The 144,179-nt window shown below is 40.9% G+C and overlaps 8 protein-coding genes across 12 annotated transcripts in view; 3 read left to right on the forward strand and 5 right to left on the reverse strand.

Moving 5' to 3' along the window:
- Positions 1–4,458: 4,458 nt before the first annotated feature.
- fat3b (FAT atypical cadherin 3b) lies at positions 4,459–63,637 on the reverse strand. The gene is made up of 52 exons (XM_031872572.1): positions 63,252–63,637; positions 58,883–61,872; positions 58,638–58,772; positions 58,014–58,215; positions 52,581–52,699; positions 50,856–51,054; positions 45,385–45,446; positions 44,041–44,355; positions 42,577–42,787; positions 40,884–40,955; positions 39,534–39,670; positions 38,658–38,933; positions 38,267–38,477; positions 37,944–38,158; positions 37,587–37,745; positions 37,330–37,451; positions 37,003–37,185; positions 36,763–36,877; positions 36,367–36,648; positions 35,572–35,922; positions 35,322–35,495; positions 34,665–35,195; positions 33,493–33,857; positions 33,090–33,243; positions 32,488–32,595; positions 32,173–32,356; positions 31,588–31,808; positions 30,400–30,852; positions 29,942–30,076; positions 29,438–29,831; positions 28,337–28,533; positions 25,470–25,623; positions 25,123–25,356; positions 24,646–24,824; positions 22,656–22,869; positions 22,322–22,536; positions 22,093–22,230; positions 21,752–21,895; positions 21,473–21,670; positions 20,811–21,088; positions 20,141–20,703; positions 19,896–20,027; positions 19,592–19,749; positions 18,959–19,490; positions 18,060–18,213; positions 16,205–16,361; positions 15,231–15,650; positions 14,381–14,636; positions 9,244–9,342; positions 8,528–8,587; positions 8,255–8,293; positions 4,459–5,219 (listed from the first exon to the last, which is right to left on the reverse strand). Exons 2-52 carry the CDS (start codon positions 61,823–61,825, stop codon positions 4,459–4,461), a joined length of 14,310 nt encoding a protein of 4,769 aa, XP_031728432.1. The 5' UTR covers positions 61,826–61,872; positions 63,252–63,637.
- An 82-nt stretch (positions 63,638–63,719) lies between these two features.
- On the forward strand, positions 63,720–72,956 carry chordc1b (cysteine and histidine-rich domain (CHORD) containing 1b). The gene is made up of 11 exons (XM_031872701.1): positions 63,720–63,914; positions 66,359–66,408; positions 66,488–66,544; positions 66,707–66,867; positions 67,506–67,606; positions 67,907–67,965; positions 68,725–68,795; positions 68,993–69,098; positions 69,212–69,331; positions 69,438–69,500; positions 70,369–72,956. Exons 1-11 carry the CDS (start codon positions 63,851–63,853, stop codon positions 70,537–70,539), a joined length of 1,023 nt encoding a protein of 340 aa, XP_031728561.1. The 5' UTR covers positions 63,720–63,850; the 3' UTR covers positions 70,540–72,956.
- On the reverse strand, positions 72,706–75,796 carry LOC116397354 (tyrosinase-like). Its single transcript, XM_031872700.1, has 5 exons — positions 74,890–75,796; positions 74,204–74,420; positions 73,651–73,798; positions 73,322–73,503; positions 72,706–73,076 (listed from the first exon to the last, which is right to left on the reverse strand). The coding sequence occupies exons 1-5, from the start codon at positions 75,709–75,711 to the stop codon at positions 72,811–72,813; spliced, it is 1,635 nt and encodes a 544-aa protein (XP_031728560.1). The 5' UTR covers positions 75,712–75,796; the 3' UTR covers positions 72,706–72,810.
- A 1,807-nt stretch (positions 75,797–77,603) lies between these two features.
- grm5a (glutamate receptor, metabotropic 5a) lies at positions 77,604–96,440 on the forward strand. 2 transcript variants are annotated; one of them, XM_031872663.1, is made up of 18 exons: positions 77,604–77,816; positions 78,478–78,791; positions 78,880–79,013; positions 79,749–80,010; positions 80,569–80,683; positions 82,491–82,740; positions 87,547–87,782; positions 87,905–88,026; positions 88,111–88,235; positions 88,369–88,537; positions 89,765–89,891; positions 90,489–90,606; positions 90,790–90,976; positions 91,646–91,804; positions 91,908–92,033; positions 92,214–92,396; positions 92,519–92,688; positions 93,611–96,440. In XM_031872663.1, exons 2-18 carry the CDS (start codon positions 78,564–78,566, stop codon positions 94,494–94,496), a joined length of 3,597 nt encoding a protein of 1,198 aa, XP_031728523.1. In that variant the 5' UTR covers positions 77,604–77,816; positions 78,478–78,563; the 3' UTR covers positions 94,497–96,440. The 2 variants fall into 2 exon arrangements, with proteins under 2 accessions (XP_031728523.1, XP_031728524.1); XM_031872664.1 differs by having other exon boundaries at positions 78,500–78,791.
- A 1,671-nt stretch (positions 96,441–98,111) lies between these two features.
- On the forward strand, positions 98,112–105,132 carry rab38b (RAB38b, member of RAS oncogene family). The gene is made up of 3 exons (XM_031872683.1): positions 98,112–99,242; positions 100,935–101,212; positions 103,026–105,132. The coding sequence occupies exons 1-3, from the start codon at positions 99,014–99,016 to the stop codon at positions 103,173–103,175; spliced, it is 657 nt and encodes a 218-aa protein (XP_031728543.1). The 5' UTR covers positions 98,112–99,013; the 3' UTR covers positions 103,176–105,132.
- Positions 105,133–106,856: 1,724 nt separating this feature from the next.
- bach1b (BTB and CNC homology 1, basic leucine zipper transcription factor 1 b) lies at positions 106,857–113,889 on the reverse strand. The gene is made up of 5 exons (XM_031872524.1): positions 113,668–113,889; positions 113,287–113,535; positions 111,368–112,801; positions 109,721–109,927; positions 106,857–109,608 (listed from the first exon to the last, which is right to left on the reverse strand). Exons 2-5 carry the CDS (start codon positions 113,533–113,535, stop codon positions 109,303–109,305), a joined length of 2,196 nt encoding a protein of 731 aa, XP_031728384.1. The 5' UTR covers positions 113,668–113,889; the 3' UTR covers positions 106,857–109,302.
- Positions 113,890–115,683: 1,794 nt separating this feature from the next.
- map3k7cl (map3k7 C-terminal like) lies at positions 115,684–123,108 on the reverse strand. The gene is made up of 4 exons (XM_031872547.1): positions 123,033–123,108; positions 120,769–120,827; positions 119,486–119,601; positions 115,684–115,864 (listed from the first exon to the last, which is right to left on the reverse strand). The coding sequence occupies exons 1-4, from the start codon at positions 123,106–123,108 to the stop codon at positions 115,684–115,686; spliced, it is 432 nt and encodes a 143-aa protein (XP_031728407.1).
- A 4,386-nt stretch (positions 123,109–127,494) lies between these two features.
- grik1a (glutamate receptor, ionotropic, kainate 1a) overlaps positions 127,495–144,179 on the reverse strand; it is a 30,865-nt gene continuing 14,180 nt past the window's right edge. Inside the window, exons 9-18 of one of the 4 annotated variants that reach the window (XM_031872652.1) lie at positions 144,118–144,162; positions 140,875–140,988; positions 139,811–140,014; positions 138,339–138,562; positions 137,968–138,086; positions 136,002–136,219; positions 134,713–134,938; positions 131,744–131,994; positions 130,805–130,973; positions 128,623–128,704 (exon numbers count right to left, since the gene is read on the reverse strand). In XM_031872652.1, the coding sequence (XP_031728512.1) occupies positions 130,848–130,973; positions 131,744–131,994; positions 134,713–134,938; positions 136,002–136,219; positions 137,968–138,086; positions 138,339–138,562; positions 139,811–140,014; positions 140,875–140,988; positions 144,118–144,162 (1,527 nt within the window). In that variant the 3' untranslated portion in view covers positions 128,623–128,704; positions 130,805–130,847. Of the gene's footprint in view, positions 128,705–130,804; positions 130,974–131,743; positions 131,995–134,712; positions 134,939–136,001; positions 136,220–137,967; positions 138,087–138,338; positions 138,563–139,810; positions 140,015–140,874; positions 140,989–144,117; positions 144,163–144,179 lie in introns of all 4 variants that reach the window. The other 3 variants (XM_031872651.1, XM_031872654.1, XM_031872653.1) reach the window with 3 other exon arrangements.

The raw sequence follows: 144,179 nt of genomic DNA on the forward strand, positions 1-144,179 counted from the left end.
GCAGGACTATTTCTACCTGTGGTGTGTTTGCAATGTTGTTGATGCTGTGTGTACCACACATACGGCTGGAGGCGGAGGTAATGTTATGTAAGGTTTTGCCGGTAAGGATGCATGTCTTGTGGGTAACAACTCTTCTTTTTCTCCCTCTAAAGACACAAAATGAAGGCAGGATGAACACAAGAAAACAAAACATGAATGAATAGGTGGATTCAGAGAGAGCCGACATGCCGCCTGCACCCCTTTGAGGCGTTTGGTTATCATTTGAGACATCTTTTGCATATTATGCTAATTGGTGAAACATTTCTTTCTGTGTGGTCTGTGTCTTGTTGTGGCAGGCAGGGGTAATAGAGGAAACATAGTTAGGTGTTGTGATCACATTGGGGAGCAAAGCAGCCTGATTATTTTTGTGTCTGTAAAGTTGGAATGAGTTTTAGAATGTCTCCTGCAGTAACGAATGTTATGTGAATTTTACACAAAACTGCATGATTTATTTTTCATGGGCTTCGGATTCATCTCCTTCCAGGTTCTGCCCTGTACCTGCCATGTTTGAGTCTTTTGTGGTTCACGGTTCCTGCAGGGAGAGAGAGAGAATAGAAGTGGAACAAGCCAGCCAGCATTTGACTATGAGCTATTTCCATCTATTGCACTGACACAAACTGGCATGCACTAAAATATATATGAAGTGTTTCACTCAAAAGTGATATCCACTGTTCAAAAAATGTAACACTTACTCTGACAAAGTGATTGCTGTCATGAAAATACAGCCATTGCTGCAGCTGCTGGTTTTCTTAAAATGTACCCTGCAAACAGTAAATGACTTAGGATGTAATGACGCATTCCTGAAACGTTTCTAGATCATTTTAAAGATTCATTTTTTCCCTCTAACCTAAGATCTTCAGGCATGCATTCTACCACTGAATCCTGACTTATCTCAGTGCATGCATACACAATACACGTTGCACTGCATTAAAGAAACGTAGAGTATTCTGGCATGTTGAGCAAACATCTGTACTTCAGCACATGCATGGACACACGTATAGTACACGCACATATACACCTTAATTGGCCAAAACGTGTGTGTGTGTGTGTGTGACACGGAAAATAAAAAACAATCATGATCAGGGGAATGTCTGGTTGACATGGGAATGTTTTCTGTCAGACAGTCAACCTAGAGGTGTTTATCCGAGGAGGGTTGGATGATAACAAGGACAAAGTTTGTGTGTCAACTGCACAGGGGCGGAATAATCAAAAATCACAAAGGTTCCTTGGTGCATTTCCTTGTTAACTACACACAGAGTGAGTGCTGAGTGTAGACACGGAGCAAACTGACCGGTGCCTGCCTTCAAACTTTTGTCACCAATAAATAATTATTGACTGGTCACCTTTTCTTTCTTTAGGATTTACATAAAGCCTTTTACGAAATGTCACTTTACATGCCTGTAGCAGACCTTGTAACAATCAGTAATTAAGGTTGCTTTAATGTGGATTATGAGCAGAGATGCATGTTCTGTCAAACAAATACACAGTGAGGCTGTGGAATGCGGTTTGCATTTTTCACGTGTGGCTGATAACAAACTCGTAACAAATTTCTGCACAGACAGCAAAAGTATTATATTCACAGACAGGTGCTTTTTAAAGACGCATGGTCTGCAGCATTTTACCATAGCACTGGGTCAGTAAAGAAATAAAGTCAAAGAAACAAAGATTGACACAAAATAAGCCGGATACATCTATTCAAGTCAGCAAAGAAATCAGTTCTTAGGGAAACGGAAGCACAAGATGACGCTGAAATCAGCTCAACTGTTCAGCGTAGACAGCCAAAGCAATCTTAGCCACGATCATAACACACTTTCCAAATAATAAATAAAATAAAATGTATTATTTTCTTATTATATAGTTTATGAACTTAACATTCTTATGCCGTCTTCCCGGGACATGGATGACATTAAGCTCTGCTAAACCTGCCAGATTCCAGTCGGGAAGGAGAGAAGTACATATAAGAGGCGTGACAAGACTAACTTGATACGATTAAATATTTTTGGGGGGTTATTTATTTCACGTAGTCTGCGGTGAGATATAGCTCACCTGCTACAGCACACCATATCAACAACATATTCACCCTTAATATGCCATTTTCTTTCCAGTTAAGTTTTGAATCTGCTTGATTGTAGCATATTCTTCAAGTCCTTGAACATCCACACTGGTACACGGACATTGTGCTTCAGCACATCAGCCACTTGAAATAACTGAAGATCCAGCAGTCTTGAAAGGTAATTTGCGAGATGATTCGACCGTAATGGATGTCAATGGAGTAGTTAAACTTGACAGCAAAGGTTGCCCACTTGTTAGCAGTGTTGATTTGCAGCATTGAGGTTCTAGGTTTTGCTTGTGCTGTGCAGAGTCTGCATGTTCTCACAGTATTCCTGTGGGTTTCCTTCCGGTGCTCCAGTTTCCTTCCACAGACATGCAGGCCAGGTGAAGTGGAAACTGTAAAGTGCCCACAGGTGTGAATGTTTTTTTTGTTGTTGTCAGTCTGACCTGTCCAGGATGTTTTTATATCTGTTGCCCGATGCAAGCAGAGACACGCTTCAGCAACCGACTTACAGAGTGAATATGAAAAGGAACAGGTGAAGAGGATGAATAGATGGATGGATGGATGGACACCATAGTGTGAGGCATGAATACATTAGGTCACACTCAGCCTGATCATGAATATGTTAAGACCTGTCAGTTGGTATGTTGGTTACTATTGGTGTTGGTTGTTACAGTACTTCCAAAGAGTTACTCCATATTGTACCTATAACATGTTCTACAGTTATTCTTACAAAACTACATTCTTGCATTAACAAATCAATCCATTTCTCCACTGGCTAGCTAACGTTTCTTTAATAACAAAAGAAATTTCCGATTAAAAAAGAAAATAAATTTGAATGGTATTTTTTGTTAGATTTCATTTCATTTGAGGGCTTTTCTTTCTTCAGTGTTACATCTTTATGAAGATGCACGTACAGTGCATACTGTCCTATGTGGATGATTTGCATTCATACCTGGTAATAACTTCTATGTTCTTTTTATTAAGAGCTCAAAACAGTTTGTTACGTATATTGTTTTCAGTTTACATCATTAAGTAAGATATTTGTCTCTCCACCACAAGAGGAGTGTTTTTTGCTAATTTTTCACTCTTTTCAAATGAAACATGAGGAGTCATGTTTACCAGAGGATATTATAGATGAAACGTGAGATCAATGCAGATTAGTGCAGCCATTTCTGACAGCAGACATTTAGTCTGGCTCATTGACAATCCACAACTGTCCTGAACTGCAGGTATGAATATGTTAATCCTTAAATACTCCTAGTTCCCACCTGTGTGTTCTGCCTGCATTCCAAAGTTGTTTAACATTGAGTTTACATTACCTATTTGTGTGTGTGAAATGGGAACACAGCAGCATTTATCGGTGAGGCAACCATGTGTGCATGTCTTGGGTGAATGATTCTGTACTTCACGGATGCATTTCCACATAGTTCTCTAAGCCTTTTAGCACAAAATCCCTGTCACATGTTAATACCAAGAGTAAAGCTGGATTCATTAAATTCTGCTAAAAGTTCAGCTTTGGGAATATATACAAGGTACATATGTACATCAGAATCTGTGTGCATAAGTGAACCTGTATATTTCCACTGTCTTTCATAACTGCAGAGCAGGTACTGTGTTGTATGAGTAAAACAGAAAATATGTAATATTACATAAAGTGCTGTATTTAATAGCTATATGATCCTGACGCGGTCCCAAGCAACCAAACAGTGTAAGTGTAATTAATTAATAAATATAGAATAATGAATACAGATCTCCTGGTATCAACGTCTGGTAATCTTAATAACATCTCTGAGGCTATATCTGGGATGTGGGCGAATAGTTTTCTTCAAAACAACCCCCAGCATGTGCCAATAAAATAATAAATGCATCAACTATTACACGGTTGAGCAAACAAAATGATTGTGCGATTTTAAAAGAACAAAGTATGAAAAACACGACAACATGTTCATACGTTGGGATCATCTTAAAACAGAGAGACAGGTTTCTTTCATATTTTGATGTTGATAAATGCAGTGCTCCAGTAGTTCCATAAATAATAAATGCAATATCATTGATTCACAGCCAATCTCCACTAACTCTCCCGCTGCACAGGTGAAGGTGTCTAGAGAACACATATATTTCTTCTCATTCCTCCAGCTTATAAATGAGCCGGGGGATTGGTGGTGGATTAGTGTTTGCTTGCAGCGGGATAATAACGCGGGTTGATCAAAGTATAAATAATAATATTCACCTTCTTAATTATTTTGAGGTGGTGGACCAACGATGTAATAATATAAATGTCAAGTATAATCAGAGTGGGTCATTGCCTCTCTTTCATTTATAAAGGAATATTAAATCTGTTTGTTTTAAACAGTCTTGTGTGCTCATTTAAATTCATCCCAGTCTGTTGAGGGCTCAGATTGGGTAGAGGCTCTGTTTACTCGTGTGGCTCTCCGGGCTCTGAGGGACACCAGGTTCAGTAGTCTCTCTAGCTCATCCCCAGAACCTGCCAGACTGCTGGAGCCGAGCGCACCGCGATCCTCCTGCGATCCCCTCCACTCCCCTGTCTGTGAGTCCCATGCCCTTAGGGGCGGCAGAAGTTGAGCCGGATGCAGGTTGATACCCGCGGGGCTTAACGGGTATCCTTCGTAGGCCCGTCGGGTTGGGGGTAGAGTGTCATAAAGGCTCTCTGTGTCTTCACCTTGCTCTGGGTCATGGCTGGACTCTCGGTATTCCTCGTAAACAGGCGAGGAGCTGTCTTCACAGCTGTCATGGCCGTGCCCCTGCTGCTGGTCTCTGTGGTCCTGTAAGGCCCCCATGTCTCTGCTCATGTTGCCTGTGTCCTTTCCTTCCCCGTTGTTCCTTCTCTTTTCTTCTCTTTCCAGGATGCGTTTCCTCTCCCACTCACCCGACTGATTTCTCTCCCACTGGAAGTTCCTCCTCCCGCTCTCCCGTCCCCGCTCCCGGCCCCTGTCACCACCGTAGCCCATCACTTTGTAGTCCAGCTGGAGAGACCGTGTGCTGCCTCCTCGCCTGATGTTTTGGTGGGTCTCGCTGAGGTTGTAATGGGATCCCACCTCTGGTAGACGCAGGCATGATGGTGACAACCAGCTCGAAGTCTGACTAGAAGCCTCCCAGCGGTATGCTGAAAAGAAAAGGACAAAATAAACCTTTTTGAATAGCTTGGAGGACTTTCAGTGATTAATAGTACGTCTTTAATGGAACAACAAGTAGAAGCGACCTACTTAAGAGACTTAAGAAAAGATTTATTTTTTAGTTAACAGACTGTGTTAGGAGCCTGCGGCTTTATTCCCTGGACAAACAACTGCTGTCAAATCACTGGAAGTATGTAGTTATCTCTTGAATGTGTGTGTTACGTTACTAACAGTATCATGGCAATCTTATCTTCAGGAAGTAGGTGAGTTGACAGCAGTGAATTGTGCTTTCAGTTACTAAAGGGACTGATCTGAAGATGTTCACAATTACTTGAACCACTCAGATTCCATCTCTGCTCTCCTTAAGCCACAGCAACTAACTGTAGGAGCAGAAAAACAAGGTGCCTTTTATAAAAACAAAAGTATAGACTCATACAGAAATGATCCTCTCAATCATCACTTATAACCTTTTCTAAGAGTGTGTGTATCTGCAGAGACTTTTTTTCTTAGTATTTTGCTGTGTTTGGGACATTTCTGGGCTTTGTCCTTGATGAAAAGGAAGCAACGGGTTGCCAGATTGTAAGTATACCTCTTTGAGGACAACTGCGAAATGGACACAGGGCTGAAAAAACGCAACAGCACAAAGCTTGTTCCAATATAAAAAGAATCGGGGGTTGGCTTTCACCCGAGCACACTAAACAGCCAAATCCTCCTCATTCCGCCTTTTTTAAAAAGAAAAAAAAGATCAGCCAATGTTCCCAACATTAATAAATAGCTTGTGCATATACTCTGGCTTGTTGTGTTTCTCCTCTTTTCCCTTCCCTCGGCTCATTATCTACTCCCTTGATCTCTTTTTATTTTCATAGAAATGTGTTGGTTGATAATTCCGTGTATGAGAGTGTGTTTGTACATGTGAGTGTGTGCTGCACGTTTGAGAGTACGTACGTGCACGTTTGTTTGTGTCTCTGATGCAGCAGGAGGCTTGTAAATGTCTTTGATTCTTAGTGTTTCACGATGGAGTTTACGACGTGTTGTGTGGGACTGCGTATTTACATTGTTTAATTGCTCCACTTCTCATTTAGAATTTATGAATGTGCAAATAAAATCAGTCAACAAAAGTTGCTTTTTTTTCCTACAGCTGAGTTCATGCTGTTAAATGGACTGACACACAACCCCTGAACTAATCCGCTACTTCCTACAAAACTACAGCATGCAGGTTGCATAATTCATAGTTAGGGTAATGAGCTGTGAGTGAAAAAATATCATATTGATGAAGAGAGAGAAGCCAGAGGGGGTTATCGTCTGTGTGGGACACTTCATAAGCAGTGCCAGCTCCTGGTGTATAATGCATGACACGTGTGGACAGAGATATCTAATAGACTGCCCTGCCAACAAACCACACACCATGTGGGAGTTCTTACTGCATGCCATGCTGCTGAAATATCTCTATCTCTGGTTGAAATATGTTCAAATGAAAAGGTAAAATAAAATAATAATTAATATAATATGAATGAATGTTCTTACAATCCACAATGTACTCTTTGATGAACTCTACACAAATCTCATCTTTGCTCTGCCGGTGGCGACTTGCTGTCAGTGAAGCGGGAAAACAAGACAAGTATCTCATGGGAAAGGAAGCCTTTGATGATAAAATGCTTTTCTCATCGAAACGACTGAATGCAGGAAGACACGGTGAGTTATGACACGGAAGACAACCGGATAATGGAAGAGGGAGGCTGGCAGAGAGCCATTTAGCATATCACAGATACATGTAAACAGACAGATGCACACACCAGCCAAATTGATAAAGCGTAATATAGACACATACATGCACATGCACACTGTATTTGTACACACGTTATCTCATGCAAGCAGGATTAATAAATCAAATGGAGAATAATAAACATAAATCATTTTTCTTTCTCTCATCATTTTGGCATATTTGTCCTGTTCATGCAGTTGTTTCTGCAGTAAGCTATGTTTGGCTTGTACAGTATGGTCATTGTCACTTATTTTGACATTAGCACATAGCTAAAATTGGAAAACGTGTTTGTACACTGAGCCCACTGGGTTATTTGGAACGAAGGACTGGACAACACTTCCATTCATCAATTAATTATCTCTGGCTGAAATAAAGCTCCTTGTGCTTCACTCTGCTGGCAGCGACAGAGGCATGAACGCAGTCTTGCTCTGGGTAAGTCTGGGTAATGCAATGCTTTGTGGACCCAGTTAATTACATGCAACTGAGAACAAACAGACTTTCTAACTGTGAGCCAGATAATATTGGTTTCAGGACTGTAGCACAAGCAACTGACAAGAACATCAGGTGCAACTGGATCATGCCTTTATGTTTTTGTTTGATCAAAAGCTGTTTTATAATAAAATAAATAATAAAAATGCGCTGCAGAATCTGTATCCTTTTCAAAAGTTAAATAACTACAACACCAAGATTCAATTAAGATATTTATCTGCGTTTGTTGGCTAGGAAACCCAAAACACATTTTCCACAAGCTTTTTAATATATATAATGGGGGTAACTATGAAGGTCACAATATTGATATGATATTTATGAATGTTATTTGGGAGAACACTGATGTTTTGCTACTTATTAATCCACTCATGATTGCAGAGAGGTGTTTGAAAGGAGGAAGTGTAGAGAGCCCAACTGATCCTGCATTGTTTTTAAGTCAATGCTGATGTTGATCATTAAAATCTGCTTTTTTTTTATTTACATAAAACCAAAACATAAACTGACATCCTTAATGAGGACCCATCGATATTTGGTCATTAAACCAAACATTTGTCGGAAGAAACTGGGAACCTAAATTTACATTCAAGTCTGGTTAACAAAAAATGTGCATGAACAGAAATGGTAATCTGTGCTGCACAGGGTATGATAAAGTCATTCAGAGTAAAGAATGTAAAGAACACAAAAGGCTGGGTTTGGGGATCACGGCTTGAGAAATAAGGCCAAAGGGATGGAAAGTTTAAAAGATGTTTTTAAGTTGCTTTCCATCTCACTCACCAGGGCTGTTCCGCAGCTGTTCATTGTCCATGTTTGACACTACAAAGGGAGAGAGACTGAGTCAGAGAGAGGCCGAGACAAACAACACAAAAACCAGAGATCCAGTGTCAGAAACTGACAAAAATATTGGAAATCTAAGCAGGATGTTGAACAGTTGAGGCGTGGCTGCTTCCAGAACATTATGTCTCAGAGCTACAGCACTGAACAAACACGTTGGCATCAGAAGACAGACACAAAAGAGATAGAGGAGTTAACAGAAGATATTTTTCATACCTTCACTTTCAATATTATCAACAGCATCATTGACTAGACGTATGACTGTCACTATGGAGGCTAGGCAGAATACAGAAACAGAAGAAGAACAGAGACAATGTCAGTGCATTTGTGAATAGGGTAAGGGTTAATGTCATGGGTGTATCTGAGGTGAGAAAAATGTGCATAAGCATGTGTGTGCACCTCATAAGTGGGGAGGGAGACAAAGTCTCTGCAGCTACAGTAATTAGACAGGAAACAAAGCATCTACATGGGTTCCTTAACGGAACAATACACGCACACACACGTGATCATTAAGGTGTTAGGCCGCCTAACTTTAAACCAGGGAAAGATCAATAGTATTGAGTTATCTGGGGGAAAAGGCACACCATTTTCCTTTCTACTGAAGACTTGTGCATTTGAAACATATGGATTTGGTTGCATTCAGGTAGCTTTCATGAAGCATTTTTAAAGGTCTATTTTCAGCTTGCTTTTCAATATGTTAATACAGCTAATGCATTCGACTAAAAGTGAAAAAGTGGACCATTCCTACATTCAGAGAATTTTATCGACAGCAGTGCTTCCCAGCGTTTTATGCATGTAACTCCTAAATGTGCAGCAATGTCTGCTTGGAGACCACGTTTCCCTTATTTTGAATATATTTTAGAAGCCTTACGGTATGTGGTAAACTAGTAAAGTGCAAAGTATGTGGGGTTGTTTTAGCATTAAAGTCTTACCGTTGTCATCAAAGACCTCCGAAGTGTAGGAACTGAGGGAGTGTTCCTCAGAGGTGGAGTCTGAGAGACATGCCACCTCGTCCACCAGCTCCGACACGTCTAATGTAACACACAAAAAAACACAGGCACATTTTCATTTCCTGGAAGCATTTCTCTTAATAACCAATGAGCCATATCAACATGTCCCACTCAAAATAAAAATAAAATGAATTAAGCCAACATAAATTCAACATTTGAAGGCTATCTTACAATACCGACATGCCCATATGTACATTTATGGAACTATTGAATGCTGTAATCATTGTTTTTGTCCATCCTGGCTGAAGGGATGTCTTCAGGATGAACAGGAGAAAGTACTACAGGAACCAAAACCCATTTCAATCTATATATGTGCATGTTGGTATTGATTAATATAGGCTTGGACTATCGACACCCAAATATGAATTCAGGTCTGTTCTCAAGGGCTGCCTAGAGCATTTCCAACCAGCTGGAGGTGTCATTGAGAGTAAGAACCCCAGAGTTACCTGTTCTGGTGTGGTTTGCTTAAGAAGATACGAAAGACAAAGTCCTCTGAACAGCAGGTACAATGCAGCCCAGAGTACAACCAATCACATAGTTGGTGTGGCCATCCTGCTCACACTGCAGTAATCAAAGGTAGAGTCACAGACCTGACAATTTCGTCTGTGCGTACAAGTCAGATTAAATTTCATTTGGAGAAAGCTGCCAGCTTTAGGGTCTCCAGTTTACCGTAACCTGCATGACTTTCGAGGCAACATCTCAAATAAATACAAGCCGGCAAGATTCCTGACGAAATTTTCCTCTGTGGAGCTGTTATTTCGGGGTCAGAATTGCCTCTGAGTGATTGTTTTTCAAACTACTGCCAGCGGGGCAGAGCAGGTGCTGATGTGTCACAATGGCTTCAGATAACGGCTTGTGTCTGTTGAGCCAAGAGACAGGTACGTAGCTCCACCAGGTGATCTAATTTAGCAGCAATGAAACGCCTGGTTTCACATTAGTGTTCAAATTGGCCATACACAAGACCAACAGAGCAGAAATCTCTGGTATGGGCTTTGAAAACAAATCTATTTGGAGTATAAAACAGCTTGTAAATAAGAGCCGACAGCTTTGCTGATGTGATTAAAAGTAACTTTTGGCGAAACTAAAGAGGCTTTATGTTGTTATGGCGAACAAATAGGAAAGAGCAGAAAGAGAAAACACTTTGCAGACATTTCACTGCAGATTTAATAACTAATAATTAATTAATATCAACATATGTAATTTATAAATAATTCAATTATGAATTATAAACCCATAAGTTAGTATAAAAGAATGATGCTACTTAGCTTATGCCATAAGCCACCATTAGTTTAACTAACAGAATTTAACATGAGATTCAAACGCCAAACAATTTTGGAAAAAATAGGAAAACCTCAAAATGTATTAATCTCAGGGTTGCTACGGGGTTCTTCTCACGGAGTACAGGGACATATTATTTCATATACACACAAATCAAAGGATCAAGTTCTTTATAAATGAAATATTTATTGGAATAACTACACAACTAAACTACTAAACAGAAAATAAATGAATGGATTGAATGAAGAATATGATGAACAGTACAATGAATACCGATGAACCACACATATATGAAAAGGATTACATGTGACCAGGTAGAATCAGTGACTCTTATCATTGATTGATGTCTGTCAATTAAATCCGTCGTTTGACGTTTCTACCTTAAATTTGCTCAAAACATTTATGCACCGTTCAGCAGCTGAGAGTTTGAGAAGCACCGGGGAAGACTGTGAAGCAATTTATGTTAGTTCTAATTTAAATTAAATCTTTAGGTCCAACTTATTTCTATGTACGATTTTTGAAATATGCGACTTAAAATCATTTGGCCTAGAACATCAAACTCATTTACATTTGGAAATGTTATCGTTTCACCTGACGGCTCTGATGGGCAGATGGGAGGTTAAGCTGTATGCGGCTGTTCCTCCTCGGGCATCTCTTCATCTGGAAAGTTGTTGGACGATCGTAGTTGGTCGAGCTACTCTGTGGCACTTGATTCGGCTTTCTCTGATATCTTCAGAACCTGGTCGTCTTCGTCGTTGAGGTTTGGCTTGATCCATTCTGCCTCGTCTCCATCTTTCTCAGGTTATCACCCCCCCCCCCCCTTCGCAGCAGCAGGGGTCATTATGGCACCTTTGCCAGTTTAAAATGTCTTTCATCTTAGAGTCTTTTCTTTAAGACTCTTCAATAATTGCTGGAATAAATCTTCAGCAGAGTGGTGCATCGCAGGTAGAAGCTGCATGGCACTTTAGACGGCACGGGACCATAGTTGACAGGTCAGGAACACAAAGCTAGAGAAGAGGCGGAACCAAAAAGCCTTGAGGGAGAGCTCCGGTGTGCAGGATTCAAAGTTATTGGTCATTGTTGTAACACATTAGAAACCAGGTGAAGGAAGGCACTTCTTCAGGTTCTGGCTACTCGGGTCGGGGCTGGATGTCCTCTCAGAGACGTTCCGGCTCGCAGCGGGCCTTCGAGCCTGCAGACGGACAGAACTGCCAGTTTTATGGCAGGAACAGCAAAACCACTCCCATCTTAACAACTGTGTTGATTATGTCATTTAACCTTACTTTACAGAATTAATAATAGTTGCTTACGGAGTCGTTTTAACTCTTCCATATTTGAACGCGGTGCTATCTCAGCTGCAAAATGATACCAGATAGTTTGATATAAATCACGGAATAAAACCTGATCAATTAAAGATTGAATGACTTAAACAATTACACAACATAGACAGACATTGTTATTATGACACAGACAGACATATGTAGATTTACACGTGTACCTATATGTATAATAAAACCACAGTCAGTGCTATTATGCTGGTCACAGAAATCCTGTGCAGAAATGTAACAGGTGAGCTTGAAGTGCTGTGGTTTCCAGCTCTTTCAACTTTTTTATAAAAGCCATTAGTAAACCACTTTCTCTGTTTGGCAAAGCAATAAACAATCTGTTAGATTACCGTGGATCGTTTTAAGAGGTTGTGTGATTGGTGTTTGCCTCTCATAACACAGCATGTCTTTTTGTCACCCTTGTCTGTCACATCTTCTGAAAACATCCTTGTCTGTTTCAAAATCGTGTTTTATGGACAGTCTGCGAGCAAGCAGTCAGGACTTGGCCCATCTGATAATCAAAACTCTGTCCATGAGGTCCAGGATGTCTGGACATCAACTTTAGCTTTCTGAGCCCAAGCTAGGCGGTCATGGTTCAGTGCGTATGGAACAAGACAAATGCTCCTGTGGGAATGTGAGCAGTAAGGCAGTACCATCAATAAAACTATACAAGGAAGGCAGCGCCACAACTGCTGGTCTAATGCAGGTGATGAAACACCTCAAGTAATTATTATTATTAATATTATTATTATTATTTGTAAGTTTCTCTTTTTTCCATTTATTGTTTTTCCTCATGGAAAGTTATTTGTCATTGTGCCAGTGACTACCCTGCCATGTGCCAACCTTGGCAGCCATGCCTGAGGTTACGGACCAAAACCCCTCCTCTAATCCTACTGCAAACACTCAGCCAAACCTCATTCTGGCCCCAAACCTTTAACACACCCTGCACTTTTCCAATTGTAAGAGCCATCAGGCTCACTTTTTCCATTATTTTTCTAATTTTTCCATTCACATCAGTTTACATTATTTTTAATTAGAAATACGTATTACCACTAATACTAAGCCCAACACAGGTCTAATTGAACTCGACAGAAACAGCTTCACAAGTGTCCTGTAATAGGTCCAGTAATAGTTGTAGCTTTTGAACTGAAAAGCCCTCACTTAGGTAGTTTACTCCATCTACATTATTACAGGAACTGATGTTATGGTGTTCCTGTGAGGCCGGAGTTGTCAAAGTCATTCAATCATGAAACTTTTATCAAAACATAATGAAGATCAATATGATCTAGACATCCTATACTTGAGAGTATCAAAAACAAAAACATTGGACCAGATTCGTTAAAGTATTTTCCAGTTATTTCATTATTTATGACATTTAATTTATTCATCAGCAGCAAGTAGTGACAGAAAAACAACCAATATGTTTCCTCAGGTATTGACTTGTGCTCATCTATTGAAATGTTAATTATTATACTTGTTTGTGGTTGCTGTGGTGTGAATAAATAGCCAAACTGTTTCCAATTGATTTAAGTAAACTGTTGATTAACACTGGAGTCATTCAACCAATACTATGAATATTATTTTGCTATATTACATTTTAATTAATGGACTGTGATGTAACTTTGACCCCAAGGGGCATAATACCTTTCTTTTAATGTGCATACACTCAACAGGGGGGCATAAAAAATAAAATAACCTATTTCCCATTTCCACAGGAAGAAATCAATAATTAACAGGCAGGAAGTTTCCACCGCAGGCTGTATTATTCAAACAACTGGTTGGACAGAGAATCGAAATGTGTGACGTCTGCCTTAGCAAAGAGATGCAACATGGTGAACTCTGCTCTTGCTGTTGACAGCATTGGCAGCTAAATATCAGACTGGAATTATCTGACAACTACTTCTCACCACTCACCCTCAGTTTGTTGTCCTCTCGGGTGACAAAGGACACTTGGACGACAAAAAATGGTAGAGAACTTGACCGAAAAGTTTCTTTGAGTGGCAGTGTTCTAACTACTCTGATTTTGTCTTAACCTTTTTTTGAGCAAAAGTAGGACAAGAACATAGGAGATCACTTCTGGCTGATTACCCTGCCCATTCAAACAGAAGTGCACCGGAGATGTGAGAGAGTTATCCAGATAGAAGAGGACACAATTGCCAATTTGAGCAGTGTAAAAGGAGAGTGTGTTATATTATCATTTACGGCTCGTAATTTGGAAAACTAAAATGAAATTATAGCAAAATAAAAAATATGAACCACTCTTGCGTTTACTCTTGGACACTTTCTTTGATGTGTGTGATCAAAAGGCATAGATCACTGTGAAATAAGCTCTCTCAGTGGAGATGATGGTACGGGTGTAACACAATGAGATCATGGCCTGTGTACTTTGATCAGAGGTCAGACACTGTTTGTGCATGTGAGTGTGTGAATGTGCATGCACATGATGGCAGTCTTACCCTGTGGACTGTTATCCCTCTGTGTTCTCTCCAACTCAAAAGCTCTCTGGCCCCATTCCTCCTCTCTTTCATCTCTCCCTCTCTCCAGCCCTTCCTCCCTCGTTTCCTCTCCCTCCCAGGACACTTTGTGGGCTGGACTGTGCTCTGAGTAGCATGCTGATGCAGAAGGGAGATTGGGTGCCACGCTGCACACAGCGATGCCTCTCCTATTGGCCACGCCTCGCATGGTAGACATGTCTGAGAGGAAGCTGCTCATCTGTAGAGACAAAAGAAAACAGCAATGCTTCCAATAATTCTCACTAGTGCACAGCTTAAAATAGTCACAAACTAATCCATCATTTATTCCTGTGAGAAATGTTTGCTAGAAACTACAGTGCCCATCTGTTTTAGCAGCCTGTTTTTTGAAAAATGAAAGTTTTGATCCATTTTTAAAGATGTATGTCTTACGTTAGGGCTGACAGCCACCAACTGGTCGGACATGTTTTTTTTAATAATTTTTTTTTTTATGGGACTTGTTGACTTGTTGTCCCATGGCTGTTTGTAAGAATAAGAGGAATAGAGGAAGTGAGTAGAGGTACATGTACATGAGGGGTCAGAAGACTAGAAAGGTGATATTTGAATGCAAGTTAATTTACCAATAATATATCATATTATTCTCTTATAAGTATATTGTGTGGAACTATGGAATTATTATATTAATTTTAATTTCAACTAAAACTGCCACAACAAAGTCTCTGTGTCATGTAAAGTAATTTTTTGATACACATAACACATTTTTTATATATATATATATATATATGTATATTGATGAATAAATCATTAATACACACACATGCAAGCTGTTGCATACCTGACTGCCCTCACTGAACGTGGTCTTGTCACCATCTCCACTCCAACACATGCCCTGGTTGCTGAGTCCTCCTGGTAGAGGGGAGAGGGTAGTCGGTCGCACCATGACCTGGGGAGGGCCCACGGTGCTGCCTCCCACCTCCCCGTAGATGCTCGAGGCCCCTGGAGATCCCGACACACGCACGGCCTTAAACTCAATCCCTTCTGCCCCCATGCCAGTCCTGTGCAGCATGTAGCTGGTTTCTGTGGAAATAGCTGACACGCCCATCACAGCCTGAGTCCCTGGGCCCGGGTCTGAGTCTTTCCTAAATTTGATTTTCTTCCTGAAGGCGATGAAGAGTATGAGGAGGAAAATGATGACAAAGCCAAGGACCCCGATGCCAATTATCTCTCCTGGGCCAACGTAAGACAGGGGCTCCGCCTGGGTAATGCAAGGAGAAAAATCATAAACGTAATGTAAATAAATATGATGAAAATGAAATATGGGGATTATTGTAAGGCTAGGCAAGTTTATATATAGCACATTTCAACAACAAGGTAATTCAAAGTGCTTCACATAAAACCATTAAAACACAACAAGCAAAGCTAATGTATAAATTTATTGTGAAAGCAGCCTGAAAGGTTTTGTCGACTATGGTTACTTCTCTGCTAATTGCAGTATTCTAGAGAATAATGAAAGCACCTCCTCACAATGTGAAACATTAATTGGGCTTATACCGTCTCAATATAAGGTATAAAGTCAAGAGTGGGACAACTTCAAATGGAAACCGTGATTTCCCCATTGTCATTCATCTACTGCAAAGATACCAAGCTGGTGAACAAACCGTCAGGGCATCCGCTGCAACAATACAAGTTCTCAACTGCTTCACTTAGTATGCCGAGTCCAATAAGAAGCAAGCTAAACGTGCAGAACCTTATGGATGACACTAGAGTATATTCTGTAAGGTTTACTCCGACGTGTTGCTCATACTGTACCTGGGTATCATCCCCCGGATCACCAGGTGCCTGGTCATCACAAAACTGACCCTCGTACCCCTCTGAACAGTTACAGTAGAACGACCCAAACGTGTTGACACACTCTCCTTCATTTCCACACCCGTCCTGGTCGCACTCATTGACATCCTCATCACATCTGCAGAAGCAGAGAGACAAATGCAGTAATATGCAAGGGAGTGGTGAAGAGGAGCCGGATCGAAGTGAAAGAGAAGAATCAAAGATGAAAACATGACAGGGAGTTAAAAAGAGAGAGGAGGAAAAGATACTTTGGAGATCATCTTTTCAGAGGACCTATCTTTTGCTAAATCAAGGGAATCTGTCACGGATTCCTTATTATCCTCATTTATATGGTTCTGACTAGAAGAAATATGTTTGAATGCAACCCCCCCCCCCCCCTCCCAAGAATACACACGCACATTTATACCCTTAGATAAAGACATGTATTACAACCAAACGTCACACAATACATTTTCCTCCAGTAGCAAATCTTGACACTTCGAACATTGTGTCCTGCTGTGATGGAGATAGAAAACATTTTATTTTTTTTATTTTCAATTACTTTTTGTTGATGAGATTTTCAAAAGACTTCACAAGAGTTGGACGGATGTAAGAAGAAAAGGTATTTCTGAGTGTTTGCTGGGAGCTTCCTTGTAAAACGAACCAGTTGACTAAACAAGGACTGGATATATTGGCCAGTGATATCTGCTCATGAATACTGAATACCCTATAAACTTCAGCAAGCTTCTTTGTATTTCCGATTCCATGAGTCAGCTTTTAAAGGGACAATTTCACCTTTTTTAGGGAATTTTCCAATTGAATAAACTATATGTTGCTGTTATTTAAATGGATATATCAATTATCAATCTGCAAGAAAACCATTTCTTTAGTCAATTACACTCAACAGTTCTTATATATATATAGTATTTGCTTTATGGTTTCAATCTGTATTTATTCTTAACTGTGGCTCAGTAGAGCAGAGTCCTCCTTCAATCAGAGGATCAGCGTTTCGATCCCCGGCTCCGGTAGTCCATGTCGATGTGTCCTTGGGCAAGACACTTAACTCCAAATTGCTCCTGTAGCCTACGGTGTGTGACCGTTGTATGAATGTTAGTCAGTCCTGATGAGCAGGTGGCACCTTGCATGGTAGCCCCCTACCATCAGTGTGTGAATGGGTGAATGACGACATGTGTAGTGTTAAAGCACTTTGAGTGGTCGGAAGACTAGAAAAGCACGATACAAGTACAGTCCATTTACCCTGAAGTGATGATGATTTGAACAATCTGAAAACATCATCATTTTCATGTTCCTTATTATTCAGCTACATTGAATTTAATTCAACTTGATCAAAAAGATTTTTTACATCTTTCTAAAAGTCATAAAAGAGCAGAACCATTTTTCTCCAATGAGGGAAAGCTGCTCTCTGGTGGTGGCTCCATTGAACAACATTGTGTACGGAGGTTATTTCAAAGGCAATCACTGAGCTGTAATTAAAAAGCCAGCTGGAGAATGATTACAGGCTTTTCAACCCAAATCACACTGAATTAAATTAGAAACACTCATTTATCTCACACAATAACAAGTAAAACAACACAGTGGGTGTTTGGGTGCTAATGAGAGCTAATGAGTGAGTGTGTGTGTGTGTGTGTGTGTGTGTGTGTGTGCTGAGTCACACACATATTCTTTCATGTTTGAGAGGAGAGATGTAGATGTTAATGTGTCTATATCAACACTAACCTTACTGTCATTGAGTACATACATTCATCAACACTGTTTTTATAATCTGTAAGTGTGTCTTAAAAGTGTAAGAGTGTGGGTGCAGACTATTTTATCTTACATAAGTCCCCCGAGTCCTCGAGGACAGCCACAGAGGAATGCACTGCCCACAAGCCTACAGTCTGCACCATTCTGGCATGGGTTTGGCATGCAGGATGTCAATTCAATTTCACAGCGCCCCCCAGTGAAGCCAGCACTGCAACTGCACACGAAGCCTGTTGGAGACAGATTCAAAATGTGTCAATTAATAATGTGTATGAATCATACATAATAACACATAATATCACATTCTGTTAAGGGGAGAAACCCCAGGCAAAAACATTCTCATGGACCGGTCAATTTTGAGATTTTGGGCTATTTTGCTTCCCTAACATCTTTTTCTTTCAACAGCTTCTTTCAAACTACTGGAAAGAAAACATCCAAAATATACATTTAGGTGTTTCTTTTACTAAAAGAAAGAATAGAAAGAAAAACAAAGAATTTACTTTGTCAATATGTAAATGCCTCATTTACATATTTAAACATAACATTTCAGAAATGTGTAAGTAATCAACTGGGGATGTTTAATGGTGATATTACCCTATTCACCTGTAGTATCGTGCAAAATGTATAGAATTTTACAATACATATTTTTAAAGGCCATTTTCCCAAATGAGTTTTTTTGACATACAAAAGTTTTTTTTAGAGGGGTTTGTTTATATATCATTCATAGCCTGATTTATATAATATATAAATATATATATTATAATATTGAAATATAACAATAATACTGTATTGTTGTATTTCAATATTAATTTAAAATAATATTCAATATATTGTATTTAAACAATACAAGCTGAAGGTCTGCACAAACAAGCCATCAAATGTAATCTTTTTCACAAGCAACAGTTATTTATGTCATTTATTTATACAACAAGACGACAAACCCCCACACTCATTCACACTGACATCTACACGTACCGCCAGAGGGCAGGCTGCTGCAGATGGCTCCGTTGAGGCAGGGCTGACTGACGCATGGATCTGGATAAAGCACGCAGCCCAACTTGACCTCGCTCAGCCCGGCTATCTCAGCGTAACGGCTCCTCTTATTCTGGAGTGGCAGCTCGTTACCGTTCAGCATTAGTGAGCCCAGGCATCCCTGGAAGCCATCCTGGGCTCTTGGCTGGGCCCTCGCTCCATGTTCCCCGGGTTCTTGCCCTCCCTGGCCTCTCCATGGCCCTGTGCTTGGCCTCTCTTCCTGCCCGTTCGGTGGCCTCACTTGGGCCCCGAAGAAAAAGGATGAATCTGGGGCCAGTGGCCAAAGGCGGACAGGGGCTCGGGCTGCTCGCCGCCGCTCCACATAGCTGTCATCCAATGACAGGAGGGTGTAGTTCCTAGTCAGCTCCAAGACAACAGCATGCCAGAGGCCGTCGTTTATTGGTCTGCCAGAGATACCCATAATGCCAAGGGTGTTGTCACAGTCCAACTGGAACCAGAGTCGACCCCCTTCAATCTATGGAAGGAAAAGGAACAACTGAAATACAGCACACCCTTTGTGAGCACATCTGGCATTGGGAAACAACAGAGTAAAGTGTATCATTAGGATGTGTTTACCTTGAGCATGGTGCAAGGGTTAACACGTGTGAACATAATGACTCCTCTTCTCTGAAGTGTCCTGATCCTCAGGCCGAGCCTCATCTCCCCACTCTGGCCACTCTCTGTCACTCTGTACTTGATGTAACTGTTTCCAGAGAAACTTAGAGAGGTTTGGCCTGCACATTCACAAAACATCGATACACATACAGGATAAAGTTAGAGGTGAAAGGCTTCAAATTACATCATCAAATCCTTGAAATGTGGCTACCCGGAACAGATACACAGGTCCAAACTTCAAGGACAAGGAAGGATGAAATCATACCTGCACACTCGTCTAGTCTCTCAGTCCGACACTGGCAGACAGATGGCGCTGTAGGACCAGAACGGACACACTGCATGTCTGCTGGACAGGACTGACCTTCACAAAGCTCCACAGGAGTGGGGCATGTCTCCCCTGTTTGGAAATGGGCACACACATAACAAGCAGCTGTGATAGATATACAGGACTCTATCATTGTGAGCTGGTCTAAATTAGATTGCAGGTGTGTCAATGAGTGCAGTGCTCACCAGGGCAGGTGCAGGTCTCTGTAGGGCTGAACCTTTGTGACACCAAGCTGACCCTCTCTGTGCTGTAAGTGACAGGAGAGTCACCGTCCATCACCAGTCTCTGTTCACACACCCTGTCCCCACACTCCAGCTCCCCAGAACAAGCGCTGCTCACCACCACTGCCCCAGCAAGGACACCTCGAATCTGGCCCCTCGCTGCAGCGTCCTCCAGCTTTGCAGACAACTCTTGCTGGGAGTAGATCCCACGCATCCTTCCGCTGCCTGATGTCTCTGGCATCTCCATGGCTAGAAGCAAGTCCATGTCAGATGTCCCCATCACTGGCTGTACGCCGAGTATGTGGAGGGGATCCTGTTGGCCTGGTGACCAATTCCAGCCGGCTAGTCCCCGCAATATTAGTTTGATCTGGCTCAGGTAGCGACCAAGCAGGTCTTCCGGGGACAGGGAGTTGAAACGTAAGGTAAGGGCGCTACGCAGCAGCACATCTGTCACCTGTTCGACCTGGACTGACACATCCGCTATCACAGCGAAACGTCCATCACTCACTGTGGCATTCATTTGGTATCTGAGAGAGTAAAAGAAATGTGTTTTGACAAAAGTTTTGTTTTGCATATCAACCAGTTTTTAGCCTGTGTGTGTGTGCTAGAGAGTGAGTTGTGTGTTTGTGTGTACCTGCCAGGTTCCAGGCCCGGCAGAGCAATAACGCTACCATCCTGTCTGTTTATCTTAAACATGCTCTTGGGCTGAGGCTTCTGGGTAAATGACAGCACGTCGTTGGGGTCGCGGTCGGTTGCATAGATCTGACCAATCGGGCCGCCCTGGAAGGTACCCGATACCATGATGATGAAGATTTCCAGGGGGTAGACGGTTGGTTTGTACTGACTGTTCCCAATGACTCTCATAAATATCCAGGAGGAAGAGGTAAGACTTGGCTTACCAGAGTCCCTTGCCTTAGAGACAAAAACAAAGATACAGTAAGATTTCTATTAACTCCGATTGAAAAAGAAAATGGAGGTAAAAAACCAAACAAATTACAGCTGGTTGTATTTGGGTAGAATTTATTACTGGGGAAGAGGTAAAAAATGGTCATAGCATAAAGATAATTATAAGACGGTAAATGCATAAGGTTTACACTCAGACACTCGCTCTTCTGGCAGCTGTATAACCAAACAATAAAAAAACAAACACGGGTAGCCTTTTAGCTGGACTCTAATAGCCACAGAGTAATGGGCAGCTCCTAATGCTAACTGTGTCTAACCATGCTATCACAGTGTATTTATCCGTCAACTTTTCCTGCATGCATAGTGTTTTAAACAAACACGCTTGTTACTAACCTGGATTTCAAGAGTGAACTCTCTCTGGGCTTCAGGGCCAAACACACGGTTGGATCTCAGAGTTCCAGTCTGGTCCAGGGAGAAGAAATTTCTCTCATTTCCTGACACGATGCGAAACTCAAAGGGAGGGCCATTTCTAGGGGAGTCTTTATCGCTGATTGACAGCTTCAGCAGGGTGGTGTCAGCCGCTTGGTTTAGCTAGAAGTATGGGGAGAGAGGAGTTGAGAATACCCTTGCATGAAAACACATAAATATAAGCAAACACGCAGAGACTGTTACCTGTATGACGGCGGTAGAGTTGGGAGGCGTGAAGACAGGAGGGTTGTCGTTAACGTCGGATATGTTGATGTTAAGGGGGACAGTGGAGGACATGGCAGGAGAGCCACTGTCGAACGCCTGCACCGACAGAGAGTACCTGGATACCTAGATGGAGCAGGAGGGGATGAGAGTGCCATAGCATCTGTATGTATCAGGCAATGTGGCATGCACTGTTATGCTTGCATAATATCAGACCTCATTGGGTGTTGACCTTGAGCGGGCTTGGTATTTTCTCTGCTCATGAACCATAAAATTACTATTGATTGTTTTGTGAGATATTGTACTTATGAATGCATCCTTACGAGTTCTCTGTCGAGCCGCTTATTGACTTTGAGCAGTCCCGTTACAGGGTCAATCCAGAAGTGGTTGCTTCGGTCACCTTTCAAGATCGAGTAGGTGATTCGCCCATTCACCTGGCTGTCCAAGTCTTCTGCCAATACCTACAAAACAAAGTGAAAGAGAAGTTCACTTAGAAAAAACTAAAAAGTTTAGAAAGACCAATATAAAGGTGGAGAGCAAATTGAATGTTACCCTCGTAATGGTCTTCCCAACAGACGCATCCTCGCTGACCAGAACATTGTAGATGCCCTGACTGAAGGCTGGAGCGTTGTCGTTGACATCCATGAGTTCAATGATTACCATGGTAGCTGTGCTGAGAGGAGGGTTCCCGCTGTCCCAGGCCTCAACGGTGAGGTAGTAGTCCTTACACACCTCAAAGTCCAAATCATCAGCCACAGAAATAGAGCCTAAAACACACACATAGTACAGCATTTATACAGGATTCGATTTAAGACGTTGTTCTGCTGAGTTTTAGTTTTGCATTCAGGCCTGAACGTAACAAGCACATTCAAGGACCTCTGCTCACCCAGGTTTCTGTTTATGGTGAACTTTCTTAACTCATTGCCCGACCGGATATTGTAGGTTATCTCAGCATTCGGTCCAATGTCGACGCTCGATGCCAACACTCGCAGCACCTCGGTTCCCACGGCTACATCCTCGGGGACAGTAACAGCGTAGTCCCTCCTCTGGAAGACTGGAGCATTGTCATTCACATCCAGCACCAAAATGGTCAAATAAACCTGAGGAAAACACCAACTCATTTGTCTGCGTTGCTCCCGGCCCTTAGAGTTCAGTTTCAGCACTACAGACATGAACGTTAATGGGAGCAAAGATACTAAAGGCAACTAATAAGATAGGGGGACTGAGAAACAAATCAATTGAAGTCTGTGTCCACCAAAGCCCCAAAGAGAATTTCTTGGCTGCTAGATACATGTTTGTAGCATTACTGAGTGAAATGCTGCTTTTGTTCTCTTGAATTGAGTCAACGGTTCACCTCTTCTGGTACGGTTATTTTGTCTTCGCCTTTTGGAAGGCGGTGCGAAAAACAAAGCTGTGATGTTACGGAAACAAAGTTATATTACCTTATTATTGAGGGAATTCTTTGAATTTTATCTCGGAAAGAAACATAGCAAATAGAAATAAGAAACCTAAAAACATCTCAAAAGATTGGAGAAGTTTATTGTAGTTGAGGTGTTTTTTTAACATTAATTTCTAATAACTATATTGGATTAGATTAGAGTTGTCAATGTTGCTTTAATTTGTGTATAAGAATATAATGCAATAACCCTAACCCTTTTTTTCTATATTGTGTTACTTACAAACATGTTGTTCACCCTGTAATATATGGGGCAGGTTTGTGTTCTTTAGATTTTGTATTTTCTTTCTGGTTTTGTGACTCTATTCGAAGCTAGACATATGGGCTGGCTGGTATGAGGAATGGGTCAATGGAAAGGTGCACAGATGGATAACAGGTCCAGCTGCTTTCTATCTGCATTAGTCTCGTCATCAGACCTTCATCCTATTTACCCCACTAGTCTCTCCTGGAATACACAAGCAGCATATGGTACTGAGTCAGAAAAGAGACACACTTGATCCCAGTTAAATGTACTGCAAGTGGGATGCCAAAGTATTACTGCTTTTATATTAATGTGCCTGATGCAAATACTGCTACAACTCCTGAAATCACTACTATTACTACCACTGCTATTGCTGCTATTACAGCTAAGACTATTGCTCTTTGTATTCGCAGCGGTAATGATACCTGCTGCAACAATATTCATACAAAACAACCACATCTGACCTCTTTTTTGCCTGGTGTATATTTTCAGCTATTGGCTTGTTCTGGCAGTCTCAAAATGACCCAAGAGAAGAGAAACCTAGTGAGTATTTTTGCTGCATTGCCTCTGTGTTTGCAACTATCACCTTCCACCGTCTTTCCCATCCCACCACTGCACAATCTGATGACAATTTATCTTGATTAAATCTAATAGGTTCTTTATCTGATCTCTTCAGTAAACAACATGTTTTTATTCAATGAATTTTCTTATTCATGTGTATGGACAGAAATACAGATTACACATCCCGAGATGGATGACTTCATAGCTGACTAATGCGCCTCTTGATGTATAAATTATAATTGTATTATTGTGGTAAACGGTTTAATCACAAAATAATATCTATTTCTGATTTGTGAAATGACTGTAATTGGTCTGTAATTAGTGCAATACTCAGAATCTGTGGTAATTACTCTGTATCTAATTTGATTACTTCGAAAACTCTGATTATATCACCTGAAATATAAATGTTATATAAATGTTGTGGAGTTTTTCAATAACGTTCACAAGTACTGTTTTTTGCCAGCTAGCAATTATTTCAGGGAGAAGCCAGTTTTTTGGGGGATTGTGAATATCTTTTGGAATAATACTTAATAATAATAGTTAGGTTTAGTGGATACTGGATTGTATGGCAAACAAATACAAATACAAATGAAACATGTGTCACTCGAAACCACCAACCTGTGAGGACAGCGCCCCCTGCTGGCCAACTTGGTCAGTGGCCTGGACACGGACACGATAGGAGTCTTGGCTCTCTCGGTCCAGAGATTTCTCCAGAATTACCATCCCAGATACCGGGTCAATGGAAAATAATCCGTTGACTGAATCCACCAGAGAATAGACTACTGTACGATTAAAACCTGGAGATAATAGAAAACAAATTCATGCACACCCAGACTTAATATGCATGTCAAAATTTTCTTCTTCCTGTTCTTTTTTTGTATTACAAAGTCATTTTAGATACATCTACAAAATGTATGTGACTATGTGTCTGTTTTCCTTAAACAGCTGTAGGAAATGTCTTTGCTAAGAATAATTCGTTTCTAAAAAGTTTCTCAAGGACTAGTCAGCAGTTTGAGCGCTTGGTGACATAGTGGTTTGAACCTGCATTCAGTGTAACATCTTACAAATCCAGCTTATAACATCATATTAGCTCACCTTCATCAGGGTCACTGGCTTGCAACCGGGTAAGCAAAGCCTTGGGGGCGGCATTCTCATACACACTGGCCAGGTAATGAGTAGAGGAGAAAGACGGGGCATTGTCATTTACATCCAACACTTTGAGAGAAATGTCAGAGCGGCAGAACAGCCCTCCTCCATCAGTCGCCTGGGCAATGAGTTTGTAGGTGGACGTCATTTCTCGGTCCATGACTGTGGCCGTACGCAGCTCACCTTATGACACAAATGGAGAGGGTTATAAAGCTGCAGAAAGGATGTTTTATATGTAAAGTATATGTTGTTTTGATTGTACAAAAAACCTAAAGGAAAAATATGATTGAATGTACCAGTGTTTGCATCCATGTAGAAATCTTCGACCCCGATGCCAAACAGTGAATATTGGATCTCAGCGCTGGAGCCTGAGTCAGCATCTGTTGCACCCACCGCCAGAATGCCCTTGTTAGTGGGAATGTCCTCAGGAAAAGAGGCACTATACACCGCCTGGGACAACACACAGATATACAAGAACAAAGTAAAACCACAGTGTCTGAAAACAAAAGAAAAGTTCTGTGGAACACATCAAAAAGGCAATTGTTGGGCGCTGTATTCATTATCCCTGCTGATAGAATGAGCACAAAAGAGTTTCGTGCCCTTTTCTGACCCTGCCTTCGCTCTGCCTCTAGAAATTAACTTTGTGACCTCACTACATCACAGACCAGCACAATGGGAAAACTACTGCAGTACTATATATCCCACCCTGCTGCTTTTGTGCCGCATACTTAGAGCTGAAATGATGAGTCAATTAACTGATTATTCAATCAACAGAAAATGTATCTGTGACTATTGTGTTTGATAATCATTCAAGCAAAAAAACAAAAAAATTGGCCGATTAATTGAGGATGAAAATAATCAATACGCTTGAATTGCATCTCTAAAACTAATCAAATAATGGTCATCAAACAATTACTGCTACAATTGCTGAAAATACTTCATGAAACTAGCATACTTAATATGGTACTAGAACTATTGGCACTACTATGGCTACCACCAATACTAGTACTCCTATTACCAACATAATTACCTGTAGTATTTCCTGTACTGCATCAGGCATGCCTACCACTATGGCTAGTAGCAGATGTGGCAGTACTACATGTACTTTTACTGCCATTACTGCTACTTCCACTTTCACAACTGACTGTTACCATCACTGCTTCAAGTAGAAATGCAATTGCTTCAATTGTTACTACTAGAGCAACAGGTACTACTACCACTACTACTACTTGTACTTCTACTGATACTACAAGCATTTCATAATTTAAAAAAAAACATGATAACAATGTTATAAGACGGTATAGTGTGTGAGTGTCTTTTGATACATTTGATGCTGCTACTTGCCAGAGTAACCACTTTGTAGTTACACAGGCCTAACTTGTCTATGAACAAAGAGAATATAAGAGGAGAACGGGGAGGCAGGGGATTTTAAAAGAGAACTAGTAAGAGTTTAGAGGGAGATAGAAAAGTCTTCAACTAATTATATGAAATTGAAGAATTGCAAAAGTGTTACTAAATGAAAAGGGATTTTCCCAGAAGACTGCGCAACCCAATTATCTTCCCTTTTCCCCTTTATATATCAGCTTTTTGCCACATCATTAACACTCATTTTAGTATGAGTCTTAAAGTCGCAGGGTAGGAATTAGCACACTGAGCAAAGTTTTTGTCACTGATTCATTCATTCGTGTCATCTATTTAGTTTCAAGATCATCAGCTTTTGAGTATCTCAATAAATATAATCATTTTATATGCTGTATAAAAGCTATGTAAAACCCAGTTACACTCAAATTACTGTAAAGTTCCTGAAATATAGCAGAAGGATACATAGTTTGAATTAAGTAGAACAGAGAATCAATACTTTTACTGAACAAATCCTGTTCTGCTACATCTCCAGATTAAGGCTGTTTTACAGAATCATACTTACGTATACGTATTATGCAAATGAAACATAACAGTATTTAAAATGTGCAGTTACTGTTTGTTGCCCTCAGCTTTTGCATGACATGGTAAATCTAAAAAATTATTGAATTTACTTTAAATATATTTGTCCCCAAAGAAGCAAATTGACTGTAACCACAACACTAACATTTACTACACATTGACTGTTTTATCATATAATTTATTCAAAGGGGATGTATTCTTTCTATTTTTAGACAAAACTTTAATTGGAATGTGGTTAGCCTGGAGAGTGGAGGCAGTGGAGATGGTCGTGGGCCCCATCAGCCCCTATCACCCTGTGTGACTCCCCCGTCGACGCTGTGGAGTCCTTCTGCTTCCTGGGCTCCATCATATCCCAGGACCTCAAGTGGGAGCTGAACATCAGCTCCATCACCAATAAGGCTCAGCAGAGGATGTACTTCCTGAGGCAGCTGAAGAAATTCAACCTGCTGAAGACAATGATGGTGCACCTCTACACAGCCATCATTGAGTCCATCCTCTGCTCCTCCATCACGGTCTGGTACGGTGGTCCACTGCTAAGGACAAGGGAAGGCTGCAGCGCATCATTCGCTCTGCTGAGAGGGTGATTGGCTGCAATCTGCCGTCCCTCCAAGACTTGTTCGCTTGTTCAGGACCCTGAAGCGAGCAAGAAAGATTGTAGCCGACCCCTCTCACCCTGGACATAAACTGTTCGAGCCCCTTCAATCTGGCAGGAGGCTGCGGTCCATCAGGACCAAGACCTCACGCCACATGAACAGTTTTTTCCCTTCTTCAGTCGGGCTCTTCAACAAAGCCCGGGACCCCCACTGACTCTGTCATCCCCAGGACAATTTCCTACCGGTCACTCCGCTGCACATTCCTTCTATGTTTCTTATTTAAATACACTCAACACTTTTACATTACACTTACATCTCACTTGTTTATCGTACTGTTTTCTGTTTGTTTGTGCACTTTAATATATATTTCACTTTATTTTATATTTTCCTGTAAATTTTAATATGTTTCTACTTTTTGCACTGTGTTGATTGTTGTTGATTGTTTAATGTTATGCACCACCCGCCATGTCAAATTCCTTGTATGTGCAACATACCGTGGCAACAAACGGTTCTGATTCTGATTCATGAATCATAAACATGCAAAATAATAGTTTATCATCCTATATTCCACAGTCTGCTCCATATTTTTGTTTTGCACATTTTTTTTTACCCATCTCAATTTGTCTGACCTGGTTGCAGATGGGACTGTTGTCGTTGGCATCGATGACGGTAACTTCCACTGCAGTGCGAGCGACATATAGGCCATCGCTGGCTGTGATGTTGAGCAGATACCAGTCCTGCTGCTCACGATCCAGCAGACCACTCACGTAAACCTTCCACTCTCCCTGCACAAGAGCCAGGCCAAACACGCCCCGCGGGTTTCCGCCTGGAGATTAAACAGATGAAGGATTATAACGCTGACACATCATGGCAAAGACAGAATTGAAGATGCATTGTAAACGACTGAACAAACTGGAAGTCTCATTCCTTCACAGGATGAATAAGCATCAGCTCCCCACCCATCTACACACACACACACACACAAATGATGCAGGTACCCTTTGGCATAATCAACAAACATCTGTCATCTTAACGTAAACCAGGCTGGTGGCGTTGCAGCAATGGCCTTTCAAATTTTCCAAAAAATTGACCTTTTATTTGAATACTTCCATTAGGCCAATCAGTGTTTTGAAATGCCAGAACACAAGGCCACAATACATCATCCTTAGCTATAAGACAGTGTTATGTGAAGGATAAACATCAAGCTCAGTGTCAAGGTGACACGAGAGGCAAGAGTCAATTCTTTTGATTACTTCCATAAAAAAGGAGTGACCACGCAAAGTCATGCGTGAGTTTGTGAAGGACCACTTCTTATTTTGGGAAATCCATCTAATGTACTAACTTCGCATACTTTGCAAGAATGATTTAACGCATAAGATCCTAGTGCTGGTTGGCTCTATTGAACAATATATCAGGTAAACTATACTTTGTTATGAAGCATTTTTCTTCCACCTATATTGAGAAATAACGTGAATATACAGGGTTTCTCTGCCTAGCTTGAAATTGTTATTGTTATCATGCATCATGCAAAGAAAACACAAAAACTAAATGTTTAGTTGAGCTTGACATTTGAGTTGAAATTAATTAAAATTGTTGACCTTTAACAATAGCAACCCCATTAGGCCAGATAAATTATATGCAACGCCACCTCATCTCACTGCATGAGGTACGATTACTGCAGCATAATGCGTTGAATTATATTATGTCAGTATTCTACTTAATCTCCTCACCAGTTATGTAAAAGTTGACGAGGCGGTTTTGATCTGTGCCATCTCGATCTTTGGTTTTTAGAACAGCTACCACCTCACCGAGAGGATCTCTCTCCTTTACTGCACCCCGGTACAGCTCCCTCTCAAACCGCGGCGGGTTGTCATTGACGTCTGACACAGTGATGGTTACCACCGTGGTGGAGGACAGCGACTGTAACTCCCCCAGATCAGAGGCTACTACTTCAAAGCTGTAGCTGGAGCAGGCCTCGTGGTCCATCTGACTCACTGTGGTGATCCAGCCTGTTTTACTGTCAATAGCAAAGACAGAACCCAAAGTGATTGGGCCGCTGAAGGAACCAGCGTCTTTTGTCAAGTCCACGTTTGAGGTGAGCAGAGATCCGAGGCTGTATGTTACCTGCAATTTTAATAAAAGACACATGAAGTAGCTTTTAGAAAGCATCTACAACAAACTGCAGAGCAAAAACCCCAAAAGATAATACTCAGCTGAACCTAGCTGTCACACACCTGTCCATTAGAGCCCCAGTCTGGATCAAGTGCACGCACTTGGATCACTCTTGTCCCTACCGGCATCCCCTCCATCACTGTGGCTACGTAGGTGTTGGTCTCAAACACTGGCTTGTTGTCGTTCACGTCCAGGACCTGCAAAATGACAAATCTCCACTGAATCAGTCCAACAAAGTCTAAATTATACTGAAAAAACGAATGCAAGAGGGAATTGAAATTCACAAATTTTCTGAAATTATTTTCATATATATATGGCATTTAAATTGCATTAAATTACATTGTCTTTAATATTTGAATAACAATAACAAATTGTATTTCACATTTTGAATCAACTACAACAAAAGCTCTAACGAAATGCATCTATTTGTTTCAAGTACAGTATTTACACGTGCACGTTTCTTTGAGATTGTACTTGCTCTCATGTTATGGCTAACGGACTCAATGTCTGTATCACCAACCTTAACCTCCAGGTCTACAGTGGAGACAGACTCGATCAGGTCTCGTCTTGTTGTTGCCGCAACCTTAAAGCGGAAGCTGCTGATGAGTTCATAGTCTAGCGGCTTGATCAGACGGATCAGACCGGTTTCCCTCTCCACAAGGAAGGTCCCTCCCTGGTTGCTGTCGAGTGTCTCTCCTCCGACTACAGTGAAGAACCCCATCTGTCCAGGGCCCATGTACACAGACCCCAGAGCTGTTCCTGCTGCTGTGTCCTCTGGGATGGTGAAGGAGTACTGAGGCTGACTGAAGGAGGGAACAAAAGCATCTGGCGGGACGACGTGGATGAAGGCAGACACCAGGGAGTGTTTGGCAGGAGAACCGCAGTCTGTGGCTTTGACAAAGAAGGACAGGACAGTCCCCTGGAGGTGGTCCACGGTGCTTTTAGTCATCATCCAACCGCTGTCTGGCTCCACCTGTCCACCAGCAAAATCGCAATGTCATTTAAATCAACTTTAGAGACAATAATCCTTCAGCTTTCTTTGTCTCTCAGCCTGAAGTCAACTGTTATGAGGCAACAGGTTCCGAATGTTTTTTTTCTTTTTTTCTCTTAATGGCTTGAACTGGTTAGGATCATCTTTAATCTATCTTTAATTTGTCCGTTTATTTCCACAAATCAGCGCATGTTAAACAATGTTATTTGAGCTTCCACTCGGTATCTATTCATATTTATATGCTACTCCTACCTTCTTTATATTTATTCATATTATATTAGCCTTTTAGACTAGTTTTTTGCTTAATTTACAGTCATAGTTGTTTATTTATTCGTGGCTTGTAATTATGTTTCCCTTTTGGAACAGCAAACACTGACCGTGGCATCAATCACCATGTAACATGATTTTGATTTGATGAGTAAAAATGCATAATTACATCAACAGATGGCAGTTAATCCAATGAAACGGGGAGCGTGTGTAAGAGAACATCTCTTAATTGAAAATCAGGGTTATAGCATAAATTATGATTAATATGGTTTGGTCTCATAAAATACATTTATTGAGTTTGGATCTGGTTAGACTTTGGGTTTTTCCTTGAGTGAACTGAAAATATGTGTGCAGCTCTATTAAAAGTAAGCAAACAGCTATCTAGCACAAGTATGTTTTTATAAAATACAGCAACATAAAGTATAACGTTAAAGAGCAAAACGCACTGACCTCCAGCACATCAACCAGTGAAAGGCGTGCCTCGCTGTAAAGGGAGTAGGTGATCCTCCCATTCGACCCAGCATCATTGTCAGTGGCTTGGATCTGTGTGACCAGGGAGCCTTTGGCAACATTTGCTTTAATGCTCATACGGTACTCAACAGCTCTGAACCGAGGGGCATTGTCATTCTCATCAGCCAGAACCACTCGAACTGTGCAAAACGATGCACGGCCTGGAAAAATAGTAACAAACATAAATGTCTGCGTATGCTTTTATCAAATGTACGTTATAATAGGGAATAAATGAGTTTCATTCACTGTAATTCTGGACGATAAAATGTAATGCATCTGTAATGTGAATATGCTTAAATATTCATGAATTCTCATTGTGGAATCTTATTATACAAAAGCTATCATCTTACAGGCGACACCTACAGTGCAAGAACAGTGACCACTCATGCATTAATGTTAGCTTTGGCCTGCCAGGTTTAGAGGTAGGACCCTTGTGTATTTGTGTGTTGTCTTATATTGGCTGATGTGAAGATTGCTTTTATCAGGGAATCAGCTGTACAGGCTAGTCAGTGTCAAAAATAATACCTCCACCATCCAGGGCCATAATGGTCAGCACCATGTCCTTGTTAAGAGGATTTTCTCTGTCTAATTTCTGAGCGGTGGATATGACTCCATCTGCGTCAATGGTGAACTGAGTTTTCCCCAGGTCATTGATGAAGGAGTAGGTGATCTGGCCAAACAGTCCGGAGTCTTCATCTGTTGCACGAACCTAGAGGTCCGTACAGAAAATAAGGTCAGAATGGTCATTGCAAGGTTCTACAACATCATCCATGTAGGGAGTTTCCTATTAAAAGTCCTGGTGGAAACAATACTAAATGAGTAGTAAGACGGATAACTTACCTGAATGACCTTTGACCCTGGAGGGGCATTTTCCTGGACTTCAGCCAGGTAGAACCTCTGGCTGAACACTGGGCTGTACAGGTTGGCTCCCAGGACACGTACACTCACCTGGGGATCACCATCATCATTATAATCCACATCCCATCATCATCCCCATGTCTGCTGACATTTTGTTGATGCCATCACAAAAATCATCGATGGCTGATTTGTCAAACGGTTTGTCACTTTGGAGGTACAATGTGTTCACATCATGTCAGAAAAAGAATGGGGTGTCATGTCATTGCGACGACATCTGATGTAGACTACCAGAGATGTAGGATACCAGAGCCCACTTGTAATTACCACTACGAGACAGATTTTTTCCAGTTGGCAGCTCATTCTCACAGTAAATCACATTTGACATGAACACACATTAACCTCCAACTGCAGAGCTGCTCAGCAGCCAGTGGTAAACAGCCGTACTGGACAGCTGGGAGTGTTTGTGATAAATTTGAAGTGATGGGTTGCTGTAAAAGGTTACTCGGCTTTGCTACGTATAAACACCGCAAAGGTTTAAAAAAAGAGCAAATCTGTTGATAGAACTAAATCGTAAGTTGCCTCACCTGAGCAGTGTTGGTGAAGACTCCATCTGACACAGACACATTGAGTTGATACGACAGTTTCATGCCTTGTCTCCTCTTGTTAGACAGACTGAGCACCCCTGTATCTGGCTCCATCATAAAAGTCATTTTCTCATTCCCAGAGAGAATACTGTATCTGAAAGCAAATCAAAAAAGAGTACAATGGCATTTAGAGTGTACTATAATATTTCGCTCAGAGGCTGCTGGAAACAGAACATATCCCCTTTTGTTGCCTGTGCTTGAGAAAAAGGCAAATAGAACATGGCGTGAAACACAAAAACAAGATTCCCTATAAGGAAATAAGCTTTTCTAAACATAATGAACTGAAAGGTTTAGTCATCAATTTACAGAGAACACAACCACTACTTTATAAAGCTTCTTTTACCTCAGCCTGTGAGCATCACAGGTGTCGGCATCCGACGCTTGAACACAAGTCACAAAGTGCCCTCTGGGAGCCAGCTCGCTGACAAAGGCCTCGTACAGCGCTTGGCTGAAATTAGGTGGGTTGTCGTTTGTGTCAGAAACAGTCACAGTGACACTAACATCGCTACTCAGGGCAGGGTCTCCACTGTCCGTTGCTCTGACAATGAAGTCGTAGCGTTGGATGAGCTCATAGTCCAGTAGGCGTGCCGTGAATACCAATCCGTTGTTACTGTCAATGTGGAAGTAGTTGGTGCTGTTGTAGATGTCAGATAGAATCTGGTAACTCACCAGGGCGTTCTTCTCTGAATCTTGGTCCTGTGCAAACACCTACAGGGAGAGTAACATCAAATTTTGCACTCCCTCATGCATTATTCAGAATATGGTCTGATGTGTTCACCCTGACATTCTCTATAGCTACCCACACTGAGACCAAATGAAAAAAAGGAAATAAAGTTCTGTGTTTTGCTGAGATACTGCATCTGAATCTACAGAAAAACATTGTCCGGTACCCGGCATGATCATTTTGTTGAAGTACAATACTTGTGTAAGTGTGTTATTCATGTGAGGTAGAGGGGGTAAGTTGGTTTGATCCGTTGTTTGAACAAAAAGTTAATTTATTTAAATGTTAAGTCCCTCAGTGCTACTAGGCCAGAAGCCGGAACCATGCATTTACAATGCATTACCTATGTGGTGACCAATATTGCAATACCACTGAGCACATGCGTGTGTATTTTAAGGAATGATAAACATTCATTTCATCCAATATTCTTAGATTGCCTTCCTGATTGTTGCTAAATTTCAACAATATGGTCAAATAAGGCCAGTAACCTAGTTTGATGTCTCTACCTCAAACCATAACAAAATTGCTTCAGAATCCAATTAACTCAATAATTTAAAATCATCTTGTGCAAACATTTTCCTCAACAACAGCGCTGGTCTATTATTCGCGAAAGGCCAAGAGCTTCCAGTGGGAAATTTCAAGGGAAATATCACACTATCTTTTCATAAGTAAATGATTTGGCATCTAATATTCATGTGCTGCTGCAAGACTGTTGAAGTGAGTCTTCAGTGTAAACAATCATTTAGTAAGAGTACACAGTGGACTCACTCAAAAAACACAAGACGCACACACACCTGTAACACGGCCGTTCCGATCATGGAGTTCTCAGTGAGCACAGCGGAGTATGAGGTGTTCTGAAACAGTGGTGGGTTATCATTCACATCCAGCACGACGATGTCCATGTCGACCTCAGACCTTGCTCCAGACAGAGTATCTGTAGCCTTCACCGTTAACCGGTAGTACTGCGTGGTCTCATAGTCTAACAGGTAGATCACACTGATGATTCCTGTGTCAAAGCCAATGTCAAATTGGAGGGAAGGGTCTCCATCTGTGATGGTGAAGATGACACTCTGGCCTTCAGGACTGGTGGCATTGATACACAAGACAGAGGTGGAGACGGCCACATCCTCTCTGACAGTGACACCATAGAAGGGCTTGTCAAACACCGGCATGGCTTTATTTACTACAGTAACAGGCAGCTCCACCTCACTGGACAGAGGGGGGAAGCCACGATCAGTGGCCACGAGGACCACCTTGTACTCTGCGTTGGATAAGTCTGCCTCAAAGGCCCTCTTTAAGGTCAGCTCTCCTGTCACAGGGTTCACCTGCATGAAATACATAAATACATGTTTGTAACATGAAGAGCACAACAATGTACGAATCCATGGAATTTGAAATGGATAGTCCATCATTTAAGAGTTAGAAGACATTTAATAGCAGTGTCAAGCTACCAGAAAGTTTCTCTGCTCGTCCTTCAGGCTGTATGTCACTTCTCCATTCAGACCGTAGTCTTGATCAATGGCTGACACCCTGAAAATAGCTGACGCTGGCTCTGCTTCCACCTGCACTGCAGCGTAGTAGGGGAGGTTCACAAACTCTGGAGCATTGTCGTTTACATCCTCCACCTGGAGAAAGAACGATTATTTTAGGAAAATCCAAAGGGGTCAGTGCAAAGAAAGTAAAAAAAAAAGAGACACCCACCTGAACTCGCACAGTCACTCTCGCCACTCTCAGTACCTCATCTTCTCTGCTGACCTCCACCACCAACTCGTAACTCTCCTTATCCTCGCGGTCAAAAGGCACACCAGTGGTGAGCACCACCCCACAGGTCGGCCGGATGGTGAAGCGTCCGCTGGGGTTCAGCAGAGTGTACTTCAGTGGTTCGTTGAGGCGGTGGCCGACTGTGTTGACAACAGTCACTAAAGTGACATCGGGTATGTTCTCTGGGATGGAGGCAGAGTAGACCGGGAAGGTGAAGAGAAGGCCGCTGTCTATAGCTTCTCGGACAAGCACTGTGACTGTGGCCATGCTGGAGAAACGTCCGTCCCATACCTTTTAAAACAAACAAATACAGAAGGGTAAGAGTGCTTTGTTGGGACCTCAGCACTTAGTGGGAAAGCATTATTTGCATTTATTTGACAGCTTACTGGTAATGCTGGGGTTTTCATGTGTATTCAATAAGACTTTGCATGCATTGTCCTTTCCTTTCTCAGCAAAAATGAGAAAACAACCCTGAGGCATGGAAACCTGGAGATAACTTATCTGCCTGGGCACAAAACCCTGCGTCAACTAACTGTATTCTACATCAAGACACTGAAAACCTATGAACTCAGAACACAATTCTGCATCTGACCCAGTGCTCCGACCTCCCTGTGGAAAACATTATTATGTAAGCCAAGCAAAGCCCACTGCATGCTGTTTATCTAAGCTTGACAGGACACATGCAAATTATATTTATGCGTCATGCCCACTGAACACCTGCAGCCAATCACTTACCTTCACATTAAAGCGGTAACGATCTTTGCTGAGGTTTTGATTGATGACAGTCACAACTCCGGTGTAGCGCTCCACAGAGAAGTACTCCACATTGCTGTCCACCAGAGAGTAAACTAGCGTCGAGGTCATAGCCTTGTCAGGGTTCATGGTGAGGTCAGAGGTCATATCGGGGTCAAGAGCCTCCACCGTAAGGATCTCGACACCCACGTAGGTTGGAAGGAGGAGTACTGTCTCGTAAGTATCCTGCGACATCTTTGGAGGCGAGTCATTGATGTTGATCACCTGGGACATCGTACCCAGAGTGAAAATAATGTCCACAAATGGAATACAAGAATCAAAGTGAGTCAAGAATGGTTCATGAAGCAGTGAAAGCTGATTCATATACCAGTTACTTACCTTTATAACAACCTCTGCTGGGCTGTCAGCACTCTGCGGAGGCTGACCGCTGTCTCTAACATGAACCTGGAAGAGGAACTCTGAGAAGGTCTCATAGTCCAGATTGGCAATTGTTCTAAAATTTAAGAAACGTTCAAATAAGAAGAAGATCCGAAAGTATGAGATGTATCAATTTGTAAGCAGGTGAATCAGACATCCTCAAAAGTGTTGCAATTGGTCTGGTTTTTATACGTCACCTACCGAATTGATCCAGTCCCAGAGTCCACGCTAAAAAACATACGAGCGGTCTCGTCTACAATCTGGAACACTAACAGGGCGTTGTGATTGCGGTCTCTGTCGGTCGCCTGAATGACCAGAGGGTTACCATCCTCTCCCACGACCACGCTGTTGACTGGAGCAGCCTCACTGATTGCGCCCACATAACTGTTCAGATAAAAAGAGGACACTGCTGTAAAAGCTATACTTAAATCACTCCAGAAAATTACATGTCAGGCCTCAACACAGCTTAGCAAACAGCAGAGGAGAATGTCAATGCAAAAACTCATCTCTTTTGACAACCAATTATACCTGATTTGTTGGAAGACGGGTAGGTTATCATTGACATCCCCCACCTGGACGATGACAGTGGTGCTGGCCTCCACTCCAGCCATGCTCAGGGCATGCACCACCAGAAAGTAGGACGTTGTTTGCTGCCAAAATAAAATTATGCAGAGAATAAAAGTGCTATCTTAAAATTCTCCGTGTCACTCTCTCTGTCAACACTGAACTTTGGCAAACAGTATGCTTTTATACACTTTCTAGTTGAAACACGTGCATTAGCAAACCTCAAAGTCAAGAAGTCTACGTGTGCTGATTACACCAGTATGATGGTTGATGAAGAAGCAGTGCTCCTCGTTGCCCATGCTGATATCGTATATGAGTGCTGAACGACTGAGGGCGCTAACAGTGGTCACATGTGTTCCAATAGTGCTGTTCTCCATTATCTGTAAATGCAAAGACATCAGTTATAACATTTTAGGTACTTTAGACAGTCGGTAAATATCATCGCTGACATTGTGCACATAACTCGCCAGAGATTTACCATCGGTCCCTCCTAGACTTCCTATATATCATCTATCTCTCCCTTCCCACACCTCTCCCCCATTGCACCCATCCTTTAAGTCAGCCATCTCTCTCTTTACCTCAGCCTGATACTCATTCTGAGAGAATTTGGGTTGGGAGAAGTCGGAGAGTATCAAGGAGATGCGGGCTGAAGCGGTGGCCATTAACGGAGGAAATCCACTGTCTGTGACACGCACAGTGAGGGTGTAAAATCCCACAGAGGTGATGTCCAGATCCCTGGCAATGAAGATTAGGCCTGTGGCATTATCAATTCCAAACACACCACCGGTGTTCCCTGAAAGTAGCGGAAAGGTTACAGACAACATTATTAGTAAATACGAAAAAACTAATTTAAATCCCAATTTGTTTTCCTCCGACAAAGCATTAAAAATCCAATCCCCACCTGCTTCCATAGTATAAGTGAGTTGCCCGTTAATCCCATTGTCTTTGTCTAAGGCTGTCACTTGTAATACAGAAGTGCCTATGGGAGATGACTCATAGGCCACAGCGTCATATACGGTGCTGGTGAAGTAGGGGATGTTATCATTGGAGTCCTCCACCGCCACCAGGATACGAGCCAGGTCACGGTTAAATGGAAACTCCTGATCCTTGACCTAGAGTGAAATGAGAGATGAATACGGATGGTGTTGTAGGAGAACATAAATGAAAGAAATCAGCCAAAGTGAAGTAAGGCAGGCACAGTAGCCAAGACGAGAATCACACATACTGTAACACATACAGATTTATCGCAACAGCCAACCAGGCACACACAGAAGCACATTTTTCTTCCTCACCATAATAGTGAGGATGTGCTGTGTTCTGGCCTCGTAGTCCAAACTGTCTGCAGTGTAGACAGCCCCCGTACCAGGATTGACCCTGAACAGTCTCATACTGACTGGGTCTACACTGCCATAGATGGAGAAGCTCAAACGGGCACGCTCGTCCATGTCTGACGCTCTAACCCGCAGTAGCTCCATGTCGAGCGGTGCGTCCTCTGAGACACTGACATCATAGGCTGGCTGTGAGAAGACCGGAGGGTTGTCGTTGCTGTCCAGTATTCGGATGAACACCTGAGTGACAAAGTGACAAAGGGAGAGTCATTGAGGTAGGTACAGAGTAGAAGTGTGCTCGGGACAATAGATACAAACACTGGTGTAGAGCTTCCTTTGGTGTCTGATAATATCTGACACAGTCGAAGGGTAGTGTTACCCCTTGAATTTTTTATTTGCAAGGCGGAGATACCAGTATTATTTACACTAAATCTCTTGAGTCAAAGCAATGGTAATACTATTTTTTTCAAGCTGGACAAAGTTTTTCCCCAGAGGGATGTAATTGTGCTGCATTTCTTTACGCACACAAACACTTATCCTTTATGTGCGCAGGCTAATCCCATTAATCCACTGATATCAAGGATTTCCTTTACAAGCCAGACCTAGTATGCCAGCCAAGACAGCAGGAGCACAGGAAATGTCAAAGAGAGAGCAACAACAAGCTAATTTCATAGTCAGCGAGAGATAATTTGAGAAAAAAAGGGAGTGCAAGCGTAGGAAGGACGAAAGCTGACAGAAAAAAAGCTCCCCCAGGAAGGGGGTGACAATAATTTAATGTGATGTGGGTCTGGAGTGTGTAAGAAGCAGTGCCAATGCATTACAAATCACAAGTGTGCGTACCTGTGCTGTGGCAAAGTTGGTCCCATCCGTCACCTGTACAGTCATGTTGAACACAGATTGCACCTCTGCATCCAGGGGCTTGGCCACAACTAGAGTTCCCACCCCCACTTGAAGGTCAAACTGCATGTCAAAGCTCCCTGGAATCACACACAATCACATACACACACACACACACACACAGAGTTTCAGTCATTCAGTATTCACGTTGCGTGCTAAACTCAGATGCTCTAAGTTATTACTGTGTAATTGTTTTGGCCAGGTGCCTGCGTCTGGAGCTGGAGGGTCCGTGAAATAAAATGAACTGAAAAGCAATGCAATGTAGCGCCGAACCCACTTGGCAGTCAGAAAGCTGTTAACAGCCACACAAACATCTGTCTTATCAGTCCAAAACACAACCCATCTCGGGGATCAAAAACCTGCAGCCGGGTCTTTTCCACGGGCGGTGAGTGTACAGTTTAGAGGCTTAATGTTTGATTATAGTGAGGGAGAGGATTGATATGTGTTAGGTATTCAGCACCATCCTTCGTCTCATTCCAGCTTCTCTCCCGAGATATCTGGGAGCTTGAGCTCTCCTCAGCATATGAATACTGATTGGGCATTTTTCACAGAAGCACTGATGCGTGTTACGTCGCACCAAACCAAAGGGATTGGCTTTTTTTGTAGGGTGTGAGGTTGGTCAATTTTACACTATGATCTCACAGCATTAAGAAAAACTGAAATCAGAGTCTGTAGTCTCTAAATATAGATAAGTATACAGTTTATTTCCTGTATGTAAAAGGTGCCTCTAGGGGGTCTTTTATGCATATTTTACAAACAGCAATACAAAATCTGAACAGGTGGTGATTATACAGTATATGTATGCAGAAGAAATTATGTAGTAGGAGTCGACAAATTACAACTTTCTTTTCATCTGATTTTAAGATAGCAGCCTTAATTGCTATCAGCAGATAAGTGAGCGTTTTTTTTTAATGGGTCCCTGTATTGTTTGTATCACATTCTACCAGCACAAGAGCCCATGTAAACGCTATGACACACATGAAGGACAACCCACATAATACATACTGTACATACTGAGCCCCTTTGAGAAGTGAAACAACTATTGCAAAAACATCTGTGACAGAGAGTACTTCCCTTATTGTAACAAAATGTTTGGTTTGTCTGTAACTACAGAAAGAGCATCAGGCGGACTTATATTGAAACATAAGTGGTCAAGGGCATTAATATCCCAACATACTCTGGTATTATTTCAAAGACATTTCCATTCAAAGAAGTCTCTCTGATTGTGTCTGAATTTCTCCAGACCTGGGGTCATTGGAGGATGGCATGTGGCAAAATTAGCTTTGACCAGACCTGTGTCAAGTGAGCAGTTTCTTCCACAGGCGTTCTGAGGAATGTAGAACGTTTCTCTGGCGAGCCGTCCGCCTTAACGGTAAAAGAGAGAGGGAGAAGGAAAGAAAAGAGACATTATGAATATTTAGAGAGTCAAGGATATTCTTGTGATCAAAGGTCTGCATCATCTACAGTATATACAGCACTCTGCAAACTCAACCTGGGATAATGCAATTCAATCAGGGATGATATTCAAGTCCGGTTCTTGAAGTTTGAGAGAAAAAGATGATCATCATGCTTTTATTTTTTAATGAGATTTTCCTGCACAACTATTCCTCTGATATCAACAGTAAGAGTGGAGCAGGAACAAAACACCACATTTTCACCCCGTTTTCTGTATCTTTGGACTGCAAAAGAATGATCGACTAATGATCAACTCACCTTCATATTCCCATCCAAGTAAGGGACCTGGGTCTCTATTAAGATAATTTGGTTTGCAGCAATCAATAGTGAGCTATTCATACCCTTTCAAAGATTTGAATTAAGGGGCAAGATAGAGCTCACCAGTTTTAAAGCAGCAGACAGGCATAGAACCGGTACGCTCCGGAGAAGATTCATCGTTGCCACCAGAGCTCGAGCAGCAGCAGAAGTCATCCTTTTTATTTTTACATTTTCTATAGTTTTATAAAGAAAATTCACGTTTGCCTTTGTACAATGAATTATCTACGGATTGTGTCATAAGCCTTTTGATTTTAACAGGCTAATTTGGATTGTGAGCAGTGCAGGATACAGGACAGATACAGGAGAACATTCCTGCCCACTGCTATCGCACTTTATAACAAATCACCTCTGGCCAGATCATCCTTCACATAACTACACATCGCTACACTGTTGTTGTTTGCTGTTGGTTGATTTTTGCACTAATGTTTTTTACCTAGTTAATTTAAAACTATTCTATTTCATTGTATATACTGTGAATTTTTGTTATTTTATCTTCTTATATTTAATATGTTCTACTCTGTTATTTTAGTGTACATATTGTGCATTTTCTAATACTTAATATGTTGATTCACTCTGTTACTTCGTTTGCAGAAGTATATCCTTGCTGCTGTAAGAATACAAATGTCCCCCTGGGGATGAATAAAGTATATATATATATCTACCTATCTATCTACCTCTCCAGCAGCGAGATACATTTAAAGTGAAATATGTCCAAGTTACAGCAAAGCTGTTATGGTGGTCTGTGAGGAAGCCTGCAGTTTGAATCAAGAAATGTAACTTTTGCAATTGCTTACACTGCATGGTGTGAAATGCATCGCCTCCAGTGTGTTTGTTCTGGCTCATCCAGGTGAGGTCTGACCCAAAAAGCCTCTCTCAAAAGCATTATCATGATACTCCACCATGCAGATGATATATCAATTCTGTTCCAACTACTTTATTCATCCCTCATCCTTTGATACCTCAATTTGAGGTAAACTGACTATCTCTTGCACTCAGTCACAAGTGGTCAAAAATCTGAGGAAAACCAAATGTCCTCTTTTAATATATAAATCAAAATCAATTTCAATATAATACATGAAAGGAATCATTTAGTTCCTTTTGATCGTGTGGCTAGAAATCCTGAATAAATGCATTTGAATGAACGTGACAGCACAAGAAAATTATGGATTATGCTCTGGTCTATTAGTTTAGTATCACACATTCATTTACTCACCGATGATATTGAACCAGACAGGTGCGCTTGACTGGCTGACAGCGACTACTCCCACCGGCTGAGCTACAGCAGCTGTCTCCGAAACAGAGAAATTGTAGTACCTCTGGGTGAATAGCAGGGCTACAGGCGAGGGGACAGGTTTGCGAATCCACTCTACATGAAGTTTGACAGTAGACCATAATGGGGGATCACCGCTGTCCTCCGCTTTTATCTGAGAGACGGAAACAATACTGAGAAACCAGACATTCAGCCAATGATTCATGACATTCATTTCCCACTACACTGGATTTGGTGTTATGTTAGTATGCATGTATTCAGGGCGAGCAAACATCAAGCAGGTATTACAATTATGGCCACAGATTGTCAGAACTGTATACATATGAGCACTATGCTTATCTTCAGTCACGGCAACTACATTTACTTACACCTACACCTCAGCGGCAACCTCCCATCCATAAATAATATTTTTTCTAACCTCAAAATTGATTCCAGCAATTACAGTGTAATGGGATGGCTGTCCTTTCCTGACTTAAAATAGCTCGCTCTGCCTTTCTCACATTAGATGGGAAAAGCATTAACCACAATATATCATCTACCTCTTTGGAGAAACATATAGGAGAGGTAATTGTAAAGTATGCTGTTATAAGTGGTGCTCATTTTAAGACCAGAGCCTGTGAGCCAAATACATTAATTAAACTATTATTTGTTATCCCAAAAATGAAGAAACAACAGTTGAAAGAGAGAAAATTGGTGTGTTTGTTGTCTATGACACTCTTATGACACACATGAGCTCTTTTCCACTGAAACTGGGCACAAGCTCAAAGGTCACATGGGCATGGCCGACTCATCAGTGAGCCGCCAGATGCATAATAAAATCTGGTGTCTGCAGCACATAAAAGGGGATGGAGCTTGAAGAATACATTGTTAGAATGAATAATTGGGTACAGAGATAAAGCTACAAAAACTGTAATTTGTGCTTGTGTTGGAGGAGAGGAGAGGCATAAACCCTCTGTGTCACCTGATGTGAATAAACACAACTTCAGCTGTGCCGCTCCACCTACATTCATTGGCCATGTAAAATAGCAAAAAACAACAACAAGCTCAAATACCTGGACTTGTGCCCGATGAAAAATGAACAGTGTGACTGTGATTGATTCTACCAACTGCACGACAGCTGAGCAATATAACCTAATGGAGCCCCAAGTGACTATGAATTTAGTTGTAGCAAGACAGGAAACAGAAATTGGAACAGCGGCACTCAGGAAGTGGAAAGAGAGGAGTATTGTGTCTGAACGGGGTCTTATCACTAGTTAGACAATAGGCAGTCTGTAATTCAAACTATAGATTTATTGTCTGCTATGAGTGCTGTGTTTTCGCTGAAATATGTCACTGGCCTACTTTAGACCAAAGAGCACTTAAATAAAGATCAATTCTAAAAAACAAAACCTGGTGTATAAAACTCACAGTGAGGATATCAGAGCTTCCCGCTGTCACCATCTTCTTTGATGACACCATGGCAGTCCTGGGGTCGATACTGAACTTGTCATCGGCATTACCATCAACAATGCTGTAGGTGATGTTGCCATTGGCTCCGAGGTCACGGTCATAAGCGAAGACACGGTACACCTGTTCGCCACGTTTGTTGCGGTCTCGTTCAATCAAGCTGATGCGGTAGGTGACCTCCGGGAAGGTGGGCGGGTTGTCGTTTTCGTCCTCAATGTGAACTATGACCCACACGGTAGACTGGCGGGTGGTGACCGGGCCGTCTATAACTGTTACCTGAGGACATGTACGATCACAGATACCAAAAAATATATATTAGTCATAGAGATGCATCATTGTCTCTCGAACATGTTTTGTCATATATGCAGGATTAGCGTACATTTATTAACATTTTTAATCTTGGCTCCCGCTGTGTGGCTGAGCTCATGGGAAATCGCTTTGTATTATTGATCCCCTGGAGGCAGAGGCCTGATCACTGATCAATTTGCTCAAATCAAGGTGAACACCATTTCTGCCAGCCTGACTGCTCACTAGACAATTAATTACAAACAGGCAGCATAGACTGGCAAGCCTATTGAAATCACAGGACAGGACGATGTAACAACAAAGACTTCTGTGCCCCCAATTTCCAACTCTTTTTAGGTGTGAAGTATATCAGGCTGTTAGATGCAAGCGTCCTTCTGCATCTTTCGCTGTTTTCATTTTGTAGTAAGTTTTCATACACTGGGTTCTTATTACATACTGGAGCTGAACAAAGCAGCACAAAAAGTTATTGAGTCCAGACAAGTCAATTGGCAATACAGAAACAAAACACCAGCTACAATACTGTGGGTCAGCTGAGGGTTATTTCATTCCATTTTGCAGAAGGGGAAAGTTCTTGTAGATTCAACAGCATTTACTAAATTGTAAGTCTGGGGTTAGTGGAAGTTTCCTCGTGCCTCTGAAGTCGAATATCTCTGATTATCAGGTTCATCTGCATGCAGAGCAGCAGCAGCAACAGAAATGGTAATCACAGAGCTATCTGTATGCCCAGTGTCTGCGCTTATAAAATGTCAGGCAGACCAACTCCTCTCCTCCTTATTCCCGTCCTGAGTAGAGAAGATAACCGATGATGAATGATTACATTTAGAAATTCCTAAAACTGGGGCCCAAAACTAGAGCCATTTATCACAGTGTATGGAGCCTTCAGGGCCTGCCAGGGTTGTCCTCCACCCACTCTCTGTTAATAGTGGGCTGTGGCAGGTGGCAGGCCCAGATAAATAACAATACTATGAACCAATGCACACTGTTCAGGTTGTTCTGTACCTCTAAGAAGTGCTCGGCCTGTTGTTCTCTGTCCAGTTTCCTCGCAGTTGTCTTGATCAGCCCTAAAAATCGTAAAAGAGCAACTTTAGATTATACGAACACAGATGGATGATAGAAAATACAATACAAGCTTACAAATGGCGTCTCTTCATCATTTCGAGTGAATACAAGTTTCATAAAAGATTCATCATATCTCTTCAGAAGTTTACGAACCCTATATTCTAATTAAAAAGTCCTCTACTTAAGAATGAGTGTGTGTCAATGTGCACTCATACACACATAAAAAGCAATAGCCTGCAGCCCTGGCAGAGACCACAGCATTCGGCACATGTTCATATGACACTGTATAGGGTCAGCATGCCACCAGGACAGAGGGAAAGGAGCGAGGCTATTGATAACAGCTTTGATCGAACCAGATTATTCCGATGACGGTGAAACGGTTTGACAAACGCTAGCAGGCTGCATTGCAGATCACAGACAACGGCAGACATTTCTCCTCTGACATCTTTCGGGTTGTTTTGTTTTCTTATTTTTTTCGTTTATTTTCTAGCTCACTGTCAGTGTACAGTTACAATAACAGTACACACACACACACACATATAACAAAATGCGGGCATTGATCCATAAACAGATTCAGCCCCACTATATGACAGTTTTACAATATTGTACTGACTTTTGTTTTTCAGAATAAATGAATTTTGTTGATCACAATCCTCGGAACAATTCAACATCTCACGAGAGCATCCAAACACAGTGAATTGGGCACAACCTGGATCTATTTTATCCTAACAATCAATAAATAACAATACACAGAAGAAGAAAAAACACTCTTACAAGCTGAAATACTGTTATTTTTGTTATAGCATTGTTATTTTAATGTACAGTACGACATGCATGTGCAAATAAAGGCATCTTGACACACACATGGGTGCATGCAAAAATAACCACATACAGTCATATATATTCAGAATTTATTTCTGTGTGGATTTTATGTGGAACGATTACACTGAATGTGCTTGAATGGCGATAATGTGATCGTTTCAGTGTAATGAAGCGTCGCAATAGTGGGATTATTTTGGTTGCTTGAAATATCTGTGCAGTCAGTGGATAGACTAAAACCATGTTGCACACACTCGCACATTTTTGTGCTTGCACAAGTCACAGTGTCACCTTGAGCTTGCTATGCAGGCTAACTTCAATTAAGCAAATTAGAAATCAGCGGTCACAAGCTGTAGGCGCAAGAGTGGAGGGGGGAGGTGGGGCTTGTTCAGCAGAACACGGAGCGAGTAACAACTCTGAAAAAAAATCAATGATCTACAGCGTGCAGCACATCTGCAGTTGGACAACGCTCCGTTTTAATTGGATGTGAGTAAAAAGAATTTAAAAATACCCACCCACACCTTTGCACACACAAAATGTATGTAATGGTCCAATGGACTATTTCAATTCGTTAGACTCCTCCTTCCTATAGAATACTTTCAGTAGCAAATAAGGATCCGTTCACAAAAAATACTGTCAGTAACATCAATTTATAGCCTACTTCTTCACCATGAAAGGGGAATAGCTGTCATACATTTTGTAACTGGAGCATCAATAAAAATAGGAACTTGCGATTTCAAAATTCATACTTTTGTTCATTGCTGATCAAGGATTTAGACTCAAACATGTACATTTGATTTGTTAATATCCTGGTACAACATAACCAATACAATCTAACAGTAGATCGCAGAAAAGGTCATACAGACACACCACCATGGTCATCATGACATCACGACATATCTCTGCAAACATGCATGCTTTTAAAAGAAGCACTCCTTCTTCCAACACCCTGTGTCAACACTTATCTGTTCTGTTTTCACCCCCCAAAGGAGGTAGGCTTCACTCGCACACCAGGAGACAAACAGACAGCTCAGGAAGCTGTCACAGCACATTTACACACTTTACACTCATTTAAAGTTTGACTTCAATTCATTTTGGGAATTGTTGCAGTACCTCAAAATCCATCAGTTTGACAGTTCCAGAGTGAACTTGAAAAATGTATTACTTTAAGCCACGGCGAAGCTAGTTTTGAAAAACAATTTGAAACTTGAAGAGTTTTGCAGCAGCTCAGTTCATAGTGCTGCTGACAGCCACTTCATGAAAGCAAATCAATCAGCGGGGTTTTGTTTATTCATCTATCCAATGAAATCAATGTGGTGCATGGAAACTTTTTGACTGGGTAAACAGTGAGGTGTGATTCCAATTGAATGCATCTTTCGCTCAGCCATGTCTAATTAACAAACTAATAGACTGAAATTGTCATGCACGTTATTGTGAAGATGATGTATTCAAATTACTGGTTGTGCCTTTAAACTGCAGAATATTATATCTACACAAAAGAAAAAAAACATTGACAATTGTCAAAGGTTATTTATTGGGCTTCAATAAGCTGATGGAAACAAACCAATAGCATAACCTCATATTACACACCTCATGCTCAGAATTGCAGTGAAAGTTGAACTGTCACAGTGTGAACAACAGAATCATCTATATGAGTTCCCTTGTATGAAATGAGTGAGTAACAGATCGCAAAATACTGTGTGTCATTGACAGAGACAGACAGCAGGGCTCAGATGGCTAAACACCCTCCCCTGTGGCACAAAAACACAACACACACACAAATTACCTTTATGCAGCTGTTGGGTCGGGTGTGGGGTTCACACAGAGACACGAACACATGTGGATACACACTCTCATGTGAGTTTCATACTGCATGGTGCCTCATTCTCATTGACTCACTGCAATGGAGCTGCTGTCTCTAGCACACTGCTGTAACCAATTAATCAGTTGTTTAATTTGCCACACACACACACACACACACGATTCATCCAGAGCAGTTGGATGTTTAAACAGTACGTGTAATCTGCTGAAGAACAAATCAACTCGGTGTGATTTTGCATCCGTGACAATTAATGACAATGTCACATCTGATGCACGGACCAGCACAGGGACAGTAACTCATTAACACAGCTACGAGATATATGACATGAATCATATTCTACTCTCGAAGATTATGAAGGGTCAAGAGTAAGTGTGTCTGTGTGTTGGCTACAGTTTACATGTTGATGAGTGTGTGAGAAACAGTATATCTCTGTTGGGGTCAATATTAGCATTTTCACTCTGGTTGACTGTTATATATTCATGATGCTGTAATGCATAAAAGCATATTCAAAGAGGACTAGAAGAAGAGAAATGGAAACACCACAGAGCAGCATCACACCTTCTACCATTAGCTTGATAACTTGACAAGTTATAGGCCATCGTTTTTTGATCATGATCATTAAATTGACATTTCTTTGAGTGAGAATACAGGTCCCTGTAACAGCTGATATATGCCTTTTGTTGTTTACCGAAACACTCTGACACTTAATCTAGGTCAGAGACAGCAAAGGCTTCACAATTTTTGTTTTCTCGAGATTTTTGAATAAAACATTTCACCTCTTCAATAATTCTTTAATGGAAGCTTCAAGCAAAGCTTGTACTGAGAATGCATTGGGACCTCCCTAGACTTCAAACTTGGCAGCCAAACACATTGAAACACAATATTTGTATTCTCTACAGATATAATGTTAATAAATCAGAGTTACTTGAAAAACAAACAAACGTTTTTTAATCTTTTGATAGTGTACAAAGACTGTGAAAAGTATAGGATCAAAGCAGGCCCTGACAGGGTTCCTGTCTTTGTTACAGGGTCTACAAGTGTTTTGAAATGATGTTCAGGCATAATGTTGTGGGATTATATTCAGTTCACAAGTCGACACTTACCACAAACTGCCTGCCTTCTCGAAATCTACCTGGATGGATCAGAACTCCAATTTGTGGATTCCTATAAGTACTTGGGTATCTGGCGAGACAGTTCGCTCACCTTTAACATGCACTTCAACTCACTGCTTTCTGAAGTCGGATCATAAATTGGTTTTCTGTACCGTAACAAAGCCTCCTTTACCCACTCTGCAAATCACACCCTGGTTAAAATGACAGTCCTTCCCATCTTAGACTATGGTGACGTAATCTACAAGTCCGCCTCCAACAATCTTCTGAATAAACTAGATGCCATCAACCACACCGCTGTCCACTTCGTCACCGGTGCTCCTTTCAACACTCATCACTGCAGCCTGTACTCTTTAGTCAACCGGCCCTCACTCCATACCCGCTGATTAATCCACTGGTATCAGTGCATCTATAAATCTATCATTGGTAAAAAAAAATAAAAATATCTCCGCTCTCTACTCATTATCTCCAACAGTAACCGCAATTTACGCTCTAGCAGCTTCATCAACGTGGTCGTTCCAAAGGTCTGCACCTCCTTCGGCCGTTTCTCGTTCCAGTTTGCTGCTCAAAGCAACTGGAATGAGTTGCAAAAGAAGCCAAAACCTCCACACCCTCATTCAACTACCCTCCTTCAATAACTCATTACAAATTCTTTTTCATTTGTTTGTAACGACTTGCCTCCTGTTGCTGCCTTTTTGGCCAGGTCTTCATTGTAAATGAGAACTGGTTCTCAATTGTCTCATCCGGTTAAATAAAGGTAAAATAAATAAATAAATAAATAAAACAAGCTGCAGTTCTAAATCGTCTTTTTTGCATTTGCACATTAAAATTAAATTGCTCAGGACAGGAACAGGAACAGGGTGCAAAATGTAGCTTTCTCCACACGTTTTTTTTCACACTCACAGACTTTAATTTCTGATGCAGTATTTTCCCACAAGCTCAAAAGAGGTAATATACAGCCTCAGGCTGTCTGAGCATCATTTCACAAGCTCAGACTGTTTAAGAGTCTTGATCCCACGATAAAGGGCTTATGGTGAACCCATATGGTGGTTGGCAGTATGTTTTTAATGAAAATCTAATTCCAAATCCAAGATTATACTCGTGAAACCTTTTACCAACTTTGGGTATCCCTTTCTAACTTCATTAAAACTTTCTGTGAAAAGCCTGTTTTTATTCGTGTTACTATATATCACATAATGCATTGAAATAATACTATTTGTTCCTCCTTAAGAGAACAAAAGTAATGGGAAAGATTGCTTTAACTTATGTAAACTCCTTCACATACCCACATACCCACAGCTGGCTTACTATAACTACATTAAGACTGGAAGCAATATTGAGTTCAGAGCGTAGTAAAGATTGCCTGGGCGGGCGGCTCATCAGTGTCCTAGATGTTTGACTGTGTGGGTACAAAAGTCTTTTTAATTTGTTGTGTGGGAACTAAAGCCTTTTATTGGATGACTGTGGAGTAGGAGATGCGTGATGAAAGAAAATCTCATAATTTCAGACGCATGTAAACATACAAACACAAAAGACTGGTGTAATTAGTTTTTTTTTTATACGGCTACATTACTAATTATGTCATTAGTCTCGCACATTATACTGTCAATTATCTTACCAAGACATTTATTAAAAATTGTGTGTCTGTCTGTTAGTCTCACCTGTTTTGGGGTGGATGGAGAAGAAATTCTGCGGGTTGCCAGCTGTGATGCGATAACTCAGACGACTGGGGGTGGCAGTGAGGTCAGGGTCCTGCGCTTGGATACGGATGACTGACACATCCTTCGGAGAGTTCTCCATAATGATTGGATGGTAGATAGGATCCGAGGTGAGAGGAGCATTATCATTGACATCTTCAACCTGAGAGAGAGAGAGAGAGGCAGGAGGAAAAAATAGAGGAAGAGAGAGAGACAAAGTGGAGAGAGGGAGAGAAGGAAGGGATTGAGTAAAGAACAGGAAAAAGCTGTGTCATTTGTTTCTACTTTAGCTGTCTTTCGTTATCTGAGTTGGATCTGAATTGACAATGGATGTGTTGATAAAACACAACCTCCTAAATCAGCATGCATTTGGTATCTTTGTTAATCAACAACTCGGGAAATGCAGCATGGACTTGGGCCGGGTTGATCCGTCATCAATCACAAAATGGAAATGTATTTACCAGAAAATGTCATGGATGTCACTGTTAAAATGTACAGAAAATTAATTCCCCTTACTACAGCATAGATCTCGAATATTTATGGCAAACAGAGAGTTGATTGAGTGTTTGCTGCGAGGTACAGAGCGCCAAGATTTTTCAGCCAGTGAATGAGGAGCACCTGTGCCTGATTAATCTCCCTATTTCTGTCTGTGATGAACAGGCACGGAGTAAAGCGCCCGATCACAGCGCACACCTGAATATCCAGAAGCCAGAAAATGCAGGAGGGGGGGTTCATACACAGCTGAACTCTTCCCCAAAGGGTGAGCAGTGATGTGTGTATATGAGTGTTTAGACAGTGGATTACTTAGTGCCAAATAAAATAGAAGCTGAAGCAGAGACTTCCCTCCAGTGTGTATCTCTTTCTCACAGACTGAGCATTGCTGTAGTTATCCACTGCACTGAGCCCCATTAGCATTTTAGAGAGAGGCACTCTGATTGTTGTTTAGCTTCATACTGTTCCTTTGGACCCAACACTCAACAATGATATGCAGTGAAAGCTTAAAAACTAGCCTTCAGTTATGCGTTTGCAGGCTGTAAGACTTTAACAATGCCGGATACAAACAAAGAAGCTAATTTGTTAACAGCACCCTTTCAGACAGTCACGGGCATAACTTTAGGGTGGAAAGATGCTAGATGACTTGTATGTTTGAAAACTGCATAACATCTGGAGTGCTGGATGTATAAAATATGGTGTGTATACAGTATACAATGAATAGAGAGTAAAAGCCGATAGAACATAAGACTGAATCTTTCGGGTGGCTGGATATGGTGGTCCACCCAAACTATATTTTTGAATATGAAACATTTCTCCTCTGTAGACTTTAGAACGTTATGAGTTATCGGTGAGATGGATGAGAAGCTGTCGTACAAACTGGTGTGACTTGGTGTGCAAGCGTCAATTCGCAATTCAATGTTGATTAACTGTTTTTAATTTGGAACAAACGTCCTGCCATTCATTAAAAAAAAGAACTGTTTTTAAATATATAAAGATTGAAGTTGGGTTTTTTGTAATTGATTATGGTTCCACTGTTTTTCCTAAAAACAACACCAATGTGAAGTACTTGTTTGGGCACTTCAAATTTATGCTTTCTCCCTCTCCGAAAAAAACGAAACAAAGGTCATTTCCTCTGTATATATCCTCTTATGTATGCGCAGTACAAGATGGGTATTGGCAGCAGAATGTGGGTACCTGAATGAAGACTTCAATAGATGCTGACAGGGTTGTAACCCCTCTGTCTGTGGCATACACTGTAAGCCAGTAGGAGTCTTTTGTCTCACAGTCCAGGATACCGGCAGTGTAGATCACCCCTGTGAGAAAGATTAATGCAGTTGTTATTTGGGCTTGAGAATACATATCTATTAGGTTTATTCATGAGGACAGTGTGGGTGTCATCCACAGAATACATCCCTAAAAGATCTCATGGGGAAAGTTTTTGAATACTTACTTTACGGAGGCAAAGACAGAAATTTAGAGAAAACTTTGTGTCCTGTCTTCAGTGACATTCACAGGCATTAGCGGCGCCGTTGTAGTCACCTTCAATGTTTCAGCTTCTCTCCAGCTAATCACAGCTGACCAAACTGCTCGCAGCTGCAATTTGCTTAGTGCTAAACGTACCCTGAACTACTCTACACCAATACAGACACACTCGCAGACACTCACGCATATTGACCGGCGTGTGTTTAGTGGCCTTAGGGAGACGAGTAGCTGACAGCTTTGGTGACCTCTTGAGGGACAAAGAGAACACTCACAGCGGATGACACATGGGTGACTCTATTTTTTTTGTAAAATAAGTCATGCAGGACTGTCCATGCTAACACTAAAAAATGACACACATACTCACACTCTAGGTTTTAGGGTTCACTCGTGTCATTTGTATACATTGTCAAGAGCGCTGATGCCCAGTGATGCAAGGTTGTGAGTGTCACGTGTGGTTTATTTAAACAAGGGAATCTTAAGTTAAGATCAAAAAAACAGCCATATTTATCTAATTGCATCATTTATATTGACAGAAAATAACACGTCAGCTCAGAATAAATAGACTGAACCCATCATAAGGGCAAAGGGAGCAGTTGATGCATTTCTGCTCAGTGCACACAAACTTTTAAAAGCCAGCATGAGACGTGCTGCATGCGTTTGTCAATGCTCGCAGAGTCTGTGTTCAGTTCACAAGCAATTAGCCCCAACAAGATGCTAGGCAGAGCTGAGACAGGACATGTGAGAGACTGTATATTTACTTTGGCTCGTGTATGCTAACCAAAACCTCCACGCTTCTATTTCACTTCTATTCATTCAAGAACATGATGATGTTAGAGAGTTTATGAGTCTTACATACAAAGACTTACAATGTGTTAGTATAGTATTACCATTAGAATACGTTTTAGAAGTAGTGGTAGAAGGAGTAGTATTTGGTGTTGGTTGGAGTGGCACTGCTTGTTTCCAAACCAAACCTCGGTCACCCTGTTAAAAAAGATATCGTCTGAACAATCATAAAAATATGTTGTTCAGAGAAAATCATCTAACCAGAGACCTTGAGAATGTCAGTGATCATCTCTAAATAGATAATTAAAACATTTGATTAGTATTCTTACAATCATTTCAGTCCTACATGCCGAGGTTACTTCACACAAGCACACAAATCAGTGACTAAAGGTGTGACTGTGTGGCCTTTTTTCTATCTTCTTGTAGCCTCCTCTGCCGCAGAGCAAAGGTGTTATCTTATTACCAGAAAGTGTGCATATACTGTTTGTGACGAAGCAGCGGCCCCAGAGCATGCACAATGCATAGTAAAAGTGTTTGTTAAAACACATCTTTGCTCTGTCGTCCTTGACCATGTCCTTTTCAAACCACATCTCATCTCTGTCGGATAACTCGACCGAAAGAGGCGAGGAAAACAGAGCTGGCTCATTCAAAAGCTCTTTGAACTTCAAGACCGACAGGCGCTGTTCAGTGAATTCAATATAAATCCGACTTGACAGCATCCATTTTTACCATAAGTAACACACTTCAAAGGGTGAAAAGAAATTGATGGGTCATGGCACATTTTCGAATCTAGCAGTTAACAGCACGCTGGGGGTTTACATCCACGTGTTGTGTCCCATTAACTTCTTCGTTCTTGAGGAACCGGTTTGGGAGCCTAATGAATGCCACCGTATAAAATAATCAATCGCAAGTTTGATGAGAAAATTAGTATTTCTCTGCATCTTGAGGCACAACTCAATAGCTCTGTGTGTGGCAGAAAAGAAGCCATCAAAAGTACAGCCTGTACATTTTTAACAAATGCAAGATGGATTGCCTTTTAAAAGTGTGCTTGCCTGTAACTGAAAGACTGCTTTATCCTGGCTGTGACAAATCCTGGCGCTTGCAAACCCACTAATAGAGGAGCAGTGGCTTCTGACAGCCGCCCAATGAGAAATTGCAGGGCTTGCTTTACCCTTAACCAATGACAAGAATACAAATTTGTGTTCAAAGTACAGGAGTGCTCAGGATTTAAGCCAGAGAAGATCCTGCTTCTTTTCTGACAGATAGCCCCTGTAGGCTACTTCCCTTTCCACCCATATAGGGATGAGTCATCTTAAGTGTCAAGCGTAGGAAATTCATTAACAGTCCAAAATAAAAAAAAAGATAGACAATGAGGGTGTCATGGGCTACAGAAGATGCATCATAGAGCCAACTACAGAAGGGGGGGAATGCACATGTCAAGACAGGCCTAACAAAATGGATTTATCACACAATATCTGATTCTCTCTGTCCCTTTTACTCACTCTCGCTGTCTGTCTCACCCTATCTTCACTTAGTTCAGGCACTAAGAGCCACAGATTGACAAGCAGTCAGAGCGGTTCTGAGCCACTCAACATGGCAGCTAAATGCATGGTGGCAGGACCGCGCGGTGCTACTCTGTCCACTCCTGACAACACTGACTTCTAGAAGCTACAAGATGAAAAGGAACATTTGATGAGGGATAACTTCTGATCATCTCATCTGATACCAAAAAGGACCAGTGACTTTTCTCTTGCCTGTGATATAAGGGGGGAAATAACAAAAGCTGCAACTTGAAAACAAAGTTACAGAAAGAAAAAAAAAGACAGAAATATATGGCCTGGGAGGAAGAAAGCAGTATTTTTTTCTGACACTTTTTATGTACTCCAGACTCCCCTGCATCCTCTTCCTTCCTCTCTTCGCTTCACTTCCACTCCCCCTCCCCTTTCTGCTCTAACAAGCTCTCTGATTTCCCCTGGAAAATCTGCACTCAATAAACTTTCTCACTGGCTGCGATGCGCCTTACTGAGGTTTTAATTCTAAAGTAAATAACAGCACCGAGTCCTAACCGAAGACTGTGGGGATCTGTCTGTGTACTGCAACAGTGTTTTGTCTATGAGTGCAGTGTATACACGAAAACATGTGTAATTATGTACACATAGTTTATATATGTGTGAACACAGAGAGAGAGAGAGAGAGAGAGAGAGAGAGAGTGAGGGCAAGAGACATTCTCTCCATTTGTCCATCTGTTTCTCTCTCAACTACAGTCAATACTAATTAGCCTAGTTAAAGGTCAATGCAGGCCTCCAGTGCAAGTCATGTACAGTAGGGACCAGAGTCACAAGAGGTGAAGGAAGAGGCCAGAAGTGGAACGCTGTCATTTGGCTCTTAAAAATAATGATCTACTGGCTATAACTAACCACTTCTACTTATTTTCTATATAACATTGTTCTAATCATATAAGTATTAGTGACAAATTTGGGTTTAGATACTAATTTTACATTTTTCCCAAGTTGTATCAACTAATCAAATGTTTTTCATAACGTACCTTTTTTTTAGTCGACACAGTTTTTCATGATGAGTCACTGGAAAATCTCATTATAATAATTGCCCACCTGTTATGTCTTATTATTCCTCTGCTACTTGACTGTCAAAATTGATGGTTTATTTAAAATGTGTATCTAAATATAATGATTAGCAATGTGAAATGCAATAAACTAGGTTTTAATAGGCAAAGTTAAGATATAGGTTGTATCAAATGCAATAAAAATTCATTCATTCATTTTAAAACATATACTTTCAAGTAACAAATTGATACAAAAGGGTAAAACTGGATTAGATATGTGGTAATTGAATTTGTGAGTTTTGAGTGGGGAAAATGTAAATAATGTATAAAATATTAAGAACAGTACTGATTAAATCATAGAACTTATTATGTTGCTGTGAAGTGGTGTATCTGGTTACATTCAATATTACATCAATAGAGACTGCAGGCAGAACAGTCCCATACTAATGAATTCTTTCTTTTATACAGGAAAGTAGAGACTTCATACAATTTGCATGCTTATACGCAACATAGGATCTGTTAGTGGTAAGACTTGGCATCAGGGGTAATTATGAAGCACTACTCACTACGGAGTACCCTGGAGGATGAGTGAATGAGGCACTGATTTTGGAGCTTGGAGTTTGAATGTTTCAGCACCATGGAGAGAGACTGAGAAAGCTCACCGGTAGGTTTAAAAGCTTCCGCGCCGTGGACGGACACAGAAAACTGTAACAATAAGCCTTGATGGGAAAGAAAGAGTTCTCACTGACACCCACTTGTGTTGAAATATCAACTATGCAGACGTGAGTTCTATTTCTCAGATGGAAATATAGCACATGCCAAAATCGTATCCGTCTGTTCATGTTATCATATTGTATGAATGCCTTTTGAGTTTGGTGGAATTTATCTTTATTGAGGGGGCCTGCATGGTCCACTGGGCTTTGTAAGAAGAGTTTGATGAAAATGTATATTTCTTCTATTAAAGTTATTCTGATAATGTTCAGTGTTAGCAATGATATTTAGGTTGCATATCTTAATGTTTTTGTGAAAATATATTAGGTATGTATATATATATTTAGATGTGTGAGTGTGTATATATATATATAAATAGATGTATAGATGTGTATACATAGATATATAGATGTGTTTATACATAGATATATAGATATGAGCGATAGGGAGAGAGAGAGAGAGTTGGTGTTTCATGTGCCAATATGAACTTATATGAACTGTCCTATTTTCATACATGGATATTTGATTCATTTTATCCCTGGGTGAGTGCGTCAAGGCCTCTTGTTTGGACCAACATGATTTCAGCTGTGCTTTGACACTGCAGGAAAGTTGGAGACAACTGCATGCTTTTTTTTTTGGGGGGGGTCAGGCCTCTTTTAATAAGTCACAGTGATTTTACTACTCTTGGAAAGGATGGTGGTGCTGCGCAGGACAGCCTTGATCAATGGTATCCACAGAGCACTGGATCAGTTGTACTGAGCGGCCTGAGGCCCAGCCTGTGTAGCTGCCATGCTGCCCTCATTACAGTAATGATGTCCCAGTGCACAGCTCCCATGTGAAGCACCATCACCACACGGACTCTGACTGTACCTCACACTCTCTTCACCTCTCTCCCTCAAGTACACACATATCAAGTGGGGATGCTTTCTCACATGCAATGCAAACCACAATGGGACAGACAAATAGTGAGATTTCCTATAGTACGCAATGATTAACACATTTGAGTGTTGATATTCCACACATGGCCTTGTAAGTTATTGGATTTCCACTTTACATAAATAGGCTTCAGAATTGATCTTGTGTCGCACCTGTGTCTTCGTCAATGGTGAAAGTGCCCAGTCCGCTGCCACCTCTGACAGAGTACCTCAACACCCCATCTCGCCCCTTGTCGTCGTCCTTAGCGTTGACTGTCAGGACACTTGTGCCGGCACGAGAGTTCTCCTTCACTGAGCCTCTCAGCGCAAAGTCAGGAAAGTAGGGTGCATACAAATTCTCATTGACATCCACCACCTGAAAAAAATGTTATGGCTTTAATTTTGACTGCAATCTTGAAAAATTGTGTGAAGATATGTATATCAGCACAGTATGGTTGTACAATATATAATTCGAAGAAATGACCATTATTGCCTATAATTACATTACGGCTAGCAGCTATGAAGGAATCATTTTTGTAAATAATTAATTTACTTTGCTAGTGTACCCTAAATGGTCCTTTTCATGAAATTAAATGGATTGAAATATAATGTAATTGATTTTCTTTCTTTCCTGAGAATAAAAACTTACAAAAACATGTAAATGATGCCGGGTCATATCAACATTTGAAGGTTGAAAGGAACAAACAAAACTATAAATGTCAATGCTTAATTGATGAAACTGGTTTTGATTTTGAATTTGTTTCAATACAAATTTGTGTGGATGTGTGTGTTACACACCTCCACCTCCACAAATGTCTGACTGATGAGGCTGGGTACTCCTCTGTCCTCAGCAAGCAATGTCAGGTTGAAAAACTGTTGTTTCTCAAAGTCCAGCTCCTTCCTAATCCTCAAAACTCCGCTCACAGCATCGATCTGCACAAAGCATAACAAAGCATAATGCCATAATCATATCATAAACTGTCAATAAAAAGAGGATTAGCATATGCAACAGCATAGACAATACAAATAGTGACATCACCTACCTCAAAGGTGCCATTGAAGTCATTAATCAAGGAGTATCGGACCTGTCCACTGGGGCCCATGTCTGGGTCCTGAGCCTGCACCCACGTAATCACAGCCCCTGGAGGCAGGTCCTCCAGTACTCGAGCACTATAGCTGCCAGGGATGAAAGCTGGGGCGCAATCATTGACATCCTCCACTATTATAGTGAGAGTAGTCACTGATGACCTACGAGTGCCTCTTTCTGCCTTGTCTCTCACTTCAATCTTCAATGTGAACATTGGGACGGTTTCTCTATCTAAGTGGCCAGAAACAAATACACTTCCAGTTTCGCTGTCAATACCAAACTGAGGGACACGGGTCAGCATTACGTAGGAAAGCTGTCCATTTTGACCCATGTCTCTGTCAAAGGCAGTCATGGTAATAACTTCAATTCCAATGGCCGCGTTTTCTGCAACAAGCGCAGAGAAGCTGTCCTGATAAAACTGGGGGTCGTTATCATTTGCATCCTCGATGATCACAGTCAGTAGTCTCCAACTGCACAACTGAGGAACGCCCTGGTCGTAGATGGTGATATTAAGGAAGTACCGATCCATTCGCTCGCGGTCAAGTGGCTGCAACACAGTTATCAACCCGTTCTCCATGTTGATGTTGAAGCAGTTTTCTTTGTTACCATCAGATATGGAAAAGAGAACACGGCCATTGAAGCCTGTGTCGCCATCTCGTGCTCTCACCTGAAATACACTGGCACCAGCAGCAAGGTCTTCTCTCACTAGAATACTGGTAGGTAAGGCCTCAAACTGTGGAGTGCGTTGGTTTGTAGAGAAAAAGTCTGTATAGCTGTCATCTGGTCTTGGTCTAGCCATAGCAGACACTTTTGAGACCATTTTTTCTGCCAACAGCTGGGCTACCCTGGTCTCCTTGCAGTTGAACCCCATGGGTGGCATCCTACCCCTCACCACAGATACATTCACGAATGTAGGATCAGAGCACATCTCACCATCTGTTGCAACTATTTTCAGGTTGAATATCCCACTTTTTAAAGTAGCCCCTCCAAATGATCTTTTCAATGACAAAGCCCCGGAGTCTGGATTTAAGTGAAAATAGTCTAACTCGTTCCCAGACAGTATCTTGTAGGTCACCATTCCTAGTTCGTCCATGTCCACAGCTGATAAGGGGACAATAGTCTGACTGACAGGAAAGTCACGGCTTATCATCCCCTTGCAGGACACTCTCTCAAAGAGAGGCTGGTTGTCATTTATATTGATCAGACGAATGGTGACATTAACTTCACTCTCCCTTCTGTAGGGTGAACCCCAATCAGAGGCCCGCACTGCAAAAGTATAGATATCATCTGATGACTCAAAGTCTAGGTCTCTTGTGATCCTTACCTCCCCTGTGTCCTGGTCTATAGTAAATGGAAGATTCTGTTCACCACTTATTGTGTGGGTTACATAACCATTCTCTCCTTTATCAGCATCAACAGCAGACACCACAAGAGCAACAGTGCCTACAGGTAAGCTCTCGTTGATTGCAATATCGTAGAATGGCCTGTTGAACACTGGCGTGTTGTCATTAGCATCATCTATGGTGATTTGAACCCTTGCTTGCTGCTGACTGATAATATCAACCACCTCCATCTCTATGAAATCCTGTGATATCCTTTTCAGCTGCCTCTTGGTCGTAATAACTCCAGTCAAAGAGTTTATATCAAAGTGCATTTGATCTGAGGGGCTGCTGAAGCTGTAATTGACACTCAGAGGAGCTGGGGAGATTTTCACCACCTCTACAATAGTGCCTGGAGGAGCTATTTCACTCAGCTTGACTCCATAAACATCTTTCTCAAAATTCACCAACACTGGGTCTGGCTTTGTAACCAACAACTGAACAACTTGAGTATTAGAAAACTTTGGAGGTATACCCCTGTCTTTAGCTTGGAAGGTTAAGTTGCAGCCATAGGGGAATGTATCCCAGTCAAACAATTCTGATGTTTTAACCCGATACTCATTCCCGACAGGCGATCGATCAATAACAAATTGTTCAAGGGGGTCACCCTCGATGATGGACACCCACTCTATATCCCCAGATGCCCCTTCGTCTTTGTCCTTCACAGTCATTATGGCATAGACTGGGTCCTTGTCCGCCCACGATGGAACGACAGCAACTGCTTTGAGAACAGGAGAAAATTCATTCACCCGCTCCACAGTTAGGACCAGCCTAGCGGTGCTGCTGATACCATTGTTCCCATAGAGTTTCATTCCTCTGTCGACCACCTGCACCTCCAGCTCAAATCTGTCTTGTTTGTCCATTCTGGGCCGACCTGTCAGGGTGATGACCCCGCTGGTCGGATGAACAGCGAAGAGTTCAATTCTGTTCTTGAAGAAGTAGTAGAACTCCCCGTTGGAGCCCACATCAGCATCTGTGGCTGTTACACGTCCTATGCTGGCACCCAAGGGGGCACTCTCAGAGACAATGAATGAATAGGAGGTAGGGGAGAAGAGAGGTCGGAGATCATTGGTATCCAACACCTTGATATAAACAGTGGCTAAGGCCTCTAGGCCTCCATGGGCAGATGCCTTAACCGTCAGTGTGTAATTGTCCTGAACTTCTCGGTTCAATGTTGCACCACTGCCTCCGTTAGTGCGTATACGGAGAAAACTAAAATCTCCCATTACAAACTCCTCAGCCTGGAAGATTCCCTCACTGTCTCCAGATGCAACAGAATATTTTATGTTTAAAGACCGAGGTGGCCCTAGAATGATGCCCATTTTGACATCACTACTTGTATAGGTTCTTGCCGCAGAGTTCTCGAAGATGGAAGCATTATAGGCAGGCTGGGTAAAGAGCAGCAAAACTTGTCCCGCCCTTGTTTCTGTCAGGAACTGGGCATGGGTTGAGGGAAAACCGAGGAGAAAGAAGAAGCATATACAGTGGAAAAGAAGAGAAACGTTGGGGAGAGGAAGCATATTTCCCCACCGATTACACTTCATCACTATTCCATCACCCAGTCACCCTATATTTGGAAAGAATAACAAAGAAAAACAGATCTGATTCAGTTGGTGAGTTGTTAAAGACAAGCATGCTCAAAATTTGACAGAGAACTGAGACAAAAGTTAAAAAGACATTTCAGGGGTAGGCTACTGCTTATCACCACAGGGATATGATAGCATATTCAATGTTGGGCTTCAACAGTTTGCATTCAAACACAGAATATTGCACCCCAAAAGGCTCAGAAGCAGAACTGACATATCTTTAAACAAACCACATCAAAGTGCAGCGCACTTACACAGCCTCAGTGAAACACATCATGTCACCAGATAAAATACCGGGGATCAGGAGCAATCACTGTTACAGAGTGAGACACAGGGCTTGTTATTCTTCAGCAAGTGACAACCAGGGTACGGTATTTTCACGAGAAAAAAAATGTATGGGACAAAAGACAGCCATGGTCTGAGAAACATCATTGGACACAATTTCAAAATATATATATTTAAGAAATTAGGTGCGCAAACACTTTCTGAAACAAGTTTGCATCTGTGGTAGCTAAGTACTACATTCATCATTTACTTTAGAACTGTAGTACTGTACTGTAAAAGTAGAATGGAATTTTAAGGTACTTGTGCATTACTATTGTCTATTTCTACTATTATAATTTCTATTTTATGCAATTTCATACCTCGGCTGCACTACATTTTGGAAACCAATGTGACATGTGACAACATCATTTGCTCGTTACTTTGCAGATAAAACATATATCATCTAATAAATGATAATGTATTATTATTGAATAAGCTACCCAGCAGTAAATAAAATAGCTGACATTATAGGGACACCTTCTGCAACAATAGTGATGCCTAAACATTAATGTATCACTAATTGTAATCCAGTTGGCCATTTCGCACTGGACTTTTACTTATAAGCATATTCTGATGCCAATACTTTTGAAGTTTTTGCTTTTAAGTACAATTTTGAATGCAGGACTTTTACTTGTATTTGTATTATTTTACTTACACTGTATTGTTAATACCACCCTGTGTGTGTGTGTGTGTGTGTGTGTGTGTGTGTGTGTGTGTGTGTGTGTGTGTGTGGAATGTATATTTAAAATGATTGTATGAAATCTGCCCGCTTACACTGTATGTAGGACATAGTATAGATAAATAATGGCACCAAATAGGCTGTCAGAATCCAGCGACTCACAATTAACATTCCCTAGAAGGTGACTGTCCCGGGAGATTTAGAGGTGCATTTCTCGTCTCCCATGTTGATGCAGATGCTATTGGAGCTCGCCTCCGTGCAAAATCCACGAGTTAACCTACAGTCTGTAGCAACAATACATAGCTTAATTAACTCTATTGTACACAGACCTCACTCACACATCAGAGCGTGTCCTACCTTTACACGAAACAGCTCAGTGAAAGTAAATCCTTTTCCATCCCCTCTCCGACAGTCAGGGAAAAAAAAGCAAAGCATAACGCACGAAACAATCGCGCAGAAGTCGGTGGTGAAATGGACAATTCATGTGCACATATCCCGACGGGCAGTTGTCTACTAGGCTGCAGTGATCCTCGTAAAACTAAGAAGCTATTGCCCCAGTTCCCTGCATCGAACTAATGTAACCCTGGAGTGCAGTGGGCTACTTCGACTTTATCTGCAATAGTTCACACAAAACTGTCGTTAAAACAGATATGTGGCACTTGCTGATTTGAGGTTTTAAGTCCGAGATATGGTATTAAGAACATGTCGTGGAAGTTAGGAAGCGGTCAGCATCAGTTGTCGGTTGAGTGGGACCACTGAGCGCTCACAGGAGGATGGAGGAGGCGGGCTGGTTAAGCTCCGACTGTTGCCGAGTGTAGCCGACAACATCCGGAAGTGTGTGTGTGCAGCAGTCTGCAGCTACCGGTCTCTATCTCACACACACACACACACACACACGAGCTTTTAGGGGTTAGTCACACATCTGGCCACCAGTTAAACTTATTTCAGCCTTCATCATGTCCGTTTTGTGTTACAATAAGGGATGTGGACAGCGATTTGATCCAGAACAGAACCCAGACGGTGAGTAGTATCTTAGTTAGCTAACGTGAACTACCGCTGTGCCCCGCGCCAGTGTGTTAGCAAGCTAACGTTAACCTCAGATGGTCATCTGGAATGTTCTGCAGCGACGAGCAGGCCTGCTGGGCCCATGTAGCTAACCTGATACAACTGTAACTGACTGGACCCAACACGGTAACAACTTCATTCACCAACTCCGCTGTAGCTGATCATTCAGGACGTCGTGTGTGACTTAGCACCATGTTGTTAGCATTTTAAGCTCCTGTGATTAGCAGGTGAAGTTAGACGGTAACGTTAGACTTTGCAGGACCATTGTCCCGTACAGGACACACCGTACGCCCGGTTTAAAGTTTCAGAAACAAGTCCTTCAACGTTTTTACTAATTTCTCTACTTTTCCCATAACCATTATGTGAGTAGTATTGCGAAAAGATTGATTTCAACCAGTGAAACCGAGTAAGCGGTCAACAGTAAGGTTCAGCTTTTAAGGGAAGTAACGTTACGTCTGTGTTCATGAGCTAACGTTAATCAAATTGCTTGTTTTGTGCTACTTTCATACGTCAAGCAACGTTAAGTTCCACTTGAAATGAATGAGACACAAATACTGCAAAGTTATACCACTGCATTGAGAACCAATGAGCTGTAGGTTTGTAATTACAAACCTTGTGCACCTGAGCATGCAGAGATGCAAAACTAGGATCATATTGTGTAGAAGTAGGATAAGATCATAAGATAGTCATTTTCCTTAGTACAGCTGGCTTATGCCTGAGGAAAGCCCAAATATATATTTGAACCCACACTGTAAATATCAATCTGTGAAAGTGAGAACAGTGTCCACAGTAACCAGAACATCTGACAAACATCTGTCAAAGAATCGCCGCTCATCATCATGAGCAAAGCTAGTTATTCCCATCTCATTGCCTTTTGTCATGTTTGAGGCAATGGTCGAGTTGGTGTTTACAGGTGTGCCACACATTCATAGCGTGTATTGTCCGGTTTTATGTTTAAAAAGATAAGATAAAGATAATTCATTCTTTACACATTTAGCTGATAACATCTACAAATGATTAACTTTTTGTTCTCTTAATGAAAAAGCTGTGAACCTCCAGGTGTGCAGTACCTTAACTAATCACGAGGTAATTCAGTTACACGGTTGTGTAAGGATAACATCATTGTAGTGATAATTCACGCTCGTGAAATCATTGTTTATATGAAGCCACTCATTTAAATGTGGTTCCAGTTGGTGACAGACCTCAGTGAGTCGCTTATTTCCTTTCGTTAGAAATGTCCTCCTTTTATCTTCAAGTAATATGTCTGGCAATACACAGAAAGCCATTTTCTAAATAGGGTGCATCTTCTCATAACACTAGAGTATATAATCATTGCTTTTAGGGGTGTATAGGAAGTGTATAAGGCAACCGCATATAGAAGGGTTATAGCTCAGGCTGTTCTGTACTGTAAGGAACATCTTGATTTATGGCGACACCCAGCCAACTTTTTCTTTCTTCGTTCAGCGGCCATTTATCTTGTAGGGATAAATTCCAAAAAAGAGGACATTGAAAAAAAATCACACGCTGCTTTTCAAATGAGGTAAATCTGAAATGAGGATTTGTCAAACTGTCTGATGGGTGTCATAAATCCAGACCATAAGGCTATGTACTTTGTGTGTTGCACTTCACAAGGACACAATGAAGATCATTTACGTTTTTGTGTCGGAGGTTGTGGAAATTGTTGTCTAATTTTTGATCAAAAACATAACATTTGTGTTTTTAGTTTGCTAAATCTGTCCACAAATTATTCTTTATCAATGTCGCTTTTGGACTGATGATCAGTTCAGGATGATCTTAGTGCTTCTTACGTACTCCTTTCCTGTTAACTACTGCCTTCAGAGAGAGAATAAACATTTATAATAGAAACGATAACAGTGAATACTGTTAGGGGACTGACATGGCCCATACAGCTATCAAGTAGTCCTGGGAATAATGCAGCTACATTGTCAGATGAGTGTAACTTTTCCCTGTTATCTTTCTAAAATGACTTCAAACTTTTGACTCCACGATTTTGACACGGAGGCAGCATCAGACATGGCTGACCCAAATCTTTTGATAGATTTACCACATGTGAAAGCAAATGAAGACGAGACGTCGTGATGTTGTAGTGTTTCAACAAGAAGGGCCTGGTGGCCGCCACAGTTTTGGATGACTCTAGATCATTTGTTGATTCTCAAAATGCCTGCCACATTCAGAAACTACTTTTCTATAACTCTACTCATCATTCTGTAAAATCATTTTATGGTGTACTTTGAAAGTTGACATTTCTGTGTCTCTATTGAGGCCAGAAAAGCTGCAAGTCTCTAAACGGTTTCCGTGTTGGTCTATTCTGGTGTAGGCGACGGGGTCCACCACATATATTTCCTATAAATGAATCAAAGTTGTGTTCCTTTTCACAGATGGCTGCACCTATCATCCAGGAGTCCCAGTATTCCACGATGCATTGAAGGTAAGATGCCTGAGAAAGCACAGTGAGCTCATTGTCTTTGTTATCTGGTCAAAGTTAACGTCTGTGTGTCTTTCTCCAGGGATGGTCCTGCTGCAAGAGAAGAACTACAGACTTCTCCGACTTCCTCAGCATTGTTGTAAGTTTTAGTTTCTGTTTTAATCCTTACTTTTCAATCCTCCGAGGTCATCTTTCCATTGTCTATTGTTTTCATAGGCATCGACTGCCACCTTTGCTGTGGCCATGTCGGCCCGAGCGCTCATCGTCTGAGAGTCTAACGCGGTGAATTTGTCCTCCGCAGGGCTGCACTAACGGTCCCCACAACAAGGAGAAGCCCCCTGAGCCGGTGAAACCAGATGTGACATCATCGGTAGAAAACAAAGACGCAGACGACCAAAAACCAAAGTTTAACGAGTACATCATCTCGGCACCGAAGCCTCAGGAGGCGATACGCAGACCGAGGTTGGACAGTTAGTTCTTTTATATTTTAATCAATACCAGAGGAAAACCCTAAGCTCTCATTATTTGTTTAAGTAAAGCAAAAAATGTATATTACATATGTAATACAACAATTTTATCAAATCATATTTAAAGGAAACAAACAGGCCAAAAAGGAAACACTTTTTCCATTCAGTACATCAACAGGGCGTTCAGTTTAAAACGATATATCCTTATGATCCCACATATTACATTCTGCTCTGAGTTATTGCGGTTTAGTATGAAATGCATAACAGGATAGGTGCAGTGTCCGAGGTATTAAATCAGCCTGAATACCGAGGATCCACAGGCTCGTGGGAGGCGTTCTCTCGTCTTTTATTCTGGATGCTTCCCAACAGAGTTCAAAAGAAGGCTGATGAAGCGATTACTACTGAATAGTGAAACCCCTTTCAAGTAGTGTAAGGCTCTTAGCCTGGCTGCGTACAACAGACCTCATTCTGAAGTGATGCTGCCGACAACGCATTCCTTACTTAAAGTTTAAAAAAACCTAAACAGAATACCCTTTTAATTATTTTTTTAATTAACAAATGAATTACAAACAAATACATTTTGCCCCTTCCTTCCTTAATGTTTTGATTCTAATGGAGTTGTTACTGTTGCAGTGCTGATGAGCCGATGGTGAGAGTGCAGCATAAAGTCTCTACTTCTCTGAAGCAGGCTCTGGAGAGACTGAAGCTTTCCGAAAATCCGGCAGAGAAGAAAGGTGATAGCAGAGCGTTATCTTCCCCGTGTCTCTTCCATGTTTCTGTTTTCTTTTTTTTTTTAAGACCTCTTTATCATAGACGGTCTACCATCCATTACCATCCTCTTCTTGTTACAGCAGACAGGAAGGTCATGTTGACAGGGGAAATTAATGGATGGCCTCTGGGAGTTCACGGCGTTTGAGTTAAAGATGGCAGGGACGGGACAACACATCATAGCTGCGGATGCATTTTTTAGATCCGAACATCCAAGTCAGTTTCTCTTTTTTTTTTTTTTTACTCCATTTCTGTCTCTTTTCTAGAGGAAGATACTGACGAGATCAAGATGGGAACATCCTGTAAAAACGGAGGATGTACTAAAGTAGGTGAATGCCTGTATATTTGGGAAAACATGCTGAAATAGATTCTCATGGTGTTGAAATTAGTAAAAAAAAATTCTCTATTTGTATCCATACCTCTGTAGGGCTTTGGCAACCGCAGCTGAAATGTTTTTAATTTATTTACTTTAAATTCATGCTGAATTTGTGGATTCCGCCAAATAGGTTTCGCCTTCTTCTCCGATTTTTGTAAGCCAATTTCAATTGACGTATTTCGAGAAATCTATGACAGCTGTCATTAAATGAAAACATAAACAATTCATGATACTGCCCCAAAAGAGCTCGATGCTGTGGGTGAGGTTAAGCGGATGCAGCTCGTTTCCCCCCCTCCTCCTCCATGTTTGCTCTGAGACGGAAGCAAAGCTACGTTTCTTGCTCGAGCTAATCGGGCCTGTCGGAGCAGAAACTCCCAGATTAGAACATAAATTGTAAAGAAAATGTGCATCGGCGGGTTTTGTAGAAGCTTGGAGTGGGACTTAAATCATTTAAAACAATTATGTAAATCACTTCAAACTGATGTGATTGAAAGCCATGAAATATTCTCTCACGGGCTGCCTGGTTTTCGGTTGATTAATCAGTTAAAGTCTTGGTGGAGTCTAAATTGGTATGTTTTAAACTTCTACCAAAGTCAAGGAGAACAAGATATTAGTCATTATTCATTCTCATAAATGTGTGCTATGCAATAAAGCCGTATTTGTATCTACTTCAGTCTTTTGAACGGCACCTTTTGCTGTCATCTTCAGAGTTTTGATGGACCTGCAAGCGATTCGGACGTGTGCTTGTACCACTCTGGATTCCCTATCTTCCATGAAGGGTTAGTAATACGGAAAAATACTGCGTTTCACGCCATTGACATGAAATAGCAGATATGCTCTGGAAACTGTAAGAGAAGCGTGATGAGTGACACTAGTATTTTCCTGTTATTCTTCTTCACTGCTTCTCTTGAGTGACACGTTATTGACTGCTAAAAAAAACAATCCAGCGTGTGAATGATCTTTCCTGCATCTCCAGGATGAAATACTGGAGCTGCTGTAAGAGGAAAACCTGCGACTTTAACACCTTCCTCTCTCAAGAGGGCTGTACCAACGGAACACATCTATGGAGGAAAAAAGATACAGTAGGTCTGACAGCTCTAAACACTGGCACGGAGAGGAGACGATGCTTTGTGGTAGAGACTGAATGGCTGAATTATGAATCTGTGTCTCAAATAACCAAACAATCTCCACGCAGGGTAAGAAAGTGGTTCCATGTCGGTTCGACTGGCACCAGACGGGGGCGCAGGTCATCATCTCTATCTACGCCAAGAACGCCGTCCCAGAGCTCTGCTACGTGGAGGCAAACAGCACGACGGTGAGGCATAATATCAGTCTGGTGATTTCTATGCATATCTAAACTGCTTAGTTCTGGATCGTGTTCTTCTCAAGCTGATGTTTTATTTATCTTTTCCTCCCTTCAGCTCGACATCCGTGTTATATTTGAGGGAGAGAAGGAATTTGCGCAAAAAATCAGCTTGTGGGGAGTAAGTAGAGCATCACTTTTACACTGATGTTGAGTCAGTCTGGCTACGAGCCGGTTTTAATACATGCATTTATTTTGTAGCAGCATTCCAGACACTGCAGTATAACATACTTTCATGGTCTTAATATTTGATTTGTTACTGATCTTCAGAGGGGTCTTTGCAGTTGTAATTCAAAATGACAGTAACTGTATCTAGAGAATAAATTTCCACCTGAATTAGGGCCGATATGGCTTTTATATCATACGTCCATATTGTTAGGCTGCTGCGATATACAACGTGTGTCTCGATATTTTCATATTTTTCATTAAAATAACAAAGCTGCTGGATTTAACCCGTTGATCGTGACAACGTGATCATTCTTGCAGAATAATTTAAACACCCTGAGGTGTTGTACTGTCATTTTGAAGTAAGATTGGTCTTTAAAAATGCATGCTTTTGTTCCCGGTTTTGATCTCACTTCTTTCGCTCTCTTCAGGCCCTTTCGCTGTTCCCTCTTTCCCCTCCAGATATGAAAACACACACACGCACACACACACACCCCGTACGCACACCTATGCTCATACGCCACACACACTCGCCCAGGAGAGTGTGAGAGGGAGAGAGACGCCAAAGAAAGTCTCGTGCTGGCAGCTTAAAAAAAAAATGGCGCGACAATTAATATTTGTACTCGGTGTTATTTTAAACATCCCACATCGAGCGAGCCGCAATACATTGAGTATATTCAAAATATTGCCCACCCCTAACCTGAATACACACCACTAGTTCAACAGTACTTGAAACTGCTCATAGCTCACTCGTGTTTTTCCAGACCAGCTTATATGGGAAAGGAACTAAGCCGTTTTTGTCACACTCTCACGTTCCCTTGCAGGTGATCGATGTGAGTAAAAGCATAATAAACATGATGGCCGCCAAGATCGAGATAGCCATGAATAAGTCTGAGCCCATGACATGGGCTCGTCTGGACCTTCCTCCCCCGCCCCCGCCCAAGGAGAAGGAGCAGGAGAAAGAGGAGACTGACAGCGAGGATGAAGATGAATGATGAGGACTCACAAACATAGTGTGTATTTTTAGCTCAATCAAACGCCATACAGTCTATTCCTTACCTCTTCAAAGAGTCGCCTCTATTGCTCTCTTGGAACTTTGGCCACTACTCTTGAACATTACAGAGTTTCCCCTTTCATTCCTTTTTTGATTTTGCTGACGTTTTGGTTCTTTTATTATTCATTATATATGTTTGAATGCTCAAAAATCTCCCAAGTACTAATATTACAGTTTTTCGCTGAAGTAATGAATGATTAACTGGGTAAACATTGACGTTTAGCAGATTTTCCATCAAGTCAGATGAGAACACTTGTTAATTGCAATACAACTACACAATAAGATAGGAGTCAGGTGGGACCATGCTTAATCTCAGACCCATAAAGCCTTTTATGTGGACTGCTTACATCAAGTTATTGTTATGGACCACAGTTGTGAGCATCCTCTATGTCCTCAATGTTTGGAAAAAAGATTCATTCCGTCCTGTAATTTCATAAATTGTTTAAATGATTGCATTGATCATCCACCATTATCACGTCAGACTGAATGTTGCATTTTTATATATATTTCCGTGTGTGTGACAATGAAGCTGCTCCATGTAGTTTGATCTCTAAGATGTCCACACCTGTATAATAAGGATTTATTCTGAATAAATTGTTATAAGAAATGCAACAGTTCCTTGAGACTCTTAAACTTAACAAAATGAAGATGTTCTCCGACTACCCCTCCCTTTTTTGCTCTAATTTAGTTTTTTTACCTGATTATACCTAATGTTTATTTTCTACAAGTTTTGTCTCTAAACAATCACTGCTGTATGTATCTCCTCGCTTCTTGTCAAAGCAACCTAGCGCAATTTTATAATGAGAATGTACTGTAATATCTGAGAATGCCAATTGAATACAATGTATTTTTCAGCAAAGTGGGCCTACTGTGTTATGAAAGGTCATGCTAGATCAGTGGTTCTCAACCTTTCCGAGTTGCACCCTCCCAGAATTATCAGGTTGGTGTTTGCGACCCCCCCCCTAGGCGTTGTCCAATCTGTGGATTTTTTTATGCATTTTGTGACATTTTCTCTCGCTGACCCTCCTCAAGTCACTCGTGTGCGCACACACACACACACTTTGCCTTTCTTAACCACACTCAATAAAATATATTTAAAGGCAAATATATCACTGCTACAGGCAATGTAAAGTCAAAACCATTCCACAGTCTAAAGTGAAAATGTATTAATGTCATAATGGCGACCAGCGGTAATTGTCTTGCGTCCAGGTTGAGAACTGCTGTGCTGGACAGCATGCTTCAAAGGCTATGAATGTATGAATTAAATTTGGATGAATGACATCATGACGTCTGGGTAAAATGATTCGGGGAACCAATTTATCTTACTAAAAATCAACTTTTGTGTTGAACCTTTAAAACTGGGGTGATATATATACTGTGGATATTTCTCTCACACAGTATATGCAGACCAGGTTGTGTTAGAGTGGTATTCAGGCCAGACTCTTCCAACAGTTGTGACCCGGTGAAACGAAACACTTCTCTGGAATTAAAGAAGGTGTGACCTTTCAAGGGAAGACTTTGATCCACATGCATCTCTGGGAATTGCAGTGACTTTTGCAAATGTCAGTTTTTAAAACTATGACATAACTTTAAGGTTAGAATATTGAAGTACGTCCCCGATGCCGTGATGTCTCAGACCTTGACATCTATGCAGACACTATCACCTTTTCCTCTTTCCAGAAGCACGGCTCACACCACAAACAATCAATCAATTTAAATGTTAATTAAAATGTGGTTCAGTTTAACTCCCACACAAAGATAATAAAAGAAAGTCCCCCAAGGCATCTGAAGAGTTTGTGTTTCTGACTCTGAATGGCAATTGGATGCATGTGTTTCTTCATAATGCCTGCATACATGACTGACGCAACAAACTGCAGAGCCTTATATTGAAGGTAATCAGCTAAGTCCATGTTAAACATAGAGAATAACTGTGAAAGACTTCCATGACAGAAAGCATCAATGTAGCACACGCTATGTCTGAAGTGAGCAACAATTTACAAGTTGTGGGTGGAACATGATCGAAGTTTAACATCTCTTAACCCATTTAAAAATGTTCTCCATGCACAGTTTTTTACTCTTTTTTAATACAGTTTAAATACATTGGCAAAAACAAAGATTATAGACTCATTACAATTAGTTAATGTATAATTCACAGTGCTTTGTCATTAAAATTCATAGATGAGTGCGTCACCACACAGAGCTAGCTGTGCCTTCAGATAGTAGTTTGGTAGTTATGGTGTTTGGTTTCCTCCGTGTCACTGCTGCAGATAAGTGGCTGTCTCTCTGGGAGAGCGAATAAGTTTTTCCACGTGTTCACACGCAGCCAAGGCGACGCTCCGTATCGCCGCTTTGCAGTTAGGACGGCAGCAGCTATGGTCGCTGCTGTAATTGCTCCACAGAGCCCTGCAAGCAGAAGCCAGGGCCACACGCCCTGCAAGTCCTCCAAGTAAGGACGCATGGATTCTGCTAGCCTCTGGTCTGGAAAAGAAGATGGAAGTGGTCACAGGAAATTACGTAAAATGTTTGCGATTACTTGAGTCAAACAAGCTAGTGTACAACCTAAATCTGAGTGATATCTTTTTGAATTTTAATGCACTTTATTTTAAGCTTAAATAATTCAACAGATAGATTTCTGAAAATGCAGAGAGAATGAAAACAGACAGACTTTTCATGCCAATCAATGTAGAAAATAGAAAAAAAAGCTTCATTTAGATAGAACTTACTAGCATCTAGCAGATATGAATATTCATATCCCAGGTCTTTGCTGGAGATGAAGAATTCTCTGTTTCTGTAGAGGGGCAGGAAGGGCACCATGTGGTATTCGCTGTTGTGCCCAATGGGAGCATCAGAGTCTGGATACTGTGATGGAGATGGCCTATGCCTCCTGAGCCACTGCTCATAAATGCTTTCATAGAGAAGGAAAACAATGCAAAGCAAGTGTGTGAGTTCACTCAGATTATAGAAAGTGTGTGTATTCGTGTGTGTGTGTGTGTGTGTGTGTGTGTGTGTGTGTGCGTGCGCGTGTGTGTGTGTGTGTGTGTGTGTGCCTCACCTATCAACAAAAGCGTGGTGAAGAAGGAATATGGGGTCATTTGCTGAGCCCTGCACTGAGGACATGGTTCCGTTCATGAACACGTGAAGAGCAGCATGCATGCCCATGTGAGAACTGTTTCCTAACCCGGTCTGAGGATCCCCGAATCCTGGAAGATGAGAAGTATTTAATTAGCATTGACAAAGGTGGCAGCAGCAGTTGTTAGGACAACAGAAGCTTTTTGTTGTAAAATTTTAAATTTTAAATGGCATTAGAGTCATAGTATTGTATGACATAAAAAAAAACAAATACAAATGTTTCTTCATAGTATGTTATATAAATGCCCATAATGTATATTATGTCATGAAAATGTCATTAAAAAAGTCATAGTAGCAACATACAGAGTAGTATACACATACCGAGCACATTACAGGGACTAGGCAGACAGAATTTTAACACAGTGAGAGCAGCTGTGGAGAGAAACTGTATATAATTTAAGATGGAGCAGTGTGTGTGTGTGTGTGTGTATGTGTGTGGGTGGGTGGGTGTGCATTTATAGTCAAGCTTATCTGACCTTCCAGAGTGTTTCTGAAGCTCATGTTGGCGCCGCGGTCCATAGCTCCTGTGTCATAGTTGGTCAGACTGAGAGTGAACTCCACCTCTGCTGAAGTTGGTAATCGTTCAACCATGTTACGGTTGTGGTTTCCAGGGTTGCGACGCAATGGGCCTTCTCCCCGAGCATCACACAACATACCTCTGTCACTGTAGTCCACTGCTCGGGAGCACAGCACCTGTTGATGGAGGCGCACAGCAACACATTGCAATAGGCTACAGCACATTAAGGCACCACAACAAATCACAGAAATAAAGTCAGTTGGTTGTTGGTTGCAAATTATTTCTTGTTAATTGAAATAGGTTACGCTGAGTTTAAAAATGCCCCTGCTATTACATGTACTGTTAGGTGAATTCATTACAATCATCTTGATCAAAACATGTTTTTACTCAAGCAGCTAAAGGTTTAAACGTCCTGAACATTGAATTTATGTATTCATAGGCTATACCGTGAGCCAGCATTGATATCAATTTGAATTGCTCATTATTTTTATTATCTTTTAGGTAAAAGGTCTGAATGTGTAGAGGCAACACATTACAACTGAATCCTACTTCAATAGTTTAAGGGAAATGTTCCTCTCAGGTCATGAGAAAAGAAAAGCTAAAGGAAAGAGATGACCACTTTTAGTTTTACTTGATTGTGTTTACCTTCCAAGAAGAGAAGACCGAGCCTGGGCTGAGAAGACTGGGATCATGGGGGCTCCGGTCCCCCATCAGCTCGTCCGTGCACACGTCACACCCCTGGGCATCCCTCCAGTCCCAGTACGGGATGGTGAAGCTCATGTCTCCGGTCAGCTTCCTGATCTCGTGCTCCCAGTGCAGCAGATATACGCGGTGCCACGGGAGGAACGCAGGCGCCCAGTGGGCAAAGTCCACATCGGCCCACACATTGCCCGGCCCGCCCAACAGAGCGTCCCGGGACACATAGTAATGCATCCACACAAACACGTCGTACGAAGACACATCCGCGAACATCGGGTTGGAGCCGTTCTCCATCTCCTGGTAGGTCCCGGTGGCCACAACATAGTCCCTGCTGATCGTCTGCTTGGCCAAGTTCAGGTAAGACACAAGCCTGATCCTCTCGGCCCTGGAAAGGTGAAATATGTTCCTCCTCAGAGACTCCCTCTTCTCATTGCAGTTCACCCCAAAGTAGCCAAACGTACAGTCCGCGCAGCTGAAACCCATAAAGTTGCCCGTGCACTGGCAAGTCCGGTTGTAGAAAACCAAGGGCCACTTCTCCCTGTCGTCTAACCCGGAGAAGGGGTACTGCGGTCCGTCGGGCTGGTCCGGCACCTCCACATCGTTGCAGAAGCCCCGACCCGAGCTGGCTCCGCAGGGTGAACCGTCTCCCTCCCATGTCGGGCAGCACTCCTTTGTGCGCAAGACCTCCCGGGTGGCACACAGACGGGGGAATTGTTGATAGGAGGGTACAAAACACAGCACGAAATAAATGACTGTAAGTTGCCACATTACAGCAATGTTGTCACCTTCGGAGGCGGCAAGTAGTCACGAATGCACAAAGTCGGTAAGGCCCAAGTTGTTGAATTGAAAGGGCTTAAATACTTCTTTGGAGTTTTCTCCGGGCAACCCCTCCTCTTTGTTGAGCGAGTCACATGCCGCTTAACCCTCAGGGTGAAGCTTACCCCATGAGGGCGCAATCAGTAGAAATGCAAACATCCCAAGACTACAGCCAACTCTTTCCAGAGGAAAAGAAAAAAGAAATACTGTCACGTATATTCAGTGTAACATTTGAATAATGAATAGTAAGCCCCAGTTTTAATTCAAATAGCTTTTTAAACGCTTTGAAAAACACATGTATATAAAAGAAGGTAGTTTTAATTGCACATTTGTCAAAAACTAAAACTGTAATCTTTTGGTGTTTTGTCACACGCAAAGTTCCAACGATCCCTTTCATCAAATCACGTTAGTGGATTTTCTTTTGACTGTGTGGCATGACCCCACAAAACCGAAAATGATTACCTTCAGCCTAAACTAATGCAGGAACCTAAAACAAAGGATTCACTGAGCACAAGCTGATGAGCGAAGTATGATAAAAGCAAGTTATTGCCTAAAGCAAGAATATGTGACTTTTACATTTGTACGCTTTCTGAGAAGAACACTTTGAGCTTCTCAGTAGGCTACTTGCTCACATGGTTTTCTACACCTAAGTCCATGACCATTGTTTGCCTTCGTAGTTAAACTTTTAGTCTAATGTTTCTGGAACTCTTTGAAAAGTGATATTTATAGAGCAGGACCGTCCATAACAGCAAACAAATCCCCACCAGATGGCGCCATGCTACTACTTACAATACCCATCTCTCTCTCGAAATGACCGCTCACCATCTTCTCTTTCGCTGTCTCCAAAGGCAAACAAACAAACCAGACTTTTGCAGGCAAAACAAATCATACATTTGGCTCCTGGTAATGAATCCCCATGTAGAAACATCTTCAATCACACATTTGACCTCCCTTTGATTAGACTTTCCAAACATCCTCTGTAAAGATTGTCGTTATTGAATATGCGTCACACATCTTAGCCTACAAAACATTAGATTACTTTCATTCAAAAACTGGATCCCATGACGATCTTTAAAGAAACAGGCGATTGAAGTATTTGAGAAATACACTTTGTATTATACAAAGGGACCTTTAGTTATGTTTGGAGTCATTCTGACCTGAGGCAAGAGAGGGACAGGGCTTCAGTGGAAGTGCATTAAAGGATATTTTCTGTCCCGGACACTATCATTTTCCATCCAGCTCAGAAGAACCCCAATCGTGTCTCTTTGAACAGACTTTAATGACTAACTGAATATTGAAAGAAAAGTCATAAAGCATCAAGGAGAATATAATAAAATACAATACCAAACAGTGAATGGAGTCAAACTGAACTCAGGCACAAGAAAGGTCAGCCACAAAACAAAGCCATTCATACCAACCTGTAGACATCGGGTTATATGGCCACTGTCTTTTATCTGTGACCTGAGAAGAACCCTGGAAATGTTAAATGTAACTTTCCAGTTAAAGGGAATCATCTCGTTTCAGTGTCTGACTAATTATGAATTGATCATATCGAGTCGGTTACCACAGTTACACTAAAACGGTGAAAGCGAGAGGGATTGGGGTCATCAAGAACTCAAAGTTTAAGAGAACGGGAAACCCGCCCTACCAATTGATTGTTAGCCGATCACGTTCTATAAAAAAAAACGCCACTGTTGGTGCTTTAACTTGTATTCGTTAAAGATGTGAATTCTTAACGTTCATCTTTCAAATGAGCCTCGCCTCCCTTGGCTTTCTACAGTTATGCTCATTTAGTCACTGCTGATGCTCCATGCGCTCCACTGTTTTGGAGTAGGAGGAGGAGGAGGTGGAGAAGGAGGGGGGGGGCGCGCCGTGTGCGTCAGTAACTCAAACATGTTCCAATAACGGGCTATATTATCTGCTGCTATTTGCAGTTTCCTGTAACCAGGCGGCAGGCTCAGCTTGAGCAGAAACCTACAACGCGTTTCTTATTGCTCGTCTGTGATGGAAACGATCTCAAAAGGAATGGCATCTGCAAGGCTGCTGGCAGAAAACAGGTAGGCTGAAGTTGTCTGTATAGTTTGGGTATGCTGTATGCTGAGTTTTACACAGGTTGTTAATTATTCGTTGGACCACAAGCCAGTTTTTTTTTTTGTTGTTGCACGATTCACTGCCAACATAATTCTAGCACCATGGACAGCAACTTGATGACATTTTTAGGGCTGTATGAAGGGAAAAGTTTTTTTTCTTTGCTCCACATGATGACTGTACTTAAAGGGACAGTTCCTCCCAAAATCAAAAATATAATTGTTTGTACCCGAAGTGTTATTTATTTATCTTGTTGTGAGTTGCCTAGTTTTAGAGATATCGGCTGTAGAGATGTCTGCCCTCTCTCAGATATAATGGAACAACACGGCACTCGGCTTTTGGAGCACCAAAAAAAATAAATATATACATTTGAAAAACTCCACAGCAATGTCTATTTCCAGAAATCATGACGTGGTTAATGAAAATGATCCACAGACCTTGATGTGAGGTGTTTCTTGTAACTATTTTCTTTCAACCAAATTTCTTACATGGAACCGTTTAAAATACATGTGCGCCTCGACTGAGTAAGTCTGTCCAAAAAAATCTTGGTGTATTGTCTGTTTAACAAACATTTACACTTGTCTACATATACTGAGCTCAATTACTGCCAATCCCTATCATTTTCTTCAGGAATCCAACCTTTACCCTATAGGCACTACAAGCACCATGCCAAAGACAGCACATTCATCTGAACGTCAGCTCTAAGAGGACAGAGGATGACAGGAGGTGCAAGGAGGAACACAGGGATGGGAAATAGATTAGGGTTATATGTGAGGCTGGTAGCAGTGAGTGTGTTACTGGGAGCTGATCTGAGCTGGCTGGGCCTGAAAGAGCAGGGTGGGGTCAATGCTCAGAACACCGAGAGAAGGGTTTTGACACACATCCCTGGTGACATCATCATAGGAGCTCTGTTCTCCGTCCACCACCAACCACCTGCAGACAAGGTACATGCTCTATGCAATGTGCTCATTGTCTCCACCTGTGTATATGGGATAAATGTCAGTGATCTCAGTTGTGTAAAACTTTGTTCAGGTCCATGAGCGAAAGTGTGGTGCGGTGCGTGAGCAGTATGGGATCCAGAGAGTGGAGGCCATGCTGCACACTCTGGATCGAATCAACGCAGACCCTGCTATTCTCCCGAATATCACCCTGGGCTGCGAGATCAGGTCAGAAACCATACACAAACATTCTGATGTTGTTGTTGTTGTTGTTGTTGTTGTTGTTAAGGACCTATACTGTTGAATTATGAGAGGACCATGTGTTGACACAATGAAGACTTGTGATACATTTGTCTGAGAGAGAGGCCATCACACAAGGAGTGGGATAATACACAGAGGTTTGGCATACAACTCTGACAAAAAGTCAACAGGTTGGAGATATTGCCTTAAATTCAAGGGACAGGTGAAGATTATTTCATATTAAAGGTACTACACCACTCAAAGGAGTTAGTTGCCTCAATCATTCCTCTTCCCTATAAGGGCAGTGAAGTGAACCCTTCCAAGCGCAACTACACTGTAACAAATGAGGGACTGAATCCACAGCACAACAATCATTTTAAAGTTCAGCTGAAACCAATAAGAGGCTGATTGATGGTTGATTTGATGTTGACTTACATGTGACTACCAGGAAGTATCTCGCCACTGCATTTCAGCAAGGAAACAAAAAAAGACAAATTTGTACTGAAACAGATTTGGAGGATTGATTTGACTGACTCAGACTGCTGAAAGCTCATATTAGCTTTGGCTGAACTTTGGATTGCTGATTTCTCACTGCTCTTTTTTTTTTTAAAGCATGAGGTGCAGACTATGTTCTTAAAAAGCATCCAACTGGCTTCTCCAAGCGATCTTCGTATTCCCATTCTGCTTGCCTAAACAACATTGAACTCCATCTGTCTATACCAGGGACTCATGCTGGCACTCTGCAGTGGCACTGGAGCAGAGCATTGAGTTCATCCGGGACACACTAGTGTTCAACGAAGAGGAGGAGAGCCAGGGCAGGTGTACTGCCGAGGCAGGGAGCATGTTGCTGCAGTCGAAGAAGCCCATTGTGGGACTGATTGGACCAGGATCCAGCTCTGTGGCCATCCAGGTGCAAAATCTCCTCCAGCTCTTCAACATCCCACAGATCGCTTACTCAGCCACCAGCATGGATCTCAGTGACAAGGTAAGATCAATTAACAAAAACATTTGACATCAAAGTTTGAGAAAACTTCAAACCTTCACATTGAATTACAAGCAAACATATCAAACGTTGATATTTGTATTCTTTCTCGGCAGTTACTGGTTTGAGGTTTGATGGAAATCATCTTGAAGAGACTTTAAGTCTGCTTTTTCCATTTTTAAGTTCAGTGTAGACTTTACAAAGTAACCTGACTTGCAACCATGTTGTATGAGGATGATAATGTAGCCATGACAACAACAAAAGCAGATATTTCCTCGCCTATCTCAAAGACGATTTTCACATCGCAATAGAAGGAAAGCTGGTGATTGAAGGCCAGATAGAATATATTAAAGAATGTAAAATTAGACAGGATGTGTATACCAGATTTGTATGCAGTATCCTGCTAAAACATCGCTGCTGTCCTTTGCTCTAAACATCGTCTGGAAGTCGATGGACGATAAAATGGAATGGGGTTTGTGATCGGGTTTATTATGGATGCATGTGTAGACATGCTGTCAAGAATACTGCCAGACTTGTGAACATGTAAACTCCTTCCAACAGAGCCTGTTTAAGTATTTCATGAGGGTGGTGCCATCAGATATGCAACAGGCCAAAGCCATGGTGGACATTGTCAAGAAATACAACTGGAGTTTCGTGTCCGCAATACACACAGAGGGTGAGACTGTGCATGCATGTGTGTTACCTCCTTACATTTGGCATTTCTTTTGACATTTCTATCATTCTCCTTTCATCTCCCAATCTCATCATTATTTACACACGTATTAAACAACATTTATGTTGTTTACGCTCATGAGCTGCCTGTTTATCAGTTGCATCTGTTCAATCTTTTGTAGTTTTATACAATGTGAAGCTTATAATAATCTCTATTGGACCAGAAATGGAAAAACAATGTATGTTGCAAGGCAGTGCCACGCATACCATGCTACTCGTTGTTTCTACTGTACAGTGGAAGCCATTATATCTATGGGATGAATAAGAAATCCATGTGAAATTAGCTGTGATTATGTATTTTCTGTAATCCTGTTCATCATTGGCAAAGCTTCCCAGGGAACATCTGCCGAGGGCTTTGAACTCTCTGGTTATCATGGTGCTCTGTCCACTGATTTCAGTAAGGCTTAAGCCACTGATCACATTCTCACAACAGTTACTTATTATCAGATTTGCATTTTATTAAATTTTTCTGTTTCTATCTATATGTTACTTTTTGATTCAGTGAAAAGTATAGATGCTTTAAGAGAGAAAAAAAACATGAAGAGAGGCGGATAAAGTTGCATCTCTATTGTTGTCCTTTAAGGACGGTGCGATGGATGATCACACCGTCATTTTCTTTTTTTGTCACCACAAGTGAATATGATATTTTGTAGGGCAGATAAGGCTGATCACCACTTCTCACCCCAAAGCAACCCCACCCCCTGCTGTAGACGTCTAGGCAATATCAACACACAGGGTTATCACAAATTCAAAAGATCCAGCCCTTGAATCACTAATCCCACCTATTCAGAAACAAAATACATCGTATTGCCATCATTCTCAATATCAAACACCAAAATATTTCATACGCTCTTAATTCGCTCAATTTATTGCTTCTTTTTGAATCTATTAATGTCTCAAGGCCATATTTTTATGAAATAAATCCCACATGATAGGAATGAGTGCTAAATCCTGACTGGATCATTCCGGTTTATTCCATATAGATACCAAACTGTTGCAAAGAAAAAAAAGTATTTTGCATGCCAAATATTCTCCTTCAGGATCAAACCTCACGTCATAAGTAGCTCTCATTGTAAGAAAAGCCTTAGTTCTAATGTTTATGATGCAGACTATCTTGCTAGAATCCCCAGTGGTTATGGTTGTGGCTATCAAACACTGTACTGCTCATCTTATTTTGTATTACATTTTGCCTATACCTGTAGACAACAGACTTGTTCTTGATCGCATAGAAGGTTAAAAAAGGCCTAGACCTAGAAAGGAAAGAAATATCAAAGAAGAAAACTAAATAATTATAGTTCAAACAGAAATGGCAACACCATCAGCCACATTAACAGAGAGTTGAATCGAGGTGAGAATACAGTTAAACAAAAAAAAGATGTTACCACTCAAGGAGGCATGCCACATATGGGAGTAAAATGCATTCGTAGTATTAATGAGAAGGATGCCTCAAACAGTGTCATGCCCAGAGTGATAGTACACTTGCTTAGCAACAGAAAGTAGATGACCTCATTTCCAGCAAAAACAGGAGAATGTAACCCCTGACAGCTGCCATAATGGGGACAAATTTACTCGATTCCCAAGTGTTGTGCTGGCATTACACCAGTGTATTTGAGCGTGTACCCTGTGTTTGCGTGCGCCTGTGTGTGTCTCACAAAATTGCAAGAGAGCATTTGTGCCAGAGTGAAAGAGAGGAGAACACAAAAACAAAAACAAACAATTACTGAATTACTTTCATGTATTCCCTTCCATAGGTAATTATGGTGAGAGTGGTATGGAAGCATTTAAAGACATGGCAGCAAAGGAGGGGATCTGCATTGCCCACTCTGATAAGATATACAGCAACGCTGGGGAACAGAGCTTTGATAAGCTACTGCAGAAGCTACGAGCCCACTTACCCAAAGCCAGGGTTGTGGCCTGTTTTTGCGAGGGCATGACGGTCCGAGGCATATTGATGGCCATGAGACGACAGCGTCTGGTGGGAGAGTTTCTGCTGGTTGGAAGGTGAGTGGAGAATTGTAGTATGTAGAATTGATGATGTGTTTTTGCTTCAATTAGAGGCTAAAAGAAATGACTCCAGACTCTTTTCATGTCCAGCATCATCAGATAAGATGTGTTTGTTTCCACTGGGGCCATCTTTGTCCTCTCATCGTCATTCTTAGTATCATCTTCATCGCATCCATCAACTTCATGGTGGTCTGGGATGGTCACGGTATTTTTAACGAACTTTTTTGTGATTACATGACACTGTGACACAGACTTGGATCACACTAGTAATATGCAAATGTATGTTTATCTAAATTTGATTCGGTACTTCATACTACCTTTTTTATTCGGTCCGTATCGATGCACTTGTTGCTATCATTAAGGAAGGCTAACCAAGCCTGCTTTGTTTATATTTACCATTCCAAATAATAATTCTAAGTAAGACCATCCTTTAGCTCTACAATCCCTATAGAGAAATGCAGTAAAATAATCATAAATCAATATTAAATAGTATAATATTGTTATGTTCATTGTCACAAAAGGACAACAGAAAAGAGCTAGAGCTGGGAGTCAAATAAAGTCAGCATATCAGGGATTTCTTATTGAAAGAGGCCACCTAAATAGACAAACGAATAGATGAGGCAGTGATGGTTTTCCAATTTTCTTTTAGGGATATATTACAACTTCAAATGGTTCATTCATAGGTTAATTTTGGCAGAACACATGTTGAAGACTGGGCATGCGATGCAGGAGAGACAACGTGCAATTAAAAACACAAGGGGAAGAAAAATGCGCATGAAAGAAGGGGTTGATTTAGTAGGAGGTTTCACTCTCTCCGAGAATAACGTGTTTTATTTTAAGGGTTAGCTCTCGAGCTCAGTCTTGTCCCTCGTGTTCTAAAAATGCGTTCCCTCATTAGGAGCCACATATGTAGGCTGTCGCTCAAATCTGACAGCAGGAAACATAAAATAACCTTGAACTACATATTGCAAAACATCATGCTCTCTCATCCATATTACCACACAGAGCTTCCAGACAGGTGTCATCTGTTCTTTATTAAAGATCATAGTTATTGACTTGTTAAGATTTTTCTCCTTGCTGTTCTGTTTTGTTGGTGATTAGATACGAGATGTACTGTTAAGGTGGCAAATTGTGTCACTTTTGATAAGATCTTATATGAGCATGCACTATGTGTGTGTCCTATTCTGTCCTTCAGCATCATGTTTCTGACCTCACTTTGTTGCCTCCACTACCATTCTTGTTATTAGTGTTGCCCTCACAAACTATCCTTTTGATGTTAGCCTGGAGGATTTGTCACCAGGTCTTTGTGCGTGTGTGTGCAGTGCATTCAAACATCCATTTATAGAAAGAGAGAGACTGAAGGAGCAGGTAATTATCTCTTTTTTTTGCTGTTTTGTAGCCAGCACTGCTTAAGCCAATTTTGAACCGTTGTATCCAAGCCACTCTCTGTCTTCAGATTGTTTGGACAGAAAGCAATGGTGAAATCTGCCCAACTATAGGGTATATTGCCTTTCAATTTGACACAAATTTATGTTGCACTCAAGATGAATTTTAGTAACTTTGGTGATCCCTTAACTTTTCATCAAGCCCTACCATTAGGTCAAAAATTCAATCTGGTCCAATACATGTTTTTGATACACTGTATGTTAAGAGGTGTAAATCGAGAAGCACTTTGCTGATTTAAATCCTGTACAGTTGAGTTCAGTTCAAAGGTTTGTAGTTACTGACTCTGGTATTTTGTAAACTAAGCAAAGCTGTCTACTGCCAACAGCTACCGATTTCTCTTCAACGATGATGATGATTCAATGTAATCAATTCAGTTTCAATATTTGATGTTTGAGATTTGTTTGTACGTGTACTGGACACCTTTAACTTAATTTCACATAACTGCAAAGCTAATTACATTCCCATCACCCTCAGCTGTATTTTGTGTCCGCTAGTTAGGAAATGTTTGCATGCTGCTAACATGCTTAACTAAGATGGTGGGCATGGTACGCATTACCTGCTAAGCATCAGCATGTTAGCATTGTCATTGTCAGCATGTAGCTCACCACTCAGCCTAAAGTACGGCCTCAAAGATCCGTTAGCATGACTGTACACTCTTCATCTTGTTATACATTTGGTGCGACTCCCAAGTTTATTGCCACAAAATCATCTTGTACTAAAAAAAAATTCACACACTTTCGAACATTTCATATCAAAGTAGAAACTGTTTTAATCAAAGAAACATTTTTAATTAGAGTTTAATCCATGTGTCACATATTGGGTTTGTCTTGCTAAAATGTTTGAAATCTTTTTAAATTGATCAATTGGGCATTTTCTATCAATTTGAGGAAGCAGGGGGAAGTTTATTATGCTTTACTGTTATCCATACCTATCCACATATCAGCTGATTCATTTCCAAATAATCTCCATTGATCCTGATTCCATTGATCCTTGTCAATGACGCAGTTTTAGGGCAGGAACAATGAAAAAGTTGTAATATTTTGAGAAGAAAGTCTTATAAGTATTGGTTGCTTCGAGTCATATGTGCTTCTTTTAGCATTTTCTGACGGCCCATAGGCTACTGTAACCTACAGTTATTTTGACTTGTAAAAAGTTTTGAGTACCGTTATGACGTTAAACGATACTATGACTATGTTTTTCATGACATACTATACTAAAGCTTTTTGATGACATTTTTTTGACGTACTATACTAAAAAATTCACTTCATCTTGTTCAGTTTAATTTTAGAAATGGACCCATCTCCAGCTTCAAGTTCGTACCACTACAATGCAAAGTATCCACTCAGAAAAGATACGGCTGGATAGCTGACCAGTACTATGTTGTATGCGGTGAAAAAATAGCACAACGTGTCAGTAAGTGTGTGTATGTGTGAGCGCACACTTGTGTGTGTCTTCAAGCTTGTAGGTGGTGTAGCAACACGCTGCATGCAGCATATTGCCCTCCAAGGTCGCTGTGTGGGTTTCAGAGCTCTCGTTCAAGAGTGATTCAAACTATCCAGAGTCAAAGCCATCCATGCTTTTCATTTCCATTCCTGTCCTTTTTATACCAGTGTACCATTTCTGTGCTTGCTTCTCTAAGGATGTGTTATGAAATGATCTCCTACCTCACCTAGAGAACCAGCCATCATAAAAAAAAACCACCCACACTACTGTTGTATAACTCGAGCTTGGTTAGCGCAGTTTCAAAAATGACTTATTTTGCTTTTCTTGCCAGTTAGAAGGAGATGGGTGCATTTCTTTGTGTCAGCAAGGTATGAGTGTTCCCATTTATGCACGTGTGTGGAGGTGTAATCATCAGCCCTCTGTCTTTGTTGATCGTAGACAAGCGTCTAGTGGGAGGAATGATAATAGACGGAGTAGAAACCTATTCAGTTCACTGACAAGACAGCTTTTTTTAGGCCAAGCCCACAGTGTTTTTGAATAAATAACAGATCAGATGTGTTTGCAAACACTGCAGTCTGATGATGTATGTCTGGTGTAGTTCATTAAGCATCAGGTATTTTTTGTAATTATAGTAAGAAGGTGTTGTACCACACTGCCTTTAGAATGAAACAAATAATGAATCCTTTACGTAACATTTCCAAGTTATAAATCAACGGCATGGCCCAGTCCTGCCAGCACCATCAACCTTTGATACCTTGATGTTTATTTCAAGTCATCTTTGCACATGAACATACTTTTAAAAAGACACTTCGCAATTCTTCAAACTTGGATGTGTGAGCAAATACTTTTATATTTTTATCACCCAGTGAGTCTTGTGTTGGTACATCTGAGTCATCATAATAAATATTTAATTTTACTGTAACTCTCTGCAGAGCATTCATTAGGTTCAATTTGCGACGCACCACCTGTCTCTCTCAATCTGTGTAACACTGGCACAAAATATAACCATAGGCACTAACTAAAGCTTTTTACAGCAGGCTACATTGAAAATGCATCATGGACCTCTTTATTAAGGGGTCCATTTTAGACTACATAACCTGTTGTACCCTAATCCTCTATTTTGTTAAATCCTTTATTTGTGAGATATTTCGCCTCAACTTGTTTAATATGAGCTAATGTTGGATATTTCTGTAAGATTTGCATCTTGGAATGCTGAGATGGGCTATTTCAAGATGTCAGCCACCCTGCTATTCCTCTGTTGATGAAACCAGTTTCTTACGGTGTAATTGTGAACCAGGTTCAAGGCTAAGTATAGAAGAACCCCAGTACGTAACTATAGTGTTGGTTAGGGTTGGAGCTATTCTTCAGCATCAACGTCATAATCGCAATGCTGCAATGTACTTTAGTATGAGGACAGATGTTACCGAGAGGTCTTCCTTGTAATGGACAATAGAGGCAGAATGTCTGCCTTTAAATTAATTGTGTCAGGTTTACCGGTTACCAGATAACAGATAATAACAACTTTTCCTGAGTCAAGTCTTGCTGAGGTGATGGTGCTGAATCAACCGTCAAATATTGGTGTGGGTTGCAATACAGAGCAAAAGTTAGCAAGATGCTAAAATGGTACTCAATGCGCTGTATATGTAAATGAATGGTTTCTGTGTAAGAATAAGAAAGATTTTCTATTAAAAAAAAATTGCAATTGTCTGTTTTATTATTTGCATGTATGCATTTACTATATATCTCAGCATTTGAATTAAAAAATGTAATCAACAGCCTTTGAGAAAAAAATCTTAGATGGAAATAAAAAAGAAAAAAAACTCGTAAAATATAAAGTCTTGTTGACCGATCTTTATTCTAGCTAACAACCTGCTGTACCTTGTCTGTGTCCCTCTTTCTCCCCCTCCTGTCCAGTGATGGCTGGGCAGACAGGTCTGATGTGACAGATGGCTACCAGAGGGAGGCAGCTGGTGGAATCACGATAAAGTTAAAGTCGGCATACGTGACCTGGTTCGACGATTATTACCTGAACCTGAAGCCTGACGCCAACCTGAGAAACCCCTGGTTCCCCGAGTTCTGGCAACATCGCTTCCAGTGCAGGTTGAGGGGGCATCCGCAGGAGAGCAGCATCTACAACCGCACCTGCACCTGTTAGTACAACATCATGTTCCACACACCTCCCTCACTGTATTCACATCCCTAAATGTTTCAACATCAGTTTAGATTACAGTGACTGGGTTTGTTCTTATGAGCAGGTCTCTGTTCTCCACAGGGAGAGAGTCTCTGCGCCATCAGTATGCCCAAGACACCAAGATGGGCTTCGTCATAAATGCCATCTATTCAATGGCTTACGGTCTGCACGCCATGCAGCAATCCCTCTGTCCAGGATATAAGGTACCATAATGAACAACGTGCACATTTATGCTCTCACATTGGGCTTGACAGTATTGACCGTGTTTGACCCTCCCCTGACGACAGGGTTTGTGTGAGATCATGCGACCCATTGATGGCCGCAAGCTGCTGGAATTCCTGATGAGAACCAACTTTACTGGTGTTTCTGGGGAGGCCATCCACTTTGACCAGAGTGGAGACTCACCTGGCAGGTAAGGACTATGTTGGGGAAGGAAAGAGGGAAATGAAGAAGTAGAAAGAAATGTTATATACGTATATAAAGTGTGTGTATATATATATATACATATATATTGCTGTTTCATGCTCACAATATATGTGCCTCAGGTATGAAATCATGAACTTCAAGCGCACAGGCGAGGATGAGTACTCTTACATCCATGTGGGAAGCTGGGATCAGGGTGGCCTAAAGATGAACGATGAGGAGATCTGGAGTAACAACAGTGAAATCATCCAGTCAGTCTGCTCTGAGCCCTGCCAGAAGGCACAGATCAAGGTGTGCACCACTCCAACACACAGTTTGATATTGTCGAGCAAGATTTTTGCTTTAAAATTGATTTGTTTAATTTCTTAAAATTTCGACACATTTTTATCTACTGTATCTACCTTTTATTTGCATGCATGCAGTAAAGTATGTATCAACCTCTTCAAGCAATATTCAATATAGAACAGAGAACACACAGTATAATAATGTTACTGAAGAAAAGACCCACACAGCAGCCATAGCCGGCGACCACAGCTTTGCAATCTACAAAATCAATCCAATCACATCCTCCAACACCCCATCAGGGACTCAGCAAAGCTCTTTGTTCAAGCTTTAATCATGTCCCATCTGGGTTTCTGTAACTCCCTGCAGCTTCTCCAAATCACGGAGAACAATGCAGTCTGTCTCCTCTTAATTATCCCAAAAAGTCTCTAACATTAAACCCTTCCTACACACTCTACACTGACTCCCAGATAATGTGGCAGCTTGTAGGGAATTCAAAACTCCAGACAAATGCTTTGAAGAAGATCTGCTTGTTCACACCTTCAGACCTTACACCACAGCCCACGTTCCCAGCTTTGCAATCTACCAACTGCTTGTCTCTCTCTGACCTGTGCTGAGTTTGACAAAAGATAGCAGTCGTTCCCCTAGCTCCTATCACATCGGCAATGCATTTCTCTAAAGAGAAAATACCTCGCACATTCTCTCAGAGTTCTGCTCACTAAACTATTCCTTTTTACCCGTCCATGAAGCCTGTCCCAGAATCCTATCACAGAACTACAGTAACATGTAAAATGTTCACACTCAGGAGAAGTATACCAGATCTCCTGACCTCCATGTCTTTAGACTGTGAGAGGAGACTGGAGCACCCAAGGGAACCCCAGGCAAACATGCAAGTTCCACTAAGAGATATGAACCCAGAACTTTCTGCAAGTGAAAGCATGAACCACTGACCCACCATGCCTCCTCTCTCCTCCGTTTATTTTCACACTGAAGGGCTGATAAGACAAAGAGATGTTTTTTTTTTATTAATGAGGATACATTTATTCCACACATCTCTCTTTTTTTCTTCCTTTGATCCCCTGACGGAGAAATCCTCATTTCCCTGCCCTTCGGGCAGTCAGAGTGTAAGATTAGCTACATAAAAATGCCATTGGAGCTTTGAGACCTTTTTGCCCTTCTCATACTGGTGCGTGTGTGTGTGTGCATGTGCGTGCGTGTGTGTGTATGCGTGTCCAGGTGATCCGTAAAGGAGAGGTGAGCTGCTGTTGGACTTGCACCCCCTGCAAGGAGAACGAGTTTGTGTTTGATGAGTACACTTGTCGAGCCTGTGTCCTTGGCTTCTGGCCCACTGATGACCTCACTGGTAAATACACTTTGTTTGTGTGTCTGTTACCCGCACATATAAGATTTCCAAACAGACCAGAAGAGCCCTGAATTTGGGTCATACACTCATGGTGCACCCAAAATCCCCTGCCACAAACTGGCAAACATCCTGACACAGAAATCAACACTGCGGGACTAATAAAGGATTATCTTGTTTTATCTTCTCTTAACACAAATACTTTTGGGATTTGGCTGCAGCCAAAGTTCTTAACTCCAAAGTCAAAAACAATTTGAAACCCTTTCCTCACCCTGTTGTAACGAATTATTGTTTACAAATCCTGTTCCTCTGTCGATTTATAAAACACATTAAGACAGTTTTCATGTGGCTCCTCCTGAGGAGAACAGCTGTGTGCTTAACCTGTCATCCCTCTGATCTATCCCTTTATGATCCCTCATCTCTCCTTTACAGATCTCTTTAATCTTTCACAACTCTCATGACCGTGAATCTATTTTGCTGCTTTCACTATAAGCTCTGAAGCTGTTACATACAAATACATGAACAAACGTCCTTATACTATCACTCTTTTAGACACTGTGTCTTCCTTTCTTGCTACCATGATCTCTCTGTATCCTGCAGGTTGTGAGCCAATCCCTGTGCAGTATGTGCGTTGGGGGGATCCAGAGCCCATTGCTGCAGTGGTCTTCTCCTGCCTGGGCCTTATGGCTACACTTTTTGTTACTTCTGTCTTCGTCAAGTAATTAAATACAGCTTTACTATTCATGTACATACATAGTAAAAATCAATGTGTCAAAATGTATCCAACTTCAACCGCACTAACATGAACCAACGCAGTAATGGGTTAAAAAGTAACACCTTTACTGCTCCAGCTGCCTTTTAACAATTTTGTGAACCTAGATATCATTTGATCCATCTGTAGATTTTGGGACACTCCAGTGGTCAAGTCATCCAGTCGTGAGCTCTGCTACATCATCCTGGTTGGAATATGTCTGGGCTATCTGTGCACCTTCAGCCTTATCGCCAAGCCCCACATAGTCTACTGCTACCTCCAGCGGCTGGGAATCGGCCTGTCCCCTGCCATGAGCTACTCCGCGCTGGTCACCAAGGTACTTTCTTTTCTGTTTTGCTGCCATGAAGTAGAGGAACAAACCCAGTGTATGTAGTACAAGTTAGTATCATGATTCACTTTCTGTCAAACTTTGTGAGTTAAAGCCCAAAGGTACCACCCTTAGCCGATTTTGATTATTCTATTGAACTCTACAGCGTATCAAACTATTCCATACCGTAAAAAGTTATCTTGACAGCCTCAAATCAAAGATTAAATTAAATGGCTTCAAGATTTAAGATTCATACACTTGAATAGAAGGTTCAGAAGTCAACAAAGGACCAGAAGGAGGAACATGCAGTTAGAGTATACAATATATGTTGGAGGCTTCGGCAAAGGAGAGAGACGTCTATGATGTTGCAAACTGACACATTTGATCATACAACTTGTCCACTATCGCAAACCAAAGTTTTTTGGTTTTTGTTAGCATTAATAGAAGATAGAATAGACTTATCTAAGGATAAGTGCAGGAGTAACATAGCTGCTTCCAGAGATTGGAAGTTGGCAGTTGTAAGGGAGGTAAGAATTCTATCTGTGTGTGGGCAGAGGTTGATGTTTAAGATCTGGAAACTGAAAAGGGGATTATAGTTATGAATCACACGCGTTTTCACAGTATCCACAGTAGATGTAAGTCAAGCCTGCATAACCATTTGATCTATTTTTGATCCAGACCAACCGTATAGCGAGGATCTTGGCAGGCAGCAAGAAGAAGATCTGCACTAAGAAACCGCGCTTTATGTCCGCCTGCGCACAATTGGTCATCGCCTTCCTACTCATACTGCTGCAGCTTGGGATTATTGTGGCACTTTTTATCATAGAGCCACCAGAGGTTTGTGTGCGAGTGTGTGTGTGTGTGTGTCTTATAGTGTGGGGGATGTTCAATTACATTTACTTATACAGCTACAGTGACCTCTCCCATTCTCTTCTCTAAGGTGATCTATGACTACCCCAGTATCCGTGAGGTGCACTTGATCTGCAATCTGACCACTCTGGGGGTGGTGGCGCCGCTGGGCTACAATGGCCTGCTTATCCTGAGCTGCACCTTCTACGCCTTCAAGGTACCTCAGCACAACAGCAGTTAATAACACACAGGCCTTCCCATTGTACTTTCTCTATCAGGCTCATAATGTTCTTTGTTTGCACTCAGACCTTTTCTCGTTTTTCTTCCCCTTGTATCCTGTTGATTCTACTTCAATTTAAACTACTTTAAAATGTCCTTTCTTCCTTTTTTCCTACAGACTCGAAATGTTCCGGCTAATTTTAACGAGGCCAAGTATATTGCCTTTACCATGTACACCACATGCATCATCTGGCTGGCCTTTGTTCCTATTTACTTTGGCTCTAACTACAAGATCATAACCATGTGCTTTAGTGTCAGCCTCAGTGCCACAGTGGCTCTCTGTTGCATGTTTGTCCCAAAGGTAAGAAATGGAAACTCAAATTCTCAGAATCACAATGAAAAACTCACACGAAACTCATTGTCAATCTTTCTTTGGCATTTTTAATGCGAATAGTTTTTTTTGATATTCATTTTTGTGTTCAGGTGTACATCATGCTTGCCAAGCCTGAGAAAAATGTCCGGAGTGCTTTTACAACATCCACAGTGGTGCGCATGCATGTAGGTGATGCCAAGAAAACGACCAAGACTGGCAAATCCTCTAGCAGCATGGCCAACTTGTTTCGACGCCGTGGTTCTGTGCAGGACAACATCAGGTATGGGGACCTGAGTGGGTATTAAGCAATGAATACCTTTGCTCAGTATATTGTGTGTTACATATGCTCCCCAGTATTTGTCCCCAGTATTTGTATAATGTCACCTTCTTCTTTTTCTGCCATTGATAACTATATAAAATGTGGCAAAAGATTGTTCTCAGAGAGTCAAAATCCTATGAATTATATTATTAGTTTTTGCCTTAGGCACTCCATTAAATTGGATGAGTTATTAAAAATCACACTATAAAAATACCGGCAAAACCATGGTTTGCATTGCAATCACTCAGCATTTTACCTCATCTCAGGACTTTTTTCAGTAATGGTCTAGGGTCCAAACGGATGGTCCAGCAAGAGGGTGCTAAGAGGGAAAAGCTGCAGGTGTGTAGTGACATGGCAGAGAAACTATAGTACCCACAATCTAAACTACTAAACTGACACCCATATAGTATTTAAGGTGTTTCTGTCCATGAGTCCATGTATACAGATTAAAACTCTGCTGAGACATTTCCATGAAAACAACGATCCCTGTTCCTTCCTAAGCTATCTTTGGGAAATCAGAGCTGAATCCACTACAACAGGCTGGATGTGCCAAGAAAAACTGCTCCCTAAGCTGAGAAAAGGCAACCTCATTTGGGTTAAGTTTTCCCAGAGGTGACACACTGCCTTTAAGGATTTCTCTTTCTAGGGAAGATAAAAACCAAAATGGAGGGAGAAGTAAAATTACTCAGACAGCAAAAGATAGAACGGGGGATGGTAGAAATGGTAGAAAGAAGTAGAATATGAAAAAGCTACCCTGGTATGATAGCAATATACAGTACATGTTGTCACATAATGTCTTATATGCAGTATCACACGATTAATCTGTCATATTTATAATAATCTTTCATCAAATGTAAACAATTCTCTTTTATGTGTTTTGCAGTTCCAATGGGAAATCGGTGACATGGGCGCAGAATGAGCACAGCTACAGACCAAACATATGGAAGAGGATGTCATTCCATGTCAAGAAAAAGGAGGTAGTCGAGACGAACCAGACAGCCATCATCAAGCCTTTCTCTAAAGGAGGAGATGCACCTGCGGGTACAGGTGTCAAAGAGCAGTTTGAAGAGCAACAGGTGTCTCAGCCCTTCAGCTGCTCCCCCTCTCCATCACCAAGGGGTTTCCAGGGAGGAGAAGATGGAGAGGATGGACAAGCCTTACCCACCTACGAGACTGAGAACCCAGCTGGAGTCAGGAGAAGAGGTGGGGACAACAACCAGGGTGTTGGTATGGTGGACTGTGGGGACATTAGTGTCATAGGCGTTGGTGACATCGGCATAGGGATGATTGGTGGCCAGGCTCAGGGCACCACTATCATGGACCAAATCAGCTGTGTGGTTAATCGTTTTACTGCCAACATCAGCGAGCTGAACACCATGATGCTGCCAGGGGGAGTCCCCGCCAACGCCTCACCTACCACCGCTTTGCCTGCAGCTGCAGATGCCGCCCCCTGCCCACCTCAGTACCTCACATCCAGAAGCAAGCAGGCCGCCTCCACTGTCACCACATATGCCGAGGTCGCGGTCATCTCCAATCTCTGCGAGAGTCGACCAGCAGGTAAGATTTATGAGCACCTGGCCGGGACTTGCGTGAGTAGCAGGCGAGCCAAGGATATGGAGGAGCTGGTCGCTCTGACGCCTCCCTCCCCGTTTAGAGACTCGTCTCTGAGCTCCAGCGGCAGCTCACCGCCCTCGCTGTCTCCAGCCTCTGAGGCCGAGTATGACCAGCTGCTGCTGAGACACTACTGCCAGAGCTCCTCCTCTCTCTAAACCTGCTCTCGCTACACATTTTTTCTCCTTGTGGAGTATTTATTTCTAAAGAAAATGCTTCAGACCGGACCAGACTCTTGGATGCCTTTCTATAAGTGGATATTCTGAATATTTAAGCCGGTTTTTTTTTTATTTTATTTTCAGATTGGGATGAATTCACTCACACATTGGAGAAATACCATTGGCAAGACTGCACATTCTAAAATTAAGCTGAGCAATGTCAGTGCTTCATTGTTTGTCTCCAAGTGAGTAAAAAGCTGAAACACACTTATGGGCATTTTAGATGCTTGACGCAGGTACCTGACTTTTCAAATCCCAAAGAAAATACTGAGATAAGCTGAGAAAACATATGTAAAATTGCCTTTTGCATTTTTATTACATTATATAATGGTTATCAATCTTAAGTGGGGAAATTTACCAAATATTCATGTTCAGTGTTTCTTTGTATTATGCCAAAATGGCTCATACACTGACTCTCGAAATGGCATTTGAATTGTTTAGGTAAGTGCAGGTATTGTAACACTCAATGTAGTTGTATTTAAGTTGTATATTTTGCATCTCAAATTACCATAAACCAATTAGTTTTAATTGCTTACTGTATATAATTGCTGTTGACTAATCTTTAATACTTTGAGACCTGGGTGGATGCAGACTGTATCAGCATGAAGGCATCTGTCCAGAAGAAAATAGCTCAAATAACTTTGTCTGAAATCAAAAGGTCAAGTGTGACACATTTTTCTTGCCCTCTAATTTTGTTGTCAATCCTGGAAGACACAAGCGAGCATTTTGTATCCTGATGCTAGAATAGAAAGTGTACAGATGCTGCATTATTGTATGCAAATCAGGAAGCAGGTTCTTCTGAGTGGAGAGTTCTCAACAGCCTTCTCTTTGTACTGAGAATGAAACCATCCTGAGAACAAAAGACACAACACCATCAGGTGTTTTAAAGAGATGATGGACTACTTGGCTGTTTTCTTTAATTCTTTCTTTTAGATGTGATTTATCTGAATGTATGATAAGTTGTAATTTGAAGTGGACCAAAATGATCTACCACCTCAGGATGTGTCTGAACCGAAATACTTTTACGATTCAACTCCTACCTGCTGAACGACTGCTGTCATCTGTTGGCTCAAAAATGTTTCCAGTTTGCATGATGTCAAGATTTGGTTGCACTATTTAAGTTATATTTGTAATAAATTACTTTTTGATATTGTTAATGTGAAACCAATAAGATGAATAGCTACAGTAGCAAAAATAACGATACTATCAGTGTGTGTGTATATTGATGTGTTTTTAAGATTAGTTTTAGGAGGAGAAAAGCAATCTGAAAGTGTGCCAGATTTTTCTGACATCTGTTGAAAAACAGCGGTTTCTAGCCTGGCTTTTTCCTACATATGTGCCAACGTCTCCCTGCAGTAAATGGCATTGCGTTTCTATAGATGGGCTCATGTTTCAGGCATTATAAGGAGGATATATTATTTTTTTATAATATTCATGAGATTTTGACTATGTTATTTATTATGCTTGAAAATATTCAATGAATATACTTTTTTTGTATCTGCATTTTGGCCTCTCTGAGGATGTAGATGAATGACGCTAGGGATTGAAAGGCTAGCAGATGATGATGTTCAAGCGGAGCTAGCGAATGTCCTTCAGTCCCTATTCATTCTGTATGTTTACACAGGCAGGAATGTATTCAGGTTGTTTTTTTTATGTGCACTGTTTTTCTACTGGCTGTTGATGTAAAAATCACCATAGACAATTGCCATATTTGCATGCAGGTTTGTGCCAATTTTGCAGGTGTATACATACGCTTAATGCCAATAATTCACTGATATAATCTACAGAAGACATTTGTTCATTTTATCTCTTCATTTGCCTTTCAAATAACCAGAATTTACTATTTAAACTTGTGCTGCATTAAAGGTTTCCATCCAAATGCAACGCAGTTTCTTACAATTATTTGTAATTCTCTGTAAATGCTCTTTATTGTAGGAATTCTTCATCAGTTATTAAAAAATCAAAAGTGTAACTTACTGGAAGAGAATGTCTCAAAGTGACTTTTGAATGACACTTACAAATCGAATTTTCTATATTATCGTGTTTTAAGGAGTCACATTTCTTTTTAAGAAACTGGATCATGTGCAGCGGTATTTATTTATACACCTCCTAAGCCGATTTTAATTATACACCTTCTCTAAATAAGAAGATAATTGTGTCAAATCACGGGGCGATAATTAATAGACCTAACAAGAAATAGGGTTTCTGGGGCACTCTTTATTAAATAACATATTATAATATCTTATGCCGTGCATTGTGGACCAAAATTGTTCAGTGAAATTAACATTCACAAGATGGTGGGCAAAGTGTATAGTTAGAGCGTAATAGCTTTGAAGAGCTCAGGGAGATATCAAGGCCTCAATGGACCAACTCGTTGTTTTTCCTTGAAATCTGATGGTGGTATATGCTGTTACATACTGTTGTCTACCCTCACTGATATAAATGGAATGGAAAAAAATATAGGCACACTCAATATGATGTAACAAGTCAACTGCACCACACCTCACAGCCTAAAAACAACCATAACCATGATTTCTCTCACTCCTACAGACTACTTTAGATTCACACAACACAGAATATCGCATGCTATACATTTCTGGCTTGGTTTACATCTGGCTTGAAGGCATGGGGCATGGGGCCGGGGCCTCTCTGATTAATGTCCTCCTTGCCTGGTCCGTGAGTATCGGTCCTCTCTTGGTTTGTTGTGGTGCCATATTCTTTACTTTTTTTAACAATGGATTTAATGGTGCTCCATTAGATCATGTGACAGCTCATGTGACACATCGATTGCACACAGGAGGACTTAATTTAACTAATTATGTGAATTGTGAAGGTAATTGGTAGCACCAGATCTTATTTAAGGGCTTCATTGCAAAGTTGGTGAAAACAAAAAAAATCACCAATTTTCAGTTTTTTATTCTATTTTTTTCAATTTTTATTTAATTTTTATTTCAGGTTGTAATGCAACAAAATAGCAAAAATGCCAATTTTGCAAGGCACATGTGTTATTAAAGGCAGCAGAAAACAACAGTTTTAGCATTATTTCCCTTCAGGGGCCAGAGGGAAGAACAGAATCATTGGAACTGTAATTCACACCTAAAGCTAGAAAGTGGCAAGAAGTATATGTTAGTCGAGTCACTATGTCCTGTTTAGCTATGTGAGCAACCCCTCATGACATAATAGCCATTGTTGATTAACCCAGAGTGCAAACAGTTAATAACTGGCCAAACAGAATACATCTATAAATCAAACAAGAGTGCAAACCTGGCTGAAGATACAGACTGAGTGAAGAGTCTGCTCTCCTCTTTGCATCTGTCTGTCTAGGAGATATGGCAAATAGTACCAGGTCTGGGGTCTGTTTAAACAAGCAGGTGTTTATTTCTATAACTTTGGTGAGTACTACTTTTTTTTCTCTCTTTATTTTGCTCCCTGGTTTAAATTTTCTTCTGAAGATGGAGGTTCGGTAGTCCAGTTTTCGTGGCTTAATTAATTATTTTGAGTTTTGATCATTAAGGGGGGGGGGGAGATTGTAGGTCCTACAGCCCCTGGTACGGCTGGCTTTGTTCTTTTTGGCCAGGCCTCCAGACTCTAATAGTTTTGGTTAATCTATGGTATCAATTATGAATAAAATCTTGTTGCTTTAGTAACTCTTGGGTATGGCATCCTTTGTACAATGTTTTCCTGTGACCATAACACATGCCCCAGACTGTTTCCAGAGACAAGCATGCCAATCTGTAAACGTCAACCTGCAATGCATATTTTGTTGTGTTTGACATGCCTGATCCAGCAGTTGGATGTGTTGCTAAATATGGGGAATACGTATATTGGATAAAGATTTTGACATACCGGAAATGCCTTTTAACAAAGTCTAAAATGGGAGCACTCCTATCTAATTACTGTGTGCTTTCTCCTGCTAGTTACATTGCAAGAATCTGAGCAGTTTTACATCAGGGCGACTAACTGACATCACTGCATTAATTGCAATAGAACTGATTTTCTAACTGCATCTACACATACATTTAAGGAGCTCATTCCCTATTTGGCCAGACAACAGGGGCATGGCAACCTGTGGGAAGTGTAGCTACATTTAGCATTAGGGAAACCTGTAGGCTACAAAAAAGACAAGGCCAGGATGTATCACTCTTTCCTGCTCTCCTTTGCATTGTAAAGCTTATAGTTGTTTCGGCTAACTTAAACAAGGAAGCGACTATTACGCAGCACATGAAAGGGTTAACATTTGAGAAAGTCACATAAAGTGGCAGTATATTACGCTGCGCCTTTAGTAAACCGTGCGCACGTCTCCGAGGTCACAAGTTCCCAAGCATAGCCCCTGAGCAGATCACACGTCTCCAACCCCCACCAGAGGGAGACACACGGGACAGGAAGAGGGGACGAAGCTGAATTCATACCGAGCCAAAGTTTGTGGAAGCTGCTGCGCCTGAGATCCGACAAGTGAGATGACCAATCAGTCAGCGCACTCCAACGGCATGCAGAGACTCCGGAAGGAGTACCTGTACAAGGTGCTGGTTATAGGAGACCTGGGGGTTGGGAAGACTTCCATCATCAGGCGCTACGTCCACCAGACCTACTCCACCAACTACCGGGCCACCATCGGTGTGGACTTCGCCCTGAAGGTGTTCAACTGGGACTCTGACACGGTCCGGCTTCAACTGTGGGACATTGCAGGTGAGGCAGTGAAGAAGTAGAATGGAAATTTGAATTGTCTTTTATTTGCTGGGTATAAAAAGTTGTCTCCTGCCATCACTTCAAGAATTCAAACTTTTAAGTTATCTGCAGCTGTAGGGTTCAGCCTCATTGATTGGTATGATGCATTTTAATTGCACACTATTTAAAGCTTAAAGTATATTTTCGTGTTAAATTTGGCAAATATGTGCAAGAACTAAGGGACCTCTTCATATTCTCATTGGAAAAAAAGTAAACATGTTGTTTTGAAAAAGCAGTTTGTCATAGTTCCTGAAAAGTTGATGGTTTGGGAAGATAAGACTTATCTTCAAAATGACAGTGAGACATGACTTTTGTAAACTTTTGAAACATTCACAACTCAAAGATGCACTGTCATTGTGAAGAGCAGTATTTTCTCTCTCTCACACACACACAAACATCTGACTTTCAGGCCAGATCTTTATTGAGAGGATACTTTTGAACTCTGTACAAACCTTAGTTACTGTGTAAGTGATTCTGTTGAGCTGTTGAGCTAGATGCTCACAATGCCAATGGTGCTTAGGGAAGACCAGCACACTGTCATTCAGTCATTCATTCAAGGTATGATGCTGCTTCATGTGATTAGGCCCATGTGAGGGAGATTTTAAGGCCAGTCACATGGGTCTCGTTGTAGCCAAAACAAAAAGCTAAACATCATTAGTCACTCACAACTCACAGGCAGACACATGCAGACACATGCTTCAAGCGGTCAAATGCAATTATATGTCACATCTGATGTAGTGTCATCTACCTGCTTTAAATGTATCCTTGTGAGGAGGAGCAGGGATAGACTCAGTAGGGGCTGAGGAATTCTGGTTTCTTATACTCTACGGTACATTTCACATGTTGTACTTTGAAGTAATGTAAAGCTGTAGATTGCACCATACATTTACTGAATGACAGCGTGTCAAGTGACGTGTGTGATGCGTGTGTCTCTCTGCGCATGAGGGTTCCTTGTGAGCAATGCAAGTCATATATTCTCTTGCACGAAAGGGGGAAGTTCATGAGGCAGCATTTTGTCATGTCAGAAGTGTTTCTAAGCCAAAATGGACTCTCATAAGTAAATATTTATTAACCATGTACATTTTCTGCTGAGAGGGCATAGTATGTCAAACAAGCAGGATGTACACACCTACACGGCACACGCTCACTTTTGGACCAACAAGTACTCCCATTAGACAGCAGAACTCTCCCAGGGGAATGTCTTGTTGACAGCTGTTCTAACTTGCACCTAATTTCTATTCCCTGCAACAATACTCAAACATGGATGAACACCCATACATGCATAGCTGAACACAGACATTTTACATGGTTATATTTTATTGTAAGAATACCGCTACAGTCTGGGACAAAAGTTTATTTTCATGACAAGTCAGGCATTACAGGTGTAATTTAAGTAGGCCTATTATCAGCGGGAACAAGCAGTTGCATTGAGCATCTAGTTAAGTGCAACGTGACGGTAGGACCACAGGAATGTGCTGTTTCATTAAAATGCAGGCTCTGCTGCATGTGGTCTAAAACGGCTCAATGCCAGCTGCATTAGCTGTTTTGCTGCAAAACAATGAGAGGCTCTTATCAAACTGATGGCTGACGTAATAACAGTGTTGCCACACTAATGAATTAAGCTCCCTGTGCGCGTGCGTTCGTTCATCACAGGTCAGGAACGTTTTGGAAACATGACACGAGTGTACTACCGTGAAGCCATGGGAGCCTTCATAGTGTTTGATGTGACACGGTCCACAACCTTTGAGGCCGTCATCAAGTGGAAAGAGGACCTGGACTCCAAACTACTGCTGACTAATGGACAGAGCATTGCCACTGTGCTCCTGGCTAACAAGTGCGACCAGGGCAGGGAGTTGACCAACAACGGCATCAAAATGGACCAGTTCTGCAAGGACCACGGCTTTCTCGGTTGGTTTGAGACCTCGGCTAAGGTGAGACCAGGGCTGAGGTATTCTTATATCTTATATCTGTCTGTCAACGTGAACCTGGAACAGGAAGATGCTTAGCTTAGCATAATGACTGGAAATAGAGCGAAACAGCTAGCCTGGTTGACTTCACTGGCGGGCATAAGCATCGGTCGCATATCATAAATATGCCGTATAGTATGCCAGAAAAACATCATCAAAAAAAGTTAGTGTAGCAACTCATAATAAAGTCATTGTATAGTATGTGATGAAAAAATGTCTCAAAAGTCACAGTATAGGATGTGATGACATTTTTTAAATAAAAACATCATATATGTCATATAAAGTATGCAAGTAAATAGTCATAGTACCATTTAGTATGTTAGCAAAATGTCATAAAAACTCATATAGCGTGTTTATAATCAAAGTACGTGCCATCAGGCACGTAAGAACGTAGCAGTGCAATGTGTACAGTTTGTTATTTATAAATAAAAATTCCAATTCCTCTATACCCAAGCCCAGTTCCCTTATGCTAAGCTAACTGGCCTAGGGCTTTAGCTTCATATTTGACATGAGAGTGTCGATCTTTTCATATAATTGTAGAATGCAAATGAATGTGTTTCCCAAAACATCAAAGTATTGCTCTAGTCATCAACATGTTAATGAATGGGCCAGATGGTAGGCCTTTGCAGTGAGCGGCTGTCACACTCTGAAGTGACCTGATTGGGAGATGATCTCTACTGTCAGTGAAAAACATCCCCACAGAGCCAGCTGGAATTTCATATCCTCGTGGAAAGTGGCTCTGCGAGAGGAATTTGAAAAGCAGGGTCAAAACAAGTTATTTTAGTTGGAGGATTGTTAACTGATTTATCTGCCTGGTGTTCAAAAAAGAGTTCTGCTTAATCAATAGAAAATTGTAGGTATTTTGTGCATCACATATATATATTATAGTATTTATGATATAGGGCATGCTTGACTAGAATTTCAAACATTTATATTTGAACAATTTCTTTCTGTACAGTATATGTTTGTAAGGACTGAGCTGCCAAATAATCTAAACAAAACGTACGTTTCTGCAATGCATGACAATTTGAATTAATCTCGTTCCACACACTGATCCAGAAGCTCTGCAGTAATTACACGCAGCTATAAATTCTACAACAATTGTTTTCATTCACACATCCTCTGTTGACACTAATGTGTTGGAGGCTGGAGCTGCATAAGTGCGCTACCATTCTTGTGGCATCAAGACTCAACATTCTAAAAGGTCAAAGGTTATGAGGTGCAGGTTCAGCCAGAAATGTCAGAAGTAGGCTACGCAAACAGACACACACACGTTGTTCTTTGGAAGCAGTTAGAAAAACATGTTTACAGCATTCATTTGTAGTAGTTTCAGACACTTTAAGGTGCACACATGGTGTTAATCACATGAAGACGATAGCATGCTAGTTACCCACATTTAGAACATGCTGTAGGTTAACGCCTGCACAGGATGCATACTAACGGCACGGCAGCTGAAGCTGGAACATTGTGCTTTACTGACATAGCTGAGATGATTGTTTTGGAAACTATCCCAAACAGATCCATTAAAATCATGTTTTCCAACGGTCCATAAATCGTACGTTTACTTTGGTTACTTGACACAATTTTTTCTTGGGATCATAGATGTTTTTTTATTCTCTTTTGTCATATAAAAATATAAACAATCAAAATGTCAGACAGGATATATAATTCAGGAAATACAAATGTGAAACAATACTTGAACGCGACAGGCTATAAAAGAGAAGGAAATACAAAATGATAGACCCATGCCTGACAGTTTTCTCTCTCTCTCTTTCAGGATAATCTCAATATCGTTGAAGCTGCAAACCTCCTGGTAAAGCACATCATGGCCACAGAGAATGACATCCTGAAAAGCGTGATACCAGACACCATCTCACCTCAGCTTCACTCCGACAGGCAGATGAGCTGCTCTGGCTGCTCTAAATAAGGATAAGAGACAGAACAGAATGGAAAGACAGTAGTACAAAGAGGGACAGGCACACCACCCAGCTTTTCAAGGAAATCTAAGTACACACAGTACAGATCGGCCTCTTTGGTCCAAAACCAGGGTTGAAGATTTTATTTCGGTGAGTGTTTGTGGTTTGTTTGTGTTCTCAGTGCCCAATTACAAGAGAAACAGAGTTTGTAAACTAAAATCACATGCAGTAAGAAGCACGACTTTTAGTGACTCATCACACTGTGTTGTTAAAAGTTCTTTTGGCAGACAAACAAGTATAACTTCAGCCCTTTTCTATTGCTCTTTGGCATGGTTATTAAACGTAGAAAACAGGAGCTGTTCTTTTCAGCTGCTCAAGATTGCACACTCTTCTAAGTTCACTTGGAGAAGTGCTGGCAACTGGCACTCAACGTGCTTCACCAAACTGAACAAACGGAGTAAATGCTCCCAGCGTGCCTGATGCAACACGCCCAAAGGCAAACCGGAGTTGTGTTTTTGGTTCCTCACCATTTCAAGCAACTGTGGTTGTGATTCTGTTCTCTCTCTATTTACCTCCACCTTCACTCGGTGCAAGAAACTGACATGCAGGCTTCCTTTACAGTTCATTCTGCCAGAGCCAAAGAAAGCAATATTGACTGTGTAATTATGTGAATTTTGCACATACATGTTTTTTTTTATTATGCGTTTAAGTTATTTCCATGCTTTTATGAGAGTAATGCTAGTTAATGTATTATGTGTAAAACTTTTCCTGCTACTGACAAAGTCGCAACACATTCGTATTCATAGCAACAACTTGGTCGGAGGCAAAGAAAGGACGACAGTTGAACACACACACACACACACACACAGCCTGGAGCTTGCCTGGTGTTACTAGTCTTTTTCTAGTTCCACTGGAGTAGTTCAGGTTGAGGTGATCAAAGGTTTGATAGACATGATTATTTGTTAATGGAAGAGAGTGGATGTCCTTCTGCACAAAGTTCACTTCCATAACCACTATATCTTACGGCAACATTTAACCAAAGTGATTCATTTATTTTATTATTTATTTGCATCTCCGGGGTTGTTTTTTTTTTTTTTTCATCAGAAGGAAAATGGTGATTGTCTGGATGTAAACTGGACTTTATCATGAGTTCACTTGCCAAAGCCTAACCCTCTGTATCCATGGTAACTAGATCATTTTTCATGGTTATCCTCAACATCCGTGAGAAGCTATTCCCATACAGTCACAAGCACACACACACCCATACCCACGCACTCTCCCTCCCTGTCCTTGTATCTTTTTTACATCACCTTTTCTCCTCCCCCACTACACTCTATCCTTATTGTTTGTATCCTGAAAAATTCTCCGTCCCCTAGAAATGTGGCTGCTTTCAGTGTCTTTCTTTAGCAGTATATGTCCCCAGCCCCTCTTCTCCCTATTTCTCTCATTATCTGATTCACATAGCCTACAGTATTTGCAGCATATTATATAAACCCACACAGGCTCGACTACACACCCAGAGATGTTGTATTTTGTATTGATCTTACAACAACGTTGTTTTCCTCTTTTTGCTGACCTTGCACCTCTGTTTTACTTGGTACTATGTCTGTGAAAGGCAAGGTAATTGAACCCACTTTGCTCAATGTTGTCTTTTTTCTTAGTGTAACTTAAGACAGTGAAGTTTTGTGTTTGTGACTCAAATCCTTGGGTGTCCAATGTGCCAGACCTGTATAAAATCAATTGCATCATGTGGACTGTTGCCATTGAGACAAATGTGACCTCTGCACAGGATTACAATTTCACATTGTTAGTTGGGCTCATCATGAGGGTGTGTGACGTCTTGGGATATCAGAATGATGTTGCAGTATCCTAGAAAGAACTGCATGCACGCACACATTCTGTGTAGCTCAACAATAGAATGTTTTGTCTCACAAATGAACTGAGACAAACTGCTGATTACACCTTTTGTGCATTGTTCTTTTCAATTTTTAGTGTAAAGTAGTAAAAAATAAATTAAATCATATCACACGTCCCTGTTTTTGTCACACAATAATGTGACTTTAATGTGTACTCTTGCCATTTAACTTTAACCTGGAACAACCCTTTTTACAGTATGATTACTGTAGTTCATACACACTGTAGTAGTGTGTGTGTGTGTGTGTGTGTGTGTGTCTCCTCACTGATCAAGGACCCTCAGGTTCTCATTAGGAAGCCACATGACTGCTTGGATTATTCTCTGCTTGAGGGATTAGATTTGGTCGTCTGCTATTGGCTCATGTTAAAAACATCCCCACCAACAATACAACAACTGATCCATAAGCGCCACTTTGGAAGAATGTTGTCATCTGAATTCATCTAAACGACATAAATAACTCAACACAAAATAACAGTGTGTAGGATTTAGGGGGATGTATTGGCAGAAACTGAACATAATGTTCATAACTGTTTTCATTAGTTTATAGAAACCTGAAACTCAGAATGGTTATGTTATTGATAGTTTAGAATTAGCCCTTCATATCTACACAGGGAACAGGTCCTCTTCATGGAGTCCGCCATGTTGTACCAACGTGTTTCTAAAGTAGCCCAGAACGGACCAACCAAACACTGGCTTTAGCGAGAGCCTTTTGAGTTTTTACATTACCTGAAGGCCACCGCAGTTCTCAGACATGCTTGGAAAGGGAGGGGTGAGCGGAGAGGTTGGATGCAATCTGCAATCTCACCGCTAGATGCCTAAAAATCCTACACACCCCTTTAGAAACAAGCTGTTGTTGTGAGAGTGGGTGTCATTGATGCAATTAAAAACAAAACACAATTAAACATTCATTTCAATTTAGAACAATATTCTCAAAGTTTTGGTCCATTAACTCTTCCCATGACAACAGCTGGCACAGATCTAACTATTCATTACTTGGATTACTAGCCCAGCATATTGTGTTCTCTTTACTGCTCAGGCTCTGCCAGAGAACCACCTACAGAAAACACCCACATATTCTCTCAGAGGGAGAGAGAGAGAGAGAGAGAGAGAGAGAGAGAGACGAGGAGAAGCAGTTAGCAAGAGAAGAAAATGAGATGGGAGAAAAGCAATACTCAAATCTTACAGCAACATAAGACAGGCAGCTCAACAAAGGTGCAAGCAGGTAAACAGAAGCAAACGCATTAAAAACAGGTCACATTCGACTTCCTTTTAAATATTTTCCAGACAGAATTCACACACACACACACACACACACTCTGTAAGATCAAAACACATTCAGCCGGCTTAATCACGTGGAGACCATGAGGCAATTTACGTAATGCAGCGACAAGAAGATGATAGAAGAAACCTAATCTGATCAAGAGTCTTTTGCCCTGTTCTCACCATCAGTAACTGCTCATGTGGTGCCATCTGTTGTCACATTAGTAACAGTGCAGGCAATGCACACTCCTTTATTTCTAATCATATTAACTGGACTTGTATGGCCTAATAAGGAGACATGACTCATATAGTGTGTTTCCCAAGATGTCTCATTTCTACAGAAAAACAACAAATATAAACACTGTTGGATTTAGCTGTAGAAACAGACAGACGAGTTAAAATGAAGTGCAACCACTTGAGAATGACTGGATTTGTAACTTAATTACAGCGTGTGAACATGCATGCTTACTCAAGCAAATTACCTTTATTCGGGTGACTTTCTCATCCTTAAGCCCTGGGACCTCAGTGACTCTTGGTTCCCACTCCCCGGTGCCAAAACCTATTAGGCCAAGTTGACCTGCTTGACCTTAGCCACCCGGGGTCTTCCTTTAATTCTCTCTTTATAAGTTCATGAATAGCTAGTGAGAATGACCAGCATGCTGTGATTCACAGGTCTTTGTATAGTTTCATAATCATCTGGGGAGCTATTATGTTTGCTCACATAAAAGAAAATTGAGGGATGAAATTGTAGTCTCTGCATAATTAAAATAGCCTCCAGAGACAGACAGAGGGGGAGAGGAGGACTAAAGGAAATAGTGAAAAGAAAAGGAAACTTAAAAGGTAACAGAGATGAGGGTATGTGGGAGAGGGTGAATGAGATTCAGGAGGGAGAAACATGAAAGACTAAGTGCAGTATTCAATCATTAATATATCTGTCCAAGTTGAAAGATGAGTCTTCTGAAAACCTTATGAACTGAGCTATCCCTCAAACTGAACACTGACCGATTTTACATCTCATTAACCTTACTGTTGTGTTTCTTTTTTTATATATATAATATAGTGTAATGCATTGCACTAAGACTTATCTTCACAACTGAGGGATGATAGTAAACATCTTTTACTGTTTGGAGCTTTTTATTTTCTGTTTTCAATGTTGGTTATTTTTCCCTTTTGCTTCAATAAATGCAGGAATCCACTTTGACATTATGATAGAAAGATACAGTCCTTTTTATGCAATAAAAATAAAATAATGCAGTCGTAGAGCAATGTGTGCTGCAGACACATCGTAGTACACGTCTATACAGCTCTCAGTCTGTTGACTGCACAGGCGCTGCCACTAGAGGGCAATAAGCACCAGCTTTATCATGCATTACACTTTGGCTGAGCAGTCTGCAATCGGCTTGGTGGGAGAAAAAACAACTCCTTATGTCATTAACCATCAATAACATGCTCAAACCCCACTGTCCTCAAAAATACAATGTGGTTACTCAAAATGTCCTCATAAAATCAACGTATAACTGATTTTCATATTTACACAAATAATGTAAGACCAGCTGCACAGTTGTGATTGTCACGGGTGTAAAGAAATCTATACATATATGCATATATAATACAGCGAAACTTGATTACGAGGAGGTTGCAAAGTGGTTTTCTGTAATGAGTCCTGAGTGTCAAAGAACTACCATATGCAGGGATAAACTAGGTGAAAGGTATAGGTGAAAGTCAAAAGAAGTACAAAACATGGAGTAAAGAATTAATAAACATAACTGTGGTGTTGATAGTACAGGAGACACACAATATACACATCAATATGCTTGTACTGCATGGTAATGCTACATAGTTCGCTTGACCCTTGACAGGAATTTAATTAAGGGTGTTAAAGATAATCAAGTTGTGCTGGGTAACACACAATATTTCCATAGCATATATAAAAAGAGTTCAATACCTGCCACAATACAGGGCAGACACATAATGTGGGACAAATGATGGGAATGATTTTCATCACACTGAGTGAGGCAGCTCCTAAAAGTGTAGCTGCTTTGTTCATGTTTAGCATAAAAGCTCTGCTAAGGTACACTTTATTCAAACAGCACTTTAAACATTTTAGGCAAATTCGTGAGGTCTGTTACAGTGAGTCAAAGCCAAGCTCAGCGAGCGGTGCATAGCCAAGGAGAGCTGTGTCACTGTGGTCAGACGACCACAATGACAGTCTGAAATATCTTTGCCAGACATATGACGAGAAGGTAAACGTGCCACATTATGTTTGCTGTGTTGTATGGTTTTAGTGCAAAATGCTGGCTTGTGTTGCACACTAAAAAGAGAGCCAGCACTGTCTGCAAGAGGTATCGTATGCTGAATGTTCTTATTAACACCTGAGAACCTTTATAAAAATGTTAAACAATTAAAGTACATATGTTGCGTGTGTGTGTGTGTGTTATCCTGAGGTAATTAAGCAGTGAAGCATAATTATAAATAAAGAGACCATTGTTCCCTTTGTTTTCTGATTCAAGTTGTGATTGTCTCAGTGCTAAAATATTAACATTCTCATCATGCACCCTGGCTGACTTGATTTGTAAGCAGATACTATTCCGCTTTCACCAAAAAACAAAGTCTAAAAATCCATTTGCAAAGTGTGAAAAATGTGCTACAGAAGGTCATCAGAGACTTATAATTGGTGGAAAAGTAAATGAATGGTTTTGGATACCTGGAACACATTCCAGACCTCTTCATTTAAGTTGTATGTTTTAAATTGAAAAGTTAGCAGGAAATACTGAGAATATGTGCTGATTATGAACGTCCCTATTATAAATGTATCACAAGTTACCTTACTATGCAGCCTGTACTTAGTCCATAATCTGTGGTAATGTCTATAAATATCTTACGATAGAGTGGGAGCCGTTTAACAACTAGTAATGTGTTGCATGCACGTGCCCTGAGTGTGTATCTAAAGTGAATGTTGACCATCACCTGTGACTGTGTGCTTTTTTTGAGCTGGACGAAGCCTCCTCAGACGCCATATGCTTATCGAGGCCGGCAAAGCAGGCCGAGATAGAAGGCTGAGGCTGTGAAATGAGTGCATCTGTGCGAGGATAGAAAGAGGACAGAGGGCAGTTCGGGGAGGTGTATTGGGCCAACACCTGGAGCTGCTCTGGCTGCAGGTTGGCTTCGTTGTACACCCTCTGGCATAATGCAGAGACACTGTGACATGTTGTTGACTTCAGCTGGCTCAAATGGCTCTTCTCCATCATTAGTTTCTCCCTCTCTGTCTTCTGTGAAACACAGTACACACACACACACACCATGATTAACATGTCTGTAAACAAGAAGTGCTTATTAATAAAAGTTGACTGATTTGAACAAAAACATGTTTTTTTTTTTTACCAGCTTGTTGATTTCACACTGCAGATCATGTATGCAGTCTAGTTTCCTCTTGCGGCAACGCTGAGCTGCGAGGCGATTTTTGCTGCGCCGTCTTATATCGTGGACAAACTCCAGCTGTTCCTGTGTAAAGACCTGTTGCTTCAGCAGCTGTTGGAAGTCATTCCTGTTCAGATCCACAATCCACTCTACAGAGAAAGGCAGCTGCACCTACGGACGCCCAAACAGAAAACAAAGGTAACAAAGGTATCAGCATCACTGAAGGAGCAAAAACCAATGCTTTAGATATATACGTATTTATATAATTATGTTTTATATATACATATATATACATAGTTTTGTCTTTTTGGATGACGTCAAGCTGTAGATGACATATGAATGTGACTATAGTACACACACACACACCTTTAAATCAACAGTCTTAGAGATTTAATTTGCTTGTCTGAACATCATAAGAAACAAAGACATTTTAACTATTCTTAGGACATCAGTCAATGCATTAAAGTGTTAACAGACACATATTTTTGCATAACTTATCATTTGGAATATTGATTGCACAATGTAATGGCAATAGAATAACGACACCATTAGCATTTAGATTTGTTCCCTATAAGCTTCGCTTTTACTAAGCAATTCTGTCTGCCACCGGTTACCATTTCTTAGGAAAATGAAGGTCCAAAGAAGTGCGTCACCCACTGCGCATCCGAAACAGGAGGAGGATAGTGCTTTTGTTTTCCTTGGTAGCTAAGAGTAGCTATTCCCAGTTACCAAAGAGCATCAATCTAAGTCATTTGCAGACATTTGCAGACAGTAGAACAAACAACAAACAAAGTAATTGTGGAAAAAAGCTTGTGTGTTCTGTGTTGTTGGTAGTTGCTATAGAATCTTTTTTCACAGAAAATAAAAAAACATTAAATTATCAAAAAAACATGTGGAGCTTTTTGTATTTGAACAAAACACAGTTAAGTCAGGCAGAAGTCAAAATGGATTTGGAATTCAGACACCAAGTTATATTTTTACCAAGCTGTTAATAATTAACTCTAACTCTAAGAGGAGTTGCCTTTTATTAAAAGCAGAGGTTGGGTGCTGGGTTATTGCTGCTGCTAATGTGTGACAGGAAATGTACACTCACTGGTTTACTGGAGCAATCATTTAAGGTTTTATCTAGAGTAAATAAAAGTGCGGCTTTTCCTCTGAAATGACATTTGCTTTGTCTGCACAATCACTGCACTGTTCACACCTTCTGAACAGTAACATGAGACGTTCCGCAAACCTGTTGTTTGAGTCGCCTGTAGTTATTGTTAACTCATCGGGCTGAGCTGTCAATTTCAGATGAACTGGACTCGGAACTAATTAGCAAGACACTGTCGCAACACACATGTACACACACGTACACACACACACACACACACACACACACACACATCGTCATCATTTCTACTTGGTGAATAAGTAACTTGGCACTAAAGGGATTCTGAACAAGCATAATGAAAAGTAATCTACAGGGAGTGTGAGCTTGCTGACCCTTTTTGACACAGATTCATTTCAGCACATGAACTTCACAGTTAGGTGGCAGCAGGACAGACATATCAACGAACAAAACAGATGTGCAGGGCCTTAGCAGGCTTGTTTCGTGCTTTAGCTGCTCACCTGTCTGGCCCTCTCTCTTGTGTAGGACTCACTGTCTCCTTCTGTTTCCGTCTCTGAGTCTCCATCCTCCCCTGAGTTGAGGGATGACACACCTGACTGCGATGCCCCCTCGCACTCAGACAGCTCTGCTCCCTTCCATAAACATTTCCTTTGGTCCAGCTCCTGGTAAAAGGGACAGCTTGTGCTTGTGGAGCTGAGGTTATGGAGTTTCAGCCACTCTAAAGATGTGCTCTGTACCCGTCCGCTCCCTGTATCAGAGGAACTTCCTGCATCAGGGTCCTGGAAATTCAGCTGAGATAAGCTCATGTCAGAGCCCAGCTGCTTGGCCAGGTGGTCGGCCACTCCCCTTTCCACGGCGCTCCCATCTCTGGCATTATTTACCGACATGCAGCCAGTTTGTCGTCTTTCTTGCCAGCCAGAATCTATCTCATCATCTGCCTTTTGATGAATGGACCCTGGCGCTAGTGCACCAGAGTCCCTTGTTTTCTTGCCCTCTGTACTGTCCATGACGGACCTTTCGTGCCCCGGTGACCGAGTGATTGCAGGGTGCTCGACAAAGGTCGTGAGGGGGCAATGGTGCAACATTAACCCTGATGACCTCTCACTCAGCACTGTGCTCCGCCCTGACGAGACTACCTTGACACTGGATCTGTCTGTAGAGCTGATGTCTTCCTCCTTTTCCATCTCTCTTTCCTTCTTATTCCATTTCCTCTGCCTTTCATTTGTGTCTTTCTCAATCATATCAACCTCCCCTCCCCTACCGTCCCCTTTTTTCCTGTCACGTATTTCAGTTTTCCATGGCTCATCAGCCCCTCTTTTGCTCTGCCTGGTGGAAATAGAGGTTGAATTACCAGGGAATTCAACGTCACTCTTGCTGTTCACAGTGCTGGAGCAGGGCGAGCAGGGAAGATCAAAGTCATTCTTGATTACCGTTACGGGATTGTTCAGACTTTTCTCTGTGACACAAGTTTCCTTACCACAAGCCAGCTGGAACTTGCGATACTTAGGACACTGCATAAAACGGCCATTTGTCCCTTCAGCTACAGGTGTAAGAGTGCCTGCACCGTTCTGACTTCCCATTTTGCTGTTCACTGATTTGTTACAGTGCCGAGCCACTTCCTGCTGAGTTGGTGAGTCAGCAACTGGTTTTACTTCTTTCTCATCCAACAACACATCAACAGAGTCAGTGGCACAGTCTTCCTTTGACAATCGCCTCTTACATTTCTTCTTACAACAGGTCTTTCTCGGAACAGGGGCAGGGCTCTTGCTGCTGGAGAAGAACTTAGGGAGGAGGAAATCAAAGCATGCCTTGTCTAGGTCTCTGAAACCAAGAATGGAGGCGGAGTTACGTATTTCTAAGACGTCGTTTTTCTCAAAGAGAAGTTTGGATGTGTAGGCAAACTTCAGCAAGGGTTCAAAACCAGCAACAGACACCTGGAAAAAAAGGACAAGTGACATGAATGAGCACTTTATATGCTCAAGTTAATTCTCAAGGACTGCAATCGGTAATTCTAAAATATTTTCTGTCAGATAATCAAACATTTAATTCTGTAGGCCAAGGAAATGATCACAAATGTTTAACGAAATAAAGCCCATGATCATATGACTTTACTGACAAAGCATCCAATACAAATCTATTTTCTGTGGGTTTGTAATTCACAATAACCTGATTAAAAGCAGGTCCTCCCATTAAAGAATCTTGTTAATGCAACTTTTTTTTCAACAGATGTGGTATAATAAAAAATAAAAAGAGATTTTCGACTAAACAACATAAAAAATGATGCCATCAAATAACTCTCATACAGCCGTACCGTCAACCTTTCAGTCATTTTTCTCACTTCATTTTGACCCATTGTTGGGCAGCACGGCTTGTGTGTATCTACTTTCTACCTGTACGGCATTGTGAGGTGACATCTCACCTCTTGTGGCAGAGTGATGACCGCTCCATGCTGTGTGAGGGAGGAGATTCTCTGCGTAAAGTACTCGCTGCAGGAAGCGAGAATTGAGCGATGGGCTCTGAAACTCTGACCCTCCACAACCACGGTAACATCACACATTGAGTCTCGGCGACGCTGCTCGTCCAGGCAGCGCAGCACATGGGAGGAATGCACTGTAGACTCAAATGTAAACACAGAGGACCGGGGGGCAGATGTGGCCATCAGGGACATCTATATGTAAGCACAAACACATAAACATAGACACACGCACATACAAACTTGTAGGTAACATTTCCCCCTTTCAGGTTATACAGTACATACTTAAAAAGTTATACATAGAAATAACAACAAAGACATGCCTACCTTACAAGGCTGACTTTATATATCCACGTTTCTTAGAGCGTTAAAGAAAGTCCCAGCTGCTGAGCACACATGGCTATTTCTAAATGGAATGCCGTCCAACCAGGCTACGTTTCCCAGAAAGCCTTATCTCAACTCTGGTAGGAACTAAAAACTGAGCTTGACTCAGTCATATGGATTGTGTGTGAGTATGTGAGAGGGAGGGAGAGATAGAGGGAGTGAGAGTGTGTGTGGTTATTTGTGTGTGTCTGTGTCTGTGTCTGTGTCAGTGTGTGTGTGTGTGCGTGTGTGTGTGTTGCAACAACTCTGGGTGTAACAGAGCGCTGACTCATAGACTCCTGCTGATATAGGATGAGCAAGCAGTTTTTCCCGTCCACAATCCCACCCTTGAATTTATCTGGTAAACTAACAGGCTTTTCCCAGAAAATTCCTTTATAGATTTACCCCGAAACACAATTCAGGGATTAAGATGATGGTTGGGAATATAAACCCAACAGGATGTTATCTATTGTCCGTGTCTTTAGAGTTGTCTAGACTTAAGTTGTGCAAAGACTATTGAGGCCATTATGATAATTTGAAGATGAATATTTCTCAGAAGGACTCATATCTTGTTTTCTACAGGTGGCAGCATATGATTCTGTTTTTTCAGTTCAAGTTTTCTTTGTCGTGTGTTTGTGTGTGTCAGAGAGAGAGAGAGAGAGAGAGAGAGAGAGAGAGAGAGAGAGAGAGAGAGAGAGAGAGAGAGAGATAGAGAGAGACCTTTGCTGGCAGAGGCACAATAAGTTAACGACTTTAATAAAGGAGTACCAACACAACTCCTATAATTGATTATTTGTCTTCATATTCATTATATATTTATAGGCTTTTGAGATGTCAGCAGCAGTTTGGGCCATGTATTAAATATCTGTGATACTATGATAAAGGTGACTATTGAGGCACAGGAACGCTGCCAGAAAATGTGTTTAATGATAAACTTTCAAGCAATTTTTCTATAAAGGAAAAGCACACCTTCAAAGTGGACTGAGCGTTTTCACAAAGCACAGTTGTCAATGTCACATGATTTTGAAGGAGGAAGAGGGAAGGCTGCCAGTGTCAAACTGGCCAATCAGGTGACTGTTTCAGAATTCCAGACTGAGCTAATCTCCTCATGAAAAAAAATAAAATCTAGTTCCTTTTTCCATGTAAAGCACCGCAATATCACCATGAAGCCAGCACAAACACAAAAGCATGGCGAGAAATGAAACTAAGGAACTGATGCTAGTGTTAAATTAAAATGCATTTTATTAATAGACGAGGACGATAAGCAACAGTTTATCTTGTTGTATACCTCCCCTTCTACAGGTGTGTGAGACACGCTACATCAAAAAATGTACAACTCATACAGTGTTGTGTCGCAGCAGATATTGTGAAATAGATAATCACCCTTCTTCTTTTGCTGTTCCTCACAAATGGCTATAATTTCCCGATCCCTGACACTCTGTTAATCATTTCTCTCATTTCCTTTTTCATCATAACAGGAACTTGACGGGCAATTGACGGGGTGGGAGAGAGGAAGAGGGAGGGAAAACACTCTTCAAAATACAACATTTGGACCACATCATACCACCTTTGGCTCCCTCCACAGACCTCAGGTAAAAGCTCTGAGTCTCTACAGGACCTGAGACAGATATCAGAATATCTGGTCATTCGCGGCAGCTGACATTGTATAAATATATACTGTGAGGTATTGCAATGGCGACCAGGGAGGTTCTGCAAGATCACGTAATAGCAAAACCCAGAAAAGTGGCCTTGTGTCATGGCTTGGTAGAATCCCTCCAACAGCTCCACACAGATGATGACAGTAAGTCTGTGGTTCAAACAAATGACTCAGACATGAATAAACACAATGCCTTTCTGTAGCTGATTCACTGACTGTTGTTATGAAGAATGAACACTAGCTGTGCCTTTATTTCTGCAAGGTGTCCGGGCCTGGCGTCATGCTGGATTTCTGGAGGCCTCGGGTTCCGAAGAGGTCAGAGGTCACGAGGAGTCCTGCCTCGTTCGATTGGTCAAGCAGAGCCTCTCCAGCTGCTGAGCGCGCTCGTTGTGGACGGTCATCAAGCTGCGGTTCTCCTCCGTTAGACGACGAAACTCCTCCTCTAGACGGGCGATCTCCATGGCATTCTTCTCATCCTCCACCAGCTCTGCCAGCAATTTGCGCCTAAGAGGAGTGAAATAAAATGATATTTATTTTTATCAAAATGCATAAATCAGTATAGAGTTTCTTCTAATTCTACAATTAATTTGCTGTTGAGTCATTTGTTTAATTTCTATCTCTTCCCGCTTAATATTTTTTAGTTGTGAAAAGCTGGACATTGTCCCAGCTTACACTTGGCTTGAGGCAGGGTTCATAACAGGTTCATACCAATAAGCAATTTAGATTCTCCAGCTGTGTCTTGTTTCTAAAATATAGGGGGGGGACCAGAGAAACCAAAATAAACATGGAAATTATGCACACTTACAGGAAGGGCTGAGTTTATGAAATAGAAAAACACTGCTTACTGCTTACAAAGCTAACTGCTCTGGAGTAGGTAATTATGACATCCCATGTCCTGATGGCCTAAATCAGTATACTATTCATAATGCTGAGGTCAATGTATATTCTTATGTATAATATAGGATGGTGTGCTACTGTGTAGTACAGACCTAAATCATAAACATATTGGTTAATGATGAAAAGCTACAGTGTAGAGCCTTATGTGAAGCAGAATTTCACCAAAGGTCTCTGTAAAGAAGATTAAGTTCTTTGTTTGCAATATAATGGTAAGAAGTTATGTTATTTTCTGACAAATGTTTCTCCACTCCAACTGTATATTTGGTGTCTTGTAAGTCCATGTGGGCTGGGGACTTGTACAGTATGTGCATGAAAAAATAACATAAACTAACATTATTTCACAATCCCAAATATCTTTCTCAATGAAGTCAATCCAATTGAATGACTCTAGCTCTGGCTTAGACAGGCTGACCTGACTTTCGCTGGCAAACAGTGATTTCACACTCTGGGAAGAGATCAGCCTTTGGACTTTGAATGGCAGGGTAAGCACACATGCACAGAAATGTATGTGCGCAACATGCTTGTCATGTCCTCACGCTTGAGGGTGTGTGAATGTCAGTGTTGTATTACTGCTGGTAAGTGCCAAGTCACATTAACAGCAGCATCAACAAAGAAGAAAAGGAGTCTCTGTCCTACAATATAGGAGCTTTTATGCCATAACTTTTTCACAGAAGATGACAATTGGTTTGAGATAAGCCCAAATGATTTAAAAGCCTAATGCTTAATTTCTTTGCGCCAATATTACAATTCTATTCATTTCAGCTTAATAGCGGGATGCAAGTGTTTTGAATTATGTTAGTGGGGCTAATCTTTTATTTGGATCACAAATTAACCTTTTCAATCTTGTCTAAACATGTTTCTCATTATTATATAAATTAACTTAACAATTACATTTACTTTAGAATTAATATGGTATGTAATATGTAATTTTCATATGATTAAATTTACCTTATTGAGTCCAACATTATGCATCATTCATATTCAGCTTTTCTGAATAATTAATTGATGATTACAATGGACTATTTATTAGAAATTGTCTTGTTCAATGTCTAAAAAAACTATTATTTTCCTGTTAGACCAGAAAAAAATGATATAAATAGACAACTGCTGACTGGAAACTATGATGTTTATTTCATCTTATCTTATCTCTGTGTATTTCCTCATCCACAATCTATTTTCAGCTATTTCCCTCTGACTGGTAATTCCATCTGTCTTTATTTTTGAATACTTTATGAAACACATGCAAAACACACAGATATGCGATATGTGGCTTCTCTAATATACCATTTTATAATCGTACATCATTTTACTGCTTTTAGGGTTAAATGACTGTTACTAAAATGTTAACTAAAATTAAAAAACTACATTTTGAACAACAAGTAAAACGCAGTGTGATTCGCAGTTAAAGATCAGTGATTGAGATGCATTACTTCAGTGCTGAGTTTCTCCTTTCTTTATCAGAAGCAAGTTCAAATCTGTATGGCCTATGTATGCGTGTGTGTGTATGCATGTTTATGAAAAAGAGGAAGAGATCTTTTTCAGTCAAAGAAATTCCATCTGGAATACCAAAGAAGCCAGATCAAATCTGATATAAATTGAACAGAACACATTTTTTCTTATTTAATAAAAAGGGTATATACTTTCAAATTTGAAAAAATATACCTTCCGCTGTTGACTAAAACAATTCCAAAACTTTGAATATGGATGTTATATAATTCTTTCATAATTGGGGCTATTTCTTGTGTAATCTCTTTGTGTCATGATGGTTCCCAGTGATTCTGTTCACTGGTATTACAGGACTGATCGAACTCAAAAAATGGATCGTTAAACAAGTTAAAGTTCAATATATAGTGTTACAGTATGTACTTGTTTGATACTGATCAAAAGTAAACTAAGTGGATTTTGGAAAATCCCTCTGCAGTGTGTTAGAGGGCTGTTCCTGTTGTCGTCCTTGCAACACTTCACTGTAAGTCTGATTAATCTCCTGTCTATCTTTGTGTAGTGATATAGGAAGTAGCAAAACTGTCATTGCGTCATGCCTCTCTATGGTCGCTAACCAAAAGTTAAAATAATCACTCTTCCACAAAAATATATCCAATGATCAAAATGAAGTATCTGTATCAGTTAATTTCATTTTTAGCATCGGCCTAAAAGCACAATTGGTATTGCCGTCACTTGTGTCTAGTTGTGTCTAACTTTGCTTTAAGTGTGAATCTAACTTTGTGTGTGTCAGTGGATGTTGGCGTGAGCTACAGTGTGAAAAAAGAGAACCAAGAGTTTCTACCAGCCTGACTCATCATGTTCTTATCCAAACTCAAGGCTATACTCATCACATCAGAGTCTGCCATGCTGTTCTCTATTTAGGAGCTGCCAAGTAGTGTAGGTTGTGTGTGTGTGTGCGTGTGCGTGTGTGTGTGTGTGTGTGGTAGTGGGGTAACAGCAAGGGCCTTGAAAATCCCACTGCTAAAACTACCCACAGCTGCTGAGGGCACAGGGGACAGTGTGCACTGTGTGTGTGTGTGTGTGTGTGTGTGTGTGTGTGTGTGTTATACACCTCTGTTTATGTGCAAGCATACACACAGTACATACTCTATGTGCATTATAGCATACAGCAGGTCTTACTTTTTCCTAAATATGATCCAGAATAAAACAAAGAAACCGCAGAAACAGTGCAACCTTCACGTTCACACTCATTCCTGTATACATCACACATGCTTGATCTTGTTTCTAATTTAAAAGTAATTATAATAGGGAAGAAATACATCTGACATCAAAGTCATACATGTTCAAATATCACATCATGGAAAGGGCTCGCTGTAGATTATGTGCTAAATGCTGTGGGAAAGCTATAAACATGTGCCATCTGGTGGACATTTGATCCAAAATGCCTTGTTTATAATGGTCTAAGTTTATGTTCCAAACTTGCACTGATTTTACTATAAATTATTATTATAATTATAAAAGCACATTCTTATTTGTTCTCCTTGAATCAATATTACCTAATAGTGTACCAGTAAGTGAATATTTTAATATTTCATTAAGCCAAGAAGTCTACAGGCAAAGCTATGAGTAAGTAAGACTAGATGTTTTCCCTTCTGGTCCAAGCAATGACACCAAACGTAATTTGAACATGCATCCTCCTGATCAGATGTGCTCCCAGTGCACCCATTACAAGCTCTTGTATGTTTTTTTTTCCATTTTTTTAAAAAGGCATTCCCAGGGACTCACTTGCGGTCCTCAAGCACGGCGATCTCGTGTTTGACCTGGTGGAATTCTCTCGCCATCCTGCAGTGCTCCTTGTACACCTGAACGCTGTCTCTCAGAGACCCACAGGGGGGCACTGGCTGCAAGAGGTTAGAGAGAGATGCCATGTTAGTTTAGGGCCAGGCAAAACAAAACAAAAGAGATTATAATATATACAAACCTGGACCTGTTATTTGAAACACTACTTTCCAAGAAGGTCCATGGAATTTGCTATAGATATCACTGCTGGTGAAACAAGAGATTGCTGTATGTGAGGACAACAATTGAGACCTAAATGAACTTGTATCCATATTACTTGTATAAGACCTACAAATGATTTTTTTTTTCACACCATGGAAGGCCTTACAGTGGGAGACCTTGTGGCGCAATGATAGCATGTCGGACGCCAGACAAGAATATTGCATGTTCAAATCAAGTTACTGTCATTAAAAACGTTTTTAGTCCTATAAATTGAATATGAATGTTGATTATAAAAAAAGCACACCTACGATAAATGGGAATGAAACGATATCTCCATTAGCCAGTGGTACAGTGCATGAAAGCTGTCATTCATTGGCCTGCTACTGCTGTTCTCATTTGATACTCTAAACCAACATGCACTTTATGTGACCCTGGCTCTGGCACTCGTTGAAGGATAATTCAATGACAACACTAATAGCAGATTGAGCGCACACAGTGAAGACATTGATTTACAAGGTTGATAAGCTTGACCCAAGCTTCTCCTGATGTATGCTCTGTTTCTACAATCAACAGAATAGTGCTTTCGAGGAAAATTCCAACATCACACTTTTTAGAGGGTTATGTCCACTTTAATTCAGTATTTATTTCATTATGAAGGATTTCTCTGGGCTGGCATTAGATGTAAAATAGTTGTACAGTAAAAGGAAAGAGAAATAATGACAGCAACAGTATTATTTACACCGCAAAAACATTCAAAATCAAAGAGGGAAATCATTTGGCATTTGACTATCCATTAGATCCATAAAAAAATAAAAAAGCATAAAGACACAAACCCGAGCTAGACATGAAACGCAAAAAGCTAATAGCATAAGAGTACAGGGCAGGATTTGGACTTTTCCTTTAAAAGGCACGCAATGCTATCCTTTACCAGCACTGTGGATTTAAAATCATTGCCATCTCTCCAATGCTCTGTCTATCCTCTCTTGTGCTGCTCTGCCAACAAAACAAGGTGTGTGTTCAAAGCAATGTGATGCCACAGCATGTACGAGTGTAGTAGTACTGTATACCTGCAGTCGCTGTTCAAGATCCGGGAAAGTCTTAGGAAGGTCCTCCACATCTTTTACATCTATAGAAACAGAATGCAATTTTTAGATGTGAACAGTCAGTATAATGATTGATATATACTGACATACCAAAACACAATATTGTATTGATACCAACTTTTTAAAATTGTTTTGGTTTGACATGACTACAATTTGTGTATGCTTTACTACTGACTATTTTCCAAAGCATACTGTATTTTTTCTGCAAGAGGGGGCGGATTCAGATCTTCTACAGGAGTAAAAGTAGCAGTAAACAGTAACTGTAAAAACATTCTGTTACAATGAAGTTTCAAGTAAAGTAAAAGTACCTCAAAACTGAACTTTAGTAATAGTTAGTGTACTCTCCACCAATAGTCTATGGACTGGTTTTCTTTCTTCCATCAAAGTACTTTATGATAATCAGCCTGCAGAGATTTTAAACTTGTGGAAGAGAGATTATTTTGTCAAATGTAGGTCCAAATAATGGGGTAATCAAACAGGCGGTGGCTTTTTCGCCTCTTAAATTGGACCAAAATGAAACACTATAGGGGCCTCTGATACGTCCCCACTGCAACACATTGCTACACGTATAAATGAGCCGTGTCCGTTTACTGTACAGCAGTAATGAGCTGTCACACTGAAAGACATGAAGGGTAAGAAATAGAATACAGACAAACACAGTGGGCAGAAAGAACAGACAGGCCAGATGTATGAACAGAGAGGGATTCAGACAGACAAGCCGCCTGCCAGACATACAGACAGACAGAAACAGACAGGTTGTCTGCACCAGCCTCTGCCTCGCCAGTAATGTCCCCCTGGAGTTGTGGAACACATGTGGAGAATCCTAGGATGATGCAACCTTCTAAAAGCAGAAGTAACAGTGGGCCAGCCTACAGCCATGGGGCCAATTATGATGTGGAATAAATACAGTTCTAATGCTTAGGATTGACACCGTGTGGGGTTATAACTATGCCTGGCATGAAGTCATGAGAGCCCTAGAGGATGATCCCTAGATGGAGCACCGGTCTTAGTCCCCCTGCTGAGAAACACAAGTTCAAAGAGGCAACAACACCATCGTCCAGGGAATATCTAAAATTTGATCTTGGAGGGTAGGGTCAGATTGTGCCTGAACAGCTCTGGAAGCAACCACTGCAACTAAAACAAAGCGTGTAAGCATGCTACCAACTAAAGCCGGCCATGTACTTAAGATTTATCACAAAATGAACCAGCGCACAACTAAACAAAAACACGTATCGGAAAATGAGGTAAAACTAAACTGAACTGAAATGGATGGTTGAGGTGAGAAGAAAAGGCAAGCTAGAAAACAAAAGTACACCAATAAGAATGATTATGAAATGAAAAAGAGATTTCAGTAAGAGGACATATTGCCATGTGAGAACGACAGGCAGAATGCCATGGGGTTCAATGAATCACTGCATCGAGTGGGATTTGAGTGTCTTTCCTGCTACAGCCCTTCATCTCACTTCCTAAGAGAAAGACAAGCGGGATCAGAGAAGGGTGGAGTACGACTGGACGTGTTAACTGCTTATAAATATAGGCCAGTGTTCTAAAAGCTGAACAGTGAATCAGGCAGTATGACACTGTTAGTATTAGAGGGGAAACCTGACTCTGCCATTACATAGCTGCAGCTGCTGTCCCAGTGCCTGGCCCCACTGCAGTAAAACATCCTGACAGATACTACCTTGCACCATAGGTAGGGGTAGACCTTTGAGTTTGGATTGAAGATTCAAAAATTAAATAATACTGGTCCCATAAGCAATTGCTTGTGCATACTTCGCAAGTGCACAGCTGCGCACATGCATGTGTGGTCACTTTTTAATATGCTGTGGTCCTACAGAAATAGAGGGAGCACCTGTCTCCGCCACAGCGTAGAAGAATGAACACAGTTAAAGTGATAGGGTGTGAGGTGGGGAGGGGGGGGGTGCCTGGTCTGTTTTGGTTGGAGGAATGCCGTGCATGTGTTCCACACATACTGGAAATGCAGTGAGAGTAGAGCTCCAAGCAACACCAGGTGTTAAATGATCAATTGAGTAATAGGTGCAACTACACTCAAAATACGTTGTTACCGTCATTTGTGAGATGACGAGACACACGTGTATGTGCAGGGCCCTTAGTGTGTGAGGGGAGCGCACGTAGAGCTAGAGTACGTGGGTGTGTGTGTGTGTGTGTGTGTGTGTGTGTGTATGTGTGTGTGTGTGTGCAAAGTTTGCTACCGAGTGTGTGTTTACCTGATGTGTCGTCGAGGCTGAAGGCGATTCTAACTTCAGATTTATCAGGAGACACTCTTCTGGTTGAGGTGATCATTTATCCCTTCATGAGGCCACAGGCACAAAACAGAGCTGTTAGCACAGTAACAAGGGCCTAATGAAAGACACGGGACGATGCAATAATGAAAATTATGTAGGAGATTTATCATGAAAAAAATCTATTTTTACAATTGTGGTGATTTCCTACATTTCTCAGTTTTATGTGACTGTAAATTGGTTATCTCTGTGTTTTAAACTGTTGCTTGGACAGAACACATTCGGAAATGCCACCTTAGCTTCTTGAAGAAGGGCACTTCTTTCACTATTTTATTTATGGACCAGACAATCAGCAGATGAAGCAGTATACGTCCTAATTTGATGTGTAAGCCAAGTATACCATTTTGTATTCCGACCCAGTGCATTATTGGGATTTTATCCACACTTAACTAAATACTTAACTCAGCAGGTGCTGTTATCAGTTGGAATTAAAGTCTTGCTTTGATAAATCATGTGATTAATCCACACCTAGAAAAGTACGGGGCTTTATGAACACACACACTCAGCCACCAGTTTCATCATGCATTTAGAGTTGCAGTGGGGTTAAATGATTAGAGAACTTTGACAGACTCGAAGGTCTGGATTTTGCATGCCCCCCTCCAGTGTAGGTACAGGCTTTTTATATCAGGGCATATGCCTGCTTTAACTCTGGTAAACCCTCTGTCTCACTCTACAAACCTCAATGACCTTCTACACCAGCAAATACAGCCTTTTTTATTTAGGCTTTTTCAGTGGCTGGAAAAGCAAAACATGCCTAATACTGTCAACATATAACAGTATTAGCAGATGGAATAGCATAATAGTACACCTATTGTTGTCATATAATCCTTATTATGATGGAGACTACTTTATGACAGACATGGACTATCTCCAGCATATACTGGGTGAAAATGAATAATCTGAGCCAACAGGTCATTGTTACCTGAAGCAGCACGAGCCCGACGCAGGAAATTCCGTAAAATAAAGATTAAAATCAGGTAGAAGTCTATACGTCCTCAATATTGATAGCCGCCTTTTCCCCGTCGGACCACCGCTGAGGTCTCTTCAGAAATAGTATAAGGCGTCTCTCGGCCGCACCATGGCATAACTATCTCTCCAAAAGTTGACCTCCTCTTCACTCTTGAGACTCCAACTATATTATTTAGAATTCAGAAGTTCTCATAATCAATGCATCAGTCAGAGGGACTCCAGCAGCTCAAGTTTGTGTTGGCATTGACTGTAGCAGCCATGCGGTGAAGAGCAACACAACAGGGCGCAGGCAGGCGAGGAATGCCGTCCTCTGTCCCCCCCGTGGGGACCCGGGCCCAATTAAATGTCTCAGATGACATGACTTTAGCCCGCAAAAATGCCCATAGCTGCGGCACTGCTTTGAGTGACACGGTCGCCGGGATGGTCTTTGGCTTTGCAATAGCTGTGCAATGAGACAGTTGCTCAGAATGAACATCTCATGCTATAAAAGCTCTGGAGGAAGAAGCATAGACTGTTTTTCCTGCGGGGAGGTCGTAACGCAGATGATATGAGTTTTATATGGGGGGAGTTTCTTACAATACATAGGCTACTTCAAAGGGGATTCAGACACTTAAGGGTGGGCTTTTTCATCATCAGTCTAGAAAATATGAACGGATAATGATTGATTTTCTTTTAAAACAAAGACAACACTTGTGGGTGGGAGTTTGAGAGGTGGGGAATTTAACGGGCAGGAAGGGTTGAATGAAAGTGTGAGACACCCAAATGTCTGGTCACAATTTGTGATTAAAAGGATTAATTTGTGTATAAAGATGGACATCATGACAGCTCCATGCAGCTCCCCTGTAGTGCAGCCAAAACCACCCCCTCGTGGCCGGTTGCAATATAGGTCATGAACCCCGCACCCTCAATTTAATCGGATGTAACCATAGACTGGGATGTAACATGTGCCAACTAAAGAGTACATTTAAGTAAACTTAAAATACATTTCTCCCAATAATGTTTTCTGTCTTCTAGGTAGTTCTAATCACGATGATGTTTGTTCAAGTGTTAATTCTGCTAATAAATTTGGTTGTAATTAGTTATCTGACGCTACAAAGGTAGTATAGCATAATTAATATACTGTTTACATTGTAGACTAGCTTTTTACTGCCTGTGGTGGGCTTACTTGATGGAAATGGTTCATATCTGCTGAGCAATAAATATGCAAAAAAACTTTATTGTTTTAACACAATAGCAACAATTTGCATTTGATCCCAAAGTGTTGCTGAAAATACAACTTCATCTTCAACCGTCCATCTGGTCTGTTTATAGGCTCAAGGTGTATGAAAATAATTCATTATAGGCCAAAACAACATAATAGTTATAATGCTAAACTGACCTTAAGTATTTGAAGCCAGGCCTAAAAAAAATGAACAAAAACAATTAGGCCCTGCGAGTCTCTGAAAGAATTACTGTTCAGGGTTTCCCCATGTTCTGATTTACTGCAATATTCTGAAGTTATACATCCGTGAGGCCAGTTCACCTACACACCAGCAGATGAGAGCATTGCCCCTGAATTGTTTACAGCGAGGATTTCAGAAGGTAGACAGAAAGAAAGACACAGAGAGACAACGCAGAAAGAGAGATAAATGATGCTCTGCACATCCCAGAGCCCTCCTCCTCCTCATTTGTCTTCATTGACAGGCTGTTGACACAGACTTGCCTTATCAGCCCCAGAGACTGTTCATCTCATTGTGATGGATGGGACATACTCAAACGTCTGCCACTCCTTTACATTGTCAGACTTGACATGTTTGAACGATTTATATGTGATATTTAAGATGCATACGAGGTATAAATTCTGGAAGAAGGGCTTTCTGATGTCAAATGTATTTCTATAATGCAACTGGTTTCATACAACAAATGTAAACAGACTAAATTGAACTCTATTGATATTTTCTGTCCTTTCCTTCAAGTGAACGCAATAAGGGCAATATACTTCCCATTTTGGACATGTTTAAAATGTCAACAACGGGCTCTTTGAGCTGTCTTTTCATCTTGATTGCTCTAGACTTTTCTCTCAATCTCTTTCTCTTCATCTGTGCAAGAGGTATAGAAGTATGGATCATAATCTCTGACCTTCTTGCTGACGGCACAAACAGACAAGATGCCAATATCCCCCGTATGTCTCTCAATTTTTCTATCAACTCTCCCAACACCGCCAAAGGCTGAGAACTCTGTTTCAGGATTATTGAGAGAAAATAAATCATTACTGTGTGTGAAACAAACTGGAACATGAACACAGGTGAAGAATGAAACATTGTCCAACAGCAGAACATTGTTCAGGTGGAGTAAGGAGGAGGAAAGCCCTGCTCAGCTGTGCAGAATGCCAAGGCCAGAGTTGTAATCCATGGCCTCATTCATGATGGATTATTTGATGATAAAAAAAACTGCCTTTGATTTTGATTAAGAATTATGGGGTTAGGAGATTAGAGACAACCAAATGCTATTACATTGGACTGAGCCCAATACCAGAATTAATCTGAATACCAAAAAAAAAAAGAAAACTCATTACATGAACAGATTAAGAAAAACTCAGTCCAATTCCCTTATAGGATGCACACAAACCAGTGCACACCATCCACCGAGAGAAATATCAGAACAAAAGCTCTGACTCTAGTAATTTAGAAAGTATTTATATTCATGTATTGCTCTTTCCTGTTTGAAATGTCATGCATTTGCTGGTAAATGCTAGGTCAGCTTTGAAAGTCCTGACATTACTGATAATGAATTGTATTAAGATGTAATGCTTCGGGTGCACCATTAACATTTCCCACCACAGACATTGTCAATATAACTGTTTGTAAAGAATGATTGTGTTCTTAACCCGATTCTGATTTTATCGATGGCAGTATTTCAAAAATGTCAAGAATACTAATTGCTTCAGCAGGCTATTCCCAAAGAACACATCGTACGTGTCATGTCCATTGACAAGAGTACAAGGCAGGTTTACAGTGAGACTTAAGGTGATTAAAGGGTTAGGCAAGAGATGGCAGAGAGACAAAGAGCGTCAATCTTTTCTGATTCATTTCTTTTACGCAGATATAGAGAAGCTCCTAATGTAGCTTTATGCTCAGAACACAGTAGAAATGAGGAAGATGCAACAGACTTGTATATATCAAATCAAATATCAAAACATGTCAATACAAATATAAATTGAGTACTTTAAAGGCAAATTGAATTAGAAAATTTGGCAAATACATTTACAATCATTTTACAAAAATACAATTACATTTGAATCCCAATCTATGGGGAACATTCTGTGGGGAACTTTTGTGGGAATTACTTGTTCGTCCTAAAATAAAGGTATAGTATTATGTCTGTGGATCACAATCTTATATTTTATCATAAATTATAATTCCCCTTTAAATCTCCAGGTAGGTAAGCTAAGCCTGTAAAGTACTTGCAAAGAAGCTTTTCACTGTTTTAGTTGCACACATCCACTGAGATCCACTGTCAATACTGGGAGACAAGATCTCCCCTCAGGCTTTCAAATTTGACAACTGCAAACAGAACAAAAATGACTGAATTGACTGATTGAAAAACAAGACTTCTGCTCCCAGAGGAACAAGGGAATTGTCTTTGACCTCCTGAGAATTTCATGCATTTAAAATGCTTCTCATTTTCTTCGTCTCCTGATATGATATGGACCCCGTATCATATCCTTTTTCTGATACACAGACAGCAATATTTCATGATCACAAGCATTTGTGTATTTCTGTGTGTGTGTGTGTGTGTGTGTGTGTGTGTGTGTGTGTGTGTGTGTGTGTGTGTGTGTGTGTGTGCGCACGTGTGCTGGGGAAGGAGGTGGGGTGTTTGCTGTCTGCCATTTTGGTGCTTGAAGGGTATAAAACAGCAGGTTTGTTCCCGACTTTCGTTAGAGGTCCTTATCTCTTTTCACTGTCCAAGGTTGTCTCAGCAATCCGCTCTGAAGCTACTTTGCTGCCTGCCAGTAGGCACACAAAGAAACATGCGCACACACACCACTGCCAAGCATCAACAACAAAAACAGCGAATCAGTCAATGGTTTAAAAAATGCAAAAATCTCTTTACTCTGAAAATCAGTGAAGTTGTTATACATTTACACGATGGGAAAATCTATAAAGTTTGCAGATTCAACTGCTCAGGAAAGGGAACTACAGGCATGAGGGAACAGCAATGGTTTACACTATGAGAGGACTCTCATTCTCGTAGTCATCCCGCGTTTTAACATTATTAATGTTGATACAAGGCCAAGACTTTGTTAGCTAAGGTACATCTACAGTATAATTAATGCTTAATCTATTACCCAGACATATAAAGAAAGGGGTGATGAAGAAACACCTTCATATCATTTCATGGCCCACAAACAAATTTGAGGAGTGAAGAGCGATCAGGTTGCAGTCTCTGATCAAAGTTCCATCAGTTTTTAGATCCAAGGCTCACGTGCTGGAGTCCCGTCGTGCTCCTTCCCTCTTTGCAGTGCGTTTTGGTTGACAGAGGACGCAAGCTGTCCTGGCTTCACTGTGGGGTCGCGACCTCCTCCGGACGCCCTTGTAACACTGCAGGGAGATACCCAACTCCTCCATCCGAGAGCTAAAAGATACGCACTGCCAAAGAGAACAACAAGGCCTGAGTTAAGATACCAATAAAGCAGATTTTCAAAAAGACATTATGACCTCTTTAAATATTGGCCACGAGTTTTCAAAGATTGTGTTAATGTGATAACATAAAAATGACTCCTACTGTATAACTTAATTAACTGAGGAATTATATAATGCATCATTTATTGAAAGCTATACTCATTTAAGTTTAAACTGAAGGCAATAACATTTGATTCACCTTTGCAGGAGCTTGCCTGCAGCTGAATAAAGTAAAGTAAGCAAAACGCCAGAAATAACAAAACACATAAAATGTAAATCTATCCAAAAGACTTGTAAATGCTGTCGTCTCATCATAAAATCCAAGAACACAATCAAGAGATGAAGGACAACGTTTGCAGTGCAACATCATGATGCAGGGAGCTATGCATTCATAATATGGTAATTAATTGAAATTATAAAAGAGAAGGCCATCTTAATGAGCCTGAGGCTTATTTGATTCTGCAGGATAATACATCGCATTGAACTCATTAATCTTCGATCATGTTTATTAGCCTTTTAGTTTGATCTCCTCCAGAGACATTACTCTCAAAATGTATTTTGCAAATTATCATTCGCAGCACAAAGTCATCCGGTTTTTATCTGTCGGTCTCTGCATCCAAAGACCATAGAAGGTCTTCCTCTTTCATCCTTGGCCTAAGGCTGTTCAAAGAAATGTGGCTTCCTGCAGGGTTTCCCACGATTACCAGTAACACTCCGTATCAGTGGAAAACCTACCTGGTACAAACCTCAGACCGTAAAGACGGAGAAAGAGGAGCTGAATCTGCAGATTGAAATTCATGTATACTTTTGACTTGGTAGAACACATTAAACTCATAAATGCTTGGTCAATGCTGACTCACCAAATAGAAACTGATTTGACTAATTTAACTATGATTTTGAAATGAATCTACTTATAATATCACATTATTGTTTCTTGCCACCTGGTAGTACCAGTGTAACTACATCGAGATTCACCTTTGGACACAGAAACTACTCGGACGAAGAACCTTGTTGATTCTGGTGGTATCAGGGTATCTATTTATTTAGGAGTTAACATAATTATCTTACATACACTGATGTTAAATACTTTAAAATGATCAATTCTTCTTCATTGTAGTGGTTCATATTTTATACAACCTACAGAATTTTTGTTTTGTTTTGTTTATTTTGGTGAGATTCATCTTGTGACTAGATGACAATGTCAGTATCCCTCTGTGATCCCATCCATCATTACTTCAGTTAAAATGTGCTGCAGTCAGCAGAAGTATCAGGGGACATCTAAACTCGACACGCTGTTCCCTAATGTTATCCAAATTTCAGCCAACCAAACCAGTCGCCCCAACAAACGTAATGAGGAGGAAAATATTCAAATAACTTTTCCTATCTTTTGATTTCCCAAAAGGTATTCAGAGTCTGCCTCTAAAGTATACACAAATGCCTACTGAGACTTCACTGAACAAAACAAAACTTGTAGGAAGGTTATTTAACTAGTGCAAGCGAGAAAACAGCAGGGCAGCACTGCCGCAGCGTGTACATTAACTTAAATGCCACATTTGTCAAACTATCCTGAGTTAAACGAATGGGTCCTAAAAAGGATACGAACAGACGACTTACATGTCATATAATAACTTGCAATTTAAAAACAACATCTAGATTTCCTGAGTGTTTCTCCTAATTAAAGTCTGTATTGTAAGTGCTCCATACATGCTCTATAACAAAAGCATGCAAATAAGAAGTGTTGTCACTTATGAAGCAGAGTTGACTGCATGAACATAAAAAGTAGAGTCTTTGACTGCTTAAATATACCTAATTAAACAGTATAAAACCACACAGTAATCTTGATAAACATTGTCATAATTTAATATTGGTCAAAGGACAAAAGGACTTCATTTGAGGACAAAATTTCAGTTGAAACCAGTTCAAACGATTGGAAGAAGGGACATAGTAGTGTGAGCATGAGGGTCAGGTATTGGAGGTAAAAGGGTAATTAGGATTGGCTGACACAGGTGCAGATATACTGGGGTATTTTCAGCAGGGGGCAGAGGAAAAGGACAGCTAGTTACAAACCTATCGTCTAGATTGAGTGTGTGTTGAAAATGTGCTGCCATGGCTACTCTGTGTCATCCCCCAGCAGCCTGCCGCTCTCCAGATCAGTCGATAAGGAAGTGCCAGAGGAGGAATTGGAGCCACGCCGCTGAAACTGACGGGACTGCACCCCATAAAAGAAACAGAAGGCCTGACACAAGCATGCACAGAAAAAAAAGAATGGAGCAGAAAAGAGAACAAAACAGACATTTAAAAAACAAGAAAAATGTGACAAAGAAAAGAAAAACACAGAGCAAATAAGAAACAGAAGAAAAGCAAAGAAACTAATCGTGTGAATGGTACAGTACTGCATCGCCTTTGATAACAGCATGGAAATGGATGTTCTTGTTATCGAAAGCAGATAGAACAGAAATGAGACTAATAGTTAGTCGTTTTAATTTAAGATGTAACTTTTTGGTGACATGAATGACATATGACACAAATAATAGTGCGTGAATGATTTAGTTGTCTGTCAATTTGAGCTGCCAACCCATCACTTCTTCACTATATTTAACCCACTGCTTATTGTGTAGGACTGTCAGGCACTGATAAGTCATGAATCCATCGATGCACTTTCTTGTTGTTTACACCAGCAGGTGCAAATATGGTTTTGAGTATATTACTTTTGATCAAGCAAACAACATCTAACAAGCACTTCCATAGTTAGAAAATATTAATTAGCAAGTGACAAAGAAAAACTAAACAGAACATTGCTTGTCTCTGAAAATGTGTGTGAGATACATTATATTCTAATTTCTTTCCATACTCAAGATTTTAAAACAACCTAGAATGAATTTTTCTTCTACGGAGCTTTATTGAAAACAAAGATCTCATTAGGAACAAGAGCAGAGTCTAACCTTTAATCCGGTCAGTTGCCATTATCACTCCGCAGAAGTACAGCAGTTCCTCACCCTCACTCACCTCCTCTATGTCAGCGTTCCTACGAGCCTTATAGATGAACTCTCCTATAGCCACGAACACAGAGAGAACCAGACCAGCAGCCAGGACGATGAAGATACCACCGATGTTTTCCACGCCCAGAGCATTGGCCTCCTTGTTGTCCTCCTCTGGACAGCCATTGCCTCTCCACCACTTCTCCTTCATCATGTGCAGCTTCCCTTCCTCCTGCAGCTGAAGGATGGCAATGGTCACCTTATCCCTGTATGGAGACCCTGGAGAAGGCAAATGAAAAGACATTATGCAATGACAGAGCATTCATAAAAACCCTTAAATGCCCTATTATTAAAATAAAGCATGCCCTGCTGAGGCACCCCTCTGTTTACTTTGTTTACATTGTTTTAGTGAACCATCTTTCTACCATGAAATTAAATCCTTTGCTACGAACACAGAATTAACTGATAGGAAACACGAATCAACATGTATCATGAGGATATAAAAGTGCCATTTGCATTTGTAATGTTTATCGTTATTTAAAAAGCATTTCAAGTAACATCCCCTGCAACAAGCAGACCAGAGATCAGGTGACACATTGATGGGGCCAAGGAGTTGAAGGAGTTAAATCACTTTTAATAGGTTTCAGAAGGAGGCTTCCGCCCCAACTCCTCTAGAGCATTCCCCTCCACTATCCAATGATATTCCAGGTCCTAAAACATATGGGGCATTCAAGCCTGTTAATCAGATAAGAAAAGAGCTGAATAAAGACGGTTTCAGTGCAGCTCAGCCGAGGCATGGCTGGATCTGCCCTGAGGGCATCAGTCAGTTCTGAAGCTTTAACCTAAACCTGAACCTGTACAGAGTCCCTGCGCTGTGGAAAACATCCTGCCAAACATAAACACACACACAAAAAAAGTTATGGGGTAATTGGAGAGGTAAAGTGAAGTCATCACAAGAACCGTAGTTAGATATAGCTCTGGAGGATGACATAGTTTTCCTAACTTGCATGATGTTTTTTGGATTTTGGATTTGGTTTTAATGCCGTATCACCTGCCCTGCTCTGGACTACACTCATGGACACATACTGTAGGTAGATGCTTCGCTTAGTGTCACAGATGAAAAATCATCCGGGTGGTCAGCCACAATTTGTACCAGGTGCATCGCAGGTGTTCACCTGTCTCCTCTCTTGTTCACTCCTCACAGCTCTGCCTTCAGATCAAGCTTGCTAGCTCTTCTTGTACCAGCAGAGAAAAGAGGCTGAATACAGACAAATGATGTGGGCTGAACCACCTGCAGCTCATCATCAGATTTGACTGGATGAGCAACCCCACTGCCCTCTACTACCCTCTAATTTTCTGAGGAGGATCTGGTCATTTGCCATTTGCAGTACTATGCCGCTGATAATCCTCCATTATGTGGTGGCCATCATTACATCTTATAGTGTTCAGGGTAAGAACAGCAACCCTAGAATTAAAAAGCTCATCAGGAAGGTTGGCTAACTGGTGAGAGTGAAACTCGAGGCTCTGGTGGAGGTGTGTCAAACTACAGAGGATAATAGGCAGTACCTCTCATCACCTGCATGCCGTATGTCTGCTTGACTATTACAGGAAGTCCTATGTTTCTGAAGCCATCAATCTGTACAACTTCTCCCCGTGCTGCTGGAAATAGAGCCTTGCAACCTTTGAACTTTGGCTTTTGTTAGCGCCGGGCAATATTGCAAAAATCTTCTTTCCCGCATGTTGTCTGGTTATCAAATATATAAATAGTCAATATGAAATAACAAATGGTAAAGCCTTTTTTGTATACTCTTGTGTGAATTAAATACTTGAAAAATTGAAAGTACGGAGTATTTTCTCATTTAACTAAGAACTTTAGTGCAAAATTAACTCTCAACTGAGATTAAAGAAGAAAAAAAATCTATACTCCGACTATCTTTACATGCATGCACACAAAACACAGAGTTATCAGCATGTGCTTGTTTTTATCAATTTAGACGACACAATTGTGTATCACTATAACGTTGGTAAAGGAGGTAATAATTGCCATGTAATAATATAGAATATATAATTGTGATTGGTACTGACAGCCAGCGAACATCTCATGGTATTTACAGAAATGAATTGGATGGAGGATGCCCATACATCTAAATGAATGCCCTGTTCTTGCCAACGTATGTAGTAGTATGTTCTTGGCGAAGACAGGTTGTGTTTAGAAAAACTACCCCAGTTTAAAAATAAATATTTGAACAGGCTCTGCATTTCTCTTTTTTTAAACATGTCAAGAGGAATAGACGAGAGAAACAGAAGATGTTAAGCACTGCTTCAGTAAACATCAAAGAGTACCAACTGCACAAACGATCCAGCAGGTTGACTTGCTTCCAGTTTAAGTGCTCTATCCAAAAAACTGGCCTGAAACCTTACATTGAACATTTGCAGTGAACAGCTGCCAGAGCTTTTGGATGGAAGTGCACTTGCATGTCGAGGATACAGGACAGAAACTCTGTACTTTTATTCCTGAAGAATGAAAATGCAAATTCCAAACAAATTGACGTTTGCATCTACAGTACACAGCCGACATTTTCAGTATATTTCAACAATCTCAAAAGTGTGCATGAATGTGATTTGTTTATATTCTTGGCAATGGCTTGTTTTCACTAACTTAAAGGCTAAATGTATAGTCTACCACAGAGAATAACCAAGGAATGTTTACGCAATCATAAAGTCTCACTGGATTGAAGTTACAAGGGCAACTCCAAACATTTATCTCAAAGCACAATGTGACGAGACATTATGTTCTCATTTCCAATGTGAGTGGAGTATTGAAAATGATTGTTCCATTACTTGGAAAGTAATGTTTTCTTGATCGACAGTTCTTTGGGGCTTTTCATTCTCCACAAACTGACAAACATGGCGGTGAGGACTAAACCTACAGTTTACTGTGCTACAGACACAATTTTTCCCTTGTTTGGCAATCACTTACATTCACATTCTTCTTACCAATAGGTGTTCCCACTCCATAGCCTTTAGAGTCTATGAGACCTCCAATTTGTGTGAGGTTGCAGTTTCTCTGGCTGATGTATTCGATGCTGGTGGACTCCATCAGCATGGCGTAGTCCGTCGTCAGGACCCGGGTGATGCCTTCTCTGTTGTTCTTAACCAATGCAGTGTTCTTCCTGCTGCTCATAAACGCCCACATCTTCTCATAGGTGGAGATCTTTGATTTCTGCCAACGTAGACAAACAGCCAAAAGCATGAATTTGTATAATCTGTGATTGTGGCTACACATAAACTACATGTACTTAACTATACTTGAAATACTATCATAAACGCATAACAGTTTAACAGCAGGATGTGTGGGACTCCATCTTTGTGAGAGCTCGTGTATGTGTGTGTGTGTGCGCGCGCGTGCGTGTTTCTCCTTGCTCAGTCAGAGAAAATGGGACAGCTGTGTTCTAAATCTCCTCCAGCTGATTCAATTTGTTCAAGCCATCAACACAGCCTGCTTCTTCCTATCCAGGCAGACGTAATCACTGGCTGCAATCTGGGAAGATAAAGCCCTGCATGGATCACCCCTGCTGAGCCACCAGGATGCAAGGGGGGGAGGAAGTGACAGCCCTGCCTAGGGACATCGGTACAGCAGTATATTATATAATACAAACTAACAAGTTAACATATGCCGAACTTCAAGATTGACAGCCCGAAACGCAAACACAAGTAGTCTCAATATGCATCTGCTCCACTTCCCATCATATACTTATCTGTTGATGCATCTACGTTGCCTTTAATTAAAGTAAATGCTACTCTTTTTCTCTGCCTTTCGATTTTTTTCTCTTTCATGGGATGTTTGGCAAAGATGCAGGATGATGGAGGGAGCAGTTGAGGAAACTGTCATGACTGTAATTTTATGGAGGGGAAGCTACTGTACAGCTGATTCATACTCGCATCTGACAGTACGACAGAGATGTCAATATAAACTAACTGTTTTTTGAATTCACTTAAATTACCAGACAGGAGTAAACTTCAAATTTATCAGAGGGGAGCACAAACAAATGACACTATGGTGTCCAGTGGTTGATGTTAATATTGGTTAATTTGGTACTAAATAACCCGAGCTATTTGTGTAATATATTCAAATACAAAAACACAGCAGAACTTTAACTTAGTCTTATGACCTCTGCTGCAAAACTTAAATTCATTAATGTGTGCAACATAATTTGACGGGATCTACAACTTGACATGAACTTTGGAAAAAGCAGGCACAAATTTAGAGTTTACACCAGTTGTACCTTGAAGAAGGTCATGGTGGATCCATCCCTCACTGCCCCATATTCAATCCTGGTCTGCTTCGCCAGGTCGTCTGCCGAGTCGATGGGCGCATCCATTCGTTCCACCGTTAGGAAGGCAGCCAAGTTGGCCGTGTAGGAGGAGATGATGATTAAGGTAAAGAACCACCAGATACCCCCAACTATACGAGTGGACAGAGCCTTAGGCATCAGCTCTGAGCCTGGAAGCACAGCGATGGGGAACAAAAGGTTAAAAAATAGCTTCAATGAATATGTGACAACCAGAATGGTAACAAGTGCAGTTTGTGTGTGTACTATGTGAAGACAATCAACTAAAAAAACAAAACAATGAAAAAACATTTCTCTTCTTCCAAAGCAAAGTCAAGTGCCATGGTCATTTTGGGGTTATCTTAAGAGCTGGATTCACACCAGAGCTCTCATTGGATTTGCACCTCAGCCCTAAATGATAAATTGTGCACCTCTTAATACGGCTATTTTCTCTCTCTGCACTACTTGTTGGGTCTAAAACACCATGTTGCAAAAAACATAATAGAACAAAAAAGTACAACTTAGAAAAAGCAATTGTTTACGGACAAAAGAAAGCTGAATATGAAACAAATGTGGGAACACGTGCCAAAAAACGTAATGAATCATAAAACTGAAACAGCAGAATGAGCAACCTTCTTTATCTTTACCTCTCTGTGCAGAGAAAAGATGAATAGGATTGAAGAATGCATTTATCACAATTAACGTGCCAGGTTTGAAACACCCATGTCTGTTTTTACACCGTTTTACTTGCAGTGGGCAAATACTTCACTACACTTTTAAAGTAAAATATTTTCGAGGTTTGATTTAACGGCCATGTAATGAAGAAGTTACTTTCAGGCACGGTATCCCACGGAAAGCTCAAGGCCACTGTTAACCACCAAACAGCGTGTAACATACACCACACATGCTACAAAATAAACCCAAATCTAAAGGCATCCACATTGTTTATGAAAGCTTGCTCGTCTCTTCTTTTATCAATACCGCTGCATTTCTGAAGATCTGATAAATATGACGACTGTAGCTTGCTGTCAGCAAAATTGGAACATTTCATCAGCATCACCATTACTTGGACTAGTGTCGTCAGTAGGTTTGTTGATGTCCAATCAGGCATGTCGGACTTATCCTGCCAAAATCTCCTGCCTCGAGGGAGGTCAAGTCCCCATGAAGTTCAACATGATTGTTATTACACGGTATGGTTGCAATTAATTGGGGACTGGATCCAGGCTATGTGGAAAGGGCATTCGCAGAAAGTAGGAGGCAAATATTGATGTTTTGAATTTAAAAAGCTTAGAGCACAGTTTACAGTGTTAGTACAGTCTTTACTGCTGTACAGAGAGTTTAATAGGCAGCTCTAGTATGGCATTTGCAGCCTTTGCTGTTATTACCTTTTAAACTTACTTTGCCGTCCATTTTTTTTGTTTATTTGACTATTTCTGTGTATGTACATTGAGAGCAACGGGAAAAACCGGCGTCAAATTGTATGTATACGTATACATGGCCAATAAAGCTGATTCTGATTCCGATTACAATATCTGATTCTTTAGAGTCATGTTTCTGAACACCTGACTATCTCCTATAACTCATGAGGGAATCTGTTATTTTAGCTGCTAAATGTGTCACTATGTTCACTAGTTAGGCGCTAAATTTGTCTGTCTGCTGTTTGGTGCTGGGTTAGGTATTGTATGGTGGGTTTTATCAAAGCGAGCAAAAAACAGCTGCCTTTTTCAACCGAAAAACACCGTTGGTGAGAGCGGTGAATTAAAGTGAAAAATAACAAGTTATGGACCAGAAAACCAAAATTAGTTAAAAAATGCTTTAGAGGTTGTCTTATAAATTGCAGGACTTTTTGGAGCAACCCCTTTCACATTCAAGAATCCATTTCATCCATTGCAAATATAAAAATATTGATTGAGTTAAATACCTTGCCGCATAAGAGCTCCAACGCCAAACCAGAAACTGTTTAATAAAGTGAAATTGTTCTGTATTAGAGTCGAGGACGGGTTGCATGGATGTGGGTTGTACCACTCGTATGGAGTAAACCTGCAAGACAATAAAATGACAGAAAATGTGAATTTGATACATGTTTGTATGTTTTTAAATGCTTGGTGCTGGCGCCATGTTACCGTTTTCTTGTCTCTGCAATTTCAAATTATTAACGAAATAGTTTGTGGCAAACCCTGACCACAGTCACTATCTGTACATCCTACAGTATATCCACAGCAACCTCAGTGTTATTGTTTACGTCCCATCATTCATCATCTCATTATCACAAGCATCAATCTATCCTCTCACCTGGCAATCACAAAGAGCACACAGCTAACCCCTGTGCAGGCTAGCAGCACGTACATCCAGATGTCCGGGGACAGGGGATTAAGGAAGGAGAACACGCCTGGATTGGTGCCGTTAGGTTTGCGGTACAGGATGCTGATACCTAAGGTCATGAAGGGCTTGGAGAAGTCAATAGATTTCTCTCTGACATATGTGATAGTCAAGGGGGCCACGGCAAGGTCTGCAACCTTTAAAAGACAGAAAACAAAGTAAGATGCTCAAAGTTACATTCAGCGTCTTCCAGTATTTGTTTCTTGTCAATTGAACAATCAAATGTCTGCGGATCAATATCCCGATAACATATATATCTTGGTAAAGGTTTTTTAACTAAGCGGACATTTCTAACTTTCCATTGAAACTGGAATCCAATGCATTTCATGTACATAGAAATCACAGTCACTCATACAATGTTATATAAACATAACTTTGAAATACTACTGAAATGAACAAAACAAGATTTCAGAAAATGGTCAACACTATCAATTTCATTATCAGGCTGCATTGCGATAGTTAAAATAACAGTCTTACCTAGATTTCTCTATCTTATTCAACCGATTCCCATATTCATACCCGAGACAACTGGACAGGGTCATCGTTCAACAGCAACAATTCAAACCTCAGGATGATGAAAATGTATTTGGAGGTTCCCAAGAGGACAGGGGGATTGAGTCTGCCTAACTCCATCTGTTACTAGAATATTAGAATATTGTAAACTTTTACATTGGGTATCTACATATGAGAATAAACAGGGCCCAGTAAAATGCATTCATAATTCATTACATTACATTACAGTCATTTAGCAGACGCTTTTATCCAAAGCGACTTACAATTCAGTCTATCACATTTCTACACCGTAGGCACAGCTACGGGAGCGATTTTGGGGTTAAGTGTCTTGCTCAAGGACACATCACTAGGGCTTACCTGTTATTTGTCATTTGTTAAAAGCCCTGTTTAGCCAGAGGCTAAGACCATTGACTATGCCGTGTATTCTTCTGGTGCAACGTGATTCTTCTAGTCTGTATATACATCACCAACAGGAACACGAACAGGCTTTGTTACCATCTGTGAACTCAATTATAGACTAATGTATTGATTCAATGCGAATGCAGGACTGCCTCTACAGCCTCATTGTAGTTCTCTACTCGCCTAATGTTAGTGTTTTACTTCTGCCGATTGCATTCACACCTTATAAATCATAAAGTGGTGATCATTTGTGAAGATTATCCTGCTGAAAAAAAGGTGAAAGTATCATAAACTTGTATTTGCCACAGAGCTTCTTTTCTGCATTAATCCAATGAAAAAATCCCATTTGCTTTTTGTTGAGGGAACCAGTAAGAGGCTAAATTCTGGGGTTGGCCTACAAAAACACGTCATCCCTGCAGCACTCTATAGACCTGTGAATTGAAACTCCTGTAGTGTAAATGCAGTTAGCTCACGTGGTCAATCAGCTCCCGCACCATCCCATTCCACTCTCCCTTGTCATTCTGGGCGCCGTATTTCCCGTCAGCCACCAGTCTGACTTCATATGTAAAACCTAAGATGTTGGAGAGCTCTTTCAAAAGGTCCAGACAGTAACCCTCAAAACGATCATTCCCAATCAGCTCCTTTTCTGACTTTCTCTGCATCACATATGGATTTTCCTGTACAGCAAAAGAAAACATATTTCACTGTTTTTCAGGCATATTTCTTTTTCTGATTCAATTATTGATATGCTAAGTGAAAGGCAAATGAGTTTAGGGTTCAGCACTTCATTACATCTCAGAGCTGATGATCCGTAGCTAAACATCCGAACAGCACATCCAATTGTCTTTGAATTAGTATGTCTGAATATTTTTTGACGGATGAAGCTCCTGAAACACATTTTCTACTATGCTACATCTTTTCTGTGTATAGCCGGTGTGCATAAGGATCAAATTGTGAAAATACAAATTCAAACTATCCATTTCAGCAACAATTGTCCATTCCTTAGCACCTGTCCTTCTCATAATTTCCTTTTCTGCAATTTATATCTGCAAACATATCACATTTGATGACACAAAAACATTACAATTGTCTGTTCTTATTTTACGTTTTTTACTGGCAGATTTGAACGTCTTCCAGATTCTTTGTTTTTTTCAAAACAGCTTCAATTAGCAAAATTAAAAGAAATGGTTGATAAGTAAACCAGGTGTATCATGTAGTCTATGCTTGCATTCCACCCTGTGTTTAACATCACAACGCCATGAATTGTAGGTAGTTGCTTAAGCAAAGTACGCAGAAATGCAGACTTACGGAAAGTGTGCTTAAAGGGCGTAAAATGTCTACGAGTAAGTCTTCAAGCAATCAACGATTTGACAGTGGGACAGGCCTAAGCCCTCATGGACTTTGAAGGAACGCATCTCAAAGTCTGTGAGTGTGGACATTAAGATTGAGTCTGTTGACCACCTCTCTGCGTTCTACACATCCCATTTATCCTCCTTCCCCCTCCCTATGATGTCCTCTATTTCACCGTCCTTCTCACCAGTATCGTGGTGACGATAAGAGTCCTGTTAGCCAGAGAGTCTGTCACATTGTTATTCTCTCGACTGGACTTCTCCGTCAGGTTCATCCCCCTGTACGAGTTCCACACAGCAATCTGGAAAGGCAAACAGGTCTTTAGATATATTGAGCCACATGTTCTGCTTTGACCAGAAGAGGTAATACGGAAGACAATATTTGAAGTGTATAGATATTTGCTTCTGTTAAACTTTGAATTAAGCGGTTAATTGATCGACACCAAATAGGGACCGGATTTAGTGTATAGGTCTTTACAGGAAACTAAATTGTTTAGATACATTAAATATTTGTAATATTTTCTGATTTGTCGAACAGAAAAATAAAGAAAAAGAAGTGTTGAGGTTGAAAGACCTGGCTTATTTTCAACCTTCTCCTCCATTCACTATCCTCCAACATTTCCCTTTGTTCGTCTTTGCTCTGATGATTCTGGGCAAAGCTCCATTTTATGTACAGTGAATATGCAAATGAAGAAGTAGTTTGCTGCTGATTGTGTGAGACTTTTCTGGAGCAAAACAATATCATACCTGTTGTGTGCATCAGGTATTGAACTAAACAAAGCTGTTTATTTAATAACCAATGTGAGAACAAAAACTTCTTTGTGATAAATTATTCCTTCGGATTGGCACGGAAATCTGTTAGCATTTATATTTCATTCTGTTTGAATCTAAAACAATACACATATATGAAAAATAGCAAACAAGTGTTACTTACAATAACTATTATAACTCACTTTTGTGCATATTATAACTCCAATATAGAGCTGAAACGATAAGACGATAAATTGCTTGAGAATCTGCAACTTTTTAAATGATAAATGAATCCTTTTACTCTTTTTTAGGCTTTGCTGATTTGTTGTTATTTGATACTAAACTGAATATCTCTAGGGTTTTAGGGTTTCGTTTTTTTCTTGCCATTTTCTAGACCAAATGATTCAAAAACAAAAATCCACAGAGCAATCAATAATGAAAATAATGGTCAGCTGCAGCCCTACTTCAACATGACTGTTGAGGAAATCACAGCAGCAGGGACAGTGTGAATGAAGGGCAGGATCAGACAGGGTCAGGGGCGGATAGAGAACGACATGGTGTTTCTCCTCCATACTGTCACAGTAGCTGTGAATGAGAGAGTCCGGTTCATCCAACCAGGCGGCATAATCCAGATAGTTATCAGATTAGAGCTGGCATCTGGCAGCTGGATTTTGACCCCTTCAAATCCCCTAACTGGTTAAGAGCCTAGCAAGGGGGCTCATGACATTAAGTGCATTAAATGATCAGGCTTCATTGTTAATATAACTGAAGCTTTACTCCTTTTGCTGCTCAGTCTGGGAAGAAAAAGTAATGAATTTGGGTATTTTTAGTCAGAAACAAAGGGATTCACTGCATAGGACGATGAGTAGTAGTGAACGCATCAGTACCTCTTATTAAACTGAGTACTACAGTCTGATTTTGCACAATATATTTTGCACAAAGGTGCTACGTGGGATTACCTATTGGAAAAGATAACAAGCATTTTACTCCCCATTACATTCTATCTTATTCTGTTCACCCAGTCAAAATGTGCTCTCTTGCTAAGGCACTCTATATCTCCACCGTGGCACTTTCGCAAGGGTCCACTCTGTGCAGGAGTCTATTAATCTGACTTATCTCTGGACACTGCAGATGAGGAACACAGTGAATGGGGTTGGATTTAATTAATTGTTTTGTCCTCAATCTCAAAGATAAATGGACCAAGTGAGAACAATATTTTTGTTAGTGTGGAGGGTATTTTAGTCTCATATTGTGCAGTTTCACACAATCTAGTTTGTGTTGTGTGTTGTAGAACTGTGCTATTTTGGGAAATATCACACTATATTAAACATTAACCACACGATTAGTCAGTTTGTAGTTTAAGCAATAAAGTAATCTGAGCAAGCCAATGAAATCAATGCTAAAATATAGCCCAGGATGACTGTACAGCATACAATCATCATCTTTTAAACCCCATAGTCAAGGATTTACTGTGTATAGCCTTGCAAATTTATCATGCATACCAGAGCAGCTTCCAACAACAAAGTGTGCTATAAAACTGACAGGAATTCTCTCTCATACGCTGGGAGTAAAATATTATCTGTAAATCCTAAAGATCATCTCCATCCAACCAAATCAAACTGGAAAACCGTTACCACAGAGCGGGAGACGTACTAAGCCAGGCCAAGACAGCTGAGAGGGAGTGAAAGTCAACAACTTTAAGAGAAAATACTTTATTTCCTTGAAGACTCTCACTATGTATAGCCCCATCATCCTCTTCAGAGTGTATTTTACACTCCAGTGCCCAAGAACTTACACGACTGCAACGGACTGATAATCCATTTTTCATGACCATCAAGTGAAGCGTTTTATGTGATGTGCTTACCATGTTGTGGTATTTCCTCTGAGGGGAGGCTTTTGAGGACTAAAAGTACTGAATGGAATTAAAATGACAGTATAAATCACTGCTGCTGCACCTTGACAGTTGCTGCCTGCCTGTATACCTGTCTCTCTGAGAACTGAGACAGACTTAAGTTGGCAAAGTTCTTCCTCTCTGACTGTAAAGTATGAGTTTAAGGGGATGAATTAATTCAACATCCCTTCTTTCACTCATCAAATACTTGGTTTAAAGCTGATAAACCGAGGTAGTTAAGTAAGACTATTTAATTTGCAGTTAATTATTTGTAGTATATTGTCTGACTTAGCATTTAAATTGTCCCCTTGCCTCCTCTTGCTTTTCAACTTCAGCTGTCTTCTCCTCTGATAACTGGATTCCTCTCGGCTGAAATGAAATACTGCTCGTGAGTATGATTTCCATGAAAGTATGGAGACAGTCTAATAGTAAAGCACATTATTAGTAGTGGACTGACAAGTCTCTGCAAAAGTGAAGGAACAGTATATTCCCTTATTTCTTTCTTATTACTCACAGGTACCAGCTGTGGGACGACATTGCATCATGTGGAATTGCAGGTCAGGAATATGTTTATCTAACACTGCTGATAAAGTTTTGACAAGAGTCAGAGCAATGCCCGGACTCAAACGCGGGTGAAACTGAAATGTCAAAGACATGGCATTGCTGTACACAAAATCAGTGAAGAGAAACAAGCTTGACAAGGCAAAGAGCAGGGAAGTGCGTGGCATACAGAGTGAGAAGGGGGGGGAGGACAACAAAGGCTTAGACCAAACATGGCACTGGCACAAACCTTGATCCACCTTTTCGTGAGGCGACTTCCGCCCTCCACAACACCCTTTTGAAAATGTGAAG

This window comes from Anarrhichthys ocellatus, unplaced genomic scaffold (assembly GCF_004355925.1).
Source record: "Anarrhichthys ocellatus isolate YVR2014 unplaced genomic scaffold, GSC_Weel_1.0 scaffold65, whole genome shotgun sequence".
Lineage (NCBI taxonomy): Eukaryota > Metazoa > Chordata > Actinopteri > Perciformes > Anarhichadidae > Anarrhichthys > Anarrhichthys ocellatus.

Excerpts from the sequence above, each read along its gene's own strand:
- chordc1b (XM_031872701.1), top strand. The coding sequence starts at position 63,851 with ATGTCCGTTTTGTGTTACAATAAGGGATGTGGACAGCGATTTGATCCA. Across the intron at positions 66,868-67,505 it reads GAGGCGATACGCAGACCGAG|TGCTGATGAGCCGATGGTGA; the intron begins GTTGGACAGTTA and ends TTACTGTTGCAG. Across the intron at positions 69,501-70,368 it reads AAAAAATCAGCTTGTGGGGA|GTGATCGATGTGAGTAAAAG; the intron begins GTAAGTAGAGCA and ends GTTCCCTTGCAG.
- LOC116397354 (XM_031872700.1), bottom strand. The coding sequence starts at position 75,711 with ATGTGGCAACTTACAGTCATTTATTTCGTGCTGTGTTTTGTACCCTCC. Across the intron at positions 74,421-74,889 it reads CGGTCTTCTCTTCTTGGAAG|GTGCTGTGCTCCCGAGCAGT; the intron begins GTAAACACAATC and ends CTCCATCAACAG. Across the intron at positions 73,799-74,203 it reads CTTCAGAAACACTCTGGAAG|GATTCGGGGATCCTCAGACC; the intron begins GTCAGATAAGCT and ends CTCATCTTCCAG.
- fat3b (XM_031872572.1), bottom strand. The coding sequence starts at position 61,825 with ATGCTTCCTCTCCCCAACGTTTCTCTTCTTTTCCACTGTATATGCTTC. Across the intron at positions 21,671-21,751 it reads ACTCTACCGCCGTCATACAG|CTAAACCAAGCGGCTGACAC; the intron begins GTAACAGTCTCT and ends CCATACTTCTAG. Across the intron at positions 8,294-8,527 it reads TGATAATATTGAAAGTGAAG|TGTCAAACATGGACAATGAA; the intron begins GTATGAAAAATA and ends CTCCCTTTGTAG.
- rab38b (XM_031872683.1), top strand. The coding sequence starts at position 99,014 with ATGACCAATCAGTCAGCGCACTCCAACGGCATGCAGAGACTCCGGAAG. Across the intron at positions 99,243-100,934 it reads TCAACTGTGGGACATTGCAG|GTCAGGAACGTTTTGGAAAC; the intron begins GTGAGGCAGTGA and ends CGTTCATCACAG. Across the intron at positions 101,213-103,025 it reads GGTTTGAGACCTCGGCTAAG|GATAATCTCAATATCGTTGA; the intron begins GTGAGACCAGGG and ends TCTCTCTTTCAG.
- map3k7cl (XM_031872547.1), bottom strand. The coding sequence starts at position 123,108 with ATGATCACCTCAACCAGAAGAGTGTCTCCTGATAAATCTGAAGTTAGA. Across the intron at positions 120,828-123,032 it reads CAGCCTCGACGACACATCAG|ATGTAAAAGATGTGGAGGAC; the intron begins GTAAACACACAC and ends CTGTTTCTATAG. Across the intron at positions 115,865-119,485 it reads GCCGTGCTTGAGGACCGCAA|GCGCAAATTGCTGGCAGAGC; the intron begins GTGAGTCCCTGG and ends CACTCCTCTTAG.
- bach1b (XM_031872524.1), bottom strand. The coding sequence starts at position 113,535 with ATGTCCCTGATGGCCACATCTGCCCCCCGGTCCTCTGTGTTTACATTT. Across the intron at positions 112,802-113,286 it reads TCATCACTCTGCCACAAGAG|GTGTCTGTTGCTGGTTTTGA; the intron begins GTGAGATGTCAC and ends CTTTTTTTCCAG. Across the intron at positions 109,609-109,720 it reads AGTGTGAAATCAACAAGCTG|AAGACAGAGAGGGAGAAACT; the intron begins GTAAAAAAAAAA and ends TGTGTTTCACAG.
- grm5a (XM_031872663.1), top strand. The coding sequence starts at position 78,564 with ATGACAGGAGGTGCAAGGAGGAACACAGGGATGGGAAATAGATTAGGG. Across the intron at positions 90,607-90,789 it reads GTTACTTCTGTCTTCGTCAA|ATTTTGGGACACTCCAGTGG; the intron begins GTAATTAAATAC and ends ATCCATCTGTAG. Across the intron at positions 91,805-91,907 it reads TTATCATAGAGCCACCAGAG|GTGATCTATGACTACCCCAG; the intron begins GTTTGTGTGCGA and ends CTCTTCTCTAAG.